Below are 144,179 nucleotides of genomic sequence, written 5' to 3'. Positions count from 1 at the left end.
GCAGTTTCTACAGAAAGAGTGTTTAAGAAAGGCTCAATCAAAGGTAAGGTTCAACTCTGTTAGTTGAATGCACAGAACAGAAAGAAGTTTCATACAATGCTCCTGTGTAGTTTATATTTGAACATATTCTTGTTTCCACTATTACCCACTTAGCGCTACGAATATCCAGTTGCATTTTCTACAGACAGAGTGTTTCAAAACTGCTCAATCAAAAGTATGGTTTAACTCTGTTAGCTGAATGCTCAGATCAGAAAGAAGTTTCACAGAATGCTTCTGTGTAGTTTATATTTGAATATATTCCTTTTTCCACTACTACTCTCTTAGCGCTCCAAATGTCCAGTTGCATTTTCTACAGAAAGAGTGTTCAGATCTGCTCAATCAAAAGTATGGTTTAACTCTGTTAGCTGAATGCACAGATCAGAAAGAAGTTTCACAGAATGATTCTGTGTAGTTTATATTTGGAGACATTCCTTTTTCCACTATTACCCTCTTAGCGCTCCGAATCTCCACTTGCATTTTCTACAGAAAGAGTGTTTCAGAACGGCTCAATCAAAACTAAGGTTCAACTCTTTTAGTTGAACAAACAGAACAGAAAGAAGTTTCACACAATTCTTCTGTGTAGTTTTTATTTGTAGACATTCTTTTTCCCAATATAGGCCTCTTAGCGCTCAGAATGTCCAATTGCAGTTTCTACAGAAAGAGTGTTTCAGAACGGCTCAATCAAAAGTAAGGTTCAACTCTGTTAGTTGAATGCACAGAACAGAAAGAAGTTTCATACAATGATTCTGTGTAGTTTATATTTGAATATATTCCTTTTTCCACTACTACGCTCTTAGCGCTCCAAATGTCCAGTTGCATTTTCAACAGAAGGAGTGTTCACATCTGCTCAATCAAAAGTATGGTTTAACTCTGTTAGCTGAATGCACAGTTCAGAAAGAAGTTTCACCGAATGATTCTGTGTATGTTATATTTGAAGACATTCCTTTCTCCACTATTACCCTCTTAGCGCTCCGAATCTCCACTTGCATTTTCTACAAAAAGAGTGTTTCATAACTGCTCAATCAAAAATATGTTTTATCTCTGTTAACTGAATTTACAGATCAGAAATAAGTTTCACAGAATGCATCTGTGTAGTTTTTATTTGAAGATATTCTTTTTCCCAATTTAGGCCTCTTAGCGCTTAGCATGTCCAATTGCAGTTTCTACAGAAAGAGTGTTTCAGAACGGATCAATCAAAAGTAAGGTTCAACACTGTTAGTTGAATGCACAGAACAGAAAGAATTTTCACAGAATGCTACTGTGTAGTTTATATTTGAATATATTCCTTTTTCCACTATTACCCTCTTAGCGCTCCGAATGTCCACTTGCATTTTCTACAGAAAGAGTGTTCAGAACTGCGCAATCAAAAGTATGGTTTAACTCTGTTAGCTTAATGAACATATCAGAAATAAGTTTCACACAATGCTTCTGTGTAGTTTTTATTTGAAGATATTATTTTTCCCAATAGAGGCCTCTTAGCGCTCAGAATGTCCAATTGCAGTTTCTACAGAAAGAGTGTTTCAGAAAGGCTCAATCAAAAGTAAGGTTCAACTCTGTTAGTTGAATGCACAGAACAGAAAGAAGTTTCATACAATGCTTCTGTGTAGTTTATATTTGAACATATTCTTTTTTCCAGTATTACCCACTTAGCGCTACGAATGTCCAGTTGCATTTTCTACAGACAGAGTGTTTCAAAACTGCTCAATCAAAAGTATGGTTTAACTCTGTTAGCTGAATGCTCAGATCAGAAAGAAGTTTCACAGAATGCTTCTGTGTAGTTTATATTTGAATATATTCCTTTTTCCACTACTACTCTCTTAGCGCTCCAAATGTCCAGTTGCATTTTCTACAGAAAGAGTATTCAGATCTGCTCAATCAAAAGTATGGTTTAACTCTGTTAGCTGAATGCACAGATCAGAAAGAAGTTTCACAGAATGATTCTGTGTAGTTTATATTTGGAGACAGTCCTTTTTCCACTATTACCCTCTTAGCGCTCCGAATCTCCACTTGCATTTTCTACAGAAAGAGTGTTTCAGAACGGCTCAATCAAAAGTAAGTTTCAACCCTTTTAGTTGAACAAACAGAACAGAAAGAAGTTTCACACAATTCTTCTGTGTAGTTTTTATTTGTAGACATTCTTTTTCCCAATATAGGCCTCTTAGCGCTCAGAATGTCCAATTGCAGTTTCTACAGAAAGAGTGTTTCAGAACGGCTCAATCAAAAGTAAGGTTCAACTCTGTTAGTTGAATGCACAGAACAGAAAGAAGTTTCATACAATGCTTCTGTGTAGTTCATATTTGAACATATTCTTTTTTCCACTATTACCCACTTAGCGCTACGAATGTCCAGTTGCATTTTCTACAGACAGAGTGTTTCAAAACTGCTCAATCAAAAGTATGGTTTAACTCTGTTAGCTGAATGCTCAGATCAGAAAGAAGTTTCACATAATGCTTCTGTGTAGTTTATATTTGAATATATTCCTTTTTCCACTACTACGCTCTTAGCGCTCCAAATGACCAGTTGCATTTTCTACAGAAAGAGTGTTCAGATCTGCTCAATCAAAAGTATGGTTTAACTCTGTTAGCTGAATGCACAGATCAGAAAGAAGTTTCACCGAATGATTCCGTGTAGTTTATATTTGAAGACATTCCTTTTTCCACTATTACCCTCTTAGCGCTCCGAATCTCCACTTGCATTTTCTACAAAAAGAATGTTTCATAACTGCTCAATCAAAAATATGTTTTATCTCTGTTAACTGAATTTACAGATCAGAAATAAGTTTCACAGAATGCATCTGTGTAGTTTTTATTTGAAGATATTCTTTTTCCCAATGTAGGCCTCTTAGCGCTTAGCATGTCCAATTGCAGTTCCTACAGAAAGAGTGTTTCAGAACGGCTCAATCAAAAGTAAGGTTCAACTCTGTTAGTTGAATGCACAGAACAGAAAGAATTTTCACAGAATGCTACTGTGTAGTTTATATTTGAATATATTCCTTTTTCCACTATTACCCTCTTAGCGCTCCGAATGTCCACTTGCATTTTCTACAGAAAGAGTGTTCAGAACTGCGCAATCAAAAGTACGGTTTAACTCTGTTAGCTTAATGAACCTATCAGAAATAAGTTTCACACAATTCTTCTGTGTAGTTTTTATTTGAAGATATTATTTTTCCCAACCGAGGCCTCTTAGCGCTCAGAATGTCCAATTGCAGTTTCTACAGAAAGAGTGTTTCAGAAAGGCTCAATCAAAAGTAAGGTTCAACTCTGTTAGTTGAATGCACAGAACAGAAAGAAGTTTCATACAATGCTTCTGTGTAGTTTATATTTGAACATATTCTTTATTCCACTATTACCCACTTAGCGCTACGAATGTCCAGTTGCATTTTCTACAGACAGAGTGTTTCAAAACTGCTCAATCAAAATATGGTTTAACTCTGTTAGCTGAATGCTCAGATCAGAAAGAAGTTTCACAGAATGCTTCTGTGTAGTTTATATTTGAATATATTCCTGTTTCCACTACTACGCTCTTAGCGCTCCAAATGTCCAGTTGCATTTTCAACAGAAAGAGTGTTCAGATCTGCTCAATCAAAAGTATGTTTTAACTCTGTTAGCTGAATGCACAGATTAGAAAGAAGTTTCACCGAATGATTCTGTGTAGTTTATATTTGAAGACATTCTTTTTCCACTATTACCCTCTTAGCGCTCCGAATCTCCACTTGCAATTTCTGCAGAAAGAATGTTTCAGAACGGCTCAATCAAAACTAAGGTTCAACTCTTTTAGTTGAACAAACAGAACAGGAAGAAGTTTCACACAATTCTTTTGTGTAGTTTTTATTTGTAGACATTCTTTTTCCCAATATAGGCCTCTTAGCGCTCAGAATGTCCAATTGCAGTTTCTACAGAAAGAGTGTTTCAGAACGGCTCAATCAAAAGTAAGGTTCAACTCTGTTAGTTGAATGCACAGAACAGAAAGAAGTTTCATACAATGCTTCTGTGTAGTTTATATTTGAACACATTCTTTTTTCCACTATTACCCACTTAGCGCTACGAATGTCCAGTTGCATTTTCTACAGACAGAGTGTTTCAAAACTGCTCAATCAAAAGTATGGTTTAACTCTGTTAGCTGAATGCTCAGATCAGAAAGAAGTTTCACAGAATGCTTCTGTGTAGTTTATATTTCAATATATTCCTTTTTCCACTACTACGCTCTTAGCGCTCCAACTGTCCAGTTGCATTTTCTACAGAAAGAGTGTTCAGATCTGCTCAATCAAAAGTATGGTTTAACTCTGTTAGCTGAATGCACAGATCAGAAAGAAGTTTCACCGAATGATTCCGTGTAGTTTATATTTGAAGACATTCCTTTTTCCACTATTACCCTCTTAGCGCTCCGAATCTCCACTTGCATTTTCTACAAAAAGAGTGTTTCATAACTGCTCAATCAAAATTATGTTTTATCTCTGTTAACTGAATTTACAGATCAGAAATAAGTTTCACAGAATGCATCTGTGTAGTTTTTATTTGAAGATATTCTTTTTCCCAATGTAGGCCTCTTAGCGCTTAGCATGTCCAATTGCAGTTTCTACAGAAAGAGTGTTTCAGAACGGCTCAATCAAAAGTAAGGTTCAACTGTGTTAGTTGAATGCACAGAACAGAAAGTATTTTCACAGAATGCTACTGTGTAGTTTATATTTGAATATATTCCTTTTTCCACTATTACCCTCTTAGCGCTCCGAATGTCCACTTGCATTTTCTACAGAAAGAGTGTTCAGAACTGCGCAATCAAAAGTATGGTTCAACTCTGTTAGCTTAATGAACATATCAGAAATAAGTTTCACACAGTGCTTCTGTGTAGTTTTTATTTGAAGATATTATTTTTCCCAATAGAGGCCTCTTAGCGCTCAGAATGTCCAATTGCAGTTTCTACAGAAAGAGTGTTTCAGAAGGGCTCAATCAAAAGTAAGGTTCAACTCTGTTAGTTGAATGCACAGAACAGAAAGAAGTTTCATACAGTGCTTCTGTGTAGTTTATATTTGAACATATTCTTTTTTCCACTATTACCCACTTAGCGCTACGAATGTCCAGTTGCATTTTCTACAGACAGAGTGTTTCAAAACTGCTCAATCAAAAGTATGGTTTAACTCTGTTAGCTGAATGCTCAGATCAGAAAGAAGTTTCACAGAATGCTTCTGTGTATTTATATTTGAATATATTCCTTTTTCCACTACTACTCTCTTAGCGCTCCAAATGTCCAGTTGCATTTTCTACAGAAAGAGTGTTCAGATCTGCTCAATCAAAAGTATGGTTTAACTCTGTTAGCTGAATGCACAGATCAGAAAGAAGTTTCACAGAATGATTCTGTGTAGTTTATATTTGAAGACATTCCTTTTTCCACTATTACCCTCTTAGCGCTCCGAATCTCCACTTGCATTTTCTACAGAAAGAGTGTTTCAGAACGGCTCAATCAAAACTAAGGTTCAACTCTTTTAGTTGAACAAACAGAACAGAAAGAATTTTCACACAATTCTTCTGTGTAGTTTTTATTTGTAGACATTCTTTTACCCAATATAGGCCTCTTAGCGCTCAGAATGTCCAATTGCAGTTTCTACAGAAAGAGTGTTTCAGAACGGCTCAATCAAAAGTAAGGTTCAACTCTGTTAGTTGAATGCACAGAACAGAAAGAAGTTTCATACAATGCTTCTGTGTAGTTTATATTTGAACATATTCTTTTTTCCACTATTACCCACTTAGCGCTACGAATGTCCAGTTGCATTTTCTACAGACAGAGTGTTTCAAAACTGCTCAATCAAAAGTATGGTTTAACTCTGTTAGCTGAATGCTCAGATCAGAAAGAAGTTTCACAGAATGCTTCTGTGTAGTTTATATTTGAATATATTCCTTTTTCCACTACTACGCTCTTAGCGCTCCAAATGTCCAGTTGCATTTTCTACAGAAAGTGTGTTCAGATCTGCTCAATCAAAAGTATGGTTTAACTCTGTTAGCTGAATGCACAGATCAGAAAGAAGTTTCACCGAATGATTCCGTGTAGTTTATATTTGAAGACATTCCTTTTTCCACTATTACCCTCTTAGCGCTCCGAATCTCCACTTGCATTTTCTACAAAAAGAGTGTTTCATAACGGCTCAATCAAAAATATGTTTTATCTCTGTTAACTGAATTTACAGATCAGAAATATGTTTCACAGAATGCATCTGTGTAGTTTTTATTTGAAGATATTCTTTTTCCCAATGTAGGCCTCTTAGCGCTTAGCATGTCCAATTGCAGTTTCTACAGAAAGAGTGTTTCAGAACAGCTCAATCAAAAGTAAGGTTCAACTCTGTTAGTTGAATGCACAGAACAGAAAGAATTTTCACAGAATGCTACTGTGTAGTTTATATTTGAATATATTCCTTTTTCCACTATTACCCTCTTAGCGCTCCGAATGTCCACTTGCATTTTCTACAGAAAGAGTGTTCAGAACTGCGCAATCAAAAGTATGGTTTAACTCTGTTAGCTTAATGAACCTATCAGAAATAAGTTTCACACAATGCTTCTGTGTAGTTTTTATTTGAAGATATTATTTTTCCCAACCGAGGCCTCTTAGCGCACAGAATGTCCAATTGCAGTTTCTACAGAAAGAGTGTTTCAGAAAGGCTCAATCAAAAGTAAGGTTCAACTCTGTTAGTTGAATGCACAGAACAGAAAGAAGTTTCATACAATGCTTCTGTGTAGTTTATATTTGAACATATTCTTTATTCCACTATTACCCACTTAGCGCTACGAATGTCCAGTTGCATTTTCTACAGACAGAGTGTTTCAAAACTGCTCAATCAAAATATGGTTTAACTCTGTTAGCTGAATGCACAGATCAGAAAGAAGTTTCACCGAATGATTCTGTGTAGTTTATATTTGAAGACATTCTTTTTCCACTATTACCCTCTTAGCGCTCCGAATCTCCACTTGCAATTTCTGCAGAAAGAATGTTTCAGAACGGCTCAATCAAAACTAAGGTTCAACTCTTTTAGTTGAACAAACAGAACAGGAAGAAGTTTCACACAATTCTTTTGTGTAGTTTTTATTTGTAGACATTCTTTTTCCCAATATAGGCCTCTTAGCGCTCAGAATGTCCAATTGCAGTTTCTACAGAAAGAGTGTTTCAGAACGGCTCAATCAAAAGTAAGGTTCAACTCTGTTAGTTGAATGCACAGAACAGAAAGAAGTTTCATACAATGCTTCTGTGTAGTTTATATTTGAACACATTCTTTTTTCCACTATTACCCACTTAGCGCTACGAATGTCCAGTTGCATTTTCTACAGACAGAGTGTTTCAAAACTGCTCAATCAAAAGTATGGTTTAACTCTGTTAGCTGAATGCTCAGATCAGAAAGAAGTTTCACAGAATGCTTCTGTGTAGTTTATATTTCAATATATTCCTTTTTCCACTACTACGCTCTTAGCGCTCCAAATGTCCAGTTGCATTTTCTACAGAAAGAGTGTTCAGATCTGCTCAATCAAAAGTATGGTTTAACTCTGTTAGCTGAATGCACAGGTCAGAAAGAAGTTTCACCGAATGATTCCGTGTAGTTTATATTTGAAGACATTCCTTTTTCCACTATTACCCTCTTAGCGATCCGAATCTCCACTTGCATTTTCTACAAAAAGAGTGTTTCATAACTGCTCAATCAAAAATATGTTTTATCTCTGTTAACTGAATTTACAGATCAGAAATAAGTTTCACAGAATGCATCTGTGTAGTTTTTATTTGAAGATATTCTTTTTCCCAATGTAGGCCTCTTAGCGCTTAGCATGTCCAATTGCAGTTTCTACAGAAAGAGTGTTTCAGAACGGCTCAATCAAAAGTAAGATTCAACTGTGTTAGTTGAATGCACAGAACAGAAAGTATTTTCACAGAATGCTACTGTGTAGTTTATATTTGAATATATTCCTTTTTCCACGATTACCCTCTTAGCGCTCCGAATGTCCACTTGCATTTTCTACAGAAAGAGTGTTCAGAACTGCGCAATCAAAAGTATGGTTTAACTCTGTTAGCTTAATGAACATATCAGAAATAAGTTTCACACAGTGCTTCTGTGTAGTTTTTATTTGAAGATATTATTTTTCCCAATAGAGGCCTCTTAGCGCTCAGAATGTCCAATTGCAGTTTCTACAGAAAGAGTGTTTCAGAAAGGCTCAATCAAAAGTAAGGTACAACTCTGTTAGTTGAATGCACAGAACAGAAAGAAGTTTCATACAATGCTTCTGTGTAGTTTATATTTGAACATATTCTTTTTTCCACTATTACCCACTTAGCGCTACGAATGTCCAGTTGCATTTTCTACAGACAGAGTGTTTCAAAACTGCTCAATCAAAAGTATGGTTTAACTCTGTTAGCTGAATGCTCAGATCAGAAAGAAGTTTCACAGAATGCTTCTGTGTATTTATATTTGAATATATTACTTTTTCCACTACTACTCTCTTAGCGCTCCAAATGTCCAGTTGCATTTTCTACAGAAAGAGTGTTCAGATCTGCTCAATCAAAAGTATGGTTTAACTCTGTTAGCTGAATGCACAGATCAGAAAGAAGTTTCACAGAATGATTCTGTGTAGTTTATATTTGAAGACATTCCTTTTTCCACTATTACCCTCTTAGCGCTCCGAATCTCCACTTGCATTTTCTACAGAAAGAGTGTTTCAGAACGGCTCAATCAAAACTAAGGTTCAACTCTTTTAGTTGAACAAACAGAACAGAAAGAAGTTTCACACAATTCTTCTGTGTAGTTTTTATTTGTAGACATTCTTTTTCCCAATATAGGCCTCTTAGTGCTCAGAATGTCCAATTGCAGTTTCTACAGAAAGAGTGTTTCAGAACGGCTCAATCAAAAGTAAGGTTCAACTCTGTTAGTTGAATGCACAGAACAGAAAGAAGTTTCATACAATGCTTCTGTGTAGTTTATATTTGAACATATTCTTTTTTCCACTATTACCCACTTAGCGCTACGAATGTCCAGTTGCATTTTCTACAGACAGAGTGTTTCAAAACTGCTCAATCAAAAGTATGGTTTAACTCTGTTAGCTGAATGCTCAGATCAGAAAGAAGTTTCAGAGAATGCTTCTGTGTAGTTTATATTTGAATATATTCCTTTTTCCACTACTACGCTCTTAGCGCTCCAAATGTCCAGTTGCATTTTCTACAGAAAGTGTGTTCAGATCTGCTCAATCAAAAGTATGGTTTAACTCTGTTAGCTGAATGCACAGATCAGAAAGAAGTTTCACCGAATGATTCCGTGTAGTTTATATTTGAAGACATTCCTTTTTCCACTATTACCCTCTTAGCGCTCCAAATCTCCACTTGCATTTTCTACAAAAAGAGTGTTTCATAACGGCTCAATCAAAAATATGTTTTATCTCTGTTAACTGAATTTACAGATCAGAAATATGTTTCACAGAATGCATCTGTGTAGTTTTTATTTGAAGATATTCTTTTTCCCAATGTAGGCCTCTTAGCGCTTAGCATGTCCAATTACAGTTTCTACAGAAAGAGTGTTTCAGAACAGCTCAATAAAAAGTAAGGTTCAACTCTGTTAGTTGAATGCACAGAACAGAAAGAATTTTCACAGAATGCTACTGTGTAGTTTATATTTGAATATATTCCTTTTTCCACTATTACCCTCTTAGCGCTCCGAATGTCCACTTGCATTTTCTACAGAAAGAGTGTTCAGAACTGCGCAATCAAAAGTATGGTTTAACTCTGTTAGCTTAATGAACCTATCAGAAATAAGTTTCACACAATGCTTCTGTGTAGTTTTTATTTGAAGATATTATTTTTCCCAACAGAGGCCTCTTAGCGCTCAGAATGTCCAATTACAGTTTCTACAGAAAGAGTTTTTCAGAAAGGCTCAATCAAAAGTAAGGTTCAACTCTGTTAGTTGAATGCACAGAACAGAAAGAAGTTTCATACAATGCTTCTGTGTAGTTTATATTTGAACATATTTTTTATTCCACGATTACCCACTTAGCGCTACGAATGTCCAGTTGCATTTTCTACAGACAGAGTGTTTCAAAACTGCTCAATCAAAAGTATGGTTTAACTCTGTTAGCTGAATGCTCAGATCAGAAAGAAGTTTCACAGAATGCTTCTGTGTAGTTTATATTTCAATATATTCCTTTTTCCACTACTACCCTCTTAGCGCTCCAAATGTCCAGTTGCATTTTCTAGAGAAACAGTGTTCGGATCTGCTGAATCAAAATATGGTTTAACTCTGTTAGCTGAATGCACAGATCAGAAAGAAGTTTCACAGAATGATTCTGTGTAGTTTATATTTGAAGACATTCCTTTTTCCACTATTACCCTCTTAGCGCTCCGAATCTCCACTTGCATTTTCTACAGAAAGAGTGTTTCAGAACGGCTCAATCAAAAGTAAGGTTCAACTCTTTTAGTTGAACAAACAGAACAGAAAGAAGTTTCACACAATTCTTCTGTGTAGTTTTTATTTGTAGACATTCTTTTTCCCAATATAGGCCTCTTAGCGCTCAGAATGTCCAATTGCAGTTTCTACAGAAAGAGTGTTTCAGAACGGCTCAATCAAAAGTAAGGTTCAACGCTGTTAGTTGAATGCACAGAACAGAAAGAAGTTTCATACAATGCTTCTGTGCAGTTCATATTTGAACATATTCTTTTTTCCACTATTACCCACTTAGCGCTACGAATGTCCAGTTGCATTTTCTACAGACAGAGTGTTTCAAAACTGCTCAATCAAAAGTATGGTTTAACTCTGTTAGCTGAATGCTCAGATCAGAAAGAAGTTTCACATAATGCTTCTGTGTAGTTTATATTTGAATATATTCCTTTTTCCACTACTACGCTCTTAGCGCTCCAAATGTCCAGTTGCATTTTCTACAGAAAGAGTGTTCAGATCTGCTCAATCAAAAGTATGGTTTAACTCTGTTAGCTGAATGCACAGATCAGAAAGAAGTTTCACCGAATGATTCCGTGTAGTTTATATTTGAAGACATTCCTTTTTCCACTATTACCCTCTTAGCACTCCGAATCTCCACTTGCATTTTCTACAAAAAGAGTGTTTCATAACTGCTCAATCAAAAATATGTTTTATCTCTGTTAACTGAATTTACAGATCAGAAATAAGTTTCACAGAATGCATCTGTGTAGTTTTTATTTGAAGATATTCTTTTTACCAATGTAGGCCTCTTAGCGCTTAGCATGTCCAATTGCAGTTTCTACAGAAAGAGTGTTTGAGAACAGCTCAATCAAAAGTAAGGTTCAACACTGTTAGTTGAATGCACAGAACAGAAAGAATTTTCACAGAATGCTACTGTGTAGTTTATATTTGAATATATTCCTTTTTCCACTATTACCCTCTTAGCGCTCCGAATGTCCACTTGCATTTTCTACAGAAAGAGTGTTCAGAACTGCGCAATCAAAAGTATGGTTTAACTCTGTTAGCTTAATGAACATATCAGAAATAAGTTTCACACAATGCTTCTGTGTAGTTTTTATTTGAAGATATTATTTTTCCCAACAGAGGCCTCTTAGCGCTCAGAATGTCCAATTGCAGTTTCTACAGAAAGAGTGTTTCAGAAAGGCTCAATCAAAAGTAAGGTTCAACTCTGTAAGTTGAATGCACAGAACAGAAAGAAGTTTCATACAATGCTTCTGTGTAGTTTATATTTGAACATATTCTTTATTCCACTATTACCCACTTAGCGCTACGAATGTCCAGTTGCATTTTCTACAGACAGAGTGTTTCAAAACTGCTCAATCAAAAGTATGGTTTAACTCTGTTAGCTGAATGCTCAGATCAGAAAGAAGTTTCACAGAATGCTTCTGTGTATTTATATTTGAATATATTACTTTTTCCACTACTACTCTCTTAGCGCTCCAAATGTCCAGTTGCATTTTCTACAGAAAGAGTGTTCAGATCTGCTCAATCAAAAGTATGGTTTAACTCTGTTAGCTGAATGCACAGATCAGAAAGAAGTTTCACAGAATGATTCTGTGTAGTTTATATTTGAAGACATTCCTTTTTCCACTATTACCCTCTTAGCGCTCCGAATCTCCACTTGCATTTTCTACAGAAAGAGTGTTTCAGAACGGCTCAATCAAAACTAAGGTTCAACTCTTTTAGTTGAACAAACAGAACAGAAAGAAGTTTCACACAATTCTTCTGTGTAGTTTTTATTTGTAGACATTCTTTTTCCCAATATAGGCCTCTTAGCGCTCAGAATGTCCAATTGCAGTTTCTACAGAAAGAGTGTTTCAGAACGGCTCAATCAAAAGTAAGGTTCAACTCTGTTAGTTGAATGCACAGAACAGAAAGAAGTTTCATACAATGCTTCTGTGTAGTTTATATTTGAACATATTCTTTTTTCCACTATTACCCACTTAGCGCTACGAATGTCCAGTTGCATTTTCTACAGACAGAGTGTTTCAAAACTGCTCAATCAAAAGTATGGTTTAACTCTGTTAGCTGAATGCTCAGATCAGAAAGAAGTTTCACAGAATGCTTCTGTGTAGTTTATATTTGAATATATTCCTTTTTCCACTACTACGCTCTTAGCGCTCCAAATGTCCAGTTGCATTTTCTACAGAAAGTGTGTTCAGATCTGCTCAATCAAAAGTATGGTTTAACTCTGTTAGCTGAATGCACAGATCAGAAAGAAGTTTCACCGAATGATTCCGTGTAGTTTATATTTGAAGACATTCCTTTTTCCACTATTACCCTCTTAGCGCTCCAAATCTCCACTTGCATTTTCTACAAAAAGAGTGTTTCATAACGGCTCAATCAAAAATATGTTTTATCTCTGTTAACTGAATTTACAGATCAGAAATATGTTTCACAGAATGCATCTGTGTAGTTTTTATTTGAAGATATTCTTTTTCCCAATGTAGGCCTCTTAGCGCTTAGCATGTCCAATTACAGTTTCTACAGAAAGAGTGTTTCAGAACAGCTCAATCAAAAGTAAGGTTCAACTCTGTTAGTTGAATGCACAGAACAGAAAGAATTTTCACAGAATGCTACTGTGTAGTTTATATTTGAATATATTCCTTTTTCCACTATTACCCTCTTAGCGCTCCGAATGTCCACTTGCATTTTCTACAGAAAGAGTGTTCAGAACTGCGCAATCAAAAGTATGGTTTAACTCTGTTAGCTTAATGAACCTATCAGAAATAAGTTTCACACAATGCTTCTGTGTAGTTTTTATTTGAAGATATTATTTTTCCCAACAGAGGCCTCTTAGCGCTCAGAATGTCCAATTACAGTTTCTACAGAAAGAGTTTTTCAGAAAGGCTCAATCAAAAGTAAGGTTCAACTCTGTTAGTTGAATGCACAGAACAGAAAGAAGTTTCATACAATGCTTCTGTGTAGTTTATATTTGAACATATTTTTTATTCCACGATTACCCACTTAGCGCTACGAATGTCCAGTTGCATTTTCTACAGACAGAGTGTTTCAAAACTGCTCAATCAAAAGTATGGTTTAACTCTGTTAGCTGAATGCTCAGATCAGAAAGAAGTTTCACAGAATGCTTCTGTGTAGTTTATATTTCAATATATTCCTTTTTCCACTACTACCCTCTTAGCGCTCCAAATGTCCAGTTGCATTTTCTAGAGAAACAGTGTTCGGATCTGCTGAATCAAAATATGGTTTAACTTTGTTAGCTGAATGCACAGATCAGAAAGAAGTTTCACAGAATGATTCTGTGTAGTTTATATTTGAAGACATTCCTTTTTCCACTATTACCCTCTTAGCGCTCCGAATCTCCACTTGCATTTTCTACAGAAAGAGTGTTTCAGAACGGCTCAATCAAAAGTAAGGTTCAACTCTTTTAGTTGAACAAACAGAACAGAAAGAAGTTTCACACAATTCTTCTGTGTAGTTTTTATTTGTAGACATTCTTTTTCCCAATATAGGCCTCTTAGCGCTCAGAATGTCCAATTGCACTTTCTACAGAAAGAGTGTTTCAGAACGGCTCAATCAAAAGTAAGGTTCAACGCTGTTAGTTGAATGCACAGAACAGAAAGAAGTTTCATACAATGCTTCTGTGCAGTTCATATTTGAACATATTCTTTTTTCCACTATTACCCACTTAGCGCTACGAATGTCCAGTTGCATTTTCTACAGACAGAGTGTTTCAAAACTGCTCAATCAAAAGTATGGTTTAACTCTGTTAGCTGAATGCTCAGATCAGAAAGAAGTTTCACATAATGCTTCTGTGTAGTTTATATTTGAATATATTCCTTTTTCCACTACTACGCTCTTAGCGCTCCAAATGTCCAGTTGCATTTTCTACAGAAAGAGTGTTCAGATCTGCTCAATCAAAAGTATGGTTTAACTCTGTTAGCTGAATGCACAGATCAGAAAGAAGTTTCACCGAATGATTCCGTGTAGTTTATATTTGAAGACATTCCTTTTTCCACTATTACCCTCTTAGCACTCCGAATCTCCACTTGCATTTTCTACAAAAAGAGTGTTTCATAACTGCTCAATCAAAAATATGTTTTATCTCTGTTAACTGAATTTACAGATCAGAAATAAGTTTCACAGAATGCATCTGTGTAGTTTTTATTTGAAGATATTCTTTTTACCAATGTAGGCCTCTTAGCGCTTAGCATGTCCAATTGCAGTTTCTACAGAAAGAGTGTTTGAGAACAGCTCAATCAAAAGTAAGGTTCAACACTGTTAGTTGAATGCACAGAACAGAAAGAATTTTCACAGAATGCTACTGTGTAGTTTATATTTGAATATATTCCTTTTTCCACTATTACCCTCTTAGCGCTCCGAATGTCCACTTGCATTTTCTACAGAAAGAGTGTTCAGAACTGCGCAATCAAAAGTATGGTTTAACTCTGTTAGCTTAATGAACATATCAGAAATAAGTTTCACACAATGCTTCTGTGTAGTTTTTATTTGAAGATATTATTTTTCCCAACAGAGGCCTCTTAGCGCTCAGAATGTCCAATTGCAGTTTCTACAGAAAGAGTGTTTCAGAAAGGCTCAATCAAAAGTAAGGTTCAACTCTGTTAGTTGAATGCACAGAACAGAAAGAAGTTTCATACAATGCTTCTGTGTAGTTTATATTTGAACATATTCTTTATTCCACTATTACCCACTTAGCGCTACGAATGTCCAGTTGCATTTTCTACAGACAGAGTGTTTCAAAACTGCTCAATCAAAAGTATGGTTTAACTCTGTTAGCTGAATGCTCAGATCAGAAAGAAGTTTCACAGAATGCTTCTGTGTAGTTTATATTTGAATATATTCCTTTTTCCACTACTACTCTCTTAGCGCTCCAAATGTCCAGTTGCATTTTCTAGAGAAAGAGTGTTCAGATCTGCTCAATCAAAATATGGTTTAACTCTGTTAGCTGAATGCACAGATCAGAAAGAAGTTTCACAGAATGATTCTGTGTAGTTTATATTTGGAGACATTCCTTTTTCCACTATTACCCTCTTAGCGCTCCGAATCTCCACTTGCATTTTCTACAGAAAGAGTGTTTCAGAACGGGTCAATCAAAAGTAAGGTTCAACTCTTTTAGTTGAACAAACAGAACAGAAAGAAGTTTCACACAATTCTTCTGTGTAGTTTTTATTTGTAGACATTCTTTTTCCCAATATAGGCCTCTTAGCGCTCAGAATGTCCAATTGCAGTTTCTACAGAAAGAGTGTTTCAGAACGGCTCAATCAAAAGTAAGGTTCAACGCTGTTAGTTGAATGCACAGAACAGAAAGAAGTTTCATACAATGCTTCTGTGCAGTTCATATTTGAACATATTCTTTTTTCCACTATTACCCACTTAGTGCTACGAATGTCCAGTTGCATTTTCTACAGACAGAGTGTTTCAAAACTGCTCAATCAAAAGTATGGTTTAACTCTGTTAGCTGAATGCTCAGATCAGAAAGAAGTTTCACAGAATGCTTCTGTGTAGTTTATATTTGAATATATTACTTTTTCCACTACTACGCTCTTAGCGCTCCAAATGTCCAGTTGCAATTTCAACAGAAAGAGTGTTCAGATCTGCTCAATCAAAAGTATGTTTTAACTCTGTTAGCTGAATGCACAGATCAGAAAGAAGTTTCACCGAATGATTCCGTGTAGTTTATATTTGAAGACATTCCTTTTTCCACTATTACCCTCTTAGCACTCCGAATCTCCACTTGCATTTTCTACAAAAAGAGTGTTTCATAACTGCTCAATCAAAAATATGTTTTATCTCTGTTAACTGAATTTTCAGATCAGAAATAAGTTTCACAGAATGCATCTGTGTAGTTTTAATTTGAAGATATTCTTTTTCCCAATGTAGGCCTCTTAGCGCTTAGCATGTCCAATTGCAGTTCCTACAGAAAGAGTGTTTCAGAACGGCTCAATCCAAAGTAAGGTTCAACTCTGTTAGTTGAATGCACAGAACAGAAAGAATTTTCACAGAATGCTACTGTGTAGTTTATATTTGAATATATTCCTTTTTCCACTATTACCCTCTTAGCGCTCCGAATGTCCACTTGCATTTTCTACAGAAAGAGTGTTCAGAACTGCGCAATCCAAAGTATGGTTTAACTCTGTTAGCTTAATGAACATATCAGAAATAAGTTTCACACAATGCTTCTGTGTAGTTTTTATTTGAAGATATTATTTTTCCCAACAGAGGCCTCTTAGCGCTCAGAATGTCCAATTGCAGTTTCTACAGAAAGAGTGTTTCAGAACGGCTCAATCAAAAGTAAGGTTCAACTCTGTTAGTTGAATGCACTGAAGAGAAAGTAGTTTCATACAATGCTTCTGTGTAGTTTATATTTGAACATATTCTTTATTCCACTATTACCCACTTAGCGCTACGAATGTCCAGTTGCATTTTCTACAGAGAGAGTGTTTCAAAACTGCTCAATCAAAAGTATGGTTTAACTCTGTTAGCTGAATGCTCAGATCAGAAAGAAGTTTCACAGAATGCTTCTGTGTAGTTTATATTTGAATATATTCCTTTTTCCACTACTACTCTCTTAGCGCTCCAAATGTCCAGTTGCATTTTCTAGAGAAAGAGTGTTCAGATCTGCTCAATCAAAATATGGTTTAACTCTGTTAGCTGAATGCACAGATCAGAAAGAAGTTTCACAGAATGATTCTGTGTAGTTTATATTTGGAGACATTCCTTTTTCCACTATTACCCTCTTAGCGCTCCGAATCTCCACTTGCATTTTCTACAGAAAGAGTGTTTCAGAACGGGTCAATCAAAAGTAAGGTTCAACTCTTTTAGTTGAACAAACAGAACAGAAAGAAGTTTCACACAATTCTTCTGTGTAGTTTTTATTTGAAGACATTCTTTTTCCCAATATAGGCCTCTTACCGCTCAGAATGTCCAATTGCAGTTTCTACAGAAAGAGTGTTTCAGAAAGGCTCAATCAAAAGTAAGGTTCAACTCTGTTAGTTGAATGCACAGAACAGAAAGAAGTTTCATACAATGCTTCTGTGTAGTTTATATTTGAACATATTCTTTATTCCACTATTACCCACTTAGCGCTACGAATGTCCAGTTGCATTTTCTACAGACAGAGTGTTTCAAAACTGCTCAATCAAAAGTATGGTTTAACTCTGTTACCTGAATGCTCAGATCAGAAAGAAGTTTCACAGAATGCTTCTGTGTAGTTTATATTTGAATATATTCCTTTTTCCACTACTACTCTCTTAGCGCTCCAAATGACCAGTTGCATTTTCTACAGAAAGAGTGTTCAGATCTGCTCAATCAAAAGTATGGTTTAACTCTGTTAGCTGAATGCACAGATCAGAAAGAAGTTTCACAGAATGATTCTGTGTAGTTTATATTTGGAGACATTCCTTTTTCCACTATTACCCTCTTAGCGCTCCGAATCTCCACTTGCATTTTCTACAGAAAGAGTGTTTCAGAACGGCTCAATCAAAACTAAGGTTCAACTCTTTTAGTTGAACAAACAGAACAGAAAGAAGTTTCACACAATGCTTCTGTGTAGTTTTTATTTGAAGATATTATTTTTCCCATTACAGGCCTCTTAGCGCTCAGAATGTCCAATTGCAGTTTCTACACAAGGAGTGTTTCAGAAAGGCTCAATCAAAAGTAAGGTTCAACTCTGTTAGTTGAATGCACAGAACAGAAAGAAGTTTCATACAATGCTTCTGTGTAGTTTATATTTGAACATACTCTTTTTTCCACTATTACCCACTTAGCGCTACGAGTGTCCAGTTGCATTTTCTACAGACAGAGTGTTTCAAAACTGCTCAATCAAAAGTATGGTTTAACTCCGTTGGCTGAATGCTCAGATCAGAAAGAAGTTTCACAGAATGCTTCTGTGTAGTTTATATTTGAATATATTCCTTTTTCCACTACTACTCTCTTAGCGCTCCAAATGTCCAGTTGCATTTTCTACAGAAAGATTGTTCTGATCTGCTCAATCAAAAGTATGGTTTAACTCTGTTAGCTGAATGCACAGATCAGAAAGAAGTTTCACAGAATGATTCTGTGTAGTTTATATTTGGAGACATTCCTTTTTCCACTATTACCCTCTTAGCGCTCCGAATCTCCACTTGCATTTTCTACAGAAAGAGTGTTTCAGAACTTCTCAATCAAAACTAAGTTTCAAATCTTTTAGTTGAACAAACAGAACAGAAAGAAGTTTCACACAATTCTTCTGTGTAGTTTTTATTTGTAGACATTCTTTTTCCCAATATAGGCCTCTTAGCGCTCAGAATGTCCAATTGCAGTTTCTACAGAAAGAGTGTTTCAGAACGGCTCAATCAAAAGTAAGGTTCAACTCTGTTAGTTGAATGCACAGAACAGAAAGAATTTTCACAGAATGCTACTGTGTAGTTTATATTTGAATATATACCTTTTTCCACTATTAGCCTCTTAGCGCTCCGAATGTCCACTTGCATTTTCTACAGAAAGAGTGTTCAGAACTGCGCAATCAAAAGTATGGTTTAACTCTGTTAGCTTAATGAACATATCAGAAATAAGTTTCACACAATGCTTCTGTGTAGTTTTTATTTGAAGATATTATTTTTCCCAATAGAGGGCTCTTAGCGCTCAGAATGTCCAATTGCAGTTTCTAAAGAAAGAGTGTTTCAGAAAGGCTCAATCAAAAGTAAGGTTCAACTCTGTTAGTTGAATGCACAGAACAGAAAGGAGTTTCATACGATGCTTCTGTGTAGTTTATATTTGAACATACTCTTTTTTCCACTATTACCCACTTAGCGCTACGAATGTCCAGTTGTATTTTCTACAGACAGAGTGTTTCAAAACTGCTCAATCAAAAGTATGGTTTAACTCTGTTTGCTGAATGCTCAGATCAGAAAGAAGTTTCACAGAATGCTTCTGTGTAGTTTATATTTGAATATATTCCTTTTTCCACTACTACTCTCTTAGCGCTCCAAATGTCCAGTTGCATTTTCTACAGAAAGAGTGTTCAGATCTGCTCAATCAAAAGTATGGTTTAACTCTGTTAGCTGAATGCACAGATCAGAAAGAAGTTTCACAGAATATTCTGTGTAGTTCATATTTGGAGACATTCCTTTTTCCAATATTACCCCCTTAGCGCTCCGAATCTCCACTTGCATTTTCTACAGAAAGAGTGTTTCAGAACGGCTCAATCAAAACTAAGGTTCAACTCTTTTAGTTGAACAAACAGAACAGAAAGAAGGTTCACACAATTCTTCTGTGTAGTTTTTATTTGTAGACATTCTTTTTCCCAATATAGGCCTCTTAGCTCTCAGAATGTCCAATTGCAGTTTTTACAGAAAGAGTGTTTCAGAACGGCTCAATCAAAAGTAAGGTTCAACTCTGTTAGTTGAATGCACAGAACAGAAAGGAGTTTCATACAATGCTTCTGTGTAGTTTATATTTGAACATATTCTTTTTTCCACTATTACCCACTTAGCGCTACGAATGTCCAGTTGCATTTTCTACAGACAGAGTGTTTCAAAACTGCTCAATCAAAAGTATGGTTTAACTCTGTTAGCTGAATGCTCAGATCAGAAAGAAGTTTCACAGAATGCTTCTGTGTAGTTTATATTTGAATATATTCCTTTTTCCACTACTACACTCTTAGCGCTCCAAATGTCCAGTTGCATTTTCTACAGAAAGAGTGTACAGATCTGCTCAATCAAAAGTATGGTTTAACACTGTTAGCTGAATGCAAAGATCAGAAAGAAGTTTCACCGAATGATTCTGTGTAGTTTATATTTGAAGACATTCCTTTTTCCACTGTTACCCTCTTAGCGCTCCGAATCTCCACTTGCATTTTCTACAAAAAGAGTGTTTCATAACTGCTCAATCAAAAATATGTTTTATCTCTGTTAACTGAATTTACATATCAGTAATAAGTTTCACAGAATGCATCTGTGTAGTTTTTATTTGAAGATATTCTTTTTCCCAATGTAGGCCTCTTAGCGCTTAGCATGTCCAATTGCAGTTACTACAGAAAGAGTGTTTCAGAACGGCTCAATCAAAAGTAAGGTTCAACTCTGTTAGTTGAATGCACAGAACAGAAACAATTTTCACAGAATGCTACTGTGTAGTTTATATTTGAATATATTCCTTTTTCCACTATTACCCTCTTAGCGCTCCGAATGTCCACTTGCATTTTCTACAGAAAGAGTGTTCAGAAGTGCGCAATCAAAAGTATGGTTTAACTCTGTTAGCTTAATGAACATATCAGAAATAATTTTCACACAATGCTTCTGTGTAGTTTTTATTTGAAGATATTATTTTTCCCAATAGAGGCCTCTTAGCGCTCAGAATGTCCAATTGCAGTTTCTACAGAAAGAGTGTTTCAGAAAGGCTCAATCAAAAGTAAGGTTCAACTCTGTTGGTGGAATGCACAGAACAGAAAGAAGTTTCATACAATGCTTCTGTGTAGTTTATATTTGAACATATTCTTTTTTCCACTATTACCAACTTAGCGCTACGAATGTCCAGTTGCATTTTCTACAGACAGAGTGTTTCAAAACTGCTCAATCAAAAGTATGGTTTAACTCTGTTAGCTGAATGCTCAGATCAGAAAAAAGTTTCACAGAATGCTTCTGTGTAGTTTATATTTGAATATATTCCTTTTTCCACTACTACTCTCTTAGCGCTCCAAATGTCCAGTTGCATTTTCTACAGAAAGAGTGTTCAGATCTGCTCAATCAAAAGTATCGTTAAACTCTGTTAGCTGAATGCACAGATCAGAAAGAAGTTTCACAGAATGATTCTGTGTGGATTATATTTGGAGACATTCCTTTTTCCACTATTACCCTCTTAGCGCTCCGAATCTCCACTTGCATATTCTACAGAAAGAGTGTTTCAGAACGGCTCAATCAAAACTAAGGTTCAACTCTTTTAGTTCAACAAACAGAACAGAAAGAAGTTTCACACAATTCTTCTGTGTAGTTTTTATTTGTAGACATTCTTTTTCCCAATATAGGCCTCTTAGCGCTCAGAATGTCCAATTGCAGTTTCTACAGAAAGAGTGTTTCAGAACGGCTCAATCAAAAGTAAGGTTCAACTCTGTTAGTTGAATGCACAGAACAGAAAGAAGTTTCATACAATGCTTCTGTGTAGTTTATATTTGAACATATTCTTTTTTCCACTATTACCCACTTAGCGCTACGAATGTCCAGTTGCATTTTCTACAGACAGAGTGTTTCAAAACTGCTCAATCAAAAGTATGGTTTAACTCTGTTAGCTGAACGCTCAGATCAGAAAGAAGCTTCACAGAATGCTTCTGTGTAGTTTATATTTGAATATATTCCTTTTTCCACTACTACGCTCTTAGCGTTCCAAATGTCCAGTTGCATTTTCTACAGAAAGAGTGTTCAGATCTGCTCAATCAAAAGTATGGTTTAACTCTGTTAGCTGAATGCACAGATCAGAAAGAAGTTTCACAGAATATTCTGTGTAGTTCATATTTGGAGACAATCCTTTTTCCAATATTACCCCCTTAGCGCTCCGAATCTCCACTTGCATTTTCTACAGAAAGAGTGTTTCAGAACGGCTCAATCAAAACTAAGGTTCAACTCTTTTAGTTGAACAAACAGAACAGAAAGAAGTTTCACACAATTCTTCTGTGTAGTTTTTATTTGTAGACATTCTTTTTCCCAATATAGGCCTCTTAGCTCTCAGAATGTCCAATTGCAGTTTTTACAGAAAGAGTGTTTCAGAACGGCTCAATCAAAAGTAAGGTTCAACTCTGTTAGTTGAATGCACAGTACAGAAAGAAGTTTCATACAATGCTTCTGTGTAGTTTATATTTGAACATATTCTTTTTTCCACTATTACCCACTTAGCGCTACGAATGTCCAGTTGCATTTTCTACAGACAGAGTGTTTCAAAACTGCTCAATCAAAAGTATGGTTTAACTCTGTTAGCTGAATGCTCAGATCAGAAAGAAGTTTCACAGAATGCTTCTGTGTAGTTTATATTTGAATATATTCCTTTTTCTACTACTACACTCTTAGCGCTCCAAATGTCCAGTTGCATTTTCTACAGAAAGAGTGTACAGATCTGCTCAATCAAAAGTATGGTTTAACTCTGTTAGCTGAATGCAAAGATCAGAAAGAAGTTTCACCGAATGATTCTGTGTAGTTTATATTTGAAGACATTCCTTTTTCCACTGTTACCCTCTTAGCGCTCCGAATCTCCACTTGCATTTTCTACAAAAAGAGTGTTTCATAACTGCTCAATCAAAAATATGTTTTATCTCTGTTAACTGAATTTACAGATCAGTAATAAGTTTCACAGAATGCATCTGTGTAGTTTTTATTTGAAGATATTCTTTTTCCCAATGTAGGCCTCTTAGCGCTTAGCATGTCCAATTGCAGTTACTACAGAAAGAGTGTTTCAGAACGGCTCAATCAAAAGTAAGGTTCAACTCTGTTAGTTGAATGCACAGAACAGAAACAATTTTCACAGAATGCTACTGTGTAGTTTATATTTGAATATATTCCTTTTTCCACTATTACCCTCTTAGCGCTCCGAATGTCCACTTGCATTTTCTACAGAAAGAGTGTTCAGAAGTGCGCAATCAAAAGTATGGTTTAACTCTGTTAGCTTAATGAACATATCAGAAATAATTTTCACACAATTCTTCTGTGTAGTTTTTATTTGAAGATATTATTTTTCCCAATAGAGGCCTCTTAGCGCTCAGAATGTCCAATTGCAGTTTCTACAGAAAGAGTGTTTCAGAAAGGCTCAATCAAAAGTAAGGTTCAACTCTGTTGGTGGAATGCACAGAACAGAAAGAAGTTTCATACAATGCTTCTGTGTAGTTTATATTTGAACATATTCTTTTTTCCACTATTACCCACTTAGCGCTACGAATGTCCAGTTGCATTTTCTACAGACAGAGTGTTTCAAAACTGCTCAATCAAAAGTATGGTTTAACTCTGTTAGCTGAATGCTCAGATCAGAAAAAAGTTTCACAGAATGCTTCTGTGTAGTTTATATTTGAATATATTCCTTTTTCCACTACTACTCTCTTAGCGCTCCAAATGTCCAGTTGCATTTTCTACAGAAAGAGTGTTCAGATCTGCTCAATCAAAAGTATCGTTAAACTCTGTTAGCTGAATGCACAGATCAGAAAGAAGTTTCACAGAATGATTCTGTGTGGATTATATTTGGAGACATTCCTTTTTCCACTATTACCCTCTTAGCGCTCCGAATCTCCACTTGCATATTCTACAGAAAGAGTGTTTCAGAACGGCTCAATCAAAACTAAGGTTCAACTCTTTTAGTTCAACAAACAGAACAGAAAGAAGTTTCACACAATTCTTCTGTGTAGTTTTTATTTGTAGACATTCTTTTTCCCAATATAGGCCTCTTAGCGCTCAGAATGTCCAATTGCAGTTTCTACAGAAAGAGTGTTTCAGAACGGCTCAATCAAAAGTAAGGTTCAACTCTGTTAGTTGAATGCACAGAACAGAAAGAAGTTTCATACAATGCTTCTGTGTAGTTTATATTTGAACATATTCTTTTTTCCACTATTACCCACTTAGCGCTACGAATGTCCAGTTGCATTTTCTACAGACAGAGTGTTTCAAAACTGCTCAATCAAAAGTATGGTTTAACTCTGTTAGCTGAACGCTCAGATCAGAAAGAAGCTTCACAGAATGCTTCTGTGTAGTTTATATTTGAATATATTCCTTTTTCCACTACTACGCTCTTAGCGCTCCAAATGTCCAGTTGCATTTTCTACAGAAAGAGTGTTCAGATCTGCTCAATCAAAAGTATGGTTTAACTCTGTTAGCTGAATGCACAGATCAGAAAGAAGTTTCACAGAATATTCTGTGTAGTTCATATTTGGAGACATTCCTTTTTCCAATATTACCCCCTTAGCGCTCCGAATCTCCACTTGCATTTTCTACAGAAAGAGTGTTTCAGAACGGCTCAATCAAAACTAAGGTTCAACTCTTTTAGTTGAACAAACAGAACAGAAAGAAGTTTCACACAATTCTTCTGTGTAGTTTTTATTTGTAGACATTCTTTTTCCCAATATAGGCCTCTTAGCTCTCAGAATGTCCAATTGCAGTTTTTACAGAAAGAGTGTTTCAGAACGGCTCAATCAAAAGTAAGGTTCAACTCTGTTAGTTGAATGCACAGTACAGAAAGAAGTTTCATACAATGCTTCTGTGTAGTTTATATTTGAACATATTCTTTTTTCCACTATTACCCACTTAGCGCTACGAATGTCCAGTTGCATTTTCTACAGACAGAGTGTTTCAAAACTGCTCAATCAAAAGTATGGTTTAACTCTGTTAGCTGAATGCTCAGATCAGAAAGAAGTTTCACAGAATGCTTCTGTGTAGTTTATATTTGAATATATTCCTTTTTCCACTACTACGCTCTTAGCGCTCCAAATGTCCAGTTGCATTTTCAACAGAAAGAATGTTCAGATCTGCTCAATCAAAAGTATGGTTTAACTCTGTTAGCTGAATGCACAGATCAGAAAGAAGTTTCACCGAATGATTCTGTGTAGTTTATATTTGAAGACATCCCTTTTTCCACTATTACCCTCTTAGCGCTCCGAATCTCCACTTGCATTTTCTACAAAAAGAGTGTTTCATAACTGCTCAATCAAAAATATGTTTTATCTCTGTTAACTGAATTTACAGATCAGAAATAAGTTTCACAGAATGCATCTGTGTAGTTTTTATTTGAAGATATTCTTTTTCCCAATGTAGGCCTCTTAACGCTTAGCATGTCCAATTGCAGTCTCTACAGAAAGAGTGTTTCAGAATGGCTCAATCAAAAGTAAGGTTCAACTCTGTTAGTTGAATGCACAGAACAGAAAGAATTTTCACAGAATGCTACTGTGTAGTTTATATTTGAATATATTCCTTTTTCCACTATTACCCTCTTAGCGCTCCGAATGTCCACTTGCATTTTCTACAGAAAGAGTGTTCAGAACTGCGCAATCAAAAGTATGGTTTAACTCTGTTAGCTTAATGAACATATCAGAAATAAGTTTCACACAATGCTTCTGTGTAGTTTTTATTTGAAGATATTATTTTTCCCAATAGAGGCCTCTTAGCGCTCAGAATGTCCAATTGCAGTTTCTACAGAAAGAGTGTTTCAGAAAGGCTCAATCAAAAGTAAGGTTCAACTCTGTTAGTTGAATGCACAGAACAGAAAGAAGTTTCATACAATGCTTCTGTGTAGTTTATATTTGAACATATTCTTTTTTCCACTATTACCCACTTAGCGCTACGAATGTCCAGTTGCATTTTCTACAGACAGAGTGTTTCAAAACTGCTCAATCAAAAGTATGGTTTAACTCTGTTTGCTGAATGCTCAGATCAGAAAGAAGTTTCACAGAATGCTTCTGTGTAGTTTATATTTGAATATATTCCTTTTTCCACTACTACTCTCTTAGCGCTCCAAATGTCCAGTTGCATTTTCTACAGAAAGAGTGTTCAGATCTGCTCAATCAAAAGTATGGTTTAACTCTGTTAGCTGAATCCACAGATCAGAAAGAAGTTTCACAGAATGATTCTGTGTAGTTTATATTTGCAGACATTCCTTTTTCCACTATTACCCTCTTAGCGCTCCGAATCTCCACTTGCATTTTCTACAGAAAGAGTGTTTCAGAACGGGTCAATCAAAAGTAAGGTTCAACTCTTTTAGTTGAACAAACAGAACAGAAAGAAGTTTCACACAATTCTTCTGTGTAGTTTTTATTTGTAGACATTCTTTTTCCCAATATAGGCCTCTTAGCGCTCAGAATGTCCAATTGCAGTTTCTACAGAAAGTGTGTTTCAGAAAGGCTCAATCAAAAGTAAGGTTCAAATCTGTTAGTTGAATGCACAGAACAGAAAGATGTTTCATACAATGCTTCTGTGTAGTTTATATTTGAACATATTCTTTTTTCCACTATTACCCACTTAGCGCTACGAATGTCCAGTTGCATTTTCTACAGACAGAGTGTTTCAAAACTGCTCAATCAAAAGTATGGTTTAACTCTGTTAGCTGAATGCTCAGATCAGAAAGAAGTTTCACAGAATGCTTCTGTGTAGTTTATATTTGAATATATTCCTTTTTCCACTACTACGCTCTTAGCGCTCCAAATGTCCAGTTGCATTTTCAACAGAAAGAGTGTTCAGATCTGCTCAATCAAAAGTATGGTTTAACTCTGTTAGCTGAATGCACAGATCAGAAAGAAGTTTCACCGAATGATTCTGTGTAGTTTATATTTGAAGACATTCCTTTTTCCACTATTACCCTCTTAGCGCTCCGAATCTCCACTTGCATTTTCTACAAAAAGAGTGTTTCATAACTGCTCAATCAAAAATATATTTTATCTCTGTTAACTGAATTTACAGATCAGAAATAAGTTTCACAGAATGCATCTGTGTAGTTTTTTTTTGAAGATATTATTTTTCCCAATGTAGGCCTCTTAGCGCTTAGCATGTCCAATTGCAGTTTCTACAGAAAGAGTGTTTCAGAACGGCTCAATCAAAAGTAAGCTTCAACTCTGTTAGTTGAATGCACAGAACAGAAAGAAGTTTCATACAATGCTTCTGTGTAGTTTGTATTTGAACATATTCTTTTTTCCACTATTACCCACTTAGCGCTACGAATGTCCAGTTGCATTTTCTACAGACAGAGTGTTTCAAAACTGCTCAATCAAAAGTATGGTTTAACTCTGTTAGCTGAATGCTCAGATCAGAAAGAAGTTTCACAGAATGCTTCTGTGTAGTTTATATTTGAATATATTTCTTTTTCCACTACTACTCTCTTAGCGCTCCAAATGTCCAGTTGCATTTTCAACAGAAAGAGTGTTCAGATCTGCTCAATCAAAAGTATGGTTTAACTCTGTTAGCTGAATGCACAGATCAGAAAGAAGTTTCACCGAATGATTCTGTGTAGTTTATATTTGAAGACATTCCTTTTTCCACTATTACCCCCTTAGCGCTCCGAATCTCCACTTGCATTTTCTACAAAAAGAGTGTTTCATAACTGCTCAATCAAAAATATATTTTATCTCTGTTAACTGAATTTACAGATCAGAAATAAGTTTCACAGAATGCATCTGTGTAGTTTTTATTTGAAGATATTCTTTTTCCCAATGTAGGCCTCTTAGCGCTTAGCATGTCCAATTGCAGTTTCTACAGAAAGAGTGTTTCAGAACGGCTCAATCAAAAGTAAGGTTCAACTCTGTTAGTTGAATGCACAGAACAGAAAGAATTTTCACAGAATGCTACTGTGTAGTTTATATTTGAATATATTCCTTTTTCCACTATTACCCTCTTAGCGCTCCGAATGTCCACTTGCATTTTCTACCGAAAGACTGTTCAGAACTGCGCAATCAAAAGTATGGTTTAACTCTGTTAGCTTAAAGAACATATCAGAAATAAGTTTCACACAATGCTTCTGTGTAGTTTTTATTTGAAGATATTATTTTTCCCAATATAGGCCTCTTCGCGCTCAGAATGTCCAATTGCAGTTTCTACAGAAAGAGTGTTTCAGAAAGGCTCAATCAAAAGTAAGGTTCAACTCTCTTAGTTGAATGCACAGAACAGAAAGTAGTTTCATACAATGCTTCTGTGTATTTTATATTTGAACATATTCTTTTTTCCACTATTACCCACTTAGCGCTACGAATGTCCAGTTGCATTTTCTACAGACAGTGTGTTTCAAAACTGCTCAATCAAAAGTATGGTTTAACTCTGTTAGCTGAATGCTCAGATCAGAAAGAAGTTTCACAGAATGCTTCTGTGTAGTTTATATTTGAATATATTCCTTTTTCCACTACTACTCTCTTAGCGCTCCAAATGTCCAGTTGCATTTTCTACAGAAAGAGTGTTCAGATCTGCTCAATCAAAAGTATCGTTTAACCCTGTTAGCTGAATGCACAGATCAGAAAGCAGTTTCACAGAATATTCTGTGTAGTTCATATTTGGAGACATTCCTTTTTCCACTATTACCCCCTTAGCGCTCCGAATCTCCACTTGCATTTTCTACAGAAAGAGTGTTTCAGCACGGCTCAATCAAAACTAAGGTTCAACTCTTTTAGTTGAACAAACAGAACAGAAAGAAGTTTCACACAATTCTTCTGTGTAGTTTTTATTTGTAGACATTCTTTTTCCCAATATAGGCCTCTTAGCGCTCAGAATGTCCAATTGCAGTTTCTACAGAAAGTGTGTTTCAGAACGGCTCAATCAAAAGTAAGGTTCAACTCTGTTAGTTGAATGCACAGAACAGAAAGAAGTTTCATACAATGCTTCTGTGTAGTTTATATTTGAACATATTCTTTTTTCCACTATTACCCACTTAGCGCTTCGAATGTCCAGTTGCATTTTCTACAGACAGAGTGTTTCAAAACTACTCAATCAAAAGTATGGTTTAACTCTGTTAGCTGAATGCTCAGATCAGAAAGAAGTTTCACAGAATGCTTCTGTGTAGTTTATATTTGAATATATTCCTTTTTCCACTACTACGCTCTTAGCGCTCCAAATGTCCAGTTGCATTTTCAACAGAAAGATTGTTCAGATCTGCTCAATCAAAAGTATGGTTTAACTCTGTTAGCTGAATGCACAGATCAGAAAGAAGTTTCACCGAATGATTCTGTGTAGTTTATATTTGAAGACATTCCTTTTTCCACTATTACCCTCTTAGCGCTCCGAATCTCCACTTGCATTTTCTACAAAAAGAGTGTTTCATAACTGCTCAATCAAAAATATGTTTTATCACTGTTAACTGAATTTACAGATCAGAAATAAGTTTCACAGAATGCATCTGTGTAGTTTTTATTTGAAGATATTCTTTTTCCCAATGTAGGCCTCTTAGCGCTTAGCATGTCCAATTGCATTTTCTACAGAAAGAGTGTTTCAGAACGGCTGAATCAAAAGTAAGGTTCAACTCTGTTAGTTGAATGCACAGAACAGAAAGAATTTTCACAGAATGCTACTGTGTAGTTTATATTTGAATATATTCCTTTTTCCACTATTACCCTCTTAGCGCTCCAAATGTCCACTTGCATTTTCTACAGAAAGAGTGTTCAGAACAGCGCAATCAAAAGTATGGTTTAACTGTGTTAGCTTAATGAACATATCAGAAATAAGTTTCACACAATGCTTCTGTGTAGTTTTTATTTGAAGATATTATTTTTCCCAATATAGTCCTCTTCGCGCTCAGAATGTCCAATTGCAGTTTCTACAGAAAGAGTGTTTCAGAAAGGCTCAATCAAAAGTAAGGTTCAACTCTGTTAGTTGAATGCACAGAACAGAAAGAAGTTTCATACAATGCTTCTGTGTAGTTTATATTTGAACATATTCTTTTTTCCACTATTACCCACTTAGCGCTACGAATGTCCAGTTGCATTTTCTACAGGCAGTGTGTTTCAAAACTGCTCAATCAGAAGTATGGTTTAACTCTGTTAGCTGAATGCTCAGATCAGAAAGAAGTTTCACAGAATGCTTCTGTGTAGTTTATATTTGAATATATTCCTTTTTCCACTACTACTCTCTTAGCGCTCCAAATGTCCAGTTGCATTTTCTACAGAAAGAGTGTTCAGATCTGCTCAATCAAAAGTATGGTTTAATTCTGTTAGCTGAATGCACAGATCAGAAAGAAGTTTCACAGAATGATTCTGTGTAGTTTAATTTGGAGACATTCCTTTTTTCCACTATTACCCTCTTAGCGCTCCGAATCTCCACTTGCATTTTCTACAGAAAGAGTGTTTCAGAACGGCTCAATCAAAACTAAGGTTAAACACTTTTAGTTGAACAAACAGAACAGAAAGAAGTTTCACACAATTCTTCTGTGTAGTTTTTATTTGTAGACATTCTTTTTCCCAATATAGGCCTCTTAGCGCTCAGAATGTCCAATTGCAGTTTCTACAGAAAGAGTGTTTCAGAACGGCTCAATCAAAAGTAAGGTTCAACTCTGTTAGTTGAATGCACAGAACAGAAAGAAGTTTCATACAATGCTTCTGTGTAGTTTATATTTGAACATATTCTTTTTTCCACTATTACCCACTTAGCGCTACGAATGTCCAGTTGCATTTTCTACAGACAGAGTGTTTCAAAACTGCTCAATCAAAAGTATGGTTTAACTTTGTTAGCTGAATGCTCAGATCAGAAAGAAGTTTCACAGAATGCTTCTGTGTAGTTTATATTTGAATATATTCCTTTTTCCACTACTACGCTCTTAGCGCTCCAAATGTCCAGTTGCATTTTCAACAGAAAGAGTGTTCAGATCTGCTCAATCAAAAGTATGGTTTAACTCTGTTAGCTGAATGCACAGATCAGAAAGAAGTTTCACCGAATGATTCTGTGTAGTTTATATTTGAAGACATTCATTTTTCCACTATTACCCGCTTAGCGCTCCGAATCTCCACTTGCATTTTCTACAAAAAGAGTGTTTCATAACTGCTCAATCAAAAATATGTTTTATCTCTGTTAACTGAATTTACAGATCAGAAATAAGTTCCACAGAATGCATCTTTGTAGTTTTTATTTGAAGATATTCTTTTTCCCAAGGTAGGCTTCTTAGCGCTTAGCATGTCCAATTGCAGTTTCTATAGAAAGAGTGTTTCAGAACGGCTCAATCAAAAGTAAGGTTCAACTCTGTTAGTTGAATGCACAGAACAGAAAGAATTTTCACAGAATGCTACTGTGTAGTTTATATTTGAATATATTCCTTTTTCCACTATTTCCCTCTTAGCGCTCCGAATGTCCACTTGCATTTTCTACAGAAAGAGTGTTCAGAACTGCGCAATCAAAAGTATGGTTTAACTCTGTTAGCTTAATGAACATATCAGAAATAAGTTTCACACAATGCTTCTGTGTAGTTTTTATTTGAAGATATTATTTTTCCCAATAGAGGCCTCTTAGCGCTCAGAATGTCCAATTGCAGTTTCTACAGAAAGAGTGTTTCAGAAAGGCTCAATCAAAAGTAAGGTTCAACTCTGTTAGTTGAATGCACAGAACAGAAAGAAGTTTCATACAATGCTTCTGTGTAGTTTATATTTGAACATATTCTTTTTTCCACTATTACCCACTTAGCGCTACGAATGTCCAGTTGCATTTTCTACAGACAGAGTGTTTCAAAACTGCTCAATCAAAAGTATGGTTTAACTCTGTTAGCTGAATGCTCAGATCAGAAAGAAATTTCACAGAATGCTTCTGTGTAGTTTATATTTGAATATATTCCTTTTTCCACTACTACTCTCTTAGCGCTCCAAATGTCCAGTTGCATTTTCTACAGAAAGAGTGTTCAGATCTGCTCAATCAAAAGTATGGTTTAACTCTGTTAGCTGAATGCACAGATCAGAAAGAAGTTTCACAGAATGTTTCTGTGTAGTTTATATTTGGAGACATTCCTTTTTCCTCTATTACCCCCTTAGCGCTCCGAATCTCCACTTGCATTTTCTACAGAAAGAGTGTTTCAGAACGGCTCAATCAAAACTAAGGTTCAACTCTTTTAGTTGAACAAACAGAACAGAAAGAAGTTTCACACAATTCTTCTGTGTAGTTTTTATTTGTAGACATTCTTTTTCCCAATATAGGCCTCTTAGCGCTCAGAATGTCCAATTGCAGTTTCTACAGAAAGAGTGTTTCAGAACGGCTCAATCAAAAGTAAGGTTCAACTCTGTTAGTTGAATGCACAGAACAGAAAGAATTTTCACAGAATGCTACTGTGTAGTTTATATTTGAATATATTCCTTTTTCCACTATTACCCTCTTAGCGCTCCGAATGTCCACTTGCATTTTCTACAGAAAGAGTGTTCAGAACTGCGCAATCAAAAGTATGGTTTAACTCTGGTAGCTTAATGAACATATCAGAAATAAGTTTCACACAATGCTTCTTTGTAGTTTTTATTTGAAGATATTATTTTTCCCAATAGAGGCCTCTTAGCGCTCAGAATGTCCAATTGCAGTTTCTACAGAAAGAGTGTTTCAGAAAGGCTCAATCAAAAGTAAGGTTCAACTCTGTTAGTTGAATGCACAGAACAGAAAGAAGTTTCATACAATGCTTCTGTGTAGTTTATATTTGAACATATTCTTTTTTCCACTATTACCCACTTAGCGCTACGAATGTCCAGTTGCATTTTCTACAGACAGAGTGTTTCAAAACTGCTCAATCAAAAGTATGGTTTAACTCTGTTTGCTGAATGCTCAGATCAGAAAGAAGTTTCACAGAATGCTTCTGTGTAGTTTATATTTGAATATATTCCTTTTTCCACTACTACTCTCTTAGCGCTCCAAATGTCCAGTTGCATTTTCTACAGAAAGAGTGTTCAGATCTGCTCAATCAAAAGTATGGTTTAACTCTGTTAGCTGAATCCACAGATCAGAAAGAAGTTTCACAGAATGATTCTGTGTAGTTTATATTTGCAGACATTCCTTTTTCCACTATTACCCTCTTAGCGCTCCGAATCTCCACTTGCATTTTCTACAGAAAGAGTGTTTCAGAACGGGTCAATCAAAAGTAAGGTTCAACTCTTTTAGTTGAACAAACAGAACAGAAAGAAGTTTCACACAATTCTTCTGTGTAGTTTTTATTTGTAGACATTCTTTTTCCCAATATAGGCCTCTTAGCGCTCAGAATGTCCAATTGCAGTTTCTACAGAAAGTGTGTTTCAGAAAGGCTCAATCAAAAGTAAGGTTCAAATCTGTTAGTTGAATGCACAGAACAGAAAGATGTTTCATACAATGCTTCTGTGTAGTTTATATTTGAACATATTCTTTTTTCCACTATTACCCACTTAGCGCTACGAATGTCCAGTTGCATTTTCTACAGACAGAGTGTTTCAAAACTGCTCAATCAAAAGTATGGTTTAACTCTGTTAGCTGAATGCTCAGATCAGAAAGAAGTTTCACAGAATGCTTCTGTGTAGTTTATATTTGAATATATTCCTTTTTCCACTACTACGCTCTTAGCGCTCCAAATGTCCAGTTGCATTTTCAACAGAAAGAGTGTTCAGATCTGCTCAATCAAAAGTATGGTTTAACTCTGTTAGCTGAATGCACAGATCAGAAAGAAGTTTCACCGAATGATTCTGTGTAGTTTATATTTGAAGACATTCCTTTTTCCACTATTACCCTCTTAGCGCTCCGAATCTCCACTTGCATTTTCTACAAAAAGAGTGTTTCATAACTGCTCAATCAAAAATATATTTTATCTCTGTTAACTGAATTTACAGATCAGAAATAAGTTTCACAGAATGCATCTGTGTAGTTTTTTTTTGAAGATATTATTTTTCCCAATGTAGGCCTCTTAGCGCTTAGCATGTCCAATTGCAGTTTCTACAGAAAGAGTGTTTCAGAACGGCTCAATAAAAAGTAAGCTTCAACTCTGTTAGTTGAATGCACAGAACAGAAAGAAGTTTCATACAATGCTTCTGTGTAGTTTGTATTTGAACATATTCTTTTTTCCACTATTACCCACTTAGCGCTACGAATGTCCAGTTGCATTTTCTACAGACAGAGTGTTTCAAAACTGCTCAATCAAAAGTATGGTTTAACTCTGTTAGCTGAATGCTCAGATCAGAAAGAAGTTTCACAGAATGCTTCTGTGTAGTTTATATTTGAATATATTTCTTTTTCCACTACTACTCTCTTAGCGCTCCAAATGTCCAGTTGCATTTTCAACAGAAAGAGTGTTCAGATCTGCTCAATCAAAAGTATGGTTTAACTCTGTTAGCTGAATGCACAGATCAGAAAGAAGTTTCACCGAATGATTCTGTGTAGTTTATATTTGAAGACATTCCTTTTTCCACTATTACCCCCTTAGCGCTCCGAATCTCCACTTGCATTTTCTACAAAAAGAGTGTTTCATAACTGCTCAATCAAAAATATATTTTATCTCTGTTAACTGAATTTACAGATCAGAAATAAGTTTCACAGAATGCATCTGTGTAGTTTTTATTTGAAGATATTCTTTTTCCCAATGTAGGCCTCTTAGCGCTTAGCATGTCCAATTGCAGTTTCTACAGAAAGAGTGTTTCAGAACGGCTCAATCAAAAGTAAGGTTCAACTCTGTTAGTTGAATGCACAGAACAGAAAGAATTTTCACAGAATGCTACTGTGTAGTTTATATTTGAATATATTACTTTTTCCACTATTACCCTCTTAGCGCTCCGAATGTCCACTTGCATTTTCTACCGAAAGACTGTTCAGAACTGCGCAATCAAAAGTATGGTTTAACTCTGTTAGCTTAAAGAACATATCAGAAATAAGTTTCACACAATGCTTCTGTGTAGTTTTTATTTGAAGATATTATTTTTCCCAATATAGGCCTCTTCGCGCTCAGAATGTCCAATTGCAGTTTCTACAGAAAGAGTGTTTCAGAAAGGCTCAATCAAAAGTAAGGTTCAACTCTCTTAGTTGAATGCACAGAACAGAAAGAAGTTTCATACAATGCTTCTGTGTATTTTATATTTGAACATATTCTTTTTTCCACTATTACCCACTTAGCGCTACGAATGTCCAGTTGCGTTTTCTACAGACAGTGTGTTTCAAAACTGCTCAATCAAAAGTATGGTTTAACTCTTTTAGCTGAATGCTCAGATCAGAAAGAAGTTTCACAGAATGCTTCTGTGTAGTTTATATTTGAATATATTCCTTTTTCCACTACTACTCTCTTAGCGCTCCAAATGTCCAGTTGCATTTTCTACAGAAAGAGTGTTCAGATCTGCTCAATCAAAAGTATCGTTTAACCCTGTTAGCTGAATGCACAGATCAGAAAGCAGTTTCACAGAATATTCTGTGTAGTTCATATTTGGAGACATTCCTTTTTCCACTATTACCCCCTTAGCGCTCCGAATCTCCACTTGCATTTTCTACAGAAAGAGTGTTTCAGCACGGCTCAATCAAAACTAAGGTTCAACTCTTTTAGTTGAACAAACAGAACAGAAAGAAGTTTCACACAATTCTTCTGTGTAGTTTTTATTTGTAGACATTCTTTTTCCCAATATAGGCCTCTTAGCGCTCAGAATGTCCAATTGCAGTTTCTACAGAAAGTGTGTTTCAGAACGGCTCAATCAAAAGTAAGGTTCAACTCTGTTAGTTGAATGCACAGAACAGAAAGAAGTTTCATACAATGCTTCTGTGTAGTTTATATTTGAACATATTCTTTTTTCCACTATTACCCACTTAGCGCTTCGAATGTCCAGTTGCATTTTCTACAGACAGAGTGTTTCAAAACTACTCAATCAAAAGTATGGTTTAACTCTGTTAGCTGAATGCTCAGATCAGAAAGAAGTTTCACAGAATGCTTCTGTGTAGTTTATATTTGAATATATTCCTTTTTCCACTACTACGCTCTTAGCGCTCCAAATGTCCAGTTGCATTTTCAACAGAAAGATTGTTCAGATCTGCTCAATCAAAAGTATGGTTTAACTCTGTTAGCTGAATGCACAGATCAGAAAGAAGTTTCACCGAATGATTCTGTGTAGTTTATATTTGAAGACATTCCTTTTTCCACTATTACCCTCTTAGCGCTCCGAATCTCCACTTGCATTTTCTACAAAAAGAGTGTTTCATAACTGCTCAATCAAAAATATGTTTTATCACTGTTAACTGAATTTACAGATCAGAAATAAGTTTCACAGAATGCATCTGTGTAGTTTTTATTTGAAGATATTCTTTTTCCCAATGTAGGCCTCTTAGCGCTTAGCATGTCCAATTGCATTTTCTACAGAAAGAGTGTTTCAGAACGGCTGAATCAAAAGTAAGGTTCAACTCTGTTAGTTGAATGCACAGAACAGAAAGAATTTTCACAGAATGCTACTGTGTAGTTTATATTTGAATATATTCCTTTTTCCACTATTACCCTCTTAGCGCTCCAAATGTCCACTTGCATTTTCTACAGAAAGAGTGTTCAGAACAGCGCAATCAAAAGTATGGTTTAACTGTGTTAGCTTAATGAACATATGAGAAATAAGTTTCACACAATGCTTCTGTGTAGTTTTTATTTGAAGATATTATTTTTCCCAATATAGGCCACTTCGCGCTCAGAATGTCCAATTGCAGTTTCTACAGAAAGAGTGTTTCAGAAAGGCTCAATCAAAAGTAAGGTTCAACTCTGTTAGTTGAATGCACAGAACAGAAAGAAGTTTCATACAATGCTTCTGTGTAGTTTATATTTGAACATATTATTTTTTCCACTATTACCCACTTAGCGCTACGAATGTCCAGTTGCATTTTCTACAGGCAGTGTGTTTCAAAACTGCTCAATCAGAAGTATGGTTTAACTCTGTTAGCTGAATGCTCAGATCAGAAAGAAGTTTCACAGAATGCTTCTGTGTAGTTTATATTTGAATATATTCCTTTTTCCACTACTACTCTCTTAGCGCTCCAAATGTCCAGTTGCATTTTCTACAGAAAGAGTGTTCAGATCTGCTCAATCAAAAGTATGGTTTAACTCTGTTAGCTGAATGCACAGATCAGAAAGAAGTTTCACAGAATGATTCTGTGTAGTTTAATTTGGAGACATTCCTTTTTTCCACTATTACCCTCTTAGCGCTCCGAATCTCCACTTGCATTTTCTACAGAAAGAGTGTTTCAGAACGGCTCAATCAAAACTAAGTTTAAACACTTTTAGTTGAACAAACAGAACAGAAAGAAGTTTCACACAATTCTTCTGTGTAGTTTTTATTTGTAGACATTCTTTTTCCCAATATAGGCCTCTTAGCGCTCAGAATGTCCAATTGCAGTTTCTACAGAAAGAGTGTTTCAGAACGGCTCAATCAAAAGTAAGGTTCAACTCTGTTAGTTGAATGCACAGAACAGAAAGAAGTTTCATACAATGCTTCTGTGTAGTTTATATTTGAACATATTCTTTTTTCCACTATTACCCACTTAGCGCTACGAATGTCCAGTTGCATTTTCTACAGACAGAGTGTTTCAAAACTGCTCAATCAAAAGTATGGTTTAACTTTGTTAGCTGAATGCTCAGATCAGAAAGAAGTTTCACAGAATGCTTCTGTGTAGTTTATATTTGAATATATTCCTTTTTCCACTACTACGCTCTTAGCGCTCCAAATGTCCAGTTGCATTTTCAACAGAAAGAGTGTTCAGATCTGCTCAATCAAAAGTATGGTTTAACTCTGTTAGCTGAATGCACAGATCAGAAAGAAGTTTCACCGAATGATTCTGTGTAGTTTATATTTGAAGACATTCATTTTTCCACTATTACCTGCTTAGCGCTCCGAATCTCCACTTGCATTTTCTACAAAAAGAGTGTTTCATAACTGCTCAATCAAAAATATGTTTTATCTCTGTTAACTGAATTTACAGATCAGAAATAAGTTCCACAGAATGCATCTGTGTAGTTTTTATTTGAAGATATTCTTTTTCCCAAGGTAGGCTTCTTAGCGCTTAGCATGTCCAATTGCAGTTTCTATAGAAAGAGTGTTTCAGAACGGCTCAATCAAAAGTAAGGTTCAACTCTGTTAGTTGAATGCACAGAACAGAAAGAATTTTCACAGAATGCTACTGTGTAGTTTATATTTGAATATATTCCTTTTTCCACTATTTCCCTCTTAGCGCTCCGAATGTCCACTTGCATTTTCTACAGAAAGAGTGTTCAGAACTGCGCAATCAAAAGTATGGTTTAACTCTGTTAGCTTAATGAACATATCAGAAATAAGTTTCACACAATGCTTCTGTGTAGTTTTTATTTGAAGATATTATTTTTCCCAATAGAGGCCTCTTAGCGCTCAGAATGTCCAATTGCAGTTTCTACAGAAAGAGTGTTTCAGAAAGGCTCAATCAAAAGTAAGGTTCAACTCTGTTAGTTGAATGCACAGAACAGAAAGAAGTTTCATACAATGCTTCTGTGTAGTTTATATTTGAACATATTCTTTTTTCCACTATTACCCACTTAGCGCTACGAATGTCCAGTTGCATTTTCTACAGACAGAGTGTTTCAAAACTGCTCAATCAAAAGTATGGTTTAACTCTGTTAGCTGAATGCTCAGATCAGAAAGAAATTTCACAGAATGCTTCTGTGTAGTTTATATTTGAATATATTCCTTTTTCCACTACTACTCTCTTAGCGCTCCAAATGTCCAGTTGCATTTTCTACAGAAAGAGTGTTCAGATCTGCTCAATCAAAAGTATGGTTTAACTCTGTTAGCTGAATGCACAGATCAGAAAGAAGTTTCACAGAATGATTCTGTGTAGTTTATATTTGGAGACATTCCTTTTTCCTCTATTACCCCCTTAGCGCTCCGAATCTCCACTTGCATTTTCTACAGAAAGAGTGTTTCAGAACGGCTCAATCAAAACTAAGGTTCAACTCTTTTAGTTGAACAAACAGAACAGAAAGAAGTTTCACACAATTCTTCTGTGTAGTTTTTATTTGTAGACATTCTTTTTCCCAATATAGGCCTCTTAGCGCTCAGAATGTCCAATTGCAGTTTCTACAGAAAGAGTGTTTCAGAACGGCTCAATCAAAAGTAAGGTTCAACTCTGTTAGTTGAATGCACAGAACAGAAAGAATTTTCACAGAATGCTACTATGTAGTTTATATTTGAATATATTCCTTTTTCCATTATTACCCTCTTAGCGCTCCGAATGTCCACTTGCATTTTCTACAGAAAGAGTGTTCAGAACTGCGCAATCAAAAGTATGGTTTAACTCTGGTAGCTTAATGAACATATCAGAAATAAGTTTCACACAATGCTTCTTTGTAGTTTTTATTTGAAGATATTATTTTTCCCAATAGAGGCCTCTTAGCGCTCAGAATGTCCAATTGCAGTTTCTACAGAAAGAGTGTTTCAGAAAGGCTCAATCAAAAGTAAGGTTCAACTCTGTTAGTTGAATGCACAGAACAGAAAGAAGTTTCATACAATGCTTCTGTGTAGTTTATATTTGAACATATTCTTTTTTCCACTATTACCCACTTAGCGCTACGAATGTCCAGTTGCATTTTCTACAGACAGAGTGTTTCAAAACTGCTCAATCAAAAGTATGGTTTAACTTTGTTAGCTGAATGCTCAGATCAGAAAGAAATTTCACAGAATGCTTCTGTGTAGTTTATATTTGAATATATTCCTTTTTCCACTACTAATCTCTTAGCGCTCCAAATGTCCAGTTGCATTTTCTACAGAAAGAGTGTTCAGATCTGCTCAATCAAAAGTATGGTTTAACTCTGTTAGCTGAATGCACAGATCAGAAAGAAGTTTCACAGAATGATTCTGTGTAGTTTATATTTGGAGACATTCCTTTTTCCTCTATTACCCCCTTAGCGCTCCGAATCTCCACTTGCATTTTCTACAGAAAGAGTGTTTCAGAACGGCTCAATCAAAAATATGTTTTATCTCTGTTAACTGAATTTACAGATCAGAAATAAGTTTCACAGAATGCATCTGTGTAGTTTTTATTTGAAGATATTCTTTTTCCCAATGTAGGCCTCTTAGCGCTTAGTATGTCCAATTGCAGTTTGTACAGAAAGAGTGTTTCAGAACGGCTCAATCAAAAGTAAGGTTCAACTCTGTTAGTTGAATGCACAGAACAGAAAGAATTTTCACAGAATGCTACTGTGTAGTTTATATTTGAATATATTCCTTTTTCCATTATTACCCTCTTAGCGCTCCGAATGTCCACTTGCATTTTCTACAGAAACAGTGTTCAGAACTGCGCAATCAAAAGTATGGTTTAACTCTGTTAGCTTAATGAACATATCAGAAATAAGTTTCACACAATGCTTCTTTGTAGTTTTTATTTGAAGATATTATTTTTCCCAATAGCGGCCTCTTAGCGCTCAGAATGTCCAATTGCAGTTTCTACAGAAAGAGTGTTTCAGAAAGGCTCAATCAAAAGTAAGGTTCAACTCTGTTAGTTGAATGCACAGAACAGAAAGAAGTTTCATACAATGCTTCTGTGTAGTTTATATTTGAACATATTCTTTTTTCCACTATTACCCACTTAGCGCTACGAATGTCCAGTTGCATTTTCTACAGACAGAGTGTTTCAAAACTGCTCAATCAAAAGTATGGTTTAACTCTGTTAGCTGAATGCTCAGATCAGAAAGAAGTTTCACAGAATGCTTCTGTGTAGTTTATATTTGAATATATTCCTTTTTCCACTACTACTCTCTTAGCGCTCCAAATGTCCAGTTGCATATTCTACAGAAAGAGTGTTCAGATCTGCTCAATCAAAAGTATGGTTTAACTCTGTTAGCTGAATGCACAGATCAGAAAGAAGTTTCACAGAATGATTCTGTGTAGTTTATATTTGGAGACATTCCTTTTTCCACTATTACCCTCTTAGCGCTCCGAATCTCCACTTGCATTTTCTACAGAAAGACTGTTACAGAACGGCTCAATCAAAACTAAGGTTCAACTCTTTTAGTTGAACAAACCGAACAGAAAAAAGTTTCACACAATTCTTCTGTGTAGTTTTTATTTGTAGACATTCTTTTTCCCAATATAGGCCTCTTAGCGCTCAGAATGTCCAATTGCAGTTTCTACAGAAAGTGTGTTTCAGAACGGCTCAATCAAAAGTAAGGTTCAACTCTGTTAGTTGAATGCACAGAACAGAAAGAAGTTTCATACAATGCTTCTGTGTAGTTTATATTTGAACTTATTCTTTTTTCCACTATTACCCACTTAGCGCTACGAATGTCCAGTTGCATTTTCTACAGACAGAGTGTTTCAAAACTGCTCAATCAAAAGTATGGTTTAACTCTGTTAGCTGAATGCTCAGATCAGAAAGAAGTTTCACAGAATGCTTTTGTGTAGTTTATATTTGAATATATTCCTTTTTCCACTACTACGCTCTTAGCGCTCCAAATGTCCAGTTGCATTTTCAACAGAAAGAGTGTTCAGATCTGCTCAATCAAAAGTATGGTTTAACTCTGTTAGCTGAATGCACAGATCAGAAAGAAGTTTCACTGAATGATTCTGTGTAGTTTATATTTGAAGACATTCCTTTTTCCACTATTACCCTCTTAGCGCTCCGAATCTCCACTTGCATTTTCTACAAAAAGAGTGTTTGATAACTGCTCAATCAAAAATATGTTTTATCTCTGTTAACTGAATTTACAGATCAGAAATAATTTTCACAGAATGCATCTGTGTAGTTTTTATTTGAAGATATTCTTTTTCCCAATGTAGGCCTCTTAGCGCTTAGTATGTCCAATTGCAGTTTGTACAGAAAGAGTGTTTCAGAACGGCTCAATCAAAAGTAAGGTTCAACTCTGTTAGTTGAATGCACAGAACAGAAAGTATTTTCACAGAATGCTACTGTGTAGTTTATATTTGAATATATTCCTTTTTCCATTATTACCCTCTTAGCGCTCCGAATGTCCACTTGCATTTTCTACAGAAAGAGTGTTCAGAACTGCGCAATCAAAAGTATGGTTTAACTCTGTTAGCTTAATGAACATATCAGAAATAAGTTTCACACAATGCTTCTGTGTAGTTTTTATTTGAAGATATTATTTTTCCCAATAGAGGCCTCTTAGCGCTCAGAATGTCCAATTTCAGTTTCTACAGAAAGAGTGTTTCAGAAAGGCTCAATCAAAAGTAAGGTTCAACTCTGTTAGTTGAATGCACAGAACAGAAAGAAGTTTCATACAATGCTTCTGTGTAGTTTATATTTGAACATATTCTTTTTTCCACTATTACCCACTTAGCGCTACGAATGTCCAGTTGCATTTTCTACAGACAGAGTGTTTCAAAACTGCTCAATCAAAAGTATGGTTTAACTCTGTTAGCTGAATGCACAGATCAGAAAGAAGTTTCACTGAATGATTCTGTGTAGTTTATATTTGAAGACATTCCTTTTTCCACTATTACCCTCTTAGCGCTCCGAATCTCCACTTGCATTTTCTACAAAAAGAGTGTTTCATAACTGCTCAATCAAAAATATGTTTTATCTCTGTTAACTGAATTTACAGATCAGAAATAATTTTCACAGAATGCATCTGTGTAGTTTTTATTTGAAGATATTCTTTTTCCCAATGTAGGCCTCTTAGCGCTTAGTATGTCCAATTGCAGTTTGTACAGAAAGAGTGTTTCAGAACGGCTCAATCAAAAGTAAGGTTCAACTCTGTTAGTTGAATGCACAGAACAGAAAGTATTTTCACAGAATGCTACTGTGTAGTTTATATTTGAATATATTCCTTTTTCCATTATTACCCTCTTAGCGCTCCGAATGTCCACTTGCATTTTCTACAGAAAGAGTGTTCAGAACTTCGCAATCAAAAGTATGGTTTAACTCTGTTAGCTTAATGAACATATCAGAAATAAGTTTCACACAATGCTTCTGTGTAGTTTTTATTTGAAGATATTATTTTTCCCAATAGAGGCCTCTTAGCGCTCAGAATGTCCAATTTCAGTTTCTACAGAAAGAGTGTTTCAGAAAGGCTCAATCAAAAGTAAGGTTCAACTCTGTTAGTTGAATGCACAGAACAGAAAGAAGTTTCATACAATGCTTCTGTGTAGTTTATATTTGAACATATTCTTTTTTCCACTATTACCCACTTAGCGCTACGAATGTCCAGTTGCATTTTCTACAGACAGAGTGTTTCAAAACTGCTCAATCAAAAGTATGGTTTAACTCTGTTAGCTGAATGCTCAGATCAGAAAGAAGTTTCACAGAATGCTTCTGTGTAGTTTATATTTGAATATATTCCTTTTTCCACTACTACTCTCTAAGCGCTCCAAATGTCCAGTTGCATTTTCTACAGAAAGAGTGTTCAGATCTGCTCAATCAAAAGTATGGTTTAACTCTGTTAGCTGAATGCACAGATCAGAAAGAAGTTTCACAGAATGATTCTGTGTAGTTTATATTTGGAGACATACCTTTTTCCACTATTACCCTCTTAGCGCTCCGAATCTCCACTTGCATTTTCTACAGAAAGACTGTTACAGAACGGCTCAATCAAAACTAAGGTTCAACTCTTTTAGTTGAACAAACAGAACAGAAAGAAGTTTCACACAATTCTTCTGTGTAGTTTTTATTTGTAGACATTCATTTTCCCAATATAGGCCTCTTAGTGCTCAGAATGTCCAATTGCAGTTTCTACAGAAAGTGTGTTTCAGAACGGCTCAATCAAAAGTAAGGTTCAACTCTGTTAGTTGAATGCACAGAACAGAAAGAAGTTTCATACAATGCTTCTGTGTAGTTTATATTTGAACTTATTCTTTTTTCCACTATTACCCACTTAGCGCTACCAATGTCCAGTTGCATTTTCTACAGACAGAGTGTTTCAAAACTGCTCAATCAAAAGTATGGTTTAACTCTGTTAGCTGAATGCTCAGATCAGAAAGAAGTTTCACAGAATGCTTCTGTGTAGTTTATATTTGAATATATTCCTTTTTCCACTACTACGCTCTTAGCGCTCCAAATGTACAGTTGCATTTTCAACAGAAAGAGTGTTCAGATCTGCTCAATCAAAAGTATGGTTTAACTCTGTTAGCTGAATGCACAGATCAGAAAGAAGTTTCACCGAATGATTCTGTGTAGTTTATATATGAAGACATTCCTTTTTCCACTATTACCCTCTTAGCGCTCCGAATCTCCACTTGCATTTTCTACAAAAAGAGTGTTTCATAACTGCTCAATCAAAAATATGTTTTATCTCTGTTAACTGAATTTACAGATCAGAAATAAGTTCCACAGAATGCATCTGTGTAATTTTTATTTGAAGATATTCTTTTCCCAATGTAGGCCTCTTAGGGCTTAGCATGTCCAATTGCAGTTTGTACAGAAAGAGTGTTTCAGAACGGCTCAATCAAAAGTAAGGTTCAACTCTGTTAGTTGAATGCACAGAACAGAAAGAAGTTTCACAGAATGCTACTGTGTAGTTTATATTTGAATATATTCCTTTTCCCACTATTACCCTCTTAGCGCTCCGAATGTCCACTTGCATTTTCTACAGAAAGAGTGTTCAGAACTGCGCAATCAAAAGTATGGTTTAACTCTGTTAGCTTAATGAACATATCAGAAATAAGTTTCACACAATGCTTCTGTGTAGTTTTTATTTGAAGATATTATTTTTCCCAATAGAGGCCTCTTAGCGCTCAGAATGTCCAATTGCAGTTTCTACAGAAAGAGTGTTTCAGAAAGGCTCAATCAAAAGTAAGGTTCAACTCTGTTAGTTGAATGCACAGAACAGAAAGAAATTTCATACAATGCTTCTGTGTAGTTTATATTTGAACATATTCTTTGTTCCACTATTACCCACTTAGCGCTACGAATGTCCAGTTGCATTTTCTACAGACAGAGTGTTTCAAAACTGCTCAATCAAAAGTATGGTTTAACTCTGTTAGCTGAATGCTCAGATCAGAAAGAAGTTTCACAGAATGCTTCTGTGTAGTTTATATTTGAATATTTTCCCTTTTCCACTACTACAATCTTAGCGCTCCAAATGTCCAGTTGCATTTTCTACAGAAAGAGTGTTCAGATCTGCTCAATCAAAAGTATGGTTTAACTCTGTTAGCTGAATGCACAGATCAGAAAGAAGTTTCACAGAATGATTCTGTGTAGTTTATATTTGGAGACATTCCTTTTTCCACTATTACCCTCTTAGCGCTCCGAATATCCACTTGCATTTCCTACAGAAAGACTGTTACAGAACGGCTCAATCAAAACTAAGGTTCAACTCTTTTAGTTGAACAAACAGAACAGAAAGAAGTTTCACACAATTCTTCTGTGTAGTTTTTATTTGTAGACATTCATTTTCCCAATATAGGCCTCTTAGCGCTCAGAATGTCCAATTGCAGTTTCTACAGAAAGTGTGTTTCAGAACGGCTCAATCAAAAGTAAGGTTCAACTCTGTTAGTTGAATGCACAGAACAGAAAGAAGTTTCATACAATGCTTCTGTGTAGTTTATATTTGAACTTATTCTTTTTTCCACTATTACCCACTTAGCGCTACGAATGTCCAGTTTCATTTTCTACAGACAGAGTGTTTCAAAACTGCTCAATCAAAAGTATGGTTTAACTCTGTTAGCTGAATGCTCAGATCAGAAAGAAGTTTCACAGAATGCTTCTGTGTAGTTTATATTTGAATATATTCCTTTTTCCACTACTACGCTCTTAGCGCTCCAAATGTCCAGTTGCATTTTCTACAGAAAGAGTGTTCAGATCTGCTCAATCAAAAGTATGGTTTAACTCTGTTAGCTGAATGCACAGATCAGAAAGAAGTTTCACCGAATGATTCTGTGTAGTTTATATTTGAAGACATTCCTTTTTCCACTATTACCCCCTTAGCGCTCCGAATCTCCACTTGCATTTTCTACAAAAAGAGTGTTTCATAACTGCTCAATCAAAAATATATTTTATCTCTGTTAAATGAATTTACAGATCAGAAATAAGTTTCACAGAATGCATCTGTGTAGTTTTTATTTGAAGATATTCTTTTTCCCAAAGTAGGCCTCTTAGCGCTTAGCATGTCCAATTGCAGTTTATACAGGAAGAGTGTTTCAGAACGGCTCAATCAAAAGTAAGGTTCAACTCTGTTAGTTGAATGCACAGAACAGAAAGATTTTTCACAGAATGCTACTGTGTAGTTTATATTTGAATATATTCCTTTTTCCATTATTACCATCTTAGCGCTCCGAATGTCCACTTGCATTTTCTACAGAAAGAGTGTTCAGAACTGCGCAATCAAAAGTATGGTTTAACTCTGTTAGCTTAATGAACATATCAGAAATAAGTTTCACACAATGCTTCTGTGTAGTTTTTATTTGAAGATATTATTTTTCCCAATATAGGCCTCTTCGCGCTCAGAATGTCCAATTGCAGTTTCTACAGAAAGAGTGTTTCACAAAGGCTCAATCAAATTAAGGTTCAACTCTGTTAGTTGAATGCACAGAACAGAAAGAAGTTTCATACAATGCTTCTGTGTAGTTTATATTTGAACATATTCTTTTTTCCACTATTACCCACTTAGCGCTACGAATGTCCAGTTGCATTTTCTACAGAAAGAGTGTTCAGATCTGCTCAATCAAAAGTATGATTTAACTCTGTTAGCTGAATGCACAGATCAGAAAGAAGTTTCACAGAATGATTCTGTGTAGTTTATATTTGGAGACATTCCTTTTTCCACTATTCCCCTCTTAGCGCTCCAAATCTCCACTTGCATTTTCTACAGAAAGACTGTTACAGAACGGCTCAATCAAAACTAAGGTTCAACTCTTTTAGTTGAACAAACAGAACAGAAAGAAGTTTCACACAATTCTTCTGTGTAGTTTTTATTTGTAGACATTCTTTTTCCCAATATAGGCCTCTTAGCGCTCAGAATGTCCAATTGCAGTTTCTACAGAAAGTGTGTTTCAGAACGGCTCAATCAAAAGTAAGGTTCAACTCTGTTAGTTGAATGCACAGAACAGAAAGAAGTTTCATACAATGCTTCTGTGTAGTTTATATTTGAACTTATTCTTTTTTCCACTATTACCCACTTAGCGCTACGAATGTCCAGTTGCATTTTCTACGGACAGAGTGTTTCAAAACTGCTCAATCAAAAGTATGGTTTAACTCTGTTAGCTGAATGCTCAGATCAGAAAGAAGTTTCACAGAATGCTTCTGTGTAGTTTATATTTGAATATATTCCTTTTTCCACTACTACGCTCTTAGCGCTCCAAATGTCCAGTTGCATTTTCAACAGAAAGAGTGTTCAGATCTGCTCAATCAAAAGTATGGTTTAACTCTGTTAGCTGAATGCACAGATCAGAAAGAAGTTTCACGGAATGATTCTGTGTAGTTTATATTTGAAGACATTCCTTTTTCCACTATTACCCTCTTAGCGCTCCGAATCTCCACTTGCATTTTCTACACAAAGAGTGTTTCATAACTGCTCAATCAAAAATATGTTTTATCTCTGTTAACTGAATTTACAGATCAGAAATAAGTTTCACAGAATGCATCTGTGTAGTTTTTATTTGAAGATATTCTTTTTCCCAATGTAGGCCTCTTAGCGCTTAGCATGTCCAATTGCAGTTTCTACAGAAAGAGAGTTTCAGAACGGCTCAATCAAAAGTAAGGTTCAACTCTGTTAGTTGAATGCACAGAACAGAAAGAATTTTCACAGAATGCTACTGTGTAGTTTATATTTGAATATATTCCTTTTTCCACTATTACCATCTTAGCGCTCCGAATGTCCACTTGCATTTTCTACAGAAAGAGTGTTCAGAACTGCGCAATCAAAATTATGGTTTAACTCTGTTAGCTTAATGAACATATCAGAAATAAGTTTCACACAATGCTTCTGTGTAGTTTTTATTTGAAGATATTATTTTTCCCAATATAGGCCTCTTCGCGCTCAGAATGTCCAATTGCAGTTTCTACAGAAAGAGTGTTTCACAAAGGCTCAATCAAAAGTAAGGTTCAACTCTGTTAATTCAATGCACAGAACAGAAAGAAGTTTCATACAATGCTTCTGTGTAGTTTATATTTGAACGTATTCTTTTTTCCACTATTACCCACTTAGCGCTACGAATGTCCAGTTGCATTTTCTACAGACAGAGTGTTTCAAAACTGCTCAATCAAAAGTATGGTTTAACTCTGTTAGCTGAATGCTCAGATCAGAAAGAAGTTTCACAGAATGCTTCTGTGTAGTTTATATTTGAATATATTCCTTTTTCCACTACTACTCTCTAAGCGCTCCAAATGTCCAGTTGCATTTTCTACAGAAAGAGTGTTCAGATCTGCTCAATCAAAAGTATGGTTCAACTCTGTTAGTTGAATGCACAGAACAGAAAGAATTTTCACAGAATGCTACTGTGTAGTTTATATTTGAATATATTCCTTTTTCCATTATTACCCTCTTAGCGCTCCGAATGTCCACTTGCATTTTCTACAGAAAGAGTGTTCAGAACTGCGCAATCAAAAGTATGGTTTAAATCTCTTAGCTTAATGAACATATCAGAAATTAGTTTCACACAATGCTTCTGTGTAGTTTTTATTTGAAGATATTATTTTTCCCAATAGAGGCCTCTTAGCGCTCAGAATGTCCAATTGCAGTTTCTACAGAAAGAGTGTTTCAGAAAGGCTCTATCAAAAGTAAGGTTCAACTCTGTTAGTTGAATGCACAGAACAGAAAGAAGTTTCATACAATGCTTCTGTGTAGTTTATATTTGAACATATTCTTTTTTCCACTATTACCCACTTAGCGCTACGAATGTCCAGTTGCATTTTCTACAGACAGAGTGTTTCAAAACTGCTCAATCAAAAGTATGGTTTAACTCTGTTAGCTGAATGCTCAGATCAGAAAGAAGTTTCACAGAATGCTTCTGTGTAGTTTATATTTGAATATATTCCCTTTTCCACTACTACAATCTTAGCGCTCCAAATGTCCAGTTGCATTTTCTACAGAAAAAGTGTTCAGATCTGCTCAATCAAAAGTATGGTTTAACTCTGTTAGCTGAATGCACAGATCAGAAAGAAGTTTCACAGAATGATTCTGTGTAGTTTATATTTGGAGACATTCCTTTTTCCACTATTACCCTCTTAGCGCTCCGAATCTCCACTTGCATTACCTACAGAAAGACTGTTACAGAACGGCTCAATCAAAACTAAGGTTCAACTCTTTTAGTTGAACAAACAGAACAGAAAGAAGTTTCACACAATTCTTCTGTGTAGTTTTTATTTGTAGACATTCATTTTCCCAATATAGGCCTCTTAGCGCTCAGAATGTCCAATTGCAGTTTCTACAGAAAGTGTGTTTCAGAACGGCTCAATCAAAAGTAAGGTTCAACTCTGTTAGTTGAATGCACAGAACAGAAAGAAGTTTCATACAATGCTTCTGTGTAGTTTATATTTGAACTTATTCTTTTTTCCACTATTACCCACTTAGCGCTACGAATGTCCAGTTTCATTTTCTACAGACAGAGTGTTTCAAAACTGCTCAATCAAAAGTATGGTTTAACTCTGTTAGCTGAATGCTCAGATCAGAAAGAAGTTTCACAGAATGCTTCTGTGTAGTTTATATTTGAATATATTCCTTTTTCCACTACTACGCTCTTAGCGCTCCAAATGTCCAGTTGCATTTTCAACAGAAAGAGTGTTCAGATCTGCTCAATCAAAAGTATGGTTTAACTCTGTTAGCTGAATGCACAGATCAGAAAGAAGTTTCACCGAATGATTCTGTGTAGTTTATATTTGAAGACATTCCTTTTTCCACTATTACCCTCTTAGCGCTCCGAATCTCCACTTGCATTTTCTACAAAAAGAGTGTTTCATAACTGCTCAATCAAAAATATGTTTTATCTCTGTTAACTGAATTTACAGATCAGAAATAAGTTTCACAGAATGCATCTGTGTAGTTTTTATTTGTAGACATTCTTTTTCCCAATATAGGCCTCTTAGCGCTCAGAATGTCCAATTGCAGTTTCTACAGAAAGAGTGTTTCAGAACGGCTCAATCAAAAGTAAGGTTCAACTCTGTTAGTTGAATGCACAGAACAGAAAGAATTTTCACAGAATGCTACTATGTAGTTTATATTTGAATATATTCCTTTTTCCATTATTACCCTCTTAGCGCTCCGAATGTCCACTTGCATTTTCTACAGAAAGAGTGTTCAGAACTGCGCAATCAAAAGTATGGATTAACTCTGTTAGCTTAATGAACATATCAGAAATAAGTTTCACACAATGCTTCTGTGTAGTTTTTATTTGAAGATATTATTTTTCCCAATAGAGGCCTCTTAGCGCTCAGAATGTCCAATTGCAGTTTCTACAGAAAGAGTGTTTCAGAAAGGCTCAATCAAAAGTAAGGTTCAACTCTGTTAGTTGAATGCACAGAACAGAAAGAAGTTTCATACAATGCTTCTGTGTAGTTTATATTTGAACATATTCTTTTTTCCACTATTACCCACTTAGCGCTACGAATGTCCAGTTGCATTTTCTACAGACAGAGTGTTTCAAAACTGCTCAATCAAAAGTATGGTTTAACTCTGTTAGCTGAATGCTCAGATCAGAAAGAAGTTTCACAGAATGCTTCTGTGTAGTTTATATTTGAATATATTCCCTTTTCCACTACTACTCTCTTAGCGCTCCAAATGTCCAGTTCCATTTTCTACAGAAAGAGTGTCCAGATCTGCTCAATCAAAAGTATGGTTTAAATCTGTTAGCTGAATGCACAGATCAGAAAGAAGTTTCACAGAATGATTCTGTGTCTTTTATATTTGGAGACATTCCTTTTTCCACTATTACCCTCTTAGCGCTCCGAATCTCCACTTGCATTTTCTACAGAAAGACTGTTACAGAACGGCTCAATCAAAACTAAGGTTCAACTCTTTTAGTTGAACAAACAGAACAGAAAGAAGTTTCACACAATTCTTCTGTGTAGTTTTTATTTGTAGACATTCTTTTTCCCAATATAGGCCTCTTAGCGCTCAGAATGTCCAATTGCAGTTTCTACAGAAAGAGTGTTTCAGAACGGCTCAATCAAAAGTAAGGTCCAACTCTGTTAGTTGAATGCACAGAACAGAAAGAATTTTCACAGAATGCTACTATGTAGTTTATATTTGAATATATTCCTTTTTCCATTATTACCCTCTTAGCGCTCCGAATGTCCACTTGCATTTTCTACAGAAAGAGTGTTCAGAACTGCGCAATCAAAAGTATGGATTAACTCTGTTAGCTTAATGAACATATCAGAAATAAGTTTCACACAATGCTTCTGTGTAGTTTTTATTTGAAGATATTATTTTTCCCAATAGAGGCCTCTTAGCGCTCAGAATGTCCAATTGCAGTTTCTACAGAAAGAGTGTTTCAGAAAGGCTCAATCAAAAGTAAGGTTCAACTCTGTTAGTTGAATGCACAGAACAGAAAGAAGTTTCATACAATGCTTCTGTGTAGTTTATATTTGAACATATTCTTTTTTCCACTATTACCCACTTAGCGCTACGAATGTCCATTTGCATTTTCTACAGACAGAGTGTTTCAAAACTGCTCAATCAAAAGTATGGTTTAACACTGTTAGCTGAATGCTCAGATCAGAAAGAAGTTTCACAGAATGCTTCTGTGTAGTTTATATTTGAATATATTCCTTTTTCCACTACTACGCTCTTAGCGCTCCAAATGTCCAGTTGCATTTTCAACAGAAAGAGTGTTCAGATCTGCTCAATCAATAGTATGGTTTAACTCTGTTAGCTGAATGCACAGATCAGAAAGAAGTTTCACCGAATGATTCTGTGTAGTTTATATTTGAAGACATTCCTTTTTCCACTATTACCCTCTTAGCGCTCCGAATCTCCACTTGCATTTTCTACAAAAAGAGTGTTTCATAACTGCTCAATCAAAAATATGTTTTATCTCTGTTAACTGAATTTACAGATCAGAAATAAGTTTCACAGAATGCATCTGTGTAGTTTTTATTTGTAGACATTCTTTTTCCCAATATAGGCCTCTTAGCGCTCAGAATGTCCAATTGCAGTTTCTACAGAAAGAGTGTTTCAGAACGGCTCAATCAAAAGTAAGGTTCAACTCTGTTAGTTGAATGCACAGAACAGAAAGAATTTTCACAGAATGCTACTATGTAGTTTATATTTGAATATATTCCTTTTTCCATTATTACCCTCTTAGCGCTCCGAATGTCCACTTGCATTTTCTACAGAAAGAGTGTTCAGAACTGCGCAATCAAAAGTATGGATTAACTCTGTTAGCTTAATGAACATATCAGAAATAAGTTTCACACAATGCTTCTGTGTAGTTTTTATTTGAAGATATTATTTTTCCCAATAGAGGCCTCTTAGCGCTCAGAATGTCCAATTGCAGTTTCTACAGAAAGAGTGTTTCAGAAAGGCTCAATCAAAAGTAAGGTTCAACTCTGTTAGTTGAATGCACAGAACAGAAAAAGTTTCATACAATGCTTCTGTGTAGTTTATATTTGAACATATTCTTTTTTCCACTATTACCCACTTAGCGCTACGAATGTCCAGTTGCATTTTCTACAGACAGAGTGTTTCAAAACTGCTCAATCAAAAGTATGGTTTAACTCTGTTAGCTGAATGCTCAGATCAGAAAGAAGTTTCACAGAATGCTTCTGTGTAGTTTATATTTGAATATATTCCCTTTTCCACTACTACTCTCTTAGCGCTCCAAATGTCCAGTTGCATTTTCTACAGAAAGAGTGTCCAGATCTGCTCAATCAAAAGTACGGTTTAACTCTGTTAGCTGAATGCACAGATCAGAAAGAAGTTTCACAGAATGATTCTGTGTCTTTTATATTTGGAGACATTCCTTTTTCCACTATTACCCTCTTAGCGCTCCGAATCTCCACTTGCATTTTCTACAGAAAGACTGTTACAGAACGGCTCAATCAAAACTAAGGTTCAACTCTTTTAGTTGAACAAACAGAACAGAAAGAAGTTTCACACAATTCTTCTGTGTAGTTTTTATTTGTAGACATTCTTTTTCCCAATATAGGCCTCTTAGCGCTCAGAATGTCCAATTGCAGTTTCTACAGAAAGAGTGTTTCAGAACGGCTCAATCAAAAGTAAGGTTCAACTCTGTTAGTTGAATGCACAGAACAGAAAGAATTTTCACAGAATGCTACTATGTAGTTTATATTTGAATATATTCCTTTTTCCATTATTACCCTCTTAGCGCTCCGAATGTCCACTTGCATTTTCTACAGAAAGAGTGTTCAGAACTGCGCAATCAAAAGTATGGATTAACTCTGTTAGCTTAATGAACATATCAGAAATAAGTTTCACACAATGCTTCTGTGTAGTTTTTATTTGAAGATATTATTTTTCCCAATAGAGGCCTCTTAGCGCTCAGAATGTCCAATTGCAGTTTCTACAGAAAGAGTGTTTCAGAAAGGCTCAATCAAAAGTAAGGTTCAACTCTGTTAGTTGAATGCACAGAACAGAAAGAAGTTTCATACAATGCTTCTGTGTAGTTTATATTTGAACATATTCTTTTTTCCACTATTACCCACTTAGCGCTACGAATGTCCATTTGCATTTTCTACAGACAGAGTGTTTCAAAACTGCTCAATCAAAAGTATGGTTTAACTCTGTTAGCTGAATGCTCAGATCAGAAAGAAGTTTCACAGAATGCTTCTGTGTAGTTTATATTTGAATATATTCCCTTTTCCACTACTACTCTCTTAGCGCTCCAAATGTCCAGTTGCATTTTCTACAGAAAGAGTGTTCAGATCTGCTCAATCAAAAGTATGGTTTAACTCTGTTAGCTGAATGCACAGATCAGAAAGAAGTTTCACAGAATGATTCTGTGTCTTTTATATTTGGAGACATTCCTTTTTCCACTATTACCCTCTTAGCGCTCCGAATCTCCACTTGCATTTTCTACAGAAAGACTGTTACAGAACGGCTCAATCAAAACTAAGGTTCAACTCTTTTAGTTGAACAAACAGAACAGAAAGAAGTTTCACACAATTCTTCTGTGTAGTTTTTATTTGTAGACATTCTTTTTCCCAATATAGGCCTCTTAGCGCTCAGAATGTCCAATTGCAGTTTCTACAGAAAGTGTGTTTCAGAATGGCTCAATCAAAAGTAAGGTTCAATTCTGTTAGTTGAATGCACAGAACAGAAAGAAGTTTCATACAATGCTTCTGTGTAGTTTATATTTGAACTTATTCTTTTTTCCACTATTACCCACTTAGCGCTACGAATGTCCAGTTGCATTTCCTACAGACAGAGTGTTTCAAAACTGCTCAATCAAAAGTATGGTTTAACTCTGTTAGCTGAATGCTCAGATCAGAAAGAAGTTTCACAGAATGCTTCTGTGTAGTTTATATTTGAATATATTCCTTTTTCCACTACTACGCTCTTAGCGCTCCAAATGTCCAGTTGCATTTTCAACAGAAAGAGTGTTCAGATCTGCTCAATCAAAAGTATGGTTTAACTCTGTTAGCTGAATGCACAGATCAGAAAGAAGTTTCACGGAATGATTCTGTGTAGTTTATATTTGAAGACATTCCTTTTTCCACTATTACCCTCTTAGCGCTCCGAATCCCCACTTGCATTTTCTACAAAAAGAGTGTTTCATAACTGCTCAATCAAAAATATGTTTTATCTCTGTTAACTGAATTTACAGATCAGAAATAAGTTTCACAGAATGCAACTGTGTAGTTTTTATTTGAAGATATTCTTTTTCCCAATGTAGGCCTCTTAGCGCTTAGTATGTCCAATTGCAGTTTGTACAGAAAGAGTGTTTCAGAACGGCTCAATCAAAAGTAAGGTTCAACTCTGTTAGTTGAATGCACAGAACAGAAAGAATTTTCACAGAATGCTACTGTGTAGTTTATAATTGAATATATTCCTTTTTCCATTATTACCCTCTTAGCGCTCCGAATGTCCACTTGCATTTTCTACAGAAAGAGTGTTCAGAACTGCGCAATCAAAAGTATGGTTTAACTCTGTTAGCTTAATGAACATATCAGAAATAAGTTTCACACAATGCTTCTTTGTAGTTTTTATTTGAAGGTATTATTTTTCCCAATAGAGGCCTCTTAGCGCTCAGAATGTCCAATTGCAGTTTCTACAGAAAGAGTGTTTCAGAAAGGCTCAATCAAAAGTAAGGTTCAACTCTGTTAGTTGAATGCACAGAACAGAAAGAAGTTTCATACAATGCTTCTGTGTAGTTTATATTTGAACATATTCTTTTTTCCACTATTACCCACTTAGCGCTACGAATGTCCAGTTGCATTTTCTACAGACAGAGTGTTTCAAAACTGCTCAATCAAAAGTATGGTTTAACTCTGTTAGCTGAATACTCAATTCAGAAAGAAGTTTCACAGAATGCTTCTGTGTAGTTTATATTTGAATATATTCCTTTTTCCACTACTACTCTCTAAGCGCTCCAAATGTCCAGTTGCATTTTCTACAGAAAGAGTGTTCAGATCTGCTCAATTAAAAGTATGGTTTAACTCTGTTAGCTGAATGCACAGATCAGAAAGAAGTTTCACAGAATGATTCTGTGTAGTTTATATTTGGAGACATACCTGTTTCCACTATTACCCTCTTAGCGCTCCGAATCTCCACTTGCATTTTCTACAGAAAGACTGTTACAGAACGGCTCAATCAAAACTAAGGTTCAACTCTTATAGTTGAACAAACAGAACAGAAAGAAGTTTCACACAATTCTTCTGTGTAGTTTTTATTTGTAGACATTCTTTTTCCCAATATAGGCCTCTTAGTGCTCAGAATGTCCAATTGCAGTTTCTACAGAAAGTGTGTTTCAGAACGGCTCAATCAAAAGTAAGGTTCAACTCTGTTAGTTGAATGCACAGAACAGAAAGAAGTTTCATACAATGCTTCTGTGTAGTTTATATTTGAACTTATTCTTTTTTCCACTATTACCCACTTAGCGCTACCAATGTCCAGTTGCATTTTCTACAGACAGAGTGTTTCAAAACTGCTCAATCAAAAGTATGGTTTAACTCTGTTAGCTGAATGCTCAGATCAGAAAGAAGTTTCACAGAATGCTTCTGTGTAGTTTATATTTGAATATATTCCTTTTTCCACTACTACGCTCTTAGCGCTCCAAATGTACAGTTGCATTTTCAACAGAAAGAGTGTTCAGATCTGCTCAATCAAAAGTATGGTTTAACTCTGTTAGCTGAATGCACAGATCAGAAAGAAGTTTCACCGAATGATTCTGTGTAGTTTATATTTGAAGACATTACTTTTTCCACTATTACCCCCTTAGCGCTCCGAATCTCCACTTGCATTTTCTACAAAAAGAGTGTTTCATAACTGCTCAATCAAAAATATGTTTTATCTCTGTTAAATGAATTTACAGATCAGAAATAAGTTTCACAGAATGCATCTGTGTAGTTTTTATTTGAAGATATTCTTTTTCCCAAAGTAGGCCTCTTAGCGCTTAGCATGTCCAATTGCAGTTTATACAGGAAGAGTGTTTCAGAAAGGCTCAATCAAAAGTAAGGTTCAACTCTGTTAGTTGAATGCACAGAACAGAAAGAAGTTTCATACAATGCTTCTGTGTAGTTTATATTTGAACATATTCTTTTTTCCACTATTACCCACTTAGCGCTACGAATGTCCAGTTGCATTTTCTACAGACAGAGTGTTTCAAAACTGCTCAATCAAAAGTATGGTTTAACTCTGTTAGCTGAATGCTCAGATCAGAAAGAAGTTTCACAGAATGCTTCTGTGTAGTTTATATTTGAATATATTCCCTTTTCCACTACTACAATCTTAGCGCTCCAAAGGTCCAGTTGCATTTTCTACAGAAAAAGTGTTCAGATCTGCTCAATCAAAAGTATGGTTTAACTCTGTTAGCTGAATGCACAGATCAGAAAGAAGTTTCACAGAATGATTCTGTGTAGTTTATATTTGGAGACATTCCTTTTTCCACTATTACCCTCTTAGCGCTCCGAATCTCCACTTGCATTACCTACAGAAAGACTGTTACAGAACGGCTCAATCAAAACTAAGGTTCAACTCTTTTAGTTGAACAAACAGAACAGAAAGAAGTTTCACACAATTCTTCTGTGTAGTTTTTATTTGTAGACATTCATTTTCCCAATATAGGCCTCTTAGCGCTCAGAATGTCCAATTGCAGTTTCTACAGAAAGTGTGTTTCAGAACGGCTCAATCAAAAGTAAGGTTCAACTCTGTTAGTTGAATGCACAGAACAGAAAGAAGTTTCATACAATGCTTCTGTGTAGTTTATATTTGAACTTATTCTCTTTTCCACTATTACCCACTTAGCGCTACGAATGTCCAGTTTCATTTTCTACAGACAGAGTGTTTCAAAACTGCTCAATCAAAAGTATGGTTTAACTCTGTTAGCTGAATGCTCAGATCAGAAAGAAGTTTCACAGAATGCTTCTGTGTAGTTTATATTTGAATATATTCCTTTTTCCACTACTACGCTCTTAGCGCTCCAAATGTCCAGTTGCATTTTCTACAGAAAGAGTGTTCAGATCTGCTCAATCAAAAGTATGGTTTAACTCTGTTAGCTGAATGCACAGATCAGAAAGAAGTTTCACCGAATGATTCTGTGTAGTTTATATTTGAAGACATTCCTTTTTCCACTATTACCCCCTTAGCGCTCCGAATCTCCACTTGCATTTTCTACAAAAAGAGTGTTTCATAACTGCTCAATCAAAAATATATTTTATCTCTGTTAAATGAATTTACAGGTCAGAAATAAGTTTCACAGAATGCATCTGTGTAGTTTTTATTTGAAGATATTCTTTTTCCCAAAGTAGGCCTCTTAGCGCTTAGCATGTCCAATTGCAGTTTATACAGGAAGAGTGTTTCAGAAAGGCTCAATCAAAAGTAAGGTTCAACTCTGTTAGTTGAATGCAGAGAACAGAAAGATTTTTCACAGAATGCTACTGTGTAGTTTATATTTGAATATATTCCTTTTTCCATTATTACCATCTTAGCGCTCCGAATGTCCACTTGCATTTTCTACAGAAAGAGTGTTCAGAACTGCGCAATCAAAAGTATGGTTTAACTCTGTTAGCTTAATGAACATATCAGAAATAAGTTTCACACAATGCTTCTGTGTAGTTTTTATTTGAAGATATTATTTTTCCCAATATAGGCCTCTTCGCGCTCAGAATGTCCAATTGCAGTTTCTACAGAAAGAGTGTTTCACAAAGGCTCAATCAAATTAAGGTTCAACTCTGTTAGTTGAATGCACAGAACAGAAAGAAGTTTCATACAATGCTTCTGTGTAGTTTATATTTGAACATATTCTTTTTTCCACTATTACCCACTTAGCGCTACGAATGTCCAGTTGCATTTTCTACAGACAGAGTGTTTCAAAACTGCTCAATCAAAAGTATGGTTTAACTCTGTTAGCTGAATGCTCAGATCAGAAAGAAGTTTCACAGAATGCTTCTGTGTAGTTTATATTTGAATATATTCCTTTTTCCACTACTACTCTCTAAGCGCTCCAAATGTCCACTTGCATTTTCTACAGAAAGAGTGTTCAGATCTGCTCAATCAAAAGTATGGTTCAACTCTGTTAGTTGAATGCACAGAACAGAAAGAATTTTCACAGAATGCTACTGTGTAGTTTATATTTGAATATATTCCTTTTTCCATTATTACCCTCTTAGCGCTCCGAATGTCCACTTGCATTTTCTACAGAAAGAGTGTTCAGAACTGCGCAATCAAAAGTATGGTTTAAATCTGTTAGCTTAATGAACATATCAGAAATTAGTTTCACACAATGCTTCTGTGTAGTTTTTATTTGAAGATATTATTTTTCCCAATAGAGGCCTCTTAGCGCTCAGAATGTCCAATTGCAGTTTCTACAGAAAGAGTGTTTCAGAAAGGCTCTATCAAAAGTAAGGTTCAACTCTGTTAGTTGAATGCACAGAACAGAAAGAAGTTTCATACAATGCTTCTGTGTAGTTTATATTTGAACATATTCTTTTTTCCACTATTACCCACTTAGCGCTACGAATGTCCAGTTGCATTTTCTACAGACAGAGTGTTTCAAAACTGCTCAAGCAAAAGTATGGTTTAACTCTGTTAGCTGAATGCTCAGATCAGAAAGAAGTTTCACAGAATGCTTCTGTGTAGTTTATATTTGAATATATTCCCTTTTCCACTACTACAATCTTAGCGCTCCAAATGTCCAGTTGCATTTTCTACAGAAAAAGTGTTCAGATCTGCTCAATCAAAAGTATGGTTTAAATCTGTTAGCTGAATGCACAGATCAGAAAGAAGTTTCACAGAATGATTCTGTGTAGTTTATATTTGGAGACATTCCTTTTTCCACTATTACCCTCTTAGCGCTCCGAATCTCCACTTGCATTACCTACAGAAAGACTGTTACAGAACGGCTCAATCAAAACTAAGGTTCAACTCTTTTAGTTGAACAAACAGAACAGAAAGAAGTTTCACACAATTCTTCTGTGTAGTTTTTATTTGTAGACATTCATTTTCCCAATATAGGCCTCTTAGCGCTCAGAATGTCCAATTGCAGTTTCTACAGAAAGTGTGTTTCAGAACGGCTCAATCAAAAGTAAGGTTCAACTCTGTTAGTTGAATGCACAGAACAGAAAGAAGTTTCATACAATGCTTCTGTGTAGTTTATATTTGAACTTATTCTCTTTTCCACTATTACCCACTTAGCGCTACGAATGTCCAGTTTCATTTTCTACAGACAGAGTGTTTCAAAACTGCTCAATCAAAAGTATGGTTTAACTCTGTTAGCTGAATGCTCAGATCAGAAAGAAGTTTCACAGAATGCTTCTGTGTAGTTTATATTTGAATATATTCCTTTTTCCACTACTACGCTCTTAGCGCTCCAAATGTCCAGTTGCATTTTCAACAGAAAGAGTGTTCAGATCTGCTCAATCAAAAGTATGGTTTAACTCTGTTAGCTGAATGCACAGATCAGAAAGAAGTTTCACCGAATGATTCTGTGTAGTTTATATTTGAAGACATTCCTTTTTCCACTATTACCCTCTTAGCGCTCCGAATCTCCACTTGCATTTTCTACAAAAAGAGTGTTTCATAACTGCTCAATCAAAAATATGTTTTATCTCTGTTAACTGAATTTACAGATCAGAAATAAGTTTCACAGAATGCATCTGTGTAGTTTTTATTTGAAGATATTCTTTTTCCCAATGTAGGCCTCTTAGCGCTTAGCATGTCCAATTGCAGTTTGTACAGAAAGAGTGTTTCAGAACGGCTCAATCAAAAGTAAGGTTCAACTCTGTTAGTTGAATGCACAGAACAGAAAGAAGTTTCACAGAATGCTACTGTGTAGTTTATATTTGAATATATTCCATTTCCCACTATTACCCTCTTAGCGCTCCGAATGTCCACTTGCATTTTCTACAGAAAGAGTGTCCAGAACTGCGCAATCAAAAGTATGGTTTAACTCTGTTAGCTTAATGAACATATCAGAAATAAGTTTCACACAATGCTTCTGTGTAGTTTTTATTTGAAGATATTATTTTTCCCAATAGAAGCCTCTTAGCGCTCAGAATGTCCAATTGCAGTTTCTACAGAAAGAGTGTTTCAGAAAGGCTCAATCAAAAGTAAGGTTCAACTCTGTTAGTTGAATGCACAGAACAGAAAGAAGTTTCATACAATGCTTCTGTGTAGTTTATATTTGAACATATTCTTTTTTCCACTATTACCCACTTAGCGCTACGAATGTCCAGTTGCATTTTCTACAGACAGAGTGTTTCAAAACTGCTCAATCAAAAGTATGGTTTAACTCTGTTAGCTGAATGCTCAGATCAGAAAGAAGTTTCACAGAATGCTTCTGTGTAGTTTATATTTGAATATATTCCTTTTTCCACTACTACGCTCTTAGCGCTCCAAATGTCCAGTTGCATTTTCTACAGAAAGAGTGTTCAGATCTGCTCAATCAAAAGTATGGTTTAACTCTGTTAGCTGAATGCACAGATCAGAAAGAAATTTCACAGAATGATTCTGGGTAGTTTATATTTGGAGACATTCCTTTTTCCACTATTACCCTCTTAGCGCTCCGAATCTCCACTTGCATTTTCTACAGAAAGACTGTTACAGAACGGCTCAATCAAAACTAAGGTTCAACTCTTTTAGTTGAACAAACCGAACAGAAAAAAGTTTCACACAATTCTTCTGTGTAGTTTTTATTTGTAGACATTCTTTTTCCCAATATAGGCCTCTTAGCGCTCAGAATGTCCAATTGCAGTTTCTACAGAAAGTGTGTTTCAGAACGGCTCAATCAAAAGTAAGATTCAAATCTGTTAGTTGAATGCACAGAACAGAAAGAAGTTTCATACAATGCTTCTGTGTAGTTTATATTTGAACTTATTCTTTTTTCCACTATTACCCACTTAGCGCTACGAATGTCCAGTTGCATTTTCTACAGACAGAGTGTTTCAAAACTGCTCAATCAAAAGTATGGTTTAACTCTGTTAGCTGAATGCTCGGATCAGAAAGAAGTTTCACAGACTGCTTCTGTGTAGTTTATATTTGAATATATTCCTTTTTCCACTACTACGCTCTTAGCGCTCCAAATGTCCAGTTGCATTTTCAACAGAAAGAGTGTTCAGATCTGCTCAATCAAAAGTATGGTTTAACTCTGTTAGCTGAATGCACAGATCAGAAAGAAGTTTCACTGAATGATTCTGTGTAGTTTATATTTGAAGACATTCCTTTTTCCACTATTACCCTCTTAGCGCTCCGAATCTCCACTTGCATTTTCTACAAAAAGAGTGTTTCATAACTGCTCAATCAAAAATATGTTTTATCTCTGTTAACTGAATTTACAGATCAGAAATAATTTTCACAGAATGCATCTGTGTAGTTTTTATTTGAAGATATTCTTTTTCCCAATGTAGGCCTCTTAGCGCTTAGTATGTCCAATTGCAGTTTGTACAGAAAGAGTGTTTCAGAACGGCTCAATCAAAAGTAAGGTTCAACTCTGTTAGTTGAATGCACAGAACAGAAAGTATTTTCACAGAATGCTACTGTGTAGTTTATATTTGAATATATTCCTTTTTCCATTATTACCCTCTTAGCGCTCCGAATGTCCACTTCCATTTTTTACAGAAAGAGTGTTCAGAACTGCGCAATCAAAAGTATGGTTTAACTCTGTTAGCTTAATGAACATATCAGAAATAAGTTTCACACAATGCTTCTGTGTAGTTTTTATTTGAAGATATTATTTTTCCCAATAGAGGCCTCTTAGCGCTCAGAATGTCCAATTGCAGTTTCTACAGAAAGAGTGTTTCAGAAAGGCTCAATCAAAAGTAAGGTTCAACTCTGTTAGTTGAATGCACAGAACAGAAAGAAATTTCATACAATGCTTCTGTGTAGTTTATATTTGAACATATTCTTTTTTCCACTATTACCCACTTAGCGCTACGAATGTCCAGTTGCATTTTCTACAGACAGAGTGTTTCAAAACTGCTCAATCAAAAGTATGGTTTAACTCTGTTAGCTGAATGCTCAGATCAGAAAGAAGTTTCACAGAATGCTTCTGTGTAGTTTATATTTGAATATTTTCCCTTTTCCACTACTACAATCTTAGCGCTCCAAATGTCCAGTTGCATTTTCTACAGAAAGAGTGTTCAGATCTGCTCAATCAAAAGTATGGTTTAACTCTGTTAGCTGAATGCACAGATCAGAAAGAAGTTTCACAGAATGATTCTGTGTAGTTTATATTTGGAGACATTCCTTTTTCCACTATTACCCTCTTAGCGCTCCGAATATCCACTTGCATTTCCTACAGAAAGACTGTTACAGAACGGCTCAATCAAAACTAAGGTTCAACTCTTTTAGTTGAACAAACAGAACAGAAAGAAGTTTCACACAATTCTTCTGTGTAGTTTTTATTTGTAGACATTCATTTTCCCAATATAGGCCTCTTAGCGCTCAGAATGTCCAATTGCAGTTTCTACAGAAAGTGTGTTTCAGAACGGCTCAATCAAAAGTAAGGTTCAACTCTGTTAGTTGAATTCACAGAACAGAAAGAAGTTTCATACAATGCTTCTGTGTAGTTTATATTTGAACTTATTCTTTTTTCCACTATTACCCACTTAGCGCTACGAATGTCCAGTTTCATTTTCTACAGACAGAGTGTTTCAAAACTGCTCAATCAAAAGTATGGTTTAACTCTGTTAGCTGAATGCTGAGATCAGAAAGAAGTTTCACAGAATGCTTCTGTGTAGTTTATATTTGAATATATTCCTTTTTCCACTACTACGCTCTTAGCGCTCTAAATGTCCAGTTGCATTTTCTACAGAAAGAGTGTTCAGATCTGCTCAATCAAAAGTATGGTTTAACTCTGTTAGCTGAATGCACAGATCAGAAAGAAGTTTCACCGAATGATTCTGTGTAGTTTATATTTGAAGACATTCCTTTTTCCACTATTACCCCCTTAGCGCTCCGAATCTCCACTTGCATTTTCTACAAAAAGAGTGTTTCATAACTGCTCAATCAAAAATATGTTTTATCTCTGTTAAATGAATTTACAGATCAGAAATAAGTTTCACAGAATGCATCTGTGTAGTTTTTATTTGAAGATATTCTTTTTCCCAAAGTAGGCCTCTTAGCGCTTAGCATGTCCAATTGCAGTTTCTACAGGAAGAGTGTTTCAGAACGGCTCAATCAAAAGTAAGGTTCAACTCTGTTAGTTGAATGCACAGAACAGAAAGATTTTTCACAGAATGCTACTGTGTAGTTTATATTTGAATATATTCCTTTTTCCATTATTACCATCTTAGCGCTCCGAATGTCCACTTGCATTTTCTACAGAAAGAGTGTTCAGAACTGCGCAATCAAAAGTATGGTTTAACTCTGTTAGCTTAATGAACATACCAGAAATAAGTTTCACACAATGCTTCTGTGTAGTTTTTATTTGAAGATATTATTTTTCCCAATATAGGCCTCTTCGCGCTCAGAATGTCCAATTGCAGTTTCTACAGAAAGAGTGTTTCACAAAGGCTCAATCAAATTAAGGTTCAACTCTGTTAGTTGAATGCACAGAACAGAAAGAAGTTTCATACAATGCTTCTGTGTAGTTTATATTTGAACATATTCTTTTTTCCACTATTACCCACTTAGCGCTACGAATGTCCAGTTGCATTTTCTACAGAAAGAGTGTTCAGATCTGCTCAATCAAAAGTATGATTTAACTCTGTTAGCTGAATGCACAGATCAGAAAGAAGTTTCACAGAATGATTCTGTGTAGTTTATATTTGGAGACATTCCTTTTTCCACTATTACCCTCTTAGCGCTCCGAATCTCCACTTGCATTACCTACAGAAAGACTGTTACAGAACGGCTCAATCAAAACTAAGGTTCAACTCTTTTAGTTGAACAAACAGAACAGAAAGAAGTTTCACACAATTCTTCTGTGTAGTTTTTATTTGTAGACATTCATTTTCCCAATATAGGCCTCTTAGCGCTCAGAATGTCCAATTGCAGTTTCTACAGAAAGTGTGTTTCAGAACGGCTCAATCAAAAGTAAGGTTCAACTCTGTTAGTTGAATGCACAGAACAGAAAGAAGTTTCATACAATGCTTCTGTGTAGTTTATATTTGAACTTATTCTTTTTTCCACTATTACCCACTTAGCGCTACGAATGTCCAGTTTCATTTTCTACAGACAGAGTGTTTCAAAACTGCTCAATCAAAAGTATGGTTTAACTCTGTTAGCTGAATGCTCAGATCAGAAAGAAGTTTCACAGAATGCTTCTGTGTAGTTTATATTTGAATATATTCCTTTTTCCACTACTACGCTCTTAGCGCTCCAAATGTCCAGTTGCATTTTCAACAGAAAGAGTGTTCAGATCTGCTCAATCAAAAGTATGGTTTAACTCTGTTAGCTGAATGCACAGATCAGAAAGAAGTTTCACCGAATGATTCTGTGTAGTTTATATTTGAAGACATTCCTTTTTCCACTATTACCCTCTTAGCGCTCCGAATCTCCACTTGCATTTTCTACAAAAAGAGTATTTCATAACTGCTCAATCAAAAATATGTTTTATCTCTGTTAACTGAATTTACAGATCAGAAATAAGTTTCACAGAATGCATCTGTGTAGTTTTTATTTGAAGATATTCTTTTTCCCAATGTAGGCCTCTTAGCGCTTAGCATGTCCAATTGCAGTTTGTACAGAAAGAGTGTTTCAGAACGGCTCAATCAAAAGTAAGGTTCAACTCTGTTAGTTGAATGCACAGAACAGAAAGAAGTTTCACAGAATGCTACTGTGTAGTTTATATTTGAATATATTCCTTTTCCCACTATTACCCTCTTAGCGCTCCGAATGTCCACTTGCATTTTCTACAGAAAGAGTGTCCAGAACTGCGCAATCAAAAGTATGGTTTAACTCTGTTAGCTTAATGAACATATCAGAAATAAGTTTCACACAATGCTTCTGTGTAGTTTTTATTTGAAGATATTATTTTTCCCAATAGAGGCCTCTTAGCGCTCAGAATGTCCAATTGCAGTTTCTACAGAAAGAGTGTTTCAGAAAGGCTCAATCAAAAGTAAGGTTCAACTCTGTTAGTTGAATGCACAGAACAGAAAGAAGTTTCATACAATGCTTCTGTGTAGTTTATATTTGAACATATTCTTTTTTCCACTATTACCCACTTAGCGCTACGAATGTCCAGTTGCATTTTCTACAGACAGAGAGTTTCAAAACTGCTCAATCAAAAGTATGGTTTAACTCTGTTAGCTGAATGCTCAGATCAGAAAGAAGTTTCACAGAATGCTTCTGTGTAGTTTATATTTGAATATATTCCTTTTTCCACTACTACTCTCTTAGCGCTCCAAATGTCCAGTTGCATTTTCTACAGAAAGAGTGTTCAGATCTGCTCAATCAAAAGTATGGTTTAACTCTGTTAGCTGAATGCACAGATCAGAAAGAAGTTTCACAGAATGATTCTGTGTAGTTTATATGTGGAGACATTCCTTTTTCCACTATTACCCTCTTAGCGCTCCAAATCTCCACTTGCATTTTCTACAGAAAGACTGTTACAGAACGGCTCAATCAAAACTAAGGTTCAACTCTTTTAGTTGAACAAACCGAACAGAAAAATGCTTCACACAATTCTTCTGTGTAGTTTTTATTTGTAGACATTCTTTTTCCCAATATAGGCCTCTTAGCGCTCAGAATGTCCAATTGCAGTTTCTACAGAAAGTGTGTTTCAGAACGGCTCAATCAAAAGTAAGGTTCAACTCTGTTAGTTGAATGCACAGAACAGAAAGAAGTTTCATACAATGCTTCTGTGTAGTTTATATTTGAACTTATTCTTTTTTCCACTATTACCCACTTAGCGCTACGAATGTCCAGTTGCATTTTCTACAGACAGAGTGTTTCAAAACTGCTCTATCAAAAGTATGGTTTAACTCTGTTAGCTGAATGCTCGGATCAGAAAGAAGTTTCACAGAATGCTTCTGTGTAGTTTATATTTGAATATATTCCTTTTTCCACTACTACGCTCTTAGCGCTCCAAATGTCCAGTTGCATTTTCAACAGAAAGAGTGTTCAGATCTGCTCAATCAAAAGTATGGTTTAACTCTGTTAGCTGAATGCACAGATCAGAAAGAAGTTTCACTGAATGATTCTGTGTAGTTTATATTTGAAGACATTCCTTTTTCCACTATTACCCTCTTAGTGCTCCGAATCTCCACTTGCATTTTCTACAAAAAGAGTGTTTCATAACTGCACAATCAAAAATATGTTTTATCTCTGTTAACTGAATTTACAGATCAGAAATAATTTTCACAGAATGCATCTGTGTAGTTTTTATTTGAAGATATTCTTTTTCCCAATGTAGGCCTCTTAGCGCTTAGTATGTCCAATTGCAGTTTGTACAGAAAGAGTGTTTCAGAACGGCTCAATCAAAAGTAAGGTTCAACACTGTTAGTTGAATGCACAGAACAGAAAGTATTTTCACAGAATGCTACTGTGTAGTTTATATTTGAATATATTCCTTTTTCCATTATTACCCTCTTAGCCCTCCGAATGTCCACTTGCATTTTCTACAGAAAGAGTGTTCAGAACTTCGCAATCAAAAGTATGGTTTAACTCTGTTAGCTTAATGAACATATCAGAAATAAGTTTCACACAATGCTTCTGTGTAGTTTTTATTTGAAGATATTATTTTTCCCAATAGAGGCCTCTTAGCGCTCAGAATGTCCAATTGCAGTTTCTACAGAAAGAGTGTTTCAGAAAGGCTCAATCAAAAGTAAGGTTCAACTCTGTTAGTTGAATGCACAGAACAGAAAGAAGTTTCATACAATGCTTCTGTGTAGTTTATATTTGAACATATTCTTTTTTCCACTATTACCCACTTAGCGCTACGAATGTCCAGTTGCATTTTCTACAGACAGAGTGTTTCAAAACTGCTCAATCAAAAGTATGGTTTAACTCTGTTAGCTGAATGCTCAGATCAGAAAGAAGTTTCACAGAATGCTTCTGTGTAGTTTATATTTGAATATATTCCTTTTTCCACTACTACTCTCTAAGCGCTCCAAATGTCCAGTTGCATTTTCTACAGAAAGAGTGTTCAGATCTGCTCAATCAAAAGTATGGTTTAACTCTGTTAGCTGAATGCACAGATCAGAAAGAAGTTTCACAGAATGATTCTGTGTAGTTTATATTTGGAGACATTCCTTTTTCCACTATTACCCTCTTAGCGCTCCGAATCTCCACTTGCATTTTCTACAGAAAGACTGTTACAGAACGGCTCAATCAAAACTAAGGTTCAACTCTTTTAGTTGAACAAACAGAACAGAAAGAAGTTTCACACAATTCTTCTGTGTAGTTTTTATTTGTAGACATTCTTTTTCCCAATATAGGCCTCTTAGTGCTCAGAATGTCCAATTGCGGTTTCTACAGAAAGTGTGTTTCAGAACGGCTCAATCAAAAGTAAGGTTCAACTCTGTTAGTTGAATGCACAGAACAGAAAGAAGTTTCATACAATGCTTCTGTGTAGTTTATATTTGAACTTATTCTTTTTTCCACTATTACCCACTTAGCGCTACGAATGTCCAGTTGCATTTTCTACAGACAGAGTGTTTCAAAACTGCTCAATCAAAAGTATGGTTTAACTCTTTTAGCTGAATGCTCAGATCAGAAAGAAGTTTCACAGAATGCTTCTGTGTAGTTTATATTTGAATATATTCCTTTTTCCACTACTACGCTCTTAGCGCTCCAAATGTCCAGTTGCATTTTCTACAGAAAGAGTGTTCAGATCTGTTCAATCAAAAGTATGGTTTAACTCTGTTAGCTGAATGCACAGATCAGAAAGAAGTTTCACCGAATGATTCTGTTTAGTTTATATTTGAAGACATTCCTTTTTCCACTATTACCCTCTTAGCGCTCCGAATCTCCACTTGCATTTTCTACAAAAAGAGTGTTTCATAACTGCTCAATCAAAAATATGTTTTATCTCTGTTAACTGAATTTACAGATCAGAAATAAGTTCCACAGAATGCATCTGTGTAATTTTTATTTGAAGATATTCTTTTCCCAATGTAGGCCTCTTAGCGCTTAGCATGTCCAATTGCAGTTTGTACAGAAAGAGTGTTTCAGAACGGCTCAATCAAAAGTAAGGTTCAACTCTGTTAGTTGAATGCACAGAACAGAAAGAATTTTCACAGAATGCTACTGTGTAGTTTATATTTGAATATATTCCTTTTTCCATTATTACCCTCTTAGCGCTCCGAATGTCCACTTGCATTTTTTACAGAAAGAGTGTTCAGAACTGCGCAATCAAAAGTATGGTTTAACTCTGTTAGCTTAATGAACATATCAGAAATAAGTTTCACACAATGCTTCTGTGTAGTTTTTATTTGAAGATATTATTTTTCCCAATAGAGGCCTCTTAGCGCTCAGAATGTCCAATTGCAGTTTCTACAGAAAGAGTGTTTCAGAAAGGCTCAATCAAAAGTAAGGTTCAACTCTGTTAGTTGAATGCACAGAACAGAAAGAAATTTCATACAATGCTTCTGTGTAGTTTATATTTGAACATATTCTTTTTTCCACTATTACCCACTTAGCGCTACGAATGTCCAGTTGCATTTTCTACAGACAGAGTGTTTCAAAACTGCTCAATCAAAAGTATGGTTTAACTCTGTTAGCTGAATGCTCAGATCAGAAAGAAGTTTCACAGAATGCTTCTGTGTAGTTTATATTTGAATATTTTCCCTTTTCCACTACTACAATCTTAGCGCTCCAAATGTCCAGTTGCATTTTCTACAGAAAGAGTGTTCAGATCTGCTCAATCAAAAGTATGGTTTAACTCTGTTAGCTGAATGCACAGATCAGAAAGAAGTTTCACAGAATGATTCTGTGTAGTTTATATTTGGAGACATTCCTTTTTCCACTATTACCCTCTTAGCGCTCCGAATATCCACTTGCATTTTCTACAGAAAGACTGTTACAGAACGGCTCAATCAAAACTAAGGTTCAACTCTTTTAGTTGAACAAACAGAACAGAAAGAAGTTTCACACAATTCTTCTGTGTAGTTTTTATTTGTAGACATTCATTTTCCCAATATAGGCCTCTTAGCGCTCAGAATGTCCAACTGCAGTTTCTACAGAAAGTGTGTTTCAGAACGGCTCAATCAAAAGTAAGGTTCAACTCTGTTAGTTGAATGCACAGAACAGAAAGAAGTTTCATACAATGCTTCTGTGTAGTTTATATTTGAACTTATTCTTTTTTCCACTATTACCCACTTAGCGCTACGAATGTCCAGTTTCATTTTCTACAGACAGAGTGTTTCAAAACTGCTCAATCAAAAGTATGGTTTAACTCTGTTAGCTGAATGCTCAGATCAGAAAGAAGTTTCACAGAATGCTTCTGTGTAGTTTATATTTGAATATATTCCTTTTTCCACTACTACGCTCTTAGCGCTCCAAATGTCCAGTTGCATTTTCTACAGAAAGAGTGTTCAGATCTGCTCAATCAAAAGTATGGTTTAACTCTGTTAGCTGAATGCACAGATCAGAAAGAAGTTTCACCGAATGTTTCTGTGTAGTTTATATTTGAAGACATTCCTTTTTCCACTATTAACTTCTTAGCGCTCCGTATCTCCACTTGCATTTTCTACAAGAAGAGTGTTTCATAACTGCTCAATCAAAAATATGTTTTATCTCTGTTAACTGAATTTACAGATCAGAAATAAGTTTCACAGAATGCATCTGTGTAGTTTTTATTTGAAGATATTCTTTTTCCCAATGTAGGCCTCTTAGCGCTTAGCATGTCCAATTGAAGTTTCCACAGAAAGAGTGTTTCAGAACGGCTCAATCAAAACTAAGGTTCAACTCTTTTAGTTGAACAAACAGAACAGAAAGAAGTTTCACACAATTCTTCTGTGTAGTTTTTATTTGTAGACATTCTTTTTCCCAATATAGGCCTCCTAGCGCTCAAAATGTCCAATTGCAGTTTCTACAGAAAGAGTGTTTCAGAACGGCTCAATCAAAAGTAAGGTTCAACTCTGTTAGTTGAATGCACAGAACAGAAAGAAGTTTCATACAATGCTTCTGTGTAGTTTATATTTGAACATATTCTTTTTTCCACTATTACCCACTTAGCGCTACGAATGTCCAGTTGAATTTTCTACAGACAGAGTGTTTCAAAACTGCTCAATCCAAAGTATGGTTTAACTCTGTTAGCTGAATGCTCAGATCAGAAAGAAGTTTCACAGAATGCTTCTGTGTAGTTTATATTTGAATATATTCCTTTTTCCACTACTACGCTCTTAGCGCTCCAAATGTCCAGTTGCATTTTCTACAGGAAGAGTGTTCAGATCTGCTCAATCAAAAGTATGGTTTAACTCTGTTAGCTGAATGCACAGATCAGAAAGAAGTTTCACCGAATGATTCTGTGTAGTTTATATTTGAAGACATTCCTTTTTCCACTATTAACCTCTTAGCGCTCCGAATGTCCACTTGCATTTTCTACAAAAAGAGTGTTTCATAACTGCTCAATCAAAAATATGTTTTATCTCTGTTAACTGAATTTACAGATCAGAAATAAGTTTCACAGAATGCATCTGTGTAGCTTTTATTTGAAGATATTCTTTTTCCCAATGTAGGCCTCTTAGCGCTTAGCATGTCCAATTGCAGTTTCTACAGAAAGAGTGTTTCTCAACGGCTCAATTAAAAGTAAGGTTCAACTCTGTTAGTTGAATGCACAGAACAGAAAGAATTTTCACAGAATGCTACTGTGTAGTTTATATTTGAATATATTCCTTTTTCCACTATTACCCTCTTAGCGCTCCGAATGTCCACTTGCATTTTCTACAGAAAGAGTGTTCAGAACTGCGCAATCAAAAGTATGGTTTAACTCTGTTAGCTTAATGAACATATCAGAAATAAGTTTCACACAATTCTTCTGTGTAGTTTTTATTTGAAGATATTATATTTCCCAATAGAGTCCTCTTAGCTCTCAGAATGTCCAATTGCAGTTTCTACAGAAAGAGTGTTTCAGAAAGGCTCAATCAAAAGTAAGGTTCAACTCTGTTAGTTGAATGCACAGAACAGAAATAAGTTTCATACAATGCTTCTGTGTAGTTTATATTTGAACATATTCTTTTTTCCACTATTACCCACTTAGCGCTACGAATGTCCAGTTGCATTTTCTACAGACAGAGTGTTTCAAAACTGCTCAATCAAAAGTATGGTTTAACTCTGTTAGCTGAATGCTCAGATCAGAAAGAAGTTTCACAGAATGCTTCTGTGTAGTTTATATTTGAATATATTCCTTTTTCCACTACTACTCTCTTAGCGCTCCAAATGTCCAGTTGCATTTTCTACAGAAAGAGTGTTCAGATCTGCTCAATCAAAAGTATGGTTTAACTCTGTTAGCTGAATGCACAGATCAGAAAGAAGTTTCACAGAGTGATTCTGTGTAGTTTATATTTGGAGACATTCCTTTTTCCACTATTACCCTCTTAGCGCTCCGAATCTCCACTTGCATTTTCTACAGAAAGAGTTCTTCAGAGCGGCACAATCAAAACTAAAGTTCAACTCTTTTAGTTGAACAAACAGAACAGAAAGAAGTTTCACACAATTCTTCTGTGTAGTTGTTATTTGTAGATATTCTTTTTCCCAATATAGGCCTCTTAGCGCTCAGAATGTCCAATTGCAGTTTCTACAGAAAGTGTGTTTCAGAACGGCTCAATCAAAAGTAAGGTTCAACTCTGTTAGTTGAATGCACAGAACAGAAAGAAGTTTCATACAATGCTTCTGTGTAGTTTATATTTGAACTTATTCTTTTTTCCACTATTACCCACTTAGCGCTACGAATGTCCAGTTGCATTTTCTACAGACAGAGTGTTTCAAAACTGCTCAATCAAAAGTATGGTTTAACTCTGTTAGCTGAATGCTCAGAACAGAAAGAAGTTTCACAGAATGCTTCTGTGTAGTTTATATTTGAATATATTCCTTTTTCCACTACTACGCTCTTAGCGCTCCAAATGTCCAGTTGCATTTTCAACAGAAAGATTGTTCAGATCTGCTCAATCAAAAGTATGGTTTAACTCTGTTAGCTGAATGCACAGATCAGAAAGAAGTTTCACTGAATGATTCTGTGTAGTTTATATTTGAAGACATTCCTTTTTCCACTATTACCCTCTTAGCGCTCCGAATCTCCACTTGCATTTTCTACAAAAAGAGTGTTTCATAACTGCTCAATCAAAAATATGTTTTATCTCTGTTAACTGAATTTACAGATCAGAAATAATTTTCACAGAATGCATCTGTGTAGTTTTTATTTGAAGATATTCTTTTTCCCAATATAGGCCTCTTAGCGCTTAGCATGTCCAATTGCAGTTTGTACAGAAAGAGTGTTTCAGAACGGCTCAATCAAAAGTAAGGTTCAACTCCGTTAGTTGAATGCACATAACAGAAAGAAGTTTCACAGAATGCTACTGTGTAGTTTATATTTGAATATATTCCTTTTCCCACTATTACCCTCTTAGCGCTCCGAATGTCCACTTGCATTTTCTACAGAAAGAGTGTCCAGAACTGCGCAATCAAAAGTATGGTTTAACTCTGTTAGCTTAATGAACATATCAGAAATAAGTTTCACACAATGCTTCTGTGTAGTTTTTATTTGAAGATATTATTTTTCCCAATAGAGGCCTCTTAGCGCTCAGAATGTCCAATTGCAGTTTCTACAGAAAGAGTGTTTCAGAAAGGCTCAATCAAAAGTAAGGTTCAACTCTGTTAGTTGAATGCACAGAACAGAAAGAAGTTTCATACAATGCTTCTGTGTAGTTTATATTTGAACATATTCTTTTTTCCACTATTACCCACTTAGCGCTACGAATGTCCAGTTGCATTTTCTACAGACAGAGTGTTTCAAAACTGCTCAATCAAAAGTATGGTTTAACTCTGTTAGCTGAATGCTCAGATCAGAAAGAAGTTTCACAGAATGCTTCTGTGTAGTTTATATTTGAATATATTCCTTTTTCCACTACTACTCTCTTAGCGCTCCAAATGTCCAGTTGCATTTTCTACAGAAAGAGTGTTCAGATCTGCTCAATCAAAAGTATGGTTTAACTCTGTTAGCTGAATGCACAGATCAGAAAGAAGTTTCACAGAATGATTCTGTGTAGTTTATATTTGGAGACATTCCTTTTTCCACTATTACCCTCTTAGCGCTCCGAATCTCCACTTGCATTTTCTACAGAAAGACTGTTACAGAACGGCTCAATCAAAACTAAGGTTCAACTCTTTTAGTTGAACAAACCGAACAGAAAAAAGTTTCACACAATTCTTCTGTGTAGTTTTTATTTGTAGACATTCTTTTTCCCAATATAGGCCTCTTAGCGCTCAGAATGTCCAATTGCAGTTTCTACAGAAAGTGTGTTTCAGAACGGCTCAATCAAAAGTAAGGTTCAACTCTGTTAGTTGAATGCACAGAACAGAAAGAAGTTTCATACAATGCTTCTGTGTAGTTTATATTTGAACTTATTCTTTTTTCCACTATTACCCACTTAGCGCTACGAATGTCCAGTTGCATTTTCTACAGACAGAGTGTTTCAAAACTGCTCAATCAAAAGTATGGTTTAACTCTGTTAGCTGAATGCTCAGAACAGAAAGAAGTTTCACAGAATGCTTCTGTGTAGTTTATATTTGAATATATTCCTTTTTCCACTACTACGCTCTTAGCGCTCCAAATGTCCAGTTGCATTTTCAACAGAAAGATTGTTCAGATCTGCTCAATCAAAAGTATGGTTTAACTCTGTTAGCTGAATGCACAGATCAGAAAGAAGTTTCACTGAATGATTCTGTGTAGTTTATATTTGAAGACATTCCTTTTTCCACTATTACCCTCTTAGCGCTCCGAATCTCCACTTGCATTTTCTACAAAAAGAGTGTTTCATAACTGCTCAATCAAAAATATGTTTTATCTCTATTAACTGAATTTACAGATCAGAAATAATTTTCACAGAATGCATCTGAGTAGTTTTTATTTGAAGATATTCTTTTTCCCAATGTAGGCCTCTTAGCGCTTAGTATGTCCAATTGCAGTTTGTACAGAAAGAGTGTTTCAGAACGGCTCAATCAAAAGTAAGGTTCAACTCTGTTAGTTGAATGCACAGAACAGAAAGTATTTTCACAGAATGCTACTGTGTAGTTTATATTTGAATATATTCCTTTTTCCATTATTACCCTCTTAGCGCTCCGAATGTCCACTTGCATTTTCTACAGAAAGAGTGTTCAGAACTTCGCAATCAAAAGTATGGTTTAACTCTGTTAGCTTAATGAACATATCAGAAATAAGTTTCACACAATGCTTCTGTGTAGTTTTTATTTGAAGATATTATTTTTCCCAATAGAGGCCTCTTAGCGCTCAGAATGTCCAATTGCAGTTTCTACAGAAAGAGTGTTTCAGAAAGGCTCTATCAAAAGTAAGGTTCAACTCTGTTAGTTGAATGCACAGAACAGAAAGAAGTTTCATACAATGCTTCTGTGTAGTTTATATTTGAACATATTCTTTTTTCCACTATTACCCACTTAGCGCTACGAATGTCCAGTTGCATTTTCTACAGACAGAGTGTTTCAAAACTGCTCAATCAAAAGTATGGTTTAACTCTGTTAGCTGAATGCTCAGATCAGAAAGAAGTTTCACAGAATGCTTCTGTGTAGTTTATATTTGAATATATTCCTTTTTCCACTACTACTCTCTAAGCGCTCCAAATGTCCAGTTGCATTTTCTACAGAAAGAGTGTTCAGATCTGCTCAATCAAAAGTATGGTTTAACTCTGTTAGCTGAATGCACAGATCAGAAAGAATTTTCACAGAATGATTCTGTGTAGTTTATATTTGGAGACATTCCTTTTTCCACTATTCCCCTCTTAGCGCTCCGAATCTCCACTTGCATTTTCTACAGAAAGACTGTTACAGAACGGCTCAATCAAAACTAAGGTTCAACTCTTTTAGTTGAACAAACAGAACAGAAAGAAGTTTCACACAATTCTTCTGTGTAGTTTTTATTTGTAGACATTCTTTTTCCCAATATAGGCCTCTTAGCGCTCAGAATGTCCAATTGCAGTTTCTACAGAAAGTGTGTTTCAGAACGGCTCAATCAAAAGTAAGGTTCAACTCTGTTAGTTGAATGCACAGAACAGAAAGAAGTTTCATAAAATGCTTCTGTGTAGTTTATATTTGAACTTATTCTTTTTTCCACTATTACCCACTTAGCGCTACGAATGTCCAGTTGCATTTTCTACAGACAGAGTGTTTCAAAACTGCTCAATCAAAAGTATGGTTTAACTCTGTTAGCTGAATGCTCAGATCAGAAAGAAGTTTCACAGAATGCTTCTGTGTAGTTTATATTTGAATATATTCCTTTTTCCACTACTACGCTCTTAGCGCTCCAAATGTCCAGTTGCATTTTCAACAGAAAGAGTGTTCAGATCTGCTCAATCAAAAGTATGGTTTAACTCTGTTAGCTGAATGCACAGATCAGAAAGAAGTTTCACGGAATGATTCTGTGTAGTTTATATTTGAAGACATTACTTTTTCCACTATTACCCTCTTAGCGCTCCGAATCTCCACTTGCATTTTCTACACAAAGAGTGTTTCATAACTGCTCAATCAAAAATATGTTTTATCTCTGTTAACTGAATTTACAGATCAGAAATAAGTTTCACAGAATGCATCTGTGTAGTTTTTATTTGAAGATATTCTTTTTCCCAATGTAGGCCTCTTAGCGCTTAGCATGTCCAATTGCAGTTTCTACAGAAAGAGAGTTTCAGAACGGCTCAATCAAAAGTAAGGTTCAACTCTGTTAGTTGAATGCACAGAACAGAAAGAATTTTCACAGAATGCTACTGTGTAGTTTATATTTGAATATATTCCTTTTTCCACTATTACCATATTAGCGCTCCGAATGTCCACTTGCATTTTCTACAGAAAGAGTGTTCAGAACTGCGCAATCAAAAGTATGGTTTAACTCTGTTAGCTTAATGAACATATCAGAAATAAGTTTCACACAATGCTTCTGTGTAGTTTTTATTTGAAGATATTATTTTTCCCAATAGAGGCCTCTTAGCGCTCAGAATGTCCAATTGCAGTTTCTACAGAAAGAGTGTTTCAGAAAGGCTCAATCAAAAGTAAGGTTCAACTCTGTTAGTTGAATGCACAGAACAGAAAGAAGTTTCATACAATGATTCTGTGTAGTTTATATTTGAACATATTCTTTTTTCCACTATTACCCACTTAGCGCTACGAATGTCCAGTTTCATTTTCTACAGACAGAGTGTTTCAAAACTGCTCAATCAAAAGTATGGTTTAACTCTGTTAGCTGAATGCTCAGATCAGAAAGAAGTTTCACAGAATGCTTCTGTGTAGTTTATATTTGAATATATTCCTTTTTCCACTACTACTCTCTAAGCGCTCCAAATGTCCAGTTGCATTTTCTACAGAAAGAGTGTTCAGATCTGCTCAATCAAAAGTATGGTTTAACTCTGTTAGCTGAATGCACAGATCAGAAAGAAGTTTCACAGAATGATTCTGTGTAGTTTATATTTGGAGACATTCCTTTTTCCACTATTCCCCTCTTAGCGCTCCGAATCTCCACTTGCATTTTCTACAGAAAGACTGTTACAGAACGGCTCAATCAAAACTAAGGTTCAACTCTTTTAGTTGAACAAACCGAACAGAAAAAAGTTTCACACAATTCTTCTGTGTAGTTTTTATTTGTAGACATTCTTTTTCCCAATATAGGCCTCTTAGCGCTCAGAATGTCCAATTGCAGTTTCTACAGAAAGTGTGTTTCAGAACGGCTCAATCAAAAGTAAGGTTCAACTCTGTTAGTTGAATGCACAGAACAGAAAGAAGTTTCATACAATGCTTCTGTGTAGTTTATATTTGAACTTATTCTTTTTTCCACTATTACCCACTTAGCGCTACGAATGTCCAGTTGCATTTTCTACAGACAGAGTGTTTCAAAACTGCTCAATCAAAAGTATGGTTTAACTCTGTTAGCTGAATGCTCAGAACAGAAAGAAGTTTCACAGAATGCTTCTGTGTAGTTTATATTTGAATATATTCCTTTTTCCACTACTACGCTCTTAGCGCTCCAAATGTCCAGTTGCATTTTCAACAGAAAGATTGTTCAGATCTGCTCAATCAAAAGTATGGTTTAACTCTGTTAGCTGAATGCACAGATCAGAAAGAAGTTTCACTGAATGATTCTGTGTAGTTTATATTTGAAGACATTCCTTTTTCCACTATTACCCTCTTAGCGCTCCGAATCTCCACTTGCATTTTCTACAAAAAGAGTGTTTCATAACTGCTCAATCAAAAATATGTTTTATCTCTATTAACTGAATTTACAGATCAGAAATAATTTTCACAGAATGCATCTGTGTAGTTTTTATTTGAAGATATTCTTTTTCCCAATGTAGGCCTCTTAGCGCTTAGTATGTCCAATTGCAGTTTGTACAGAAAGAGTGTTTCAGAACGGCTCAATCAAAAGTAAGGTTCAACTCTGTTAGTTGAATGCACAGAACAGAAAGTATTTTCACAGAATGCTACTGTGTAGTTTATATTTGAATATATTCCTTTTTCCATTATTACCCTCTTAGCGCTCCGAATGTCCACTTGCATTTTCTACAGAAAGAGTGTTCAGAACTTCGCAATCAAAAGTATGGTTTAACTCTGTTAGCTTAATGAACATATCAGAAATAAGTTTCACACAATGCTTCTGTGTAGTTTTTATTTGAAGATATTATTTTTCCCAATAGAGGCCTCTTAGCGCTCAGAATGTCCAATTGCAGTTTCTACAGAAAGAGTGTTTCAGAAAGGCTCAATCAAAAGTAAGGTTCAACTCTGTTAGTTGAATGCACAGAACAGAAAGAAGTTTCATACAATGATTCTGTGTAGTTTATATTTGAACATATTCTTTTTTCCACTATTACCCACTTAGCGCTACGAATGTCCAGTTTCATTTTCTACAGACAGAGTGTTTCAAAACTGCTCAATCAAAAGTATGGTTTAACTCTGTTAGCTGAATGCTCAGATCAGAAAGAAGTTTCACAGAATGCTTCTGTGTAGTTTATATTTGAATATATTCCTTTTTCCACTACTACTCTCTAAGCGCTCCAAATGTCCAGTTGCATTTTCTACAGAAAGAGTGTTCAGATCTGCTCAATCAAAAGTATGGTTTAACTCTGTTAGCTGAATGCACAGATCAGAAAGAAGTTTCACAGAATGATTCTGTGTAGTTTATATTTGGAGACATTCCTTTTTCCACTATTCCCCTCTTAGCGCTCCGAATCTCCACTTGCATTTTCTACAGAAAGACTGTTACAGAACGGCTCAATCAAAACTAAGGTTCAACTCTTTTAGTTGAACAAACAGAACAGAAAGAAGTTTCACACAATTCTTCTGTGTAGTTTTTATTTGTAGACATTCTTTTTCCCAATATAGGCCTCTTAGCGCTCAGAATGTCCAATTGCAGTTTCTACAGAAAGTGTGTTTCAGAACGGCTCAATCAAAAGTAAGGTTCAACTCTGTTAGTTGAATGCACAGAACAGAAAGAAGTTTCATACAATGCTTCTGTGTAGTTTATATTTGAACTTATTCTTTTTTCCACTATTACCCACTTAGCGCTACGAATGTCCAGTTGCATTTTCTACAGACAGAGTGTTTCAAAACTGCTCAATCAAAAGTATGGTTTAACTCTGTTAGCTGAATGCTCAGATCAGAAAGAAGTTTCACAGAATGCTTCTGTGTAGTTTATATTTGAATATATTCCTTTTTCCACTACTACGCTCTTAGCGCTCCAAATGTCCAGTTGCATTTTCAACAGAAAGAGTGTTCAGATCTGCTCAATCAAAAGTATGTTTTAACTCTGTTAGCTGAATGCACAGATCAGAAAGAAGTTTCACGGAATGATTCTGTGTAGTTTATATTTGAAGACATTACTTTTTCCACTATTACCCTCTTAGCGCTCCGAATCTCCACTTGCATTTTCTACACAAAGAGTGTTTCATAACTGCTCAATCAAAAATATGTTTTATCTCTGTTAACTGAATTTACAGATCAGAAATAAGTTTCACAGAATGCATCTGTGTAGTTTTTATTTGAAGATATTCTTTTTCCCAATGTAGGCCTCTTAGCGCTTAGCATGTCCAATTGCAGTTTCTACAGAAAGAGAGTTTCAGAACGGCTCAATCAAAAGTAAGGTTCAACTCTGTTAGTTGAATGCACAGAACAGAAAGAATTTTCACAGAATGCTACTGTGTAGTTTATATTTGAATATATTCCTTTTTCCACTATTACCATATTAGCGCTCCGAATGTCCACTTGCATTTTCTACAGAAAGAGTGTTCAGAACTGCGCAATCAAAAGTATGGTTTAACTCTGTTAGCTTAATGAACATATCAGAAATAAGTTTCACACAATGCTTCTGTGTAGTTTTTATTTGAAGATATTATTTTTCCCAATAGAGGCCTCTTAGCGCTCAGAATGTCCAATTGCAGTTTCTACAGAAAGAGTGTTTCAGAAAGGCTCAATCAAAAGTAAGGTTCAACTCTGTTAGTTGAATGCACAGAACAGAAAGAAGTTTCATACAATGATTCTGTGTAGTTTATATTTGAACATATTCTTTTTTCCAGTATTACCCACTTAGCGCTACGAATGTCCAGTTTCATTTTCTACAGACAGAGTGTTTCAAAACTGCTCAATCAAAAGTATGGTTTAACTCTGTTAGCTGAATGCTCAGATCAGAAAGAAGTTTCACAGAATGCTTCTGTGTAGTTTATATTTGAATATATTCCTTTTTCCACTACTACTCTCTAAGCGCTCCAAATGTCCAGTTGCATTTTCTACAGAAAGAGTGTTCAGATCTGCTCAATCAAAAGTATGGTTTAACTCTGTTAGCTGAATGCACAGATCAGAAAGAAGTTTCACAGAATGATTCTGTGTAGTTTATATTTGGAGACATTCCTTTTTCCACTATTCCCCTCTTAGCGCTCCGAATCTCCACTTGCATTTTCTACAGAAAGACTGTTACAGAACGGCTCAATCAAAACTAAGGTTCAACTCTTTTAGTTGAACAAACAGAACAGAAAGAAGTTTCACACAATTCTTCTGTGTAGTTTTTATTTGTAGACATTCTTTTTCCCAATATAGGCCTCTTAGCGCTCAGAATGTCCAATTGCAGTTTCTACAGAAAGTGTGTTTCAGAACTTCTCAATCAAAAGTAAGGTTCAACTCTGTTAGTTGAATGCACAGAACAGAAAGAAGTTTCATACAATGCTTCTGTGTAGTTTATATTTGAACTTATTCTTTTTTCCACTATTACCCACTTAGCGCTACGAATGTCCAGTTGCATTTTCTACAGACAGAGTGTTTCAAAACTGCTCAATCAAAAGTATGGTTTAACTCTGTTAGCTGAATGCTCAGATCAGAAAGAAGTTTCACAGAATGCTTCTGTGTAGTTTATATTTGAATATATTCCTTTTTCCACTACTACGCTCTTAGCGCTCCAAATGTCCAGTTGCATTTTCAACAGAAAGAGTGTTCAGATCTGCTCAATCAAAAGTATGGTTTAACTCTGTTAGCTGAATGCACAGATCAGAAAGAAGTTTCACGGAATGATTCTGTGTAGTTTATATTTGAAGACATTACTTTTTCCACTATTACCCTCTTAGCGCTCCGAATCTCCACTTGCATTTTCTACACAAAGAGTGTTTCATAACTGCTCAATCAAAAATATGTTTTATCTCTGTTAACTGAATTTACAGATCAGAAATAAGTTTCACAGAATGCATCTGTGTAGTTTTTATTTGAAGATATTCTTTTTCCCAATGTAGGCCTCTTAGCGCTTAGCATGTCCAATTGCAGTTTCTACAGAAAGAGAGTTTCAGAACGGCTCAATCAAAAGTAAGGTTCAACTCTGTTAGTTGAATGCACAGAACAGAAAGAATTTTCACAGAATGCTACTGTGTAGTTTATATTTGAATATATTCCTTTTTCCACTATTACCATCTTAGCGCTCCGAATGTCCACTTGCATTTTCTACAGAAAGAGTGTTCAGAACTGCGCAATCAAAAGTATGGTTTAACTCTGTTAGCTTAATGAACATATCAGAAATAAGTTTCACACAATGCTTCTGTGTAGTTTTTATTTGAAGATATTATTTTTCCCAATATAGGCCTCTTCGCGCTCAGACTGTCCAATTGCAGTTTCTACAGAAAGAGTGTTTCACAAAGGCTCAATCAAAAGTAAGGTTCAACTCTGTTAATTGAATGCACAGAACAGAAAGAAGTTTCATACAATGCTTCTGTGTAGTTTATATTTGAACATATTCTTTTTTCCACTATTACCCACTTAGCGCTACGAATGTCCAGTTGCATTTTCTACAGACAGAGTGTTTCAAAACTGCTCAATCAAAAGTATGGTTTAACTCTGTTAGCTGAATGCTCAGATCAGAAAGAAGTTTCACAGAATGCTTCTGTGTAGTTTATATTTGAATATATTCCTTTTTCCACTACTACTCTCTAAGCGCTCCAAATGTCCAGTTGCATTTTCTACAGAAAGAGTGTTCAGATCTGCTCAATCAAAAGTATGGTTCAACTCTGTTAGTTGAATGCACAGAACAGAAAGAATTTTCACAGAATGCTACTGTGTAGTTTATATTTGAATATATTCCTTTTTCCATTATTACCCTCTTAGTGCTCCGAATGTCCACTTGCATTTTCTACAGAAAGAGTGTTCAGAACTGCGCAATCAAAAGTATGGTTTAACTCTGTTAGCTTAATGAACATATCAGAAATTAGTTTCACACAATGCTTCTGTGTAGTTTTTATTTGAAGATATTATTTTTCCCAATAGAGGCCTCTTAGCGCTCAGAATGTCCAATTGCAGTTTCTACAGAAAGAGTGTTTCAGAAAGGCTCTATCAAAAGTAAGGTTCAACTCTGTTAGTTGAATGCACAGAACAGAAAGAAGTTTCATACAATGCTTCTGTGTAGTTTATATTTGAACATATTCTTTTTTCCACTATTACCCACTTAGCGCTACGAATGTCCAGTTGCATTTTCTACAGACAGAGTGTTTCAAAACTGCTCAATCAAAAGTATGGTTTAACTCTGTTAGCTGAATGCTCAGATCAGAAAGAAGTTTCACAGAATGCTTCTGTGTAGTTTATATTTGAATATATTCCCTTTTCCACTACTACAATCTTAGCGCTCCAAATGTCCAGTTGCATTTTCTACAGAAAAAGTGTTCAGATCTGCTCAATCAAAAGTATGGTTTAACTCTGTTAGCTGAATGCACAGATCAGAAAGAAGTTTCACAGAATGATTCTGTGTAGTTTATATTTGGAGACATTCCTTTTTCCACTATTACCCTCTTAGCGCTCCGAATCTCCACTTGCATTACCTACAGAAAGACTGTTACAGAACGGCTCAATCAAAACTAAGGTTCAACTCTTTTAGTTGAACAAACAGAACAGAAAGAAGTTTCACACAATTCTTCTGTGTAGTTTTTATTTGTAGACATTCATTTTCCCAATATAGGCCTCTTCACGCTCAGAATGTCCAATTGCAGTTTCTACAGAAAGAGTGTTTCACAAAGGCTCAATCAAATTAAGGTTCAACTCTGTTAGTTGAATGCACAGAACAGAAAGAAGTTTCATACAATGCTTCTGTGTAGTTTATATTTGAAGACATTCCTTTTTCCACTATTACCCTCTTAGCGCTCCGAATCTCCACTTGCATTTTCTACAAAAAGAGTGTTTCATAACTGCTCAATCAAAAATATGTTTTATCTCTGTTAACTGAATTTACAGATCAGAAATAAGTTTCACAGAATGCATCTGTGTAGTTTTTATTTGAAGATATTCTTTTTCCCAATGTAGGCCTCTTAGCGCTTAGCATGTCCAATTGCAGTTTCTACAGGAAGAGTGTTTCAGAACGGCTCAATCAAAAGTAAGTTTCAAATCTGTTAGTTCAATGCACAGAACAGAAAGATTTTTCACAGAATGCTACTGTGTAGTTTATATTTGAATATATTCCTTTTTCCATTATTACCATCTTAGCGCTCCGAATGTCCACTTGCATTTTCTACAGAAAGAGTGTTCAGAACTGCGCAATCAAAAGTATGGTTTAACTCTGTTAGCTTAATGAACATATCAGAAATAAGTTTCACAAAATGCTTCTGTGTAGTTTTTATTTGAAGATATTCTTTTTCCCAATATAGGCCTCTTCGCGCTCTGAATGTCCAATTGCAGTTTCTACAGAAAGAGTGTTTCACAAAGGCTCAATCAAATTAAGGTTCAACTCTGTTAGTTGAATGCACAGAAAAGAAAGAAGTTTCATACAATGCTTCTGTGTAGTTTATATTTGAACATATTCTTTTTTCCACTATTACCCACTTAGCGCTACGAATGTCCAGTTGCATTTTCTACAGAAAGAGTGTTCAGATCTGCTCAATCAAAAGTATGGTTTAACTCTGTTAGCTGAATGCACCGATCAGAAAGAAGTTTCACAGAATGATTCTGTGTAGTTTATATTTGGAGACATTCCTTTTTCCACTATTACCCTCTTAGCGCTCCGAATCTCCACTTGCATTTTCTACAGAAAGACTGTTACAGAACGGCTCAATCAAAACTAAGGTTCAACTCTTTTAGTTGAAGAAACAGAACAGAAAGAAGTTTCACACAATTCTTCTGTGTAGTTTTTATTTGTAGACATTCTTTTTCCCAATATAGGCCTCTTAGCGCTCAGAATGTCCAATTGCAGTTTCTACAGAAAGTGTGTTTCAGAACGGCTCAATCAAAAGTAAGGTTCAACTCTGTTAGTTGAATGCACAGAACAGAAAGAAGTTTCATACAATGCTTCTGTGTAGTTTATATTTGAACTTATTCTTTTTTCCACTATTACCCACTTAGCGCTACGAATGTCCAGTTGCATTTTCTACAGACAGAGTGTTTCAAAACTGCTCAATCAAAAGTATGGTTTAACTCTGTTAGCTGAATGCTCAGATCAGAAAGAAGTTTCACAGAATTCTTCTGTGTAGTTTATATTTGAATATATTCCTTTTTCCACTACTACGCTCTTAGCGCTCCAAATGTCCAGTTGCATTTTCAACAGAAAGAGTGTTCAGATCTGCTCAATCAAAAGTATGGTTTAACTCTGTTAGCTGAATGCACAGATCAGAAAGAAGTTTCACCGAATGATTCTGTGTAGTTTATATTTGAAGACATTCCTTTTTCCACTATTACCCTCTTAGCGCTCCGAATCTCCACTTGCATTTTCTACACAAAGAGTGTTTCATAACTGCTCAATCAAAAATATGTTTTATCTCTGTTAACTGAATTTACAGATCAGAAATAAGTTTCACAGAATGCATCTGTGTAGTTTTTATTTGAAGATATTCTTTTTCCCAATGTAGGCCTCTTAGCGCTTAGCATGTCCAATTGCAGTTTCTACAGAAAGAGAGTTTCAGAACGGCTCAATCAAAAGTAAGGTTCAACTCTGTTAGTTGAATGCACAGAACAGAAAGAATTTTCACAGAATGCTACTGTGTAGTTTATATTTGAATATATTCCTTTTTCCACTATTACCATCTTAGCGCTCCGAATGTCCACTTGCATTTTCTACAGAAAGAGTGTTCAGAACTGCGCAATCAAAAGTATGGTTTAACTCTGTTAGCTTAATGAACATGTCAGAAATAAGTTTCACACAATGCTTCTGTGTAGTTTTTATTTGAAGATATTATTTTTCCCAATAGAGGCCTCTTAGCGCTCAGAATGTCCAATTGCAGTTTCTACAGAAAGAGTGTTTCAGAAAGGCTCAATCAAAAGTAACGTTCAACTCTGTTAGTTGAATGCACAGAACAGAAAGAAGTTTCATACAATGCTTCTGTGTAGTTTATATTTGAACATATTCTTTTTTCCACTATTACCCACTTAGCGCTACGAATTTTAAGTTGCATTTTCTACAGACAGAGTGTTTCAAAACTGCTCAATCAAAAGTATGGTTTAACTCTGTTAGCTGAATGCACAGATCAGAAAGAAGTTTCACAGAATGATTCTGTGTAGTTTATATTTGGAGACATTCCTTTTTCCACTATTACCCTCTTAGCGCTCCGAATCTCCACTTGCATTTTCTACAGATAGAGTGATTCAGAACGGCTCAATCAAAACTAAGGTTCAACTCTTTTAGTTGAACAAACAGAACAGAAAGAAGTTTCACACAATTATTCTGTGTAGTTTTTATTTGTAGACATTCTTTTTCCCAATATAGGCCTCTTAGCGCTCAGAATGTCCAATTGCAGTTTCTACAGAAAGAGTGTTTCAGAACGGCTCAATCAAAAGTAAGGTTCAACTCTGTTAGTTGAATGCACAGAACAGAAAGAAGTTTCATACAATGCTTCTGTGTAGTTTATATTTGAACATATTCTTTTTTCCACTATTACCCACTTAGCGCTACGAATGTCCAGTTGCATTTTCTACAGACAGAGTGTTTCAAAACTGCTCAATCAAAAGTATGGTTTAACTCTGTTAGCTGAATGCTCAGATCAGAAAGAAGTTTCACAGAATGCTTCTGTGTAGTTTATATTTGAATATATTCATTTTTCCACTACTACTCTCTTAGCGCTCCAAATGTCCAGTTGCATTTTCTACAGAAAGAGTGTTCAGATCTGCTCAATCAAAAGTATGGTTTAACTCTGTTAGCTGAATGAACAGATCAGAAAGAAGTTTCACAGAATGATTCTGTGTAGTTTATATTTGGAGACATTCCTTTTTCCACTTTTACCCTCTTAGCGCTCCGAATCTCCACTTGCATTTTCTACAGAAAGAGTGTTTCAGAACGGCTCAATCAAAACTAAGGTTCAAATCTTTTAGTTGAACAAACAGAACAGAAAGAAGTTTCACACAATTCTTCTGTGTAGTTTTTATTTGTAGACATTCTTTTTCCCAATATAGGCCTCTTAGCGCTCAGAATGTCCAATTGCAGTTTCTACAGAAAGAGTGTTTCAGGACGGCTCAATCAAAAGTAAGGTTCAACTCTGTTAGTTGAATGCACAGAACAGAAAGAAGTTTCATACAATGCTTCTGTGTATTTTATATTTGAACATATTCTTTTTTCCACTATTACCCACTTAGCGCTACGAATGTCCAGTTGCATTTTCTACAGACAGAGTGTTTCAAAACTGCTCAATCAAAAGTATGGTTTAACTCTGTTAGCTGTATGCTCAGATCAGAAAGAAGTTTCACAGAATGCTTCTGTGTAGTTTATATTTGAATATATTCCTTTTTCCACTACTACGCTCTTAGCGCTCCAAATGTCCAGTTGCATTTTCAACAGAAAGAGTGTTCAGATCTGCTCAATCAAAAGTATGGTTTAACTCTGTTAGCTGAATGCACAGATCAGAAAGAATTTTCACCGAATGATTCTGTGTAGTTTATATTTGAAGACATTCCTTTTTCCACTATTACCCACTTAGCGCTCCGAATCTCCACTTGCATTTTCTACAAAAACAGTGTTTCATAACTGCTCAATCAAAAATATGTTTTATCTCTGTTAACTGAATTTACAGATCAGAAATAAGTTTCACAGTATGCATCTGTGTAGTTTTTATTTGAAGATATTCTTTTTCCCAATGTAGGCCTCTTAGCGCTTAGCATGTCCAATTGCAGTTTCTACAGAAAGAGTGTTTCAGAACGGCTCAATCAAAAGTAAGGTTCAACTCTGTTAGTTGAATGCACAGAACAGAAAGAATTTTCACAGAATGCTACTGTGTAGTTTATATTTGAATATATTCCTTTTTTCACTATTACCCTCTTAGCGCTCCGAATGTCCACTTGCATTTTCTACAGAAAGAGTGTTCAGAACTGCGCAATCAAAAGTATGGTTTAACTCTGTTAGCTTAATGAACATATCAGAAATAAGTTTCACACAATGCTTCTGTGTAGTTTTTATTTGAAGATATTATTTTCCCAATAGAGGCCTCTTAGCGCTCACAATGTCCAATTGCAGTTTCTACAGAAAGAGTGTTTCAGAAAGGCTCAATCAAAAGTAAGGTTCAACTCTGTTAGTTGAATACACAGAACAGAAAGAAGTTTCATACAATGCTTCTGTGTAGTTTATATTTGAATATATTCCTTTTTCCACTACTACTCTCTTAGCGCTCCAAATATCCAGTTGCATTTTCTACAGAAAGAGTGTTCAGATCTGCTCAATCAAAACTATGGTTTAACTCTGTTAGCTGAATGTACAGATCAGAAAGAAGTTTCACAGAATGATTCTGTGTAGTTTATATTTGGAGACATTCCTTTTTCCACTATTACCCTCTTAGCGCTCCGAATCTCCACTTGCATTTTCTACAAAAGAGTGTTTCAGAACGGCTCAATCAAAACTAAGGTTCAACTCTTTTAGTTGAACAAACAGAACAGAAAGAAGTTTCACACAATTCTTCTGTGTAGTTTTTATTTGTAGACATTCTTTTTCCCAATATAGGCCTCTTAGCGCTCAGAATGTCCAATTGCAGTTTCTACAGAAAGAGTGTTTCAGAACGGCTCAATCAAATGTAAGGTTCAACTCTGTTAGTTGAATGCACAGAACAGAAAGAAGTTTCATACAATGCTTCTGTGTAGTTTATATTTGAACATATTCTTTTTTCCACTATTACCCACTTAGCGCTACGAATGTCCAGTTGCATTTTCTACAGACAGAGTGTTTCAAAACTGCTCAATCCAAAGTATGGTTTAACTCTGTTAGCTGAATGCTCAGATCAGAAAGAAGTTTCACAGAATGCTTCTGTGTAGTTTATATTTGAATATATTCCTTTTTCCACTACTACGCTCTTAGCGCTCCAAATGTCCAGTTGCATTTTCTACAGAAAGAGTGTTCAGATCTGCTCAATCAAAAGTATGGTTTAACTCTGTTAGCTGAATGCACAGATCAGAAAGAAGTTTCACCGAATGATTCTGTGTAGTTTATATTTGAAGACATTCCTTTTTCCACTATTAACCTCTTAGCGCTCCGAATGTCCACTTGCATTTTCTACAAAAACAGTGTTTCATAACTGCTCAATCAAAAATATGTTTTATCTATGTTAACTGAATTTACAGATCAGAAATAAGTTTCACAGAATGCATCTGTGTAGTTTTTATTTGAAGATATTCTTTTTCCCAATGTAGGCCTCTTAGCGCTCAGAATGTCCAATTGCAGTTTCTATAGAAAGAGTGTTTCAGAACGGCTCAATCAAAAGTAAGGTTCAACTCTGTTAGTTGAATGCACAGAACAGAAAGAATTTTCACAGAATGCTACTGTGTTGTTTATATTTGAATATATTCCTTTTTCCACTATTACCCTCTTAGCGCTCCGAATGTCCACTTGCATTTTCTACAGAAAGAGTGTTCAGAACTGCGCAATCAAAAGTATGGTTTAACTCTGTTAGCTTAATGAACATATCAGAAATAAGTTTCACACAATGCTTTTGTGTAGTTTTTATTTGAAGATATTATTTTTCCCAATAGAGGCCTCTTAGCGCTCAGAATGTCCAATTGCAGTTTCTACAGAAAGAGTGTTTCAGAAAGGCTCAATCAAAAGTGAGGTTCAACTCTGTTAGTTGAATGCACAGAACAGAAAGAAGTTTCATACAATGCTTCTGTGTAGTTTATATTTGAACATATTCTTTTTTCCACTATTACCCACTTAGCGCTACGAATGTCCAGTTGCATTTTCTACAGACAGAGTGTTTCAAAACTGCTCAATCAAAAGTATGGTTTAACTCTGTTAGCTGAATGCTCAGATCAGAAAGAAGTTTCACAGAATGCTTCTGTGTAGTTTATATTTGAATATATTCCTTTTTCCACTACTACTCTCTTAGCGCTCCAAATGTCCAGTTGCATTTTCTACAGAAAGAATGTTCAGATCTGCTCAATCAAAAGTATGGTTTAACTCTGTTAGTTGAATGCACAGATCAGAAAGAAGTTTCACAGAATGATTCTGTGTAGTTTATATTTGGAGACATCCCTATTTCCACTATTACCCTCTTAGCGCTCCGAATCTCCACTTGCATTTTCTACAGAAAGAGTGTTCAGAACTGCGCAATCAAAAGTATGGTTTAACTCTGTTAGCTTAATGAACATATCAGAAATAAGTTTCACACAATGCTTCTGTGTAGTTTTTATTTGAAGATATTATTTTTCCCAATAGAGGCCTCTTAGCGCTCAGAATGTCCAATTGCAGTTTCTACAGAAAGAGTGTTTCAGAAAGGCTCAATCAAAAGTAAGGTTCAACTCTGTTAGTTGAATGCACAGAACAGAAAGTAGTTTCATACAATGCTTCTGTGTAGTTTATATTTGAACATATTCTTTTTTCCACTATTACCCACTTAGCGCTACGAATGTCCAGTTGCACTTTCTACAGACAGAGTGTTTCAAAACTGCTCAATCAAAAGTATGGTTTAACTCTGTTAGCTGAATGCTCAGATCAGAAAGAAGTTTCACAGAATGCTTCTGTGTAGTTTATATTTGAAAATATTCCTTTTTCCACTACTACGCTCTTAGCGCTCCAAATGTCCAGTTGCATTTTCTACAGAAAGAGTGTTCAGATCTGCTCAATCCAAAGTATGGTTTAACTCTGTTAGCTGAATGCACAGATCAGAAAGAAGTTTCACCGAATGATTCTGTGTAGTTTATATTTGAAGACATTCCTTTTTCCACTATTACCCTCTTAGCGCTCCGAATCTCCACTTGCATTTTCTACAAAAAGAGTGTTTCATAACTGCTCAATCAAAAATATGTTTTATCTCTGCTAACTGAATTTACAGATCAGAAATAAGTTTCACAGAATGCATCTGTGTAGTTTTTATTTGAAGATATTCTTTTTCCCAATGTAGGCCTCTTAGCGCTTAGCATGTCCAATTGCAGTTTCTACAGAAAGAGTGTTTCAGAACGGCTCAATCAAAAGTAAGGTTCAACTCTTTTAGTTGAATGCACAGAACAGGAAGAATTTTCACAGAATGCTACTGTGTAGTTTATATTTGAATATATTCCTTTTTCCACTATTACCCTCTTAGCGCTCCGAATGTCCACTTGCATTTTCTACAGAAAGAGTGTTCAGAACGGCGCAATCAAAAGTATGGTTTAACTCTGTTAGCTTAATGAACATATCAGAAATAAGTTTCACAAAATGCTTCTGTGTAGTTTTTATTTGAAGGTATTATTTTTCCCAATAGAGTTCTCTTAGCGCTCAGAATGTCCAATTGCAGTTTCTACAGAAAGAGTGTTTCAGAAAGGCTCAATCAAAATTAAGGTTCAACTCTGTTAGTTGAATGCACAGAACAGAAAGAAGTTTCATACAATGCTTCTGTGTAGTTTATATTTGAACATATTCTTTTTTCCACTATTACCCACTCTGCGCTACGAATGTCCAGTTGCATTTTCTACAGACAGAGTGTTTCAAAACTGCTCAATCAAAAGTATGGTTTAACTCTGTTAGCTGAATGCTCAGATCAGAAAGAAGTTTCACAGAATGCTTCTGTGTAGTTTATATTTGAATATATTCCTTTTTCCACTACTACTCTCTTAGCGCTCCAAATGTCCAGTTGCATTTTCTACAGAAAGAGTGTTCAGATCTGCTCAATCAAAAGTATGGTTTAACTCTGTTAGCTGAATGCACAGATCAGAAAGAAGTTTCACAGAATGATTCTGTGTAGTTTATATTTGGAGACATTCCTTTTTCCACTATTACCCTCTTAGCGCTCCGAATCTCCACTTGCATTTTCTACAGAAAGAGTGTTTCAGAACGGCTCAAACAAAACAAAGGTTCAACTCTTTTAGTTGAACAAACAGAACAGAAGGAAGTTTCACACAATTCTTCTGTGTAGTTTTTATTTGTAGACATTCTCTTTCCCAATATAGGCCTCTTAGCCCTCAGAATGTCCAATTGCAGTTTCTACAGAAAGAGTGTTTCAGAACGGCTCAATCAAAAGTAAGGTTCAACTCTGTTAGTTGAATGCACAGAACAGAAAGAAGTTTCATACAATGCTTCTGTGTAGTTCATATTTGAACATATTCTTTTTTCCACTATTACCCACTTAGCGCTACGAATGTCCAGTTGCATTTTCTACAGACAGAGTGTTTCAAAACTGCTCAATCAAAAGTATGGTTTAACTCTGTTAGCTGAATGCTCAGATCAGAAAGAAGTTTCACAGAATGCTTCTGTGTAGTTTATATTTGAATATATTCCATTTTCCACTACTACACTCTTAGCGCTCCAAATGTCCAGTTGCATTTTCTACAGAAAGAGTGTTCAGATCTGCTCAATCAAAAGTATGGTTTAACTCTGTTAGCTGAATGCACAGATCAGAAAGAAGTTTCACCGAATGATTCTGTGTATTTTATATTTGAAGACATTCCTTTTTCCACTATTACCCTCTTAGCGCTCCGAATCTCCACTTGCATTTTCTACAAAAAGAGTGTTTCATAACTGCTCAATCAAAAATATGTTTTATCTCTGTTAACTGAATTTACAGATCAGAAATAAGTTTCACAGAATGCATCTGTGTAGTTTTTATTTGAAGATATTCTCTTTCCCAATGTAGGCATCTTAGCGCTTAGCATGTCCAATTGCAGTTTCTACAGAAAGAGTGTTTCAGAACGGCTCAATCAAAAGTAAGGTTCAACTCTGTTAGTTGAATGCACAGAACAGAAAGAATTTTCACAGAATGCTACTGTGTAGTTTATATTTGAATATATTCCTTTTTCCACTATTACCCTCTTAGCGCTCCGAATGTCCACTTGCATTTTCTACAGAAAGAGTGTTCAGAACTGCGCAATCCAAAGTATGGTTTAACTCTGTTAGCTTAATGAACATATCAGAAATAAGTTTCACACAATGCTTCTGTGTAGTTTTTATTTGAAGATATTATTTTTCCCAATAGAGGCCTCTTAGCGCTCAGAATGTCCAATTGCAGTTTCTACAGAAAGAGTGTTTCAGAAAGGCTCAATCAAAAGTAAGGTTCAACTCTGTTAGTTGAATGCACAGAACAGAAAGAAGTTTCATACAATGCTTCTGTGTAGTTTATATTTGAACATATTCTTTTTTCCACTATTACCCACTTAGCGCTACGAATGTCCAGTTGCATTTTCTACAGACAGAGTGTTTCAAAACTGCTCAATCAAAAGTATGGTTTAACTCTGTTAGCTGAATGCTCAGATCAGAAAGAAGTTTCACAGAATGCTTCTGTGTAGTTTATATTTGAATATATTCCTTTTTCCACTACTACTCTCTTAGCGCTCCAAATGTCCAGTTGCATTTTCTACAGAAAGAGTGTTCAGATCTGCTCAATCAAAAGTATGTTTTAATTCTGTTAGCTGAATTCACAGATCAGAAAGAAGTTTCACAGAATGATTCTGTGTAGTTTATATTTGGAGACATTCCTTTTTCCACTATTACCCTCTTAGCGCTCCGAATCTCCACTTGCATTTTCTACAGAAAGTGTGTTTCAGAACGGCTCAATCAAAACTAAGGTTCAACTCTTTTAGTTGAACAAACAGAACAGAAAGAAGTTTCACACAATGCTCCTGTGTAGTTTTCATTTGAAGATGTTATTTTTCCCAATAGAGGCCTCTTAGCGCTCAGAATGTCCAATTGCAGTTTCTACAGAAAGAGTGTTTCAGAAAGGCTCAATCAAAAGTAAGGTTCAACTCTGTTAGTTGAAAGAACAGAACAGAAAGAAGTTTCATACAATGCTTCTGTGTAGTTTATATTTGAACATATTCTTTTTTCCACTATTACCCACTTAGCGCTACGAATGTCCAGTTGCATTTTCTACAGACAGAGTGTTTCAAAACTGCTCAATCAAAAGTATGGTTTAACTCTGTTAGCTGAATGCTCAGATCAGAAAGAAGTTTCACAGAATGCTTCTGTGTAGTTTATATTTGAATATATTCCTTTTTAAACTACTACTCTCTTAGCGCTCCAAATGTCCAGTTGCATTTTCTACAGAAAGAGTGTTCAGATCTGCTCAATCAAAAGTATGGTTTAACTCTGTTAGCTGAATGCACAGATCAGAAAGAAGTTTCACAGAATGATTCTGTGTAGTTTATATTTGGAGACATTCCTTTTTAGACTATTACCCTCTTAGCGCTCCGAATCTCCACTTGCATTTTCTACAGAAAGAGTGTTTCAGAACGGCTCAATCAAAACTAAGGTTCAACTCTTTTAGTTGAACAAACAGAACAGAAAGAAGTTTCACACAATTGTTCCGTGTAGTTTTTATTTGTAGACATTCTTTTTCCCAATATAGGCCTCTTAGCGCTCAGAATGTCCAATTGCAGTTTCTACAGAAAGAGTGTTTCAGAACGGCTCAATCAAAAGTAAGGTTCAACTCTGTTAGTTGAATGCACAGAACAGAAAGAAGTTTCATACAATGCTTCTGTGTAGTTCATATTTGAACATGTTCTTTTTTCCACTATTACCCACTTAGCGCTACGAATGTCCAGTTGCATTTTCTACAGACAGAGTGTTTCAAAACTGCTCAATCAAAAGTATGGTTTAACTCTGTTAGCTGAATGCTCAGATCAGAAAGAAGTTTCACAGAATGCTTCTGTGTAGATTATTTGAATATATTCCTTTTTCAACTACTACGCTCTTAGCGCTCCAAATGTCCAGTTGCATTTTCTACAGAAAGAGTGTTCAGATCTGCTCAATCAAAAGTATGGTTTAACTCTGTTAGCTGAATGCACAGATCAGAAAGAAGTTTCACCGAATGATTCTGTGTAGTTTATATTTGAAGACATACCTTTTTCCACTATTACCCTCTTAGCGCTCCGAATCTCCACTTGCATTTTCTACAAAAAGAGTGTTTCATAACTGCTCAATCAAAAATATGTTTTATCTCTATTAACTGAATTTACAGATCAGAAATAAGTTTCACAGAATGCATCTGTGTAGTTTTTATTTGAAGATATTCTTTCTCCCAATGTAGCCCTCTTAGCGCTTAGCATGTCCAATTGCAGTTTCTACAGAAAGAGTGTTTCAGAACAGCTCAATCAAAAGTAAGGTTCAACTCTGTTAGTTGAATGCACAGAACAGAAAGAATTTTCACAGAATGCTACTGTGTAGTTTATATTTGAATATATTACTTTTTCCACTATTACCCTCTTAGCGCTCCGAATGTCCACTTGCATTTTCTACAAAAAGAGTGTTCAGAACTGCGCAACCCAAAGTATGGTTTAACTCTGTTAGCTTAATGAACATATCAGAAATAAGTTTCACACAATGCTTCTGTGTAGTTTTTATTTGAAGATATTATTTTTCCCAATAGAGGCCTCTTAGCGCTCAGAATGTCCAATTGCCGTTTCTACAGAAAGAGTGTTTCAGAACTGCTCAATCAAAAGTAAGGTTCAACTCTGTTAGTTGAATGAACAGAACAGAAAGAAGTTTCATACAATGCTTCTGTGTAGTTTATATTTGAACATATTCTTTTTTCCACTATTAACCACTTAGCGCTACGAATGTCCAGTTGCATTTTCTACAGACAGAGTGTTTCAAAACTGCTCAATCATAAGTATGGTTTAACTCTGTTAGCTGAATGCTCAGATCAGAAAGAAGTTTCACAGAATGCTTCTGTGTAGTTTATATTTGAATATATTCCTTTTTCCACTACTACTCTCTTAGCGCTCCAAATGTCCAGTTGCATTTTCTACAGAAAGAGTGTTCAGATCTGCTCAATCAAAAGTATGGTTTAACTCTGTTAGCTGAATGCACAGATCAGAAAGAAGTTTCACAGAATGATTCTGTGTAGTTTATATTTGGAGACATTCCTTTTTCCACTATTACCCTCTTAGCGCTCCGAATCTCCACTTGCATTTTCTACAGAAAGAGTGTTTCAGAACGGCTCAATCAAAACTAAGGTTCAACTCTTTTAGTTGAACAAACAGAACAGAAAGAAGTTTCACACAATTGTTCCGTGTAGTTTTTATTTGTAGACATTCTTTTACCCAATATAGGCCTCTTAGCGCTCAGAATGTCCAATTGCAGTTTCTACAGAAAGAGTGTTTCAGAACGGCTCAATCAAAAGTAAGGTTCAACTCTGTTAGTTGAATGCACAGAACAGAAAGAAGTTTCATACAATGCTTCTGTGTAGTTCATATTTGAACATATTCTTTTTTCCACTATTACCCACTTAGCGCTACGAATGTCCAGTTGCATTTTCTACAGACAGAGTGTTTCAAAACTGCTCAATCAAAAGTATGGTTTAACTCTGTTAGCTGAATGCTCAGATCAGAAAGAAGTTTCACAGAATGCTTCTGTGTAGTTTATATTTGAATATATTCCTTTTTCAACTACTACGCTCTTAGCGCTCCAAATGTCCAGTTGCATTTTCTACAGAAAGAGTGTTCAGATCTGCTCAATCAAAAGTATGGTTTAACTCTGTTAGCTGAATGCACAGATCAGAAAGAAGTTTCACCGAATGATTCTGTGTAGTTTACATTTGAAGACATTCCTTTTTCCACTATTACCCACTTAGCGCTCCGAATCTCCACTTGCATTTTCTACAAAAAGAGTGTTTCATAACTGCTCAATCAAAAATATGTTTTATCTCTGTTAACTGAATTTACAGATCAGAAATAAGTTTCACAGAATGCATCTGTGTAGTTTTTATTTGAAGATATTCTTTTTCCCAATGTAGGCCTCTTAGCGCTTAGCATGTCCAATTGCAGTTTCTACAGAAAGAGTGTTTCAGAACGGCTCAATCAAAAGTAAGGTTCAACTCTGTTAGTTGAATGCACAGAACAGAAAGAATTTTCACAGAATGCTACTGTGTAGTTTATATTTGAATATATTCCTTTTTCCACTATTACCCTCTTAGCGCTCCGAATGTCCACTTGCATTTTCTACAGAAAGAGTGTTCAGAACTGCGCAATCAAAAGTATGGTTTAACTCTGTTAGCTTAATGAACATATCAGAAATAAGTTTCACACAATGCTTCTGTGTAGTTTTTAATTGAAGATATTAATTTTCCCAATAGAGGCCTCTTCGCGCTCAGAATGTCCAATTGCAGTTTCTACAGAAAGAGTGTTTCAGAAAGGCTCAATCAAAAGTAAGGTTCAACTCTGTTAGTTGAATGCACAGAACAGAAAGAAGTTTCATACAATGCTTCTGTGTAGTTTATATTTGAACATATTCTTTTTTCCACTATTACCCACTTAGCGCTACGAATGTCCAGTTGCATTTTCTACGGACAGAGTTTTTCAAAACTGCTCAATCAAAAGTATGGTTTAACTCTGTTAGCTGAATGCTCAGATCAGAAAGAAGTTTCACAGAATGCTTCTGTGTAGTTTATATTTGAATATATTCCTTTTTCCACTACTACTCTCTTAGCGCTCCAAATGTCCAGTTGCATTTTCTACAGAAAGAGTGTTCAGATCTGCTGAATCAAAAGTATGGTTTAACTCTGTTAGCTGAATGCACAGATCAGAAAGAAGTTTCACAGAATGATTCTGTGTAGTTTATATTTGGAGCCATTCCTTTTTCCACTATTACCCTCTTAGCGCTCCGAATCTCCACTTGCATTTTCTACAGAAAGAGTGTTTCAGAACGGCTCAATCAAAACTAAGGTTCAACTCTTTTAGTTGAACAAAGAGAACAGAAAGAACTTTCACACAATTCTTCTGTGTAGTTTTTATTTGTAGACATTCTTTTTCCCAATATAGGCCTCTTAGCACTCAGAATGTCCAATTGCAGTTTCTACAGAAAGAGTGTTTCAGAACGGCTCAATCAAAAGTAAGGTTCAACTCTGTTAGTTGAATGCACAGAACAGAAAGAAGTTTCATAGAATGCTTCTGTGTAGTTCATATTTGAACATATTCTTTTTTCCACTCTTACCCACTTAGCGCTACGAATGTCCAGTTGCATTTTCTACAGACAGAGTGTTTCAAAACTGCTCAATCAAAAGTATGGTTTAACTCTGTTAGCTGAATGCTCAGATCAGAAAGAAGTTTCACAGAATGCTTCTGTGTAGTTTATATTTGAATATATTCCTTTTTCCACTACTACGCTCTTAGCGCTCCAAATGTCCAGTTGCATTTTCTACGGAAAGAGTGTTCAGATCTGCTCAATCAAAAGTATGGTTTAACTCTGTTAGCTGAATGCACAGATCAGAAAAATGTTTCACCGAATGATTCTGTGTAGTTTATATTTGAAGACATTCCTTTTTCCACTATTACCCTCTTAGCGCTCCGAATCTCCACTTGCATTTTCTACAAAAAGAGTGTTTCATAACTGCTCAATCAAAAATATGTTTTATCTCTGTTAACTGAATTTACAGATCAGAAATAAGTTTCACAGAATGCATCTGTGTAGTTTTTATTTGAAGATATTCTTTTTCCCAATGTAGGCCTCTTAGCGCTTAGCATGTCCAATTGCAGTTTCTACAGAAAAAGTGTTTCAGAACGGCTCAATCAAAAGTAAGGTTCAACTCTGTTAGTTGAATGCACAGAACAGAAAGTATTTTCACAGAATGCTACTGTGTACTTTATATTTGAATATATTCCTTTTTCCACTATTACCCTCTTAGCGCTCCGAATGTCCACTTGCATTTTCTACAGAAAGAGTGTTCAGAACTGCGCAATCAAAAGTATGGTTTAACTCTGTTAGCTTAATGAACATATCAGAAATAAGTTTCACACAATGCTTCTGTGTAGTTTTTATTTGAAGATATTATTTTTCCCAATAGAGGCCTCTTAGCGCTCAGAATGTCCAATTGCAGTTTCTACAGAAAGAGTGTTTCAGAAAGGCTCAATCAAAAGTAAGATTCAACTCTGTTAGTTGAATGCACAGAACAGAAAGAAGTTTCATACAATGCTTCTGTGTAGTTTATATTTGAACATATTCTTTTTACCACTATTACCCACTTAGCGCCACGAATGTCCAGTTGCATTTTCTACAGACAGAGTGTTTCAAAACTGCTCAATCAAAAGTATGGTTTAACTCTGCTAGCTGAATGCTCAGATCAGAAAGAAGTTTCACAGAATGCTTCTGTGTAGTTTATATTTGAATATATTCCTTTTTCCACTACTACTCTCTTAGCGCTCCAAATGTCCAGTTACATTTTCTACAGAAAGAGTGTTCAGATCTGCTCAATCAAAAGTATGGTTTAACTCTGTTAGCTGAACGCACAGATCAGAAAGAAGTTTCACAGAATGATTCTGTGTAGTTTATATTTGGAGACATTCCTTTTTCCACTATTACCCTCTTAGCGCTCCGAATCTCTCTTGCATTTTCTACAGAAAGAGTGTTTCAGAATGGCTCAATCAAAACTAAGGTTCAACTCTTTTAGTTGAACAAACAGAACAGAAAGAAGTTTCACACAATTCTTCTGTGTAGTTTTTATTTGTAGACATTCTTTTTCCCAATATAGGCCTCTTAGCGCTCAGAATGTCCAATTGCAGTTTCTACAGAAAGAGTGTTTCAGAACGGCTCTATCAAAAGTAAGGTTCAACTCTGTTAGTTGAATGCACAGAACAGAAAGAAGTTTCATACAATGCTTCTGTGTAGTTCATATTTGAACATATTCTTTTTTCCACTATTACCCACTTAGCGCTACGAATGTCCAGTTGCATTTTCTACAGACAGAGTGTTTCAAAACTGCTCAATCAAAAGTATGGTTTAACTCTGTTAGCTGAATGCTCAGATCAGAAAGAAGTTTCACAGAATGCTTCTGTGTAGTTTATATTTGAATATATTCCTTTTTCCACTACTACGCTCTTAGCGCTCCAAATGTCCAGTTGCATTTTCTACAGAAAGAGTGTTCAGATCTGCTCAATCAAAAGTATGGTTTAACTGTGTTAGCTGAATGCACAGATCAGAAAGAAGTTTCACCGAATGATTCTGTGTAGTTTATATTTGAAGACATTCCTTTTTGCACTATTACCCACTTAGCGCTCCGAATCTCCACTTGCATTTTCTACAAAAAGATTGTTTCATAACTGCTCAATCAAAAATATGTTTTATCTCTGTTAACTGAATTTACAGATCAGAAATAAGTTTCACAGAATGCATCTGTGTAGTTTTTATCTGAAGATATTTTTTTCCCAATGTAGGCCTCTTAGCGCTTAGCATGTCCTATTGCAGTTTCTACAGAAAGAGTGTTTCAGAACGGCTCAATCAAAAGTAAGGTTCAACTCTGTTAGTTGAATGCACAGAACAGAAAGAATTTTCACAGAATGCTACTGTGTAGTTTATATTTGAATATATTCCTTTTTCCACTATTACCCTCTTAGCGCTCCGAATGTCCACTTGCATTTTCTACAGAAAGAGTGTTCAGAACTGCGCAATCAAAAGTATGGTTTAACTCTGTTAGCTTAATGAACATATCAGAAATAAGTTTCCCACAATGCTTCTGTGTAGTTTTTATTTGAAGATATTATTTTTCCCAATAGAGGTCTCTTAGCGCTCAGAATGTCCAATTGCAGTTTCTACAGAAAGAGTGTTTCAGAAAGGCTCAATCAAAAGTAAGGTTCAACTCTGTTAGTTGAATGCACAGAACAGAAAGTAGTTTCATACAATGCTTCTGTGTAGTTTATATTTGAACATATTCTTTTTTCCACTATTACCCACTTAGCGCCAGGAATGTCCAGTTGCATTTTCTACAGACAGAGTGTTTCAAAACTGCTCAATCAAAAGTATGGTTTAACTCTGTTAGCTGAATGCTCAGATCAGAAAGAAGTTTCACAGAATGCTTCTGTGTAGTTTATATTTGAATATATTCCTTTTTCCACTACTACTCTCTTAGCGCTCCAAATGTCCAGTTGCATTTTCTACAGAAAGAGTGTTCAGATCTGCTCAATTAAAAGTATGGTTTAACTCTGTTAGCTGAATGCACAGATCAGAAAGAAGTTTCACAGAATGTTTCTGTGTAGTTTATATTTGGAGACATTCCTTTTTCCACTATTACCCTCTTAGCGCTCCGAATCTCCACTTGCATTTTCTACAGAAAGAGTGTTTCAGAACGGCTCAATCAAAACTAAGGTTCAACTCTTTTAGTTGAACAAAGAGAACAGAAAGAACTTTCACACAATTCTTCTGTGTAGTTTTTATTTGTAGACATTCTTTTTCCCAATATAGGCCTCTTAGCGCTCAGAATGTCCAATTGCAGTTTCTACAGAAAGAGTGTTTCAGAACGGCTCAATCAAAAGTAAGGTTCAACTCTGTTAGTTGAATGCACAGAACAGAAAGAAGTTTCATAGAATGCTTCTGTGTAGTTCATATTTGAACATATTCTTTTTTCCACTCTTACCCACTTAGCGCTACGAATGTCCAGTTGCATTTTCTACAGACAGAGTGTTTCAAAACTGCTCAATCAAAAGTATGGTTTAACTCTGTTAGCTGAATGCTCAGATCAGAAAGAAGTTTCACAGAATGCTTCTGTGTAGTTTATATTTGAATATATTCCTTTTTCCACTACTACGCTCTTAGCGCTCCAAATGTCCAGTTGCATTTTCTACAGAAAGAGTGTTCAGATCTGCTCAATCAAAAGTATGGTTTAACTCTGTTAGCTGAATGCACAGATCAGAAAGAAGTTTCACCGAATGATTCTGTGTAGTTTATATTTGAAGACATTCCTTTTTCCACTATTACCCATTTAGCGCTCCGAATCTCCGCTTGCATTTTCTACAAAAAGAGTGTTTCATAACTGCTCAATCAAAAATATGTTTTATCTCTGTTAACTGAATGTACAGATCAGAAATAAGTTTCACAGAATGCATCTGTGTAGTTTTTATCTGAAGATACTCTTTTTCCCAATGTAGGCCTCTTAGCGCTTAGCATGTACAATTGCAGTTTCTACAGAAAGAGTGTTTCAGAACGGCTCAATCAAAAGTAAGGTTCAACTCTGTTAGTTGAATGCACAGAACAGAAAGAATTTTCACAGAATGCTACTGTGTAATTTATATTTGAATATATTCCTTTTTCAACTATTACCCTCTTAGCGCTCCGAATGTCCACTTGCATTTTCTACAGAAAGAGTGTTCAGAACTGCGCAATCAAAAGTATGGTTTAACTCTGTTAGCTTAATGAACATATCACAAATAAGTTTCACACAATGCTTCTGTGTAGTTTTTATTTGAAGATATTTTTTTTCCCAATAGAGGTCTCTTAGCGCTCAGAATGTCCAATTGCAGTTTCTACAGAAAGAGTGTTTCAGAAAGGCTCAATCAAAAGTAAGTTTCAACTCTGTTAGTTGAATGCACAGAACAGAAAGAAGTTTCATACAATGCTTCTGTGTAGTTTATATTTGAACATATTCTTTTTTCCACTATTACCCACTTAGCGCTACGAATGTCCAGTTGCATTTTCTACAGACAGAGTGTTTCAAAACTGCTCAATCAAAAGTATGGTTTAACTCTGTTAGCTGAATGCTCAGATCAGAAAGAAGTTTCACAGAATGCTTCTGTGTAGTTTATATTTGAATATATTCCTTTTTCCACTACTACTCTCTTAGCGCTCCAAATGTCCAGTTGCATTTTCTACAGAAAGAGTGTTCAGATCTGCTCAATCAAAAGTATGGTTTAACTCTGTTAGCTGAATGCACAGATCAGAAAGAAGTTTCACAGAATGATTCTGTGTAGTTTATATTTGGAGACATTCCTTTTTCCACTATTACCCTCTTAGCGCTCCGAATCTCCACTTGCATTTTCTACAGAAAGAGTGTTTCAGAACGGCTCAATCAAAACTAAAGTTCAACTCTTTTAGTTGAACAAACAGAACAGAAAGAAGTTTCACACAATTCTTCTGTGTAGTTTTTATTTGTAGACATTCTTTTTCCCAATATACGCCTCTTAGCGCTCAGAATGTCCAATTGCAGTTTCTACAGAAAGAGTGTTTCAGAACGGCTCAATCAAAAGTAAGGTTCAACTCTGTTAGTTGAATGCACAGAACAGAAAGAAGTTTCATACAATGCTTCTGTGTAGTTTATATTTGAACATATTCTTTTTTCCACTATTACCCACTTAGCGCTACGAATGTCCAGTTGCATTTTCTACAGACAGAGTGTTTCAAAACTGCTCAATCAAAAGTATGGTTTAACTCTGTTAGCTGAATGCTCAGATCAGAAAGAAGTTTCACAGAATGCTTCTGTGTAGTTTATATTTGAATATATTCCTTTTTCCACTACTACGCTCTTAGTGCTCCAAATGTCCAGTTGCATTTTCTACACAAAGAGTGTTCAGCTCTGCTCAATCAAAATTATGGTTTAACGCTGTTAGCTGAATGCACAGATCAGAAAGAAGTTTCACTGAATGATTCTGTGTAGTTTATATTTGAAGACATTCCTTTTTCCACTATTACCCACTTAGCGCTCCGAATCTCCACTTGCATTTTCTACAAAAAGAGTGTTTCATAACTGCTCAATCAAAAATATGTTTTATCTCTGTTAACTGAATTTACAGATCAGAAATAAGTTTCACAGAATGCATCTGTGTAGTTTTTATTTGAAGATATTCTTTTTCCCAATGTAGGCCTCTTAGCGCTTAGCATGTCCAATTGCAGTTTCTACAGAAAGAGTGTTTCACAAAGGCTCAATTAAAAGTAAGGATCGAACTCTGTTAGTTGAATGCACAGAATAGAAAGAATTTTCACAGAATGCTACTGTGTAGTTTATATTTGAATATATTCCTTTTTCCACTATTACCCTCTTAGCGCTCCGAATGTCCACTTGCATTTTCTACAGAAAGAGTGTTCAGAACTGCGCAATCAAAAGTATGGTTTAACTCTGTTAGCTGAATGCACAGATCAGAAAGAAGTTTCACAGAGTGATTCTGTGTAGTTTATATTTGGAGACATTCCTTTCTCCACTATTACCCTCTTAGCGCTCCGAATCTCCACTTGCATTTTCTACAGAAAGAGTGTTTCAGAACGGCTCAATCAAAACTAAGGTTCAACTCTTTTAGTTGAACAAAGAGAACAGAAAGAAGTTTCACACAATTCTTCTGTGTAGTTTTTATTTGTAGACATTCTTTTTCCCAATATAGGCTTCTTAGCGCACAGAATGTCCAATTGCAGTTTCTACAGAAAGAGTGTTTCAGAACGGCTCAATCAAAAGTAAGGTTCAACTCTGTTAGTTGAATGCACAGAACAGAAAGAAGTTTCATACAATGCTTCTGTGTAGTTTATATTTGAACATATTCTTTTTTCCACTATTACCCACTTAGCGCTACGAATGTCCAGTTGCATTTTCTACAGACAGAGTGTTTCAAAACTGCTCAATCAAAAGTATGTTTTAACTCTGTTAGCTGAATGCTCAGATCAGAAAGAAGTTTCACAGAATGCTTCTGTGTAGTTTATATTTGAATATATTCATTTTTCCACTACTACTCTCTTAGTGCTCCAAATGTCCAGTTGCATTTTCTACAGAAAGAGTGTTCAGATCTGCTCAATTAAAAGTATGGTTTAACTCTGTTAGCTGAATGCACAGATCAGAAAGAAGTTTCACAGAATGATTCTGTGTAGTTTATATTTGGAGACATTCCTTTTTCCACTATTACCCTCTTAGCGCTCCGAATCTCCACTTGAATTTTCTACAGAAAGAGTGTTTCAGAACGGCTCAATCAAAACTAAGGTTCAACTCTTTTAGTTGAACAAAGAGAACAGAAAGAACTTTCACACAATTCTTCTGTGTAGTTTTTATTTGTAGACATTCTTTTTCCCAATATAGGCCTCTTAGCGCTCAGAATGTCCAATTGCAGTTTCTTCAGAAAGAGTGTTTCAGAACGGCTCAATCAAAAGTAAGGTTCAACTCTGTTAGTTGAATGCACAGAACAGAAAGAAGTTTCATAGAATGCTTCTGTGTAGTTCATATTTGAACATATTCTTTTTTCCACTCTAACCCACTTAGCGCTACGAATGTCCAGTTGCATTTTCTACAGACAGAGTGTTTCAAAACTGCTCAATCAAAAGTATGGTTTAACTCTGTTAGCTGAATGCTCAGATCAGAAAGAAGTTTCACAGAATGCTTCTGTGTAGTTTATATTTGAATATATTCCTTTTTCCACTACTACGCTCTTAGCGCTCCAAATGTCCAGTTGCATTTTCTACAGAAAGAGTGTTCAGATCTGCTCAATCAAAAGTATGGTTTAACTCTGTTAGCTGAATGCACAGATCAGAAAGAAGTTTCACCGAATGATTCTGTGTAGTTTATATTTGAAGACATTCCTTTTTCCACTATTACCCATTTAGCGCTCCGAATCTCCGCTTGCATTTTCTACAAAAAGAGTGTTTCATAACTGCTCAATCAAAAATATGTTTTATCTCTGTTAACTGAATGTACAGATCAGAAATAAGTTTCACAGAATGCATCTGTGTAGTTTTTATCTGAAGATACTCTTTTTCCCAATGTAGGCCTCTTAGCGCTTAGCATGTACAATTGCAGTTTCTACAGAAAGAGTGTTTCAGAACGGCTCAATCAAAAGTAAGGTTCAACTCTGTTAGTTGAATGCACAGAACAGAAAGAATTTTCACAGAATGCTACTGTGTAATTTATATTTGAATATATTCCTTTTTCCACTATTACCCTCTTAGCGCTCCGAATGTCCACTTGCATTTTCTACAGAAAGAGTGTTCAGAACTGCGCAATCAAAAGTATGGTTTAACTCTGTTAGCTTAATGAACATATCAGAAATAAGTTTCACACAATGCTTCTGTGTAGTTTTTATTTGAAGATATTTTTTTTCCCAATAGAGGTCTCTTAGCGCTCAGAATGTCCAATTGCAGTTTCTACAGAAAGAGTGTTTCAGAAAGGCTCAATCAAAAGTAAGGTTCAACTCTGTTAGTTGAATGCACAGAACAGAAAGAAGTTTCATACAATGCTTCTGTGTAGTTTATATTTGAACATATTCTTTTTTCCACTATTACCCACTTAGCGCTACGAATGTCCAGTTGCATTTTCTACAGACAGAGTGTTTCAAAACTGCTCAATCAAAATATGGTTTAACTCTGTTAGCTGAATGCTCAGATCAGAAAGAAGTTTCACAGAATGCTTCTGTGTAGTTTATATTTGAATATATTCCTTTTTACGCTACTACTCTCTTAGCGCTCCAAATGTCCAGTTGCATTTTCTACAGAAAGAGTGTTCAGATCTGCTCAATCAAAAGTATGGTTTAACTCTGTTAGCTGAATGCACAGATCAGAAAGAAGTTTCACAGAATGCTACTGTGTAGTTTATATTTGAATATATTCCTTTTTCCACTATTACCCTCTTAGCGCTCCGAATGTCCACTTGCATTTTCTACAGAAAGAGTGTTCAGAACTGCGCAATCAAAAGTATGGTTTAACTCTGTTAGCTTAATGAATATATCAGAAATAAGTTTCACACAATGCTTCTGTGTAGTTTTTATTTGAAGATATTATTTTTCCCAATAGAGGCCTCTTAGCGCTCAGAATGTCCAATTGCAGTTTCTACAGAAAGAGTGTTTCAGAAAGGCTCAATCAAAAGTAAGGTTCAACTCTGTTAGTTGAATGCACAGAACAGAAAGAAGTTTCACACAATGTTTCTGTGTAGTTTATATTTGAACATATTCTTTTTTCCACTATTACCCACTTAGCGCTACGAATGTCCAGTTGCATTTTCTACAGACAGAGTGTTTCAAAACTGCTCAATCAAAAGTATGGTTTAACTCTGTTAGCTGAATGCTCAGATCAGAAAGAAGTTTCACAAAATGCTTCTGTGTAGTTTATATTTGAATATATTCCTTTTTCCACTACTACTCTCTTAGCACTCCAAATGTCCAGTTGCATTTTCACCAGAAAGAGTGTTCAGATCTGCCCAATCAAAAGTATGGTTTAACTCTGTTAGCTGAATGCACAGATCAGAAAGAAGTTTCACAGAATGATTCTGTGTAGTTTATATTTGGAGACATTCCTTTTTCCACTATTACCCTCTTAGCGCTCCGAATCTCCACTTGCATTTTCTACAGAAAGAGTGTTTCAGAACGGCTCAATCAAAACTAAGATTCAACTCTTTAGTTGAACAAACAGAACAGAAAGAAGTTTCACACAATTCTTCTGTGTAGTTTTTATTTGTAGACATTCTTTTTCCCAATATAGGCCTCTTAGCGCTCAGAATGTCCAATTGCAGTTTCTACAGAAAGAGTGTTTCAGAACGGCTCAATCAAAAGTAAGGTTCAACTCTGTTAGTTGAATGCACAGAACAGAAAGAAGTTTCATACAATGATTCTGTGTAGTTTATATTTGAACATATTCTTTTTTCCACTATTACCCACTTAGCGCTACGAATGTCCAGTTGCATTTTCTACAGACAGAGTGTTTCAAAACTGCTCAATCAAAAGTATGGTTTAACTCTGTTAGCTGAATGCTCAGATCAGAAAGAAGTTTCACAGAATGCTTCTGTGTAGTTTATATTTGAATATATTCCTTTTTCCACTACTACGCTCTTAGCGCTCCAAATGTCCAGTTGCATTTTCTACAGAAAGAGTGTTCAGATCTGCTCAATCAAAAGTATGGTTTAACTCTGTTAGCTGAATGCACAGATCAGAAAGAGGATTCACCGAATGATTCTGTGTAGTTTATATTTGAAGACATTCCTTTTTCCACTATTACCCTCTTAGCGCTCCGAATCTCCACTTGCATTTTCTACAAAAAGAGTGTTTCATAACTGCTCAATCAAAAATATGTTTTATCTCTGTTAACTGAATTTACAGATCAGAAATAAGTTTCACAGAATGCATCTGTGTAGTTTTTATTTGAAGATATTCTTTTTCCCAATGTAGGCCTCTTAGCGCTTAGCATGTCCAATTGCAGTTTCTACAGAAAGAGTGTTTCAGAACGGCTCAATCAAAAGTAAGGTTCAACTCTGTTAGTTGAATGCACAGAACAGAAAGAAATTTCACAGAATGCTACTGTGTAGTTTATATTTGAATATATTCCTTTTTCCACTATTACCCTCTTAGCGCTCCGAATGTCCACTTGCATTTTCTACAGAAAGAGTGTTCAGAACTGCGCAATCAAAAGTATGGTTTAACTCTGTTAGCTTAATGAACATATCAGAAATAAGTTTCACACAATGCTTCTGTGTAGTTTTTATTTGAAGATATTATTTTTCCCAATATAGGCCTCTTAGCGCTCAGAATGTCCAATTGCAGTTTCTACAGAAAGAGTGTTTCAGAAAGGCTCAATCAAAACTAAGGTTCAACTCTGTTAGTTGAATGAACAGAACAGAAAGAAATTTCATACAATGCTTCTGTGTAGTTTATATTTGAACATATTCTTTTTTCCACTATTACCCACTTGGCGCTACGAATGTCCAGTTGCATTTTCTACAGACAGAGTGTTTCAAAACTGCTCAATCAAAAGTATGGTTTAACTCTGTTAGCTGAATGCTCAGATCAGAAAGAAGTTTCACAGAATGCTTCTGTGTAGTTTATATTTGAATATATTCCTTTTTCCACTACTACTCTCTTAGCGCTCCAAATGTCCAGTTGCATTTTCTACAGAAAGAGTGTTCAGATCTGCTCAATCAAAAGTATGGTTTAACTCTGTTAGCTGAATGCACAGATCAGAAAGAAGTTTCACAGAATGATTCTGTGTAGTTTATATTTGGAGACATTCCTTTTTCCACTATTACCCTCTTAGCGCTCCGAATCTCCACTTGCATTTTCTACAGAAAGAGTGTTTCAGAACGGCTCAATCAAAACTAAGGTTCAACTCTTTTAGTTGAACAAACAGAACAGAAAGAAGTTTCACACAATTCTTCTGTGTAGTTTTTATTTGTAGACATTCTTTTTCCCAATATAGGCCTCTTAGCGCTCAGAATGTCCAATTGCAGTTTCTACAGAAAGAGTGTTTCAGAACGGCTCAATCAAAAGTAAGGTTCAACTCTGTTAGTTGAATGCACAGAACAGAAAGAAGTTTCATACAATGCTTCTGTGTAGTTTATATTTGAACATATACTTTTTTCCACTATTACCCACTTAGCGCTACAAATGTCCAGTTGCATTTTCTACAGACAGAGTGTTTCAAAACTGCTCAATCCAAAGTATGGTTTAACTCTGTTAGCTGAATGCTCAGATCAGAAAGAAGTTTCACAGAATGCTTCTGTGTAGTTTATATTTGAATATATTCCTTTTTCCACTACTACGCTCTTAGCGCTCCAAATGTCCAGTTGCATTTTCTACAGAAAGAGTGTTCAGATCTGCTCAATCAAAAGTATGGTTTAACTCTGTTAGCTGAATGCACAGATCAGAAAGAAGTTTCACCGAATGTTTCTGTGTAGTTTATATTTGAAGACATTCCTTTTTCCACTATTAACCTCTTAGCGCTCCGTATCTCCACTTGCATTTTCTACAAGAAGAGTGTTTCATAACTGCTCAATCAAAAATATGTTTTATCTCTGTTAACTGAATTTACAGATCAGAAATAAGTTTCACAGAATGCATCTGTGTAGTTTTTATTTGAAGATATTCTTTTTCCCAATGTAGGCCTCTTAGCGCTTAGCATGTCCAATTGAAGTTTCCACAGAAAGAGTGTTTCAGAACGGCTCAATCAAAACTAAGGTTCAACTCTTTTAGTTGAACAAACAGAACAGAAAGAAGTTTCACACAATTCTTCTGTGTAGTTTTTATTTGTAGACATTCTTTTTCCCAATATAGGCCTCCTAGCGCTCAAAATGTCCAATTGCAGTTTCTACAGAAAGAGTGTTTCAGAACGGCTCAATCAAAAGTAAGGTTCAACTCTGTTAGTTGAATGCACAGAACAGAAAGAAGTTTCATACAATGCTTCTGTGTAGTTTATATTTGAACATATTCTTTTTTCCACTATTACCCACTTAGCGCTACGAATGTCCAGTTGAATTTTCTACAGACAGAGTGTTTCAAAACTGCTCAATCCAAAGTATGGTTTAACTCTGTTAGCTGAATGCTCAGATCAGAAAGAAGTTTCACAGAATGCTTCTGTGTAGTTTATATTTGAATATATTCCTTTTTCCACTACTACGCTCTTAGCGCTCCAAATGTCCAGTTGCATTTTCTACAGAAAGAGTGTTCAGATCTGCTCAATCAAAAGTATGGTTTAACTCTGTTTGCTGAATGCACAGATCAGAAAGAAGTTTCACCGAATGATTCTGTGTAGTTTATATTTGAAGACATTCCTTTTTCCACTATTAACCTCTTAGCGCTCCGAATGTCCACTTGCATTTTCTACAAAAAGAGTGTTTCATAACTGCTCAATCAAAAATATGTTTTATCTCTGTTAACTGAATTTACAGATCAGAAATAAGTTTCACAGAATGCATCTGTGTAGCTTTTATTTGAAGATATTCTTTTTCCCAATGTAGGCCTCTTAGCGCTTAGCATGTCCAATTGCAGTTTCTACAGAAAGAGTGTTTCACAACGGCTCAATTAAAAGTAAGGTTCAACTCTGTTAGTTGAATGCACAGAACAGAAAGAATTTTCACAGAATGCTACTGTGTAGTTTATATTTGAATATATTCCTTTTTCCACTATTACCCTCTTAGCGCTCCGAATGTCCACTTGCATTTTCTACAGAAAGAGTGTTCAGAACTGCGCAATCAAAAGTATGGTTTAACTCTGTTAGCTTAATGAACATATCAGAAATAAGTTTCACACAATTCTTCTGTGTAGTTTTTATTTGAAGATATTATATTTCCCAATAGAGTCCTCTTAGCTCTCAGAATGTCCAATTGCAGTTTCTACAGAAAGAGTGTTTCAGAAAGGCTCAATCAAAAGTAAGGTTCAACTCTGTTAGTTGAATGCACAGAACAGAAATAAGTTTCATACAATGCTTCTGTGTAGTTTATATTTGAACATATTCTTTTTTCCACTATTACCCACTTAGCGCTACGAATGTCCAGTTGCATTTTCTACAGACAGAGTGTTTCAAAACTGCTCAATCAAAAGTATGGTTTAACTCTGTTAGCTGAATGCTCAGATCAGAAAGAAGTTTCACAGAATGCTTCTGTGTAGTTTATATTTGAATATATTCCTTTTTCCACTACTACTCTCTTAGCGCTCCAAATGTCCAGTTGCATTTTCTACAGAAAGAGTGTTCAGATCTGCTCAATCAAAAGTATGGTTTAACTCTGTTAGCTGAATGCACAGATCAGAAAGAAGTTTCACAGAGTGATTCTGTGTAGTTTATATTTGGAGACATTCCTTTTTCCAGTATTACCCTCTTAGCACTCCGAATCTCCACTTGCATTTTCTACAGAAAGAGTTCTTCAGAACGGCTCAATCAAAACTAAAGTTCAACTCTTTTAGTTGAACAAACAGAACAGAAAGAAGTTTCACACAATTCTTCTGTGTAGTTTTTATTTGTAGACATTCTTTTTCCCAATATAGGCCTCTTAGCGCTCAGAATGTCCAATTGCAGTTTCTACAGAAAGAGTGTTTCAGAACGGCTCAATCAAAAGTAAGGTTCAACTCTGTTAGTTGAATGCACAGAACAGAAAAAAGTTTCATACAATGCTTCTGTGTAGTTTATATTTGAACATATTCTTTTTTCCACTATTACCCACTTAGCGCTACGAATGTCCAGTTGCATTTTCTATAGACAGAGTGTTTCAAAACTGCTCAATCAAAAGTATGGTTTAACTCTGTTAGCTGAATGCTCAGATCAGAAAGAAGTTTCACAGAATGCTTCTGTGTAGTTTATATTGAATATATTCCTTTTCCCACTACTACGCTCTTAGCGCTGCAAATGTCCAGTTGCATTTTCTACAGAAAGAGCGTTCAGATCTGCTCAATCAAAAGTATGGTTTAACTCTGTTAGCTGAATGCACAGATCAGAAAGAAGTTTCACCGAATGATTCTGTGTAGTTTATATTTGAAGACATTCCTTTTTCCACTATTACCCTCTTAGCGCTCCGAATCTCCACTTGCATTTTCTACAAAAAGAGTGTTTCATAACTGCTCAATCAAAAATATGCTTTATCTCTGTTAACTGAATTTACAGATCAGAAATAAGTTTCACAGAATGCATCTGTGTAGTTTTTATTTGAAGATATTCTTTTTCCCAATGTAGGCCTCTTAACGCTTAGCATGTCCAATTGCAGTTTCTACAGAAAGAGTGTTTCAGAACGGCTCAATCAAAAGTAAGGTTCAACTCTGTTAGTTGAATGCACAGAACAGTAAGAATTTTCACAGAATGCTACTGTGTAGTTTATATTTGAATATATTCCTTTTTCCACTATTACCCTCTTAGCGCTCCAAATGTCCACTTGCATTTTCTACAGAAAGAGTGTTCAGATCTGCTCAATCAAAAGTATGGTTTAACACTGTTAGCTGAATGCACAGATCAGAAAGAAGTTTCACAGAATGATTCTGTGTAGTTTATATTTGGAGACATTCCTTTTTCCACTATTACCCTCTTAGCGCTCCGAATCTCCACTTGCATTTTCTACAGAAAGAGTGTTTCAGAACGGCTCAATCAAAACTAAGGTTCAACTCTTTCAGTTGAACAAACAGAACAGAAAGAAGTTTCACACAATTCTTCTGTGTAGTTTTTATTTGTAGACATTCTTTTTCCCAATATAGGCCTCCTAGCGCTCAGAATGTCCAATTGCAGTTTCTACAGAAAGAGTGTTTCAGAACGGCTCAATCAAAAGTAAGGTTCAACTCTGTTAGTTGAATGCACAGAACAGAAAGAAGTTTCATACAATGCTTCTGTGTAGTTTATATTTGAATATATTCTTTTTTCCACTATACCCACTTAGCGCTACGAATGTCCAGTTGCATTTTCTACAGACAGTGTGTTTCAAAACTGCTCAATCAAAAGTATGGTTTAACTCTGTTAGCTGAATGCTCAGATCAGAAAGAAGTTTCACAGAATGCTTCTGTGTTGTTTATATTTGAATATATTCCTTTTTCCACTACTACGCTCTTAGCGCTCCAAATGTCCAGTTGCATTTTCTACAGAAAGAGTGTTCTTATCTGCTCAATCAAAAGTATGGTTTAACTCTGTTAGCTGAATGCACAGATCAGAAAGAAGTTTCACCGAATGATTCTGTGTAGTTTATATTTGAAGACATTCCTTTTTCCACTATTACCCTCTTAGCGCTCCGTATCTCCACTTGCATTTTCTACAAGAAGAGTGTTTCATAACTGCTCAATCAAAAATATGTTTTATCTCTGTTAACTGAATTTACAGATCAGAAATAAGTTTCACAGAATGCATCTGTGTAGTTTTTATTTGAAGATATTCTTTTTCCCAATGTAGGCCTCTTAGCGCTTAGCATGTCCAATTGAAGTTTCCACAGAAAGAGTGTTTCAGAACGGCTCAATCAAAACTAAGGTTCAACTCTTTTAGTTGAACAAACAGAACAGAAAGAAGTTTCACACAATTCTTCTGTGTAGTTTTTATTTGTAGACATTCTTTTTCCCAATATAGGCCTCCTAGCGCTCAAAATGTCCAATTGCAGTTTCTACAGAAAGAGTGTTTCAGAACGGCTCAATCAAAAGTAAGGTTCAACTCTGTTAGTTGAATGCACAGAACAGAAAGAAGTTTCATACAATGCTTCTGTGTAGTTTATATTTGAACATATTCTTTTTTCCACTATTACCCACTTAGCGCTACGAATGTCCAGTTGAATTTTCTACAGACAGAGTGTTTCAAAACTGCTCAATCAAAAGTATAGTTTAACTCTGTTAGCTGAATGCTCAGATCAGAAAGAAGTTTCACAGAATGCTTCTGTGTAGTTTATATTTGAATATATTCCTTTTTCCACTAGTACTCTCTTAGCGCTCCAGATGTCCAGTTGCATTTTCTACAGAAAGAGTGTTCAGATCTGCTCAATCAAACGTATGGTTTAAATCTGTTAGCTGAATGCACAGATCAGAAAGAAGTTTCACAGAATGATTCTGTGTAGTTTATATTTGGAGACATTCCTTTTTCCACTATTACCCTCTTAGCGCTCCGAATCTCCACTTGCATTTTCTACAGAAAGAGTGTTTCAGAACGGCTCAATCAAAACTAAGGTTCAACTCTTTCAGTTGAACAAACAGAACAGAAAGAAGTTTCACACAATTCTTCTGTGTAGTTTTTATTTGTAGACATTCTTTTTCCCAATATAGGCCTCCTAGCGCTCAGAATGTCCAATTGCAGTTTATACAGAAAGAGTGTTTCAGAACGGCTCCATCAAAAGTAAGGTTCAACTCTGTTAGTTGAATGCACAGAACAGAAAGAAGTTTCATACAATGCTTCTGTGTAGTTTATATTTGAACATATTCTTTTTTCCACTATACCCACTTAGCGCTACGAATGTCCAGTTGCATTTTCTACAGACAGAGTGTTTCAAAACTGCTCAATCAAAAGTATGGTTTAACTCTGTTAGCTGAATGCTCAGATCAGAAAGAAGTTTCACAGAATGCTTCTGTGTTGTTTATATTTGAATATATTACTTTTTCCACTACTACGCTCTTAGCGCTCCAAATGTCCAGTTGCATTTTCTACAGAAAGAGTGTTCAGATCTGCTCAATCAAAAGTATGGTTTAACTCTGTTAGCTGAATGCACAGATCAGAAAGAAGTTTCACCGAATGATTCTGTGTAGTTTATATTTGAAGACATTCCTTTTTCCACTATTACCCTCTTAGCGCTCCGAATCTCCACTTGCATTTTCTACAAAAAGAGGGTTTCATAACTGCTCAATCAAAAATATGTTTTATCTCTGTTAACTGAATTTACAGATCAGAAATAAGTTTCACAGAACGCATCTGTGTAGTTTTTATTTGAAGATATTCTTTTTCCCAATGTAGGCCTCTTAGCCCTTAGCATGTCCAATTGCAGTTTCTACAGAAAGAGTGTTTCAGAACGGCTCAATCAAAAGTAAGGTTCAACTCTGTTAGTTGAATGCACAGAACAGAAAGAATTTTCACAGAATGCTACTGTGTAGTTTATATTTGAATATATTCCTTTTTCCACTATTACCCTCTTAGCGCTCCGAATGTCCACTTGCATTTTCTACAGAAAGAGTGTTCAGAACTGCTCAATCAAAAGTATGGTTTAAATCTGTTAGCTGAATGCACAGATCAGAAAGAAGTTTCACAGAATGATTCTGTGTAGTTTATATTTGGAGACATTCCTTTTTCCACTATTACCCTCTTAGCGCTCCGAATCTCCACTTGCATTTTCTACAGAAAGAGTGTTTCAGAACGGCTCAATCAAAACTATGGTTCAACTCTTTTAGTTGAACAAACAGAACAGAAAGTAGTTTCACACAATTCTTCTGTGTAGTTTTTATTTGTAGACATTCTTTTTCCCAATATAGGCCTCTTAGCGCTCAGAATGTCCAATTGCAGTTTCTACAGAAAGAGTGTTTCAGAACGGCTCAATCAAAAGTAAGGTTCAATTCTGTTAGTTGAATGCACAGAACAGAAAGGAGTTTCATACAATGCTTCTGTGTAGTTTATATTTGAACATATTCTTTTTTCCACTATTACCCACTTAGCGCTACGAATATCCAGTTGCATTTTCTACAGACAGAGTGTTTCAAAACTGCTCAATCAAAAGTATGGTTTAACTCTGTTAGCTGAATGCTCAGATCAGAAAGAAGTTTCACAGAATGCTTCTGTGTAGTTTATATTTGAATATATTACTTTTTCCACTACTACGCTCTTAGCGCTCCAAATGTCCAGTTGCATTTTCTACAGAAAGAGTGTTCAGATCTGCTCAATCAAAAGTATGGTTTAACTCTGTTAGCTGAATGCACAGATCAGAAAGAAGTTTCACCGAATGATTCTGTGTAGTTTATATTTGAAGACATTCCTTTTTCCACTATTACCCTCTTAGCGCTCCGAATCTCCACTTGCATTTTCTACAAAAAGAGTGTTTCATAACTGCTCAATCAAAAATATGTTTTATCTCTGTTAACTGAATTTACAGATCAGAAATAAGTTTCACAGAATGCATCTGTGTAGTTTTTATTTGAAGATATTCTTTCTCCCAATGTAGGCCTCTTAGCGCTTAGCATGTTCAATTGCAGTTTCTACAGAAAGAGTGTTTCAGAACGGCTCAATCAAAAGTAAGGTTCATCTCTGTTAGTTGAATGCACAGAACAGAAAGAATTTTTACAGAATGCTACTGTGTAGTTTATATTTGAATATATTCCTTTTTCCACTACTACACTCTTAGCGCTCTGAATGTCCACTTGCATTTTCTACAGAAAGAGTGTTCAGAACTGTGCAATCAAAAGTATGGTTTAACTCTGTTAGCTTAATGAACATATCAGATATAAGTTTCACACAATGCTTCTGTGTAGTTTTTATTTGAAGATATTATTTTTCCCAATGTAGGCCTCTTAGCGCTCAGAATGTCCAATTGCATTTTCTACAGAAAGAGTGTTTCAGAACGGCTCAATCAAATGTAAGGTTCAACTCTCTTAGTTGAATGCACAGAACAGAAAGAAGTTTCACAGAATGCTTCTTTGTAGTTTTTATTTGTAGATATTCTTTTTCCCAATATAGGCCTCTTAGTGCTCAGAATGTCCAATTGCACTTTCTACAGAAAGAGTGTTTCAGAACGGCTCAATCAAAAGTAAGGTTCAACTCTGTTAGTTGAATGCACAGAACAGAAAGAAGTTTCATACAATGCTTCTGTGTAGTTTATATTTGAACATATTCTTTTTTCCACTATTACCCACTTAGCGCTCCAAATGTCCAGTTGCATTTTCTACAGACAGAGTGTTTCAAAACTGCTCAATCAAAAGTATGGTTTAACTCTGTTAGCTGAATGCTCAGATCAGAAAGAAGTTTCACAGAATGCTTCTGTGTAGTTTATATTTGAATATATTCCTTTTTCCACTACTACGCTCTTAGCGCTCCAAATGTCCAGTTGCATTTTCTACAGAAAGAGTGTTCAGATCTGCTCAATCAAAAGTATGGTTTAACTCTGTTAGCTGAATGCACAGAACAGAAAGTAGTTTCACAGAATGCTTCTGTGTAGTATTTAGTTGAAGATACTCCTTTTTGGACTATTACCCACTTAGCGCTCCGAATATCCACTGGCAGTTTCTACACAAAGAGTGTTTCAGAACTGCTCCTTCAAAAGTAAGGCTCAACTCTGTTAGTTGAATGCGGAGAATAGAAAGGTGTTTCAGAGAATGCTTCTGTGTAGTTTTTAATTGGAGATATTTCTTTTTCCTCTATTACAATCTTAGCGCTCGGAATGTCCACTTGCATTTTCTACATAAAGAGTGTTTCATAACTGCTCAATCAAAAATATGGTTTAGCTCTGTTAACTGAATTTACAGATCAGAAATAAGTTTCACAGAATGCATCTGTGTAGTTTTTATTTGAAGATAGTCTTTTTCCCAATGTAGGCCTCTTAGCGCTTAGCTTGTCCAATTGCAGTTTCTACAGAAAGAGCGTTTCAGAACGGCTCAATCAAAAGTAACGTTCAACTCTGTTAGTTGAATGCACAGAAGAAAAAGTAGTTTCACAGAATGCTACTGTGTAGTTTATATTTGAATATATTCCTTTTCCCACTATTACCCTCTTAGCGCTCCGAATGTCCACTTGCCTTTTCTACGGAAAGAGTGTTCGGAACTGCACAATCAAAAGTATGGTTTAACTCTGTTAGCTGAATGCACATATCAGAAATAAGTTTCACACAATTCTTCTGTGTAGTTTTTATTTGAAGATATTATTTTTCCCAATATAGGCCTCTTAGCGCTCAGAATGTCCAATTGCAGTTTCTACAGAAAGAGTGTTTCAGAACGGCTCAATCAAAAGTAAGGTTCAACTCTGTTAGTTGAATGCAGAGAACAGAAAGAAGTTTCATACAATGCTTCTGTGTACTTTATATTTGAACATATTCTTTTTTCCACTATTACCCACTTAGCGCTACGAGTGTCCAGTTGCATTTTATACAGACAGAGTGTTTCAAAACTGCTCAATCAAAAGTATGGTTTAACTCTGTTAGCTGAATGCTCAGATCAGAAAGTAGTTTCACAGAATGCTTCTGTGTAGTTTATATTTGAATATATTCCTTTTTCCAGTACTCCCCTGTTAGCGCTCTAAATGTCCAGTTGCATTTTCTACAGAAAGAGTGTTCAGATCTGCTCAATCTAAAATATGGTTTAACTCTGTTAGCTGAATGCACAGATCACAAAGAAGTTTCATAGAATGATTCTGTGTAGTTTATATTTGATGACATTCCTTTTTCCACTATTACCCTCTTAGCGCTCCGAATCTCCACTTGCATTTTCTACAGAAAGAGTGTTTCAGAACGGCTCAATCAAAACCAAAGTTCAACTCTTTTAGTTGAATGAACTGAAGAGAAAGAAGTTTCACAGAATGCTTCTGTGTAGTTTTTATTTGTAGATATTCTTTTTCCCAATATAGGCCTCTTAGCGCTCAGAATGTCCAATTGCAGTTTCTACACAAAGAGTGTTTCAGAACGGCTCAATCAAAAGTAAGGTTCAACCCTGGTAGTTGAATGCACAGAACAGAAAGAAGTTTCACAGAATGCTTCTGTGTAGTTTATATTTGAATATATTCCTTTTTCCACTATTACCCTCTTAGCGCTCCGAATGTCAACTTGCATTTTCTACAGAAAGAGTGTACGGAACTGCGCAATCAAAAGTATGGTTTAACTCTGTTAGCTGAATGCACATATCAGAAATAAGTTTCAAATAATGCTTCTGTGCAGTTTTTATTTGAAGATATTATTTTTCCCAATATAGGCCTCTTAGCGCTCAGAATGTCCAATTGCAGTTTCTACAGAAAGAGTGTTTCAGAACGGCTCAATCAAATGTAAGGTTCAACTCTCTTAGTTGAATGCACAGAACAGAAAGAAGTTTCACAGAATGATTCTGTGTAGTATTTAGTTGAAGATACTCCTCTTTGGACTATTACCCACTTAGCGCTCCGAATATCCACTGGCAGTTTCTACACAAAGAGTGTTTCACAACTGCTCCTTCAAAAGTAAGGCTGAACTCTGTTACTTGAATGCGGAGAACAGAAAGGTGTTTCAGAGAATGCTTCTGTGTAGTTTTTAATTGGAGATATTCTTTTTCCTCTATTACAATCTTAGCGCTCCGAATGTCCACTTGCATTTTCTACAAAAAGAGAGTTTCATAACTGCTCAATCAAAAATATGGTTTAGCTCTGTTAACTGAATTTACAGATCAGAAATAAGTTTCACAGAATGCATCTGTGTAGTTTTTATTTGAAGATATTCTTTTTCCCAATGTAGGCCTGTTAGCGCTTAGCATGTCCAATTGCAGTTTCTACAGAAAGAGTGTTTCAGAACGGCTCAATCAAAAGTAAGGTTCAACCCTGTTAGATGAATGCACAGAACAGAAAGAAGTTTCACAAAATGCTACCGTGTAGTTTATATTTGAATATATTCCTTTTTCCACTATTGCCCTCTTAGCGCTCCGAATGTCCACTTGACTTTTCTACGGAAAGAGTGTTCGGAACTGCGCAATCAAAAGTATGGTTTAACTCTGTAAGCTTAATGCACATATCAGAAATAAGTTTCACACAATTCTTCTGTGTAGTTTTTATTTGAAGATATTATTTTTCCCAATATAGGCCTCTTAGCGCTCAGAATGTCCAATTGCAGTTTCTACAGAAAGACGGTTTCAGAACGGCTCAATCTTAAGTAAGGTTCAACTCTGTTAGTTGAATGCACAGAACAGAAAGAAATTTCATACAATGCTTCTGTGTAGTTTATATTTGAACATATTCTTTTTTCCACTATTACCCACATAGCGCTACGAATGTCCAGTTGCATTTTCTACAGACAGAGTGTTTCAAAACTGCTCAATCAAAAGTATGATTTAACTCTGTTAGCTGAATGCTCAGATCAGAAAGAAGTTTCACAGAATGCTTCTGTGTAGTTTATATTTGAATATATTCCTTTTTCCACTACTACGCTCTTAGCGCTCCAAATGTCCAGTTGCATTTTCTACAGAAAGAGTGTTCAGATCTGCTCAATCAAAAGCATGGTTTAACTCTGTTAGCTGAATGCACAGATCAGAAAGAAGTTTCAGAGGATGATTCTGTGTAGTTTATATTTGAAGACATTCGTTTTTCCACTATTACCTTCTTAGCGCTCCGAATCTCCACTTGCATTTACTACAGAAAGTGTGTTTCAGAACGGCTCAATCAAAACTAAGGTTCAACTCTTTTAGTTGAATGAACAGAACAGAAAGAAGTTTCACAGAATGCTTCTGTGTAATTTTCATTTGTAGATATTCTTTTTCCCAATATAGTCCTCTTAGAGCTCAGAATGTCCAATTGCAGTTTCTACAGAAAGAGTGTTTCAGAAGGGCTCAATCTAAAGTAAGGTTCAACCCAGGTAGTTGAATGCACAGAACAGAAAGAAGTTTCACAGAATGCTTCTGTGTAGTGTATATTTGAATATATTCCTTTTTCCACTATTGCCCTCTTAGCGCTCCGAATGTCCAGTTGCATTTTCTACAGAAAGAGTGTTCGGAACTGCCCAATCAAAAGTATGGTTTAACTCTGTTAGCTGAATGCACATATCAGAAATAAGTTTCACACAATGCTTCTGTGTAGTTTTTATTTGAAGATATTATTTTTCCCAATAGAGGCCTCTTAGCGCTCAGAATGTCCAATTGCAGTTTCTACAGAAAGAGTGTTTCAGAAAGGCTCAATCCAAAGTAAGTTTCAACTCTGTTAGTTGAATGCACAGAACAGAAAGAAGTTTCATACAATGCTTCTGTGTAGTTTGTATTTGAACATATTCTTTTTTCCACTATTACCCACTTAGCGCTATGAATGTCCAGTTGCATTTTCTACAGACAGAGTGTTTCAAAACTGCTCAATCAAAAGTATGGTTTAACTCTGTTAGCTGAATGCTCAGATCAGAAAGAAGTTTCACAGAATGCTTCTGTGTAGTTTATATTTGAATATATTCCTTTTTCCACTACTACCCTCTTAGCGCTCCAAATGTCCAGTTGCATTATCTACAGAAAGTGTGTTCAGATCTGCTCAATCAAAAGTATGGTTTAACTCTGTTAGCTGAATGCACAGATCAGAAAGAAGTTTCACAGAATGATTCTGTGTAGTTTATATTTGAAGACATTCCTTTCTCCACTATTAACCTCTTAGCGCTCCGAATGTCCACTTGCATTTTCTACAGAAAGAGTGTTCTGAACTGCGCAATCAAAAGTATGGTTTAACCCTGTTAGCTGAATGCACATATCAGAAATAAGTTTCAAACAATGATTCTGTGTAGTTTTTATTTGAAGATAATTTTTTTCCCAATATATGCCTCTTAACGCTCAGAATGTCCAATTGCAGTTTCTAGAGATAGAGTGTTTCAGAACGGCTCAATCAAATGTAAGGTACAACTCTCTTAGTTGAATGCACAGAACAGAAAGAAGTTTCACAGAAAGTTTCTGTGTAGTATTTAGTTGAAGATACTCCTTTTTGGACTATTATCCACTTAGCAATCCGAATATCCACTGGCAGTTTCTACACAAAGAGTGTTTCAGAACTGCACCTTCAAAAGTAAGGCTCAACTCTGTTAGTTGTATGCGGAGAACAGAAAGGGGTTTCAGAGAATGCTTCTGTGTAGTTTTTAATTGGAGATATTCCTTTTTCCTCTATTACAATCTTAGCGCTCCGAATGTCCACTTGCATTTTCTACAAAAAGCGTGTTTCATAACTGCTGAATCAAAAATATGGTTTAGCTCTGTTAACTGAATTTACAGATCAGAAATAAGTTTCACAGAATGCATCTGTGCAGTTTTTATTTGAAGATATTATTTTTCCCAATATAGGCCTCTTAGCGCTCAGAATGTCCAATTGCAGTTTCTACAGAAAGAGTGTTTCAGAACGGCTCAATCAAATGTAAGGTTCAACTCTCTTAGTTGAATGCACAGAACAGAAAGAAGTTTCACAGAATGATTCTGTGTAGTATTTAGTTGAAGATACTCCTCTTTGGACTATTACCCACTTAGCGCTCCGAATATCCACTGGCAGTTTCTACACAAAGAGTGTTTCACAACTGCTCCTTCAAAAGTAAGGCTGAACTCTGTTACTTGAATGCGGAGAACAGAAAGGTGTTTCAGAGAATGCTTCTGTGTAGTTTTTAATTGGAGATATTCTTTTTCCTCTATTACAATCTTAGCGCTCCGAATGTCCACTTGCATTTTCTACAAAAAGAGAGTTTCATAACTGCTCAATCAAAAATATGGTTTAGCTCTGTTAACTGAATTTACAGATCAGAAATAAGTTTCACAGAATGCATCTGTGTAGTTTTTATTTGAAGATATTCTTTTTCCCAATGTAGGCCTGTTAGCGCTTAGCATGTCCAATTGCAGTTTCTACAGAAAGAGTGTTTCAGAACGGCTCAATCAAAAGTAAGGTTCAACCCTGTTAGATGAATGCACAGAACAGAAAGAAGTTTCACAAAATGCTACCGTGTAGTTTATATTTGAATATATTCCTTTTTCCACTATTGCCCTCTTAGCGCTCCGAATGTCCACTTGACTTTTCTACGGAAAGAGTGTTCGGAACTGCGCAATCAAAAGTATGGTTTAACTCTGTAAGCTTAATGCACATATCAGAAATAAGTTTCACACAATTCTTCTGTGTAGTTTTTATTTGAAGATATTATTTTTCCCAATATAGGCCTCTTAGCGCTCAGAATGTCCAATTGCAGTTTCTACAGAAAGACGGTTTCAGAACGGCTCAATCTTAAGTAAGGTTCAACTCTGTTAGTTGAATGCACAGAACAGAAAGAAGTTTCATACAATGCTTCTGTGTAGTTTATATTTGAACATATTATTTTTTCCACTATTACCCACATAGCGCTACGAATGTCCAGTTGCATTTTCTACAGACAGAGTGTTTCAAAACTGCTCAATCAAAAGTATGATTTAACTCTGTTAGCTGAATGCTCAGATCAGAAAGAAGTTTCACAGAATGCTTCTGTGTAGTTTATATTTGAATATATTCCTTTTTCCACTACTACGCTCTTAGCGCTCCAAATGTCCAGTTGCATTTTCTACAGAAAGAGTGTTCAGATCTGCTCAATCAAAAGCATGGTTTAACTCTGTTAGCTGAATGCACAGATCAGAAAGAAGTTTCAGAGGATGATTCTGTGTAGTTTATATTTGAAGACATTCGTTTTTCCACTATTACCTTCTTAGCGCTCCGAATCTCCACTTGCATTTACTACAGAAAGTGTGTTTCAGAACGGCTCAATCAAAACTAAGGTTCAACTCTTTTAGTTGAATGAACAGAACAGAAAGAAGTTTCACAGAATGCTTCTGTGTAATTTTCATTTGTAGATATTCTTTTTCCCAATATAGTCCTCTTAGAGCTCAGAATGTCCAATTGCAGTTTCTACAGAAAGAGTGTTTCAGAAGGGCTCAATCTAAAGTAAGGTTCAACCCAGGTAGTTGAATGCACAGAACAGAAAGAAGTTTCACAGAATGCTTCTGTGTAGTGTATATTTGAATATATTCCTTTTTCCACTATTGCCCTCTTAGCGCTCCGAATGTCCAGTTGCATTTTCTACAGAAAGAGTGTTCGGAACTGCCCAATCAAAAGTATGGTTTAACTCTGTTAGCTGAATGCACATATCAGAAATAAGTTTCACACAATGCTTCTGTGTAGTTTTTATTTGAAGATATTATTTTTCCCAATAGAGGCCTCTTAGCGCTCAGAATGTCCAATTGCAGTTTCTACAGAAAGAGTGTTTCAGAAAGGCTCAATCAAAAGTAAGTTTCAACTCTGTTAGTTGAATGCACAGAACAGAAAGAAGTTTCATACAATGCTTCTGTGTAGTTTGTATTTGAACATATTCTTTTTTCCACTATTAACCACTTAGCGCTATGAATGTCCAGTTGCATTTTCTACAGACAGAGTGTTTCAAAACTGCTCAATGAAAAGTATGGTTTAACTCTGTTAGCTGAATGCTCAGATCAGAAAGAAGTTTCACAGAATGCTTCTGTGTAGTTTATATTTGAATATATTCCTTTTTCCACTACTACCCTCTTAGCGCTCCAAATGTCCAGTTGCATTATCTACAGAAAGTGTGTTCAGATCTGCTCAATCAAAAGTATGGTTTAACTCTGTTAGCTGAATGCACAGATCAGAAAGAAGTTTCACAGAATGATTCTGTGTAGTTTATATTTGAAGACATTCCTTTCTCCACTATTAACCTCTTAGCGCTCCGAATGTCCACTTGCATTTTCTACAGAAAGAGTGTTCTGAACTGCGCAATCAAAAGTATGGTTTAACCCTGTTAGCTGAATGCACATATCAGAAATAAGTTTCAAACAATGATTCTGTGTAGTTTTTATTTGAAGATAACTTTTTTCCCAATATATGCCTCTTAACGCTCAGAATGTCCAATTGCAGTTTCTAGAGATAGAGTGTTTCAGAACGGCTCAATCAAATGTAAGGTACAACTCTCTTAGTTGAATGCACAGAACAGAAAGAAGTTTCACAGAATGTTTCTGTGTAGTATTTAGTTGAAGATACTCCTTTTTGGACTATTATCCACTTAGCAATCCGAATATCCACTGGCAGTTTCTACACAAAGAGTGTTTCAGAACTGCACCTTCAAAAGTAAGGCTCAACTCTGTTAGTTGTATGCGGAGAACAGAAAGGGGTTTCAGAGAATGCTTCTGTGTAGTTTTTAATTGGAGATATTCCTTTTTCCTCTATTACAATCTTAGCGCTCCGAATGTCCACTTGCATTTTCTACAAAAAGCGTGTTTCATAACTGCTGAATCAAAAATATGGTTTAGCTCTGTTAACTGAATTTACAGATCAGAAATAAGTTTCACAGAATGCATCTGTGTAGTTTTTATTTGAAGATATTTTTTTCCCAATGTAGGCCTCTTAGCGCTTAGAATGTCCAATTGCAGTTTCTACAGAAAGAGTGTTTCAGAACGGCTCAATCAAAAGTAAGGTTCAACTCTGTTAGTTGAATGCACAGAACAGAAAGTATTTTCACAGAATGTTACTGTGTAGTTTATTTTTGAATATATTCCTTTTTCCACTATTACCTTCTTAGCGCTCCGAATGTCCACTTGCATTTTCTACAGAAAGAGTGTTCGGATCTGCGCAATCAAAAGTATGGTTTAACTCTGTTAGCTGAATGCACATATCAGAAATAAGTTTCACACAATGCTTCTGTGTAGTTTTTATTTGAAGGTATTATTTTTCCCAATGTAGGCCTCTTAGCGCTCAGAATGTCCAATTGCAGTTTCTACAGAAAGAGCGTTTCAGAACGGCTCAATCAAAAGTAAGGTTCAACTCTGTTTGTTGAATGCACAGAACAGAAAGATGTTTCATACAATGCTTCTGTGTAGTTTATATTTGAACATATTCTTTTTTCCACTATTACCGACTTAGCGCTACGAATGTCCAGTTGCATTTTCTACAGACAGAGTGTTTCAAAACTGCTCAATGAAAAGTATGGTTTAACTCTGTTAGCTGAATGCTCAGATCAGAAAGAAGTTTCACAGAGTGCTTCTGTGTAGTTTGCATTTGAATATATTCCTTTTTCCACAACTACCCTCTGAGCGCTCCAAATGTCCAGTTGCATTTTCTACAGAAAGAGTGTTCAGATCTGCTCAATCAAAAGTATGGTTTAACTCTGTTAGCTGAATGCACAGATCAGAAAGAAGTTTCACAGAATGATTCTGTGTAGTTTATATTTGGAGACATTCCTTTTTCCACTATTACCCTCTTAGCGCTCCGAATCTCCACCTGCATTTTCTACAGAAAGAGTGTTTCAGAACGGCTCAATCAAAACTAAGGTTCAACTCTTTTAGTTGAATGAACAAAACAGAAACAAGTTTCACAGAATGCTTCTGTGTAGTTTTTATTTGTAGATATTCTTTTTCCCAATATAGGCCTCTTAGCGCTCAGAATGTCCAATTGCAGTTTCTACAGAAAGAGTGTTTCAGAACGGCTCAATCAAAAGTAAGGTTCAACCCTGGTAGTTGAATGCACAGAACAGAAAGAAATTTCACAGAATGCTTCTGTGTAGTATTTAGTTGAAGATACTCCTTTTTGGAATATTGCCCACTTAGTGCTCTGAATATCCACTGGCAGTTTCTACACAAAGAGGGTTTCAGAACTGCTCCTTCAAAAGTAAGGCTCAACTCTGTTAGTTGAATGCACAGATCAGAAAGATGTTTCACAGAATGCTACTGTGTATTTTATATTTGAATATATTCCTTTTTCCACTATTACCCTCTTAGCGCTCCGAATGTCCACTTGCATTTTCTACGGAAAGAGTGTTCGGAACTGCGCAATGAAAAGTATGGTTTAACTCTGTTAGCTGAATGCTCAGATCAGAAAGAAGTTTCACAGAATGCTTCTGTGTAGTTTATATTTGAATATATTCCTTTTTCCACTACTACTCTCTTAGCGCTCCAAATGTCCAGTGGCATATTCTTCAGAAAGAGTGTTCAGATCTGCTCAATAAAAAGTATGGTTTAACTCTGTTAGCTGAATGCACAGAACAGGAAGAAGTTTCAGAGAATGATTCTGTGTAGTTTATATTTGAAGACATTCGTTTTTCCACTATTATCCTCTTAGCGCTCCGAATCTCCAATTGCATTTTCTACAGAAAGAGTGTTTCAGAACGGCTCAATCAAATGTAAGGTTCAACTCTCTTAGTTGAATGCACAGTACAGAAAGAATTTTCACAGAATGCTTCTGTGTAGTATTTAGTTGAAGACACTCCTTTTTGGACTATTACCCACTTAGCGCTCCGAATATCCACTGGCAGTTTCTACACAAAGAGTGTTTCAGAACTGCTCCTTCAAAAGTAGGCTCAACTCTGTTAGTTGAATGCGGAGAACAGAAAGGTGTTTCAGAGAATGCTTCTGTGTAGTTTTTAATTGGAGATATTCCTTTTTCCTCTATTACAATCTTAGCGCTCCGAATGTCCACTTGCATTTTCTACAAAAAGAGTGTTTCATTACTGCTCAATCAAAAATATGGTTTAGCTCTGTTAACTGAATTTACAGATCAGAAATAATTTCCACAGAATGCATCTGTGTAGTTTTTATTTGAAGATATTCTTTTTCCCAATGTAGGCCTCTTAGCGCTTAGCATGTCCTTTTGCAGTTTCAACAGAAAGAGTGTTTCATAACGGCTCAATCAAAAGTAAGGTTCAACTCTGTTAATTGAATGCACAGAAGAGAAAGAAGTTTCACAGAATGCTACTGTGTAGTTTATATTTGAATATATTCCTTTTTCCACTATTACCCTCTTAGCGCTCCGAATGTCCACTTGGCTTTTCTACAGAAAGAGTGTTCGGAACTGCGCAATCAAAAGTATGGTTTAACTCTGTTAGCTGAATGCACATATCAGAAATAAGTTTCACACAATGCTTCTGTGTAGTTTTTATTTGAAGATAATATTTTTCCCAATATAGGCCTCTTAGCGCTCAGAATGTCCAATTGCAGTTTCTACAGAAAGACTGTTTCAGAACGGCTCAATGAAAGTAAGTTTCAACTCTGTTAGTTGAATGCACAGAACAGAAAGAAGTTTCATACAATGCTTCTGTGTAGTTTATATTTGAACATATTCTTTTTTCCACTATTACCCACTTAGCGCTACGAATGTCCAGTTGCATTTTCTACAGACAGAGTGTTTCAAAACTGCTCAATCAAAAGTATGGTTTAACTCTGTTAGCTGAATGCTCAGATCAGAAAGAAGTTTCACAGAATGCTTCTGTGTAGTATTTAGTTGAAGATACTCCTTTTTGGACTATTACCCACATAGCGCTCCGAATATCCACTGGTAGTTTCTACACAATGAGTGTTTCAGAACTCCTCCTTCAAAAGTAAGGCTCAACTCTGTTAGATGATTGCGGAGAACAGAAAGGGGATTCAGAGAATGCTTCTGTGTAGTTTTTAATTGGAGATATTCCTTTTTCCTCTATTAAAATCTTAGCACTCAGAATGTCCACTTGCATTTTCTACAAAAAGAGTGTTTCATAACTGCTCAATCAAAAATATGGTTTAGCCCTGTTAACTGAATTTACAGATCAGAAATAAGTTTCACAGAATGCATCTGTGTAGTTTTTATTTGAAGATATTCTTTTTCCCAATGTAGGCCTCTTAGCGCTTAGAATGTCCAATTGCAGTTTCTACAGAAAGAGTGTTTCAGAACGGCTCAATCAAAAGAAAGGTTCAACTCTGTTAGTTGAATGCACAGAACAGAAAGAAGTTTCATACAATGCTTCTGTGTAGTTTATATTTGAACATATTCTTTTTTCCACTATTACCCACTTAGCGCTACGAATGTCCAGTTGCATTTTCTACAGACAGAGTGTTTCAAAACTGCTCAATCAAAAGTATGGTTTAACTCTGTTAGCTGAATTCTCAGATCAGAAAGAAGTTTCACAGAATGCTTCTGTGTAGTTTATATGTGAATATATTCCTTTTTCCACGACTACCCTCTTAGCGCTCCAAATGTCCAGTTGCATTTTCTACAGAAAGAATGTTCAGATCTGCTCAATGAAAAGTATGGTTTAACTCTGTTATCTGAATGCACAGATCAGAAAGAAGTCTCACAGAATGATTCTGTGTAGTTTATATTTGAAGAGATTCTTTTTTCCAGTATTACCCTCTTAGCGCTCCGAATCTCTACTTGCATTTTCTACAGAAAGAGTGTTTCAGAACGGCTCAATCAAAACTAAGGTTCAACTCTTTTAGTTGAATGAACAGAACAGAAAGAAGTTTCACAGAATGCTTCTGTGTAGTTTTAATTTGTAGATATTCTTTTTCCCAAAATAGGCCTCTTAGCGCTCAGAATGTCCAATTGCAGTTTCTACCGAAAGAGTGTTTCAGAACAGTTCAATCAAAAGTAAGGTTCAACCCTGGTAGTTGAATGCACAGAACAGAAAGAAGTTTCACAGAATGCTTCTGTGTAGTTTATATTTGTATATATTCCTTTTTCCACTATTACCCTCTTAGCGCTCCGAATGTCCACTTGCATTTTCTACAGAAAGAGTGTTCTGAACTGCGCAATCAAAAGTATGGTTTAACTCTGTTAGCTGAATGCACATATCAGAAATAAGTTTCAAACAATTCTTCTGTGTAGTTTTTATTTGAAGATATTATATTTCCCAATATAGGCCTCTTAGTGCTCAGAATGTCCAATTGCAGTTTCTACAGAAAGAGTGTTTCAGAACGGCTCAATCAAATGTAAGGTTCAAATCTCTTAGTTGAATGCACAGAACAGAAAGAAGTTTCACAGAATGCTTCTGTGTAGTATTTAGTTGAAGATACTCCTTTTTGGACTATTACCCACTTAGCGCTCCGAATATCCACTGGTAGTTTCTACACAAAGAGTGTTTCAGAACTGCTCCTTCAAAAGTAAGGCTCAACTCTGTTAGCTGAATGCGGAGAACAGAAAGGGGATTCAGAGAATGCTTCTGTGTAGTTTTTAATTGGAGATATTCCTTTTTCCTCTATTACAATCTTAGCGCTCCGAAAGTCCACTTGAATTTTCTACAAAAAGAGGGTTTCATAACTGCTCAATCAAAAATATGGTTTAGCTCTGTTAACTGAATTTACAGATCAGAAATAAGTTTCACAGAATGCATCTGTGTAGTTTTTATTTGAAGATATTCTTTTTCCCAATGTAGGCCTCTTAGCGCTTAGAATGTCCAATTGCAGTTTCTACAGAAAGAGTGTTTCAGAACGGCTCAATCAAAAGTAAGGTTCAAATCTGTTAGTTGAATGCACAGAACAGAAAGAAGTTTCACAGAATGCTACTGTGTAGTTTATATTTGAATATATTACTTTTTCCACTACTACCATCTTAGCGCTCCGAATGTCCACTTGAATTTTCTACAGAAAGAGTGTTCGGAACTGCGCAATCAAAAGTATGTTTTAACTCTGTTAGCTGAATGCACATATCAGAAATAAGTTTCACACAATGCTTCTGTGTAGTTTTTATTTGAAGATATTATTTTTCCCAACATAGGCCTCTTAGCGCTCGGAATATCCAATTGCAGTTTCTACAGAAAGAGTGTTTCAGAACGGCTCAATCAAAAGTAAGGTTCAACTCTGTTAGTTGAATGCACAGAACAGAAAGAAGTTTCATACAATGCTTCTGTGTAGTTTATATTTGAACATATTCTTTTTTCCACTATTACCCACTTAGCGCTACGAATGTCCAGTTGCATTTTCTACAGACAGAGTGTTTCAAAACTGCTCAATCAAAAGTATGGTTTAACTCTGTTAGCTGAATGCTCAGATCAGAAAGAAGTTTCACAGAATGCTTCTGTTTAGTTTATATTTGAATATATTCCTTTTTCCACTACTACGCTCTTAGCGCTCCAAATGTCCAGTTGCATTTTCTACAGAAAGAGTGTTCAGATCTGCTCAATCAAAAGTATGGTTTAACTCTGTTAGCTGAATGCACAGATCAGAAAGAAGTTTCACAGAATGATTCTGTGTAGTTTATATTTGGAGACATTCCTTTTTCCACCATTACCCTCTTAGCGCTCCGAATCTCCACTTGCATTTTCTACAGAAAGAGTGTTTCAGAACGGCTCAATCAAAACTAAGGTTCAACTCTTTTAGTTGAATGAACAGAACAGAAAGAAGTTCCACAGAATGCTTCAGTGTAGTTTTAATTTGTCGATATTTTTTTCCCAATATAGGCCTCTTAGCGCTCAAAATGTCCAATTGCAGTTTCTACAGAAAGAGTGTTTCAGAACGGCTCAATCAAAAGTAAGGTTCAACCCAGGTAGTTGAATGCACAGAACAGAAAAAATTTTCACAAAATGCTTCTGTGTAGTTTATATTTGAATATATTTCTTTTTCCACTATTACCCTCTTAGCGCTCCGAATGTCCACTTGCATTTTCTACAGAAAGTGTGTTCTGAACTGCGCAATCATAAGTATGGTTTAACTCTGTTAGCTGAATGCACATATCAGAAATAAGTTTCAAACAATGCTTCTGTGTAGTTTTTATTTGAAGGTATTATTTTTCCCAATTTAGGCCTCTTAGCGCTCAGAATGTCCAATTGCAGTTTCTACAGAAAGAGTGTTTCAGAACGGCTCAATCAAATGTAAGGTTCAACTCTGTTAGTTGAATGCAAAGAACAGACAGAAGTTTCACAGAATGCTTCTGTGTAGTTTATATTTGAATATATTACTTTTTCCACTATTACCCTCTTAGCGCTCCGAATGTCCTCTTGCATTTTCTACAGAAAGAGTGTTCTGAACTGCGCAATCAAAAGTATGGTTTAACTCTGTTAGCTGAATGCACATATCAGAAATAAGTTTCAAGCAATGCTTCTGAGTAGTTTTTATTTGAAGATATTATTTTTCCCAAAATAGGCCTCTTAGCGCTCAGAATGTCCAATTGCAGTTTCTACAGAAAGAGTGTTTCAGAACGGCTCAATCAAATGTAAGGTTCAACTCTCTTAGTTGAATGCACAGAACAGAAAGAAGTTTCACAGAATGCTTCTGTGTAATATTTAGTTGAAGATACTCCTTTTTGGACTATTACCCACTTAGCGCTCCGAATATCCACTGGCAGTTTCTACACAAAGAGTGTTTCAGAACTGCTCCTTCAAAAGTAAGTCTCAACTCTGTTAGTTGAATGCGGAGAACAGAAAGGGGTTTCAGAGAATGCTTCTGTGTAGTTTTTAATTGGAGATATTCCTTTTTCCTCTATTACAATCTTAGCGCTCCGAATGTCCACTTGCATATTCTACAAAAAGAGTGTTTCATAACTGCTCAATGAAAAATATGGTTTAGCTCTGTTAACCGAATTTACACATCAGAAGTAAGTTTCACAGAATGCATCTGTGTAGTTTTTATTTGAAGATATTATTTTTCCCAATGTAGGCCTCTTCGAGCTTAGAATGTCCAATTGCAGTTTCTACAGAAAGAGTGTTTCAGAACGGCTCAATCAAAAGTAAGGTTCAACTCTGTTAGTTGAATGCCCAGAACAGAAAGAAGTTTCAGAGAATGCTACTGTGTAGTTTATATTTGAATATATTCCTTTTTCCACTATTCCCCTTTAGCGCTCCGAATGTCCACTTGCATTTTCTACAGAAAGAGTGTTCGGAACTGCGCAATCAAAAGTATGGTTTAACTCTGTTAGCTGAATGCACATATCAGAAATAAGTTTCACACAATGCTTCTGTGTAGTTTTTATTTGAAGATATAATTTTTCCCAATATAGGCCTCTTAGCGCTCAGAATGTCCAATTGCAGTTTCTACAGAAAGAGTGTTTCAAAACGGCTCAATCAAAGGTAAGGTTCAACTCTGTTATTTGAATGCACAGAACAGAAAGAAGTTTCATACAATGCTTCTGTGTAGTTTATATTTGAACATATTATTGTTTCCACTATTACCCTCTTAGCGCTCCAAATGTCCAGTTGCATTTTCTACAGAAAGAGTGTTCAGATCTGCTGAATCAAAAGTATGGTTTAAATCTGTTAGCTGAATGCACAGATCAGAAATATGTTTCACAGTATGATTCTGTGTAGTTTATATTTGAAGACATTCCTTTTTCCACTGTTACCCTCTTAGCGCTCCGAATCTCCACTTGCATTTTCTACAGAAAGAGTGTTTCAGAGTGGCTCAATCAAAACTAATGTTCAACACTTTTAGTTGAATGAACAGAACAGAAAGAGGTTTCACAGAATGCTTCTGTGTAGTTTATATTTGAATATATTCCTTTTTCCACTATTACCCTCTTAGCGCTCCGAATGTCCACTTGCATTTTCTACAGAAAGAGTGTTCTGAACTGCGCAATCAAAAGTATGATTTATCTCTGTTAGCTGAATGCACATATCAGAAATAAGTTTCAAACAATGCTTCTGTGTAGTTTTTATTTGAAGATATTATTTTTCCCAATATAGGCCTCTTAGCGCTCAGAATGTCCAATTGCAGTTTCTACAGAAAGAGTGTTTCAGAACTGCTCAATCAAAAGTAAGGTTCAACTCTCTAAGTTGAATGCACAGAACAGAAAGTAGTTTCATACAATGCTTCTGTGTAGTTTATATTTGAACTTATTCTTTTTTCCACTATTACCCACTTAGCGCTACGAATGTCCAGTTGCAATTTCTACAGACAGAGTGTTTCAAAACTGCTCAATCAAATGTATGGTTTAACTCTGTTAGCTGAATGCTCGGATCAGAAAGAAGTTTCACAGAATGCTTCTGTGTAGTTTATATTTGAATATATTCCTTTTTCCACGACTACCCTCTTAGCGCTCAAAATGTCCAGCTGCATTTTCTACAGAAAGAGTGTTCAGATCTGCTCAATCAAAAGTATGGTTTAACTCTGTTAGCTGAATGCACAGATCAGAAAGAAGTTTCACAGAATGATTCTGTGTAGTTTATATTTGAAGACATTCCTTTTTCCACTATTACCCTCATAGCGCTCCGAATCTCCACTTGCATTTTCTACAGAAAGAGTGTTTCAGAGCGGCTCCATCAAAACTAAGGTTCAAGTCTTTTAGTTGAATGAACAGAACAGAAAGAAGTTTCACAGAATGCTTCTGTGTAGTTTTTATTTGTAGATATTCTTTTTCCCAATATAGGCCTCTTAGCGCTCAGAATTTCCAATTGAAGGTTCTACAGAAAGAGTGTTTCAGAATGGCTCAATCAAAAGTAAGGTTCAACCCTGGTAGTTGAATGCACAGAACAAAAAGAAGTTTCACAGAATGCTTCTGTGTAGTTTATATTTGAATATATTACTTTTTCCACTATTACCCTCTTAGCGCTCCGAATGTCCTCTTGCATTTTCTACAGAAAGAGTGTTCTGAACTGCGCAATCAAAAGTATGGTTTAACTCTGTTAGCTGAATGCACATATCAGAAATAAGTTTCAAGCAATGCTTCTGAGTAGTTTTTATTTGAAGATATTATTTTTCTCCATGTAGGCCTCTTAGCGCTCAGAATGTCCAATTGCAGTTTCTACAGAAAGAGTGTTTCAGAACGGCTCAATCAAAAGTAAGGTTAAACTCTGTTAGTTGAATGCCCAGAACAGAAAGAAGTTTCAGAGAATGCTACTGTGTAGTTTATATTTGAATATATTCCTTTTTCCACTATTCCCCTCTTAGCGCTCCGAATGTCCACTTGCATTTTCTACAGAAAGAGTGTTCGGAACTGCGCAATCAAAAGTATGGTTTAACTCTGTTAGCTGAATGCACATATCAGAAATAAGTTTCACACAATGCTTCTGTGTAGTTTTTATTTGAAGATATTATTTTTCCCAATATAGGCCTCTTAGCGCTCAGAATGTCCAATTGCAGTTTCTACAGAAAGAGTGTTTCAGAACGGCTCAATCAAAAGTAAGGTTCAACTCTGTTATTTGAATGCAGAGAACAGAAAGAAGTTTCATACAATGCTTCTGTGTAGTTTATATTTGAACATATTCTTGTTTCCACTATTACCCTCTTAGCGCTCCAAATGTCCAGTTGCATTTTCTACAGAAAGAGTGTTCAGATCTGCTCAATCAAAACTATGGTTTAACTCTGTTAGCTGAATGCACAGATCAGAAATATGTTTCACAGTATGATTCTGTGTAGTTTATATTTGAAGACATTCCTTTTTCCACTATTACCCTCTTAGCGCTCCGAATCTCCACTTGCATTTTCTACAGAAAGAGTGTTTCAGAGCGGCTCAATCAAAACTAATGTTCAACTCTTTTAGTTGAATGAACAGAACAGAAAGAGGTTTCACAGAATGCTTCTGTGTAGTTTATATTTGAATATATTCCTTTTTCCACTATTACCCTGTTAGCGCTCCGAATGTCCACTTGCATTTTCTACAGAAAGAGTGTTCTGAACTGCGCAATCAAAAGTATGGTTTATCTCTGTTAGCTGAATGCACATATCAGAAATAAGTTTCAAACAATGCTTCTGTGTAGTTTTTATTTGAAGATATTATTTTTCCCAATATAGGCCTCTTAGCGCTCAGAATGTCCAATTGCAGTTTCTACAGAAAAAGTGTTTCAGAACTGCTCAATCAAAAGTAAGGTTCAACTCTCTAAGTTGAATGCACAGAACAGAAAGAAGTTTCATACAATGCTTCTGTGTAGTTTATATTTGAACATATTCTTTTTTCCACTATTACCCACTTAGCGCTACGAATGTCCAGTTGCATTTTCTACAGACAGAGTGTTTCAAAACTGCTCAATCAAATGTATGGTTTAACTCTGTTAGCTGAATGCTCGGATCAGAAAGAAGTTTCACAGAATGCTTCTGTGTAGTTGATATTTGAATATATTCCTTTTTCCACGACTACCCTCTTAGCGCTCAAAATGTCCAGCTGCATTTTCTACAGAAAGAGTGTTCAGATCTGCTCAATCAAAAGTATGGTTTAACTCTGTTAGCTGAATGCACAGATCAGAAAGAAGTTTCACAGAATGATTCTGTGTAGTTTATATTTGAAGACATTCCTTTTTCCACTATTACCCTCATAGCGCTCCGAATCTCCACTTGCATTTTCTACAGAAAGAGTGTTTCAGAGCGGCTCCATCAAAACTAAGGTTCAACTCTTTTAGTTGAATGAACAGAACAGAAAGAAGTTTCACAGAATGCTTCTGTGTAGTTTTTATTTGTAGATATTCTTTTTCCCAATATAGGCCTCTTAGCGCTCAGAATTTCCAATTGAAGGTTCTACAGAAAGAGTGTTTCAGAACGGCTCAATCAAAAGTAAGGTTCAACCCTGGTAGTTGAATGCACAGAACAGAAAGAAGTTTCACAGAATGCTTCTGTGTAGTTTATATTTGAATATATTAGTTTTTCCACTATTACCCTCTTAGCGCTCCGAATGTCCTCTTGCATTTTCTACAGAAAGAGTGTTCAGATCTGCTCAATCAAAAGTATGGTTTAACTCTGTTAGCTGAATGCACAGATAAGAAAGAAGTCTCACAGAATGATTCTGTGTAGTTTATATTTGAAGACATTCCTTTTTCCACTATTACCCTCTTAGCACTCCGAATCTCCACTTGCATTTTCTACAGAAAGAGTGTTTCAGAATGGCTCAATCAAAACTAAGGTTCAACTCTTTTAGTTGAATGAACAGAACAGAAAGAAGTTCCACAGAATGCTTCAGTGTAGTTTTAATTTGTCGATATTCTTTTTCCCAATATAGGCCTCTTAGCGCTCAAAATGTCCAATTGCAGTTTCTACAGAAAGAGTGTTTCAGAACGGCTCAATCAAAAGTAAGGTTCAACCCAGGTAGTTGAATGCACAGAACAGAAAAAATTTTCACAAAATGCTTCTGTGTAGTTTATATTTGAATATATTTCTTTTTCCACTATTACCCTCTTAGCGCTCCGAATGTCCACTTACATTTTCTACAGAAAGTGTGTTCTGAACTGCGCAATCATAAGTATGGTTTAACTCTGTTAGCTGAATGCACATATCAGAAATAAGTTTCAAACAATGCTTCTGTGTAGTTTTTATTTGAAGGTATTATTTTTCCCAATTTAGGCCTCTTAGCGCTCAGAATGTCCAATTGCAGTTTCTACAGAAAGAGTGTTTCAGAACGGCTCAATCAAATGTAAGGTTCAACTCTGTTAGTTGAATGCAAAGAACAGACAGAAGTTTCACAGAATGCTTCTGTGTAGTTTATATTTGAATATATTACTTTTTCCACTATTACCCTCTTAGCGCTCCGAATGTCCTCTTGCATTTTCTACAGAAAGAGTGTTCTGAACTGCGCAATCAAAAGTATGGTTTAACTCTGTTAGCTGAATGCACATATCAGAAATAAGTTTCAAGCAATGCTTCTGAGTAGTTTTTATTTGAAGATATTATTTTTCCCAAAATAGGCCTCTTAGCGCTCAGAATGTCCAATTGCAGTTTCTACAGAAAGAGTGTTTCAGAACGGCTCAATCAAATGTAAGGTTCAACTCTCTTAGTTGAATGCACAGAACAGAAAGAAGTTTCACAGAATGCTTCTGTGTAATATTTAGTTGAAGATACTCCTTTTTGGACTATTACCCACTTAGCGCTCCGAATATCCACTGGCAGTTTCTACACAAAGAGTGTTTCAGAACTGCTCCTTCAAAAGTAAGTCTCAACTCTGTTAGTTGAATGCGGAGAACAGAAAGGGGTTTCAGAGAATGCTTCTGTGTAGTTTTTAATTGGAGATATTCCTTTTTCCTCTATTACAATCTTAGCGCTCCGAATGTCCACTTGCATATTCTACAAAAAGAGTGTTTCATAACTGCTCAATGAAAAATATGGTTTAGCTCTGTTAACCGAATTTACACATCAGAAGTAAGTTTCACAGAATGCATCTGTGTAGTTTTTATTTGAAGATATTATTTTTCCCAATGTAGGCCTCTTCGAGCTTAGAATGTCCAATTGCAGTTTCTACAGAAAGAGTGTTTCAGAACGGCTCAATCAAAAGTAAGGTTCAACTCTGTTAGTTGAATGCCCAGAACAGAAAGAAGTTTCAGAGAATGCTACTGTGTAGTTTATATTTGAATATATTCCTTTTTCCACTATTCCCCTTTAGCGCTCCGAATGTCCACTTGCATTTTCTACAGAAAGAGTGTTCGGAACTGCGCAATCAAAAGTATGGTTTAACTCTGTTAGCTGAATGCACATATCAGAAATAAGTTTCACACAATGCTTCTGTGTAGTTTTTATTTGAAGATATTATTTTTCCCAATATAGGCCTCTTAGCGCTCAGAATGTCCAATTGCAGTTTCTACAGAAAGAGTGTTTCAAAACGGCTCAATCAAAGGTAAGGTTCAACTCTGTTATTTGAATGCACAGAACAGAAAGAAGTTTCATACAATGCTTCTGTGTAGTTTATATTTGAACATATTATTGTTTCCACTATTACCCTCTTAGCGCTCCAAATGTCCAGTTGCATTTTCTACAGAAAGAGTGTTCAGATCTGCTGAATCAAAAGTATGGTTTAAATCTGTTAGCTGAATGCACAGATCAGAAATATGTTTCACAGTATGATTCTGTGTAGTTTATATTTGAAGACATTCCTTTTTCCACTGTTACCCTCTTAGCGCTCCGAATCTCCACTTGCATTTTCTACAGAAAGAGTGTTTCAGAGTGGCTCAATCAAAACTAATGTTCAACACTTTTAGTTGAATGAACAGAACAGAAAGAGGTTTCACAGAATGCTTCTGTGTAGTTTATATTTGAATATATTCCTTTTTCCACTATTACCCTCTTAGCGCTCCGAATGTCCACTTGCATTTTCTACAGAAAGAGTGTTCTGAACTGCGCAATCAAAAGTATGATTTATCTCTGTTAGCTGAATGCACATATCAGAAATAAGTTTCAAACAATGCTTCTGTGTAGTTTTTATTTGAAGATATTATTTTTCCCAATATAGGCCTCTTAGCGCTCAGAATGTCCAATTGCAGTTTCTACAGAAAGAGTGTTTCAGAACTGCTCAATCAAAAGTAAGGTTCAACTCTCTAAGTTGAATGCACAGAACAGAAAGTAGTTTCATACAATGCTTCTGTGTAGTTTATATTTGAACTTATTCTTTTTTCCACTATTACCCACTTAGCGCTACGAATGTCCAGTTGCATTTTCTACAGACAGAGTGTTTCAAAACTGCTCAATCAAATGTATGGTTTAACTCTGTTAGCTGAATGCTCGGATCAGAAAGAAGTTTCACAGAATGCTTCTGTGTAGTTTATATTTGAATATATTCCTTTTTCCACGACTACCCTCTTAGCGCTCAAAATGTCCAGCTGCATTTTCTACAGAAAGAGTGTTCAGATCTGCTCAATCAAAAGTATGGTTTAACTCTGTTAGCTGAATGCACAGATCAGAAAGAAGTTTCACAGAATGATTCTGTGTAGTTTATATTTGAAGACATTCCTTTTTCCACTATTACCCTCATAGCGCTCCGAATCTCCACTTGCATTTTCTACAGAAAGAGTGTTTCAGAGCGGCTCCATCAAAACTAAGGTTCAAGTCTTTTAGTTGAATGAACAGAACAGAAAGAAGTTTCACAGAATGCTTCTGTGTAGTTTTTATTTGTAGATATTCTTTTTCCCAATATAGGCCTCTTAGCGCTCAGAATTTCCAATTGAAGGTTCTACAGAAAGAGTGTTTCAGAATGGCTCAATCAAAAGTAAGGTTCAACCCTGGTAGTTGAATGCACAGAACAAAAAGAAGTTTCACAGAATGCTTCTGTGTAGTTTATATTTGAATATATTACTTTTTCCACTATTACCCTCTTAGCGCTCCGAATGTCCTCTTGCATTTTCTACAGAAAGAGTGTTCTGAACTGCGCAATCAAAAGTATGGTTTAACTCTGTTAGCTGAATGCACATATCAGAAATAAGTTTCAAGCAATGCTTCTGAGTAGTTTTTATTTGAAGATATTATTTTTCTCCATGTAGGCCTCTTAGCGCTCAGAATGTCCAATTGCAGTTTCTACAGAAAGAGTGTTTCAGAACGGCTCAATCAAAAGTAAGGTTAAACTCTGTTAGTTGAATGCCCAGAACAGAAAGAAGTTTCAGAGAATGCTACTGTGTAGTTTATATTTGAATATATTCCTTTTTCCACTATTCCCCTCTTAGCGCTCCGAATGTCCACTTGCATTTTCTACAGAAAGAGTGTTCGGAACTGCGCAATCAAAAGTATGGTTTAACTCTGTTAGCTGAATGCACATATCAGAAATAAGTTTCACACAATGCTTCTGTGTAGTTTTTATTTGAAGATATTATTTTTCCCAATATAGGCCTCTTAGCGCTCAGAATGTCCAATTGCAGTTTCTACAGAAAGAGTGTTTCAGAACGGCTCAATCAAAAGTAAGGTTCAACTCTGTTATTTGAATGCAGAGAACAGAAAGAAGTTTCATACAATGCTTCTGTGTAGTTTATATTTGAACATATTCTTGTTTCCACTATTACCCTCTTAGCGCTCCAAATGTCCAGTTGCATTTTCTACAGAAAGAGTGTTCAGATCTGCTCAATCAAAACTATGGTTTAACTCTGTTAGCTGAATGCACAGATCAGAAATATGTTTCACAGTATGATTCTGTGTAGTTTATATTTGAAGACATTCCTTTTTCCACTATTACCCTCTTAGCGCTCCGAATCTCCACTTGCATTTTCTACAGAAAGAGTGTTTCAGAGCGGCTCAATCAAAACTAATGTTCAACTCTTTTAGTTGAATGAACAGAACAGAAAGAGGTTTCACAGAATGCTTCTGTGTAGTTTATATTTGAATATATTCCTTTTTCCACTATTACCCTGTTAGCGCTCCGAATGTCCACTTGCATTTTCTACAGAAAGAGTGTTCTGAACTGCGCAATCAAAAGTATGGTTTATCTCTGTTAGCTGAATGCACATATCAGAAATAAGTTTCAAACAATGCTTCTGTGTAGTTTTTATTTGAAGATATTATTTTTCCCAATATAGGCCTCTTAGCGCTCAGAATGTCCAATTGCAGTTTCTACAGAAAAAGTGTTTCAGAACTGCTCAATCAAAAGTAAGGTTCAACTCTCTAAGTTGAATGCACAGAACAGAAAGAAGTTTCATACAATGCTTCTGTGTAGTTTATATTTGAACATATTCTTTTTTCCACTATTACCCACTTAGCGCTACGAATGTCCAGTTGCATTTTCTACAGACAGAGTGTTTCAAAACTGCTCAATCAAATGTATGGTTTAACTCTGTTAGCTGAATGCTCGGATCAGAAAGAAGTTTCACAGAATGCTTCTGTGTAGTTGATATTTGAATATATTCCTTTTTCCACGACTACCCTCTTAGCGCTCAAAATGTCCAGCTGCATTTTCTACAGAAAGAGTGTTCAGATCTGCTCAATCAAAAGTATGGTTTAACTCTGTTAGCTGAATGCACAGATCAGAAAGAAGTTTCACAGAATGATTCTGTGTAGTTTATATTTGAAGACATTCCTTTTTCCACTATTACCCTCATAGCGCTCCGAATCTCCACTTGCATTTTCTACAGAAAGAGTGTTTCAGAGCGGCTCCATCAAAACTAAGGTTCAACTCTTTTAGTTGAATGAACAGAACAGAAAGAAGTTTCACAGAATGCTTCTGTGTAGTTTTTATTTGTAGATATTCTTTTTCCCAATATAGGCCTCTTAGCGCTCAGAATTTCCAATTGAAGGTTCTACAGAAAGAGTGTTTCAGAACGGCTCAATCAAAAGTAAGGTTCAACCCTGGTAGTTGAATGCACAGAACAGAAAGAAGTTTCACAGAATGCTTCTGTGTAGTTTATATTTGAATATATTAGTTTTTCCACTATTACCCTCTTAGCGCTCCGAATGTCCTCTTGCATTTTCTACAGAAAGAGTGTTCAGATCTGCTCAATCAAAAGTATGGTTTAACTCTGTTAGCTGAATGCACAGATAAGAAAGAAGTCTCACAGAATGATTCTGTGTAGTTTATATTTGAAGACATTCCTTTTTCCACTATTACCCTCTTAGCACTCCGAATCTCCACTTGCATTTTCTACAGAAAGAGTGTTTCAGAATGGCTCAATCAAAACTAAGGTTCAACTCTTTTAGTTGAATGAACAGAACAGAAAGAAGTTCCACAGAATGCTTCAGTGTAGTTTTAATTTGTCGATATTCTTTTTCCCAATATAGGCCTCTTAGCGCTCAAAATGTCCAATTGCAGTTTCTACAGAAAGAGTGTTTCAGAACGGCTCAATCAAAAGTAAGGTTCAACCCAGGTAGTTGAATGCACAGAACAGAAAAAATTTTCACAAAATGCTTCTGTGTAGTTTATATTTGAATATATTTCTTTTTCCACTATTACCCTCTTAGCGCTCCGAATGTCCACTTACATTTTCTACAGAAAGTGTGTTCTGAACTGCGCAATCATAAGTATGGTTTAACTCTGTTAGCTGAATGCACATATCAGAAATAAGTTTCAAACAATGCTTCTGTGTAGTTTTTATTTGAAGGTATTATTTTTCCCAATTTAGGCCTCTTAGCGCTCAGAATGTCCAATTGCAGTTTCTACAGAAAGAGTGTTTCAGAACGGCTCAATCAAATGTAAGGTTCAACTCTGTTAGTTGAATGCAAAGAACAGACAGAAGTTTCACAGAATGCTTCTGTGTAGTATTTAGTTGAAGATACTCCTTTTTGGACTATTACCCACTTAGCGCTCCGAATATCCACTGGCAGTTTCTTCACAAAGAGTGTTTCAGAACTGCTCCTTCAAAAGTAAGTCTCAACTCTGTTAGTTGAATGCGGAGAACAGAAAGGGGTTTCAGAGAATGCTTCTGTGTAGTTTTAAATTGGAGATATTCCTTTTTCCTCTATTACAATCTTAGCGCTCCGAATGTCCACTTGCATATTCTACAAAAAGAGTGTTTCATAACTGCTCAATCAAAAATATGGTTTAGCTCTGTTAACCGAATTTACACATCAGAAGTAAGTTTCACAGAATGCATCTGTGTAGTTTTTATTTGAAGATATTATTTTTCCCAATGTAGGCCTCTTAGAGCTTAGAATGTCCAATTGCAGTTTCTACAGAAAGAGTGTTTCAGAACGGCTCAATCAAAAGTAAGGTTCAACTCTGTTAGTTGAATGCCCAGAACAGAAAGAAGTTTCAGAGAATGCTACTGTGTAGTTTATATTTGAATATATTCCTTTTTCCACTATTCCCCTCTTAGCGCTCCGAATGTCCACTTGCATTTTCTACAGAAAGAGTGTTCGGAACTGCGCAGTCAAAAGTATGGTTTAACTCTGTTAGCTGAATGCACATATCAGAAATAAGTTTCACACAATGCTTCTGTGTAGTTTTTATTTGAAGTTATTATTTTTCTCCATGTAGGCCTCTTAGCGCTCAGAATGTCCAATTGCAGTTTCTACAGAAAGAGTGTTTCAGAACGGCTCAATCAAAAGTAAGGTTCAACTCTGTTAGTTGAATGCACAGAACAGAAAGAAGTTTAATACAATGTTTTTGTGTAGTTTATATTTGAACATATTATTTTTTCCACTATTACCCACTTAGCGCTACGAGTGTCCAGTTGCATTTTCTACAGAAAGAGTGTTTCAGAGCGGCTCCATCAAAACTAAGGTTCAACTCTTTTAGTTGAATGAACAGAACAGAAAGAAGTTTCACAGAATGCTTCTGTGTAGTTTTTATTTTACATATTCTTTTTCCCAATATAGGCCTCTTAGCGCTCAGAATTTCCAATTGAAGGTTCTACAGAAAGAGTGTTTCAGAACGGCTCAATCAAAAGTAAGGTTCAACCCTGGTAGTTGAATGCACAGAACAGAAAGAAGTTTCACAGAATGCTTCTGTGTAGTTTATATTTGAATATATTACTTTTTCCACTATTACCCTCTTAGCGCTCCGAATGTCCACTTGCATTTTCTACAGAAAGAGTGTTCTGAACTGCGCAATCAAAAGTATGGTTTAACTCTTTTAGCTGAATGCACATATCAGAAATAAGTTTCAAGCAATGCTTCTGAGTAGTTTTTATTTGAAGATATTATTTTTCACAAAATAGGCCTCTTAGCGCTCAGAATGTCCAATTGCAGTTTCTACAGAAAGAGTGTTTCAGAACGGCTCAATCAAATGTAAGGTTCAACTCTCTTAGTTGAATGCACAGAACAGAAAGAAGTTTCACAGAATGCTTTTGTGTAGTATTTAGTTGAAGATACTCCTTTTTGGACTATTACACACTTAGCGCTCCGAATATCCACTGGCAGTTTCTACACAAAGAGTGTTTCAGAACTGCTCCTTCAAAAGTAAGGTTCAACTCTGTTAGTTGAATGCGGAGAACAGAAAGGGGTTTCAGAGAATGCTTCTGTGTAGTTTTTAATTGGAGATATTCCTTTTTCCTCTATTACAATCTTAGCGCTCCGAATGTCCACTTGCATATTCAACAAAAAGAGTGTTTCATAACTGCTCAATCAAAAATATGGTTTAGCTCTGTTAACTGAATTTACACATCAGAAATAAGTTTCACAGAATGCATCTGTGTAGTTTTTATTTGAAGATATTATTTTTCCCAATGTAGGCCTCTTAGAGCTTAGAATGTCCAATTGCAGTTTCTACAGAAAGAGTGTTTCAGAACGGCTCAATCAAAAGTAAGGTTCAACTCTGTTAGTTGAATGCACAGAACAGAAAGAAGTTTCAGAGAATGCTACTGTGTAGTTTATATTTGAATATATTCCTTTTTCCACTATTACCCTCTTAGCGCTCCGAATGTCCACTTGCATTTTCTACAGAAAGAGGGTTCGGAACTGCGCAATCAAAAGTATGGTTTAACTCTGTTAGCTGAATGCACATATCAGAAATAAGTTTCACACAATGCTTCTGTGTAGTTTTTATTTGAAGATATTATTTTTCTCCATGTAGGCCTCTTAGCGCTCAGAATGTCCAATTGCAGTTTCTACAGAAAGAGTGTTTCAGAACGGCTCAATCAAAAGTAAGGTTCAACTCTGTTAGTTGAATGCACAGAACAGAAAGAAGTTTCATACAATGCTTCTGTGAAGTTTATATTTGAACATATTCTTTTTTCCACTATTACCCACTTAGCGCTACGAATGTCCAGTTGCATTTTCTACAGACAGAGTGTTTCAAAACTGCTCAATCAAAAGTAAGGTTTAACTCTGTTAGCTGAACGCTCAGATCAGAAAGAATTTTCAGAGAATGCTTCTGTGTAGTTTATATTTGAATATATTCCTTTTTGCACGACTACCCTCTAAGCGCTCCAAATGTCCAGTTGCATTTTCTACAGAAAGAGTGTTCAGATCTGCTCAATCAAAAGTATGGTTTAACTCTGTTAGCTGAATGCACAGATAAGAAAGAAATCTCACAGAATGATTCTGTGTAGTTTATATTTGAAGACATTCCTTTTTCCACTATTACCCTCTTAGC

This window comes from Symphalangus syndactylus, chromosome 2, assembly GCF_028878055.3.
Source record: "Symphalangus syndactylus isolate Jambi chromosome 2, NHGRI_mSymSyn1-v2.1_pri, whole genome shotgun sequence".
NCBI classification, from domain to species: Eukaryota; Metazoa; Chordata; class Mammalia; order Primates; family Hylobatidae; genus Symphalangus; species Symphalangus syndactylus.
Note: the sequence above shows the minus strand (reverse complement) of the source record.